Source organism: Osmerus mordax, chromosome 10 (assembly GCF_038355195.1).
Source record: "Osmerus mordax isolate fOsmMor3 chromosome 10, fOsmMor3.pri, whole genome shotgun sequence".
NCBI classification, from domain to species: domain Eukaryota; kingdom Metazoa; phylum Chordata; class Actinopteri; order Osmeriformes; family Osmeridae; genus Osmerus; species Osmerus mordax.
Window position 1 is genome coordinate 15573365 of NC_090059.1, and position 141960 is coordinate 15715324.

Below are 141960 nucleotides of genomic sequence, written 5' to 3' on the forward strand. Positions count from 1 at the left end.
GAAAGAACCGATTCTAAGTGATAAATAAAAATAAAAAAATAGGTTGACGTACTTTTGGCTAGACAGATAATTCTGCCTGGACCATAAGTCTGTACCATTAAACTCTGAAACACACTTTACATACACTTTTGATTTATATGACACAGAATACATCCAGTCTCTCCTCCAACCTTACACCCCCACCCGCCACCTCTGGTCTTCTTCTGACAACCGTCTGGTGGTCCCACCTCTCAAGAGCGCCCGCTCCCAACCCAAGCTCTTCTCCTGTCTGGCCCCCCAATGGTGGAATCACCTCCCCACCTCGATCAGAGACACTGACTGTCTCCCCACCTTCAAGAAAAGGCTTAAGACACACTTGTTTCCTGCAGGTACACTCTTGCACTTTTGAGGTTCATGTTGTTTAATTTGTAACTACTTGCTCTTATGTTTCTTCCCATTGGCACTTGGTTGCTTATCACAATGTATGCTCATGTTTTGGCTTCCTGCAATGTTTTTTGGGGCTATCTCGTTGTTTATGATCATTGACCTATGCACTTTTTGTAAAGCTTTCTCTTGGAAGTCGCTTTGGATAAAAGCATCTGCTAAATGAATAAATGTAAATAGCTTTTCAGTAAACGTTTAGCTATCATTTCGCACATCCACTGAATGAAACCTTATCTTAATATCTTAACGGCCTACTGTTCAAATGTGGACTATCTTTAACATTGTTTACCTTAGATTATATCGGTCTCTCCCACACCCTACCCTCAGAAACATTGGTCTCTCCCACCCTCCACCCTCAAAAACATTGGTCTATCCCACCCTCAGAAACAATGCGCACCAGTGTTGTTTTTATGGAAAACAGATAAAAGGGTACTTTACCTTGCACGTATGTGTGTGTGTATGTTTGTTGAACATCTCCACTTTCATAACTCATGTTTTAGTTAATAAGAGGTTTCTGGCCAAAGAGCTGTGAGGTCAATGGAACGTTCATGCTGCTACATCGCTTAGCAACATCCATCTATATGATGTCCAGTTGAAACAGCAGGAAACAGTATTAGATGGCTGCATATATGAAAAAACAAACACCTAACCCTAAAAAAAAATTTACAAAAGGTTTCTCAGCTGTTTTTTGTAGTATTAGGTGTCCTTAATAACATACTAAAAGTTTACCAAAGTTTGACCACTAGAAAGGTGTAATTTTCAAGATGGCGTCCAAGATGGGCTGGAAGCTCTTAACATATCTTAACCCCTTTATTATTTGACCTAGCCAAGTAATCTAAACGTCTAGTGAAAACACTCACCCCATTGTTAACTTCAATGCAGAGCCTGAGTTTGTGGGAAGAAAGGATGATTTCCTTTCCAGATCTTGCAACAAACAAGGACTTCTCAATCTTATGACCGAGGAGCTGGAGAAGAAGGGCTGTACTGTTATCAATGCATCAGGTGATGCTGACGTGGACATTGTCAAAGCTGCAGTCAAGGCCTCAGAACATCACCCCACAACATTGATAGGGGAGGATACAGACTTATTCTTCTCCTCTCTTCTACTACCTCTACAAAGCTACGAAAGTGTACAACATCACTGAGGTGAAACACGTCCTGGGTAGTGACTTGTGTTCCCAGTTGTTGTTTATTCACGCCTGGTACAACTTCACACATTTTTTGTGTTGGCAAACAGACAGCATTCCAGAAAATTGTGAATGGAGAATCTACCATCCAGTTCTGTGTGTGCAAATGTGTTTCTGCTCACACATCAAGCAAGGAATGTCATAAAGGACCATGGGACCAAGGTGGCACCCCTGCTTTGACTAATTTTACAGTACCACACAGTTATAATGAATTTATTCTTTATTGAAATCAAAAGAATGGTTATGAACCACAGAAACCACCAACACTAGGCAAAACGATATGAGAAAGGAGAAATATGCAATTACTTAAGGGAAATTGTACTTACTTTCGCATAAATAAATATGCTTGTAACCAATTGCTTTAATATATAATTGTACTTGTAATCACTTATCTATCATGCAAATATGCTCATTAGAATAATACATGGCCAACACATGTATCAGGCACCAGTATTCCTGGTTTAGGAGGAATACAAAGGAGTAATGGTCATTTTAAGGACCTGACGGACGCCATTTTGAAAATGGGGCCTTTCTTGGAGTCAAATTTTGGTCAACTTTTAGGATGTTTTTAAGTACATCTGATACTAGTGTAAACCACGAGAAACCTTTTGTTAGAATTTTTTTGGGGTGAATCCATATTTGCAGCTGACTATATATAACAATCTAAAACCTGTCTTCTTCTGCCAGTAGACAGAAAACCTCTACTGGATGTCTTCCCTTTCTGTAACTAAATATAATAAGTTACATATAAACAATATTCTTTTTAAAAACATATTCAAGGAGTTTGAGAAATGAGAAACAACTGTCTAGATGATACCCCTGTGAATGGTGATTGGCAAGCAATGGGTTGCCAATTGGAGCAGACTGCACACACTCTCTTTACAACATGGCTAGACAGCCATGTTGATTCCTTTGATCAGCCACTCTCAGTTGACTCTACTGGCAATAAAAGTCAATGACAAGAAACAACAACATGCTATGAGCAAACTCATTAAGGTACTCCCTGTCTTTATGAGAGCAAACACTGGGAAAGTAGCTACAGAACACTAAAAGGACAGTTTACACTTACATGGGCCAATAGTCTCCAGCTAATGGACTCTGAGAGAGCACTTAAAGGGCAGGAGATGCTTTCAATTCTAACATGAGTTGTTAGTGTGCTGATCAAAGTTCCACTGATTGCAACTGTTTGGGAATATGGTGTAATTAATATACTGTATTATCACTGAAATAATAACTGAACCAACTGAAATACAGACCAACTGTTTAAAAACGGGTTCGATTTGTATCAAAATCTCCATCTTCATACTTTAACAGGCTCCATGTTGTTCTCATTACACTTCCCATGGCGTGTGCTTGTACACAGTGAGAAAATATAAGTCCGGACACAGGAGCCACACTACCTGCATGGATGTCTCTCCCAGGAGAATGTCTGACTCCTTCCGGTGGCATTGAGAGGTTTATTAAGGGAATATTATCTTACATTTTTATTAAGCCCTTATCTTGTGAGTGAGGGAGCCACTAATATGAGCAAAGTGCTTTCCTGGACCAGCCATGTCTGTTTGGAGTCCGGAGTTAAGCTAGAAAAAGAAATGGTGGTTGATAGCTGGTGAATGTCAAACCAATAATTTATGAACATCTAAATGACTGGGGAATGGATACTAAGGGTCACTCACAGGCAATATCAAATGACAGTAACCAAACATGCCATATTTCCCCAGAGTTTCCATGCTGTGTGGTGTGTCAATCTTTCCTTGAGTCACGGTAGTAAATGGCTTGGCTAAAAGAAAGAAATGTACCCGACAATTAGACAAATAGACGACAGTTAACAGGAAACCACAAGACTACAGTGCAAACACCTGTTTACATGAAAACATGAAAACAATTACACACACACGTAGTACCGATATCAGTTATCAGACTGGTAAGTCATCAAAGATGGTACACATCTCATCTGATTGCCAGTTTACCACACAGATAATGCCATGTGTCATCCATCACCTAGCTGGGGAAACAAGTCCAGTCTATCAATGGTAGCAATTTCTTGTAATAAGAGCATGCCAATTACAGCAATATCCAGTCACCTGATACATCTGTTTGTGAGAGAACTAACAGAACAGTCATGCAGTATGTAACTATAACAGATGGAGTAACAGAATAAGGTGAGGTGAGAGGCAGTTCCATGTGTTCCTTCATGCAGGCGTGTGCACCTTACTACAATGCTGAAAAGTCTTGTACTACACAATAACAGCTTACATTGTTATCGGGGTAAAGTCAGTTCAGGATTGACACATTGAGGCAGAAGAAAAACTGCTATTTTTAGTTTAGTAATCCATAGAGAACCGTACTCTAGGGAGGGTGACTCAGTGCACGTACGATTGACAGAAATTAACGCTGGGCAAAAATGGGATTTGTTATTTTGATCAGTCCCTAAGGAGCTTGTAAAAAAACAAATGGAGAAGGCTACTACGTCAGAGGGTTACGAGAAAATCAGTACTTAAGGAAAATACAATGAAACAGACGTTAGTGGGATCTCTGGGGTTACTAATTACTTGTTACCAGCAGGTGAAAAATCTTTTCATTACAGTCTCTCAGACCTGAGACATTGTGGAGCCTCACTCTTGCTTCTTCATGATAACTGAACACGACTATCATTATGTCTTTTAAGACGGACAGCCAAGTCTGACAATTTTGTGGCTGTTTTCTCCTTCCCCCGACAGAGAGAAACATCTTATTTTGGACAAAAACATGTCCGCCTCATTTATTTCTCTAAGGTTGGGTTTGAAAGGGAAATGTCAGAAGAATTCACAAACAACTGAAGCCTAAGTCTTTGATGTGTATGTGTTGACAGCAACCAGAGAGCCTAGATAGACGAATTTACGCTATTGTTGCTGTCTCCTGGACATTACAATAAGTAAAGCAGAGAAACTTTAAGCCTCAAGCTTATCAAAGTCCTGCATAAGGTACAGTTCCACATGTTCACATTCTGTGTTAGCTCTGCTCTCACGTCAGCAGTGATGCAAGCGAGCATTGTGTTGACAGTGTTCATGCATCTATCATAGAGAAAACTGCCCCAAAGCAACTATGGGACGAGATAAATCAACATATTTTATTCGTCTCATGAAGAAATATGCGGTCAGAGATGACAAGACACATATGCAAGTCTCTGATCCAACCGAACATCCTTATCCACCCGTCCCTGAAGAATCTCCCACTGAGATTAACGGTGCTGTGCACAGGACTGTGCGTCCCAGAGCTCTGGCCCACCCAACTGTAATAAAGCTGTGTGTCTCCCTGACTAATTACAACCATTCGTCTCAGTCGTATGAGCACTGGCCCATCTGGACCTGTCTCAACACTCCACTACACACACGCCAGAGCGAGCATGGAAGCTGTATTTCATTTGTTATCTGTGAGGTCTTACAACAGACCTGGATGGAGAGGAGAGGTCAATAAAACATGTTTGGTTTTGTAGTGATCAAATAATGTTTTTAGTCTTTTTATTTGTAAATAATACGTAAAATTCATTTTCATATCAGTTCTTCTACACTGTATTCAAAGACACAAAGAGAACACATGTTGCTTGAGATTTATTTGTCTGTAAAGAACAGTTTAGAATAGCGGTTGTTTATGCACAGCAGAAACTGAAGAAGCAATTCATAGCATTTTCATTGGAGGGTTTACATTTCTGAATTTTAACTGAAAAAGAATAGTGCATATCAAGACTATTATCTGAAGCACAAAGCAATATTTACAAACCAAACCAAACTACAAACAAATAACAGAATATTGTGATGACAACACAATCAATATTCACAACAATGTGTCTCCTTGGCTGGACTAAAGAGAACAAAATATACTCTGAACCTCAAACATCCCTTCCTCTGAGGATCTATTTTAAAGTTTTAAGATCTAGTAGGTACTACTACATTTTGTAAAGCAAAGAAAAATTTAAAAAAGCAAAGTAAAATAAGTCCTGTTTCAACCACCGTACTTCCACTTTTCCAAAACGAAAAATGTTACTATCCCAGCACAACCTTGCTTTTATCTACGAAACAGGTCTCTCCAGAAGAGTATCTACCATCTTTGGCAGAAACACCTCCAGGAAGTGAAAAAAGTCCTGAAACAGTCCTGCTCTGTCATTGGTCGTTCTGAACTTCACCACTGTCTTAGTGCTCTCCGTCCCACCCAACACCTGGGCCTGAACTCTGAACTCCAGCGGCTCCTTCTCTTCCGGCTCCGTCTTCACGATGTGCTCCGTCACCTGGGTCTCCAGCTGAGGGCTGCTCCCCTCCGGACCCACGTCCACCACACCTTTCAAGAGCTCCCGCCTCACCTTCCTTCGGCCAGCCCACACCTTGTGTCTCTGGACCCAGGTCCAGGACTGGGAGCTGGACCTGGGGCTGCTGTCCAGCCTCTGCCTCTTCTCCTGTGGAGACATGGAAGCATCGCTGCTCTCAGAGCACAGGGGCCTCTTGGCTCCTACGGCAGCTGGGACCTGAGGACTCGTCTCACTGCTGGAGGATGCGCGGTCAAGACCTGCCTCGTTGTTGTCGGCGGCTGACTTGGTGGGGGTTTTGAAGACGGCATCAGCGGTATCCATTGCGGTCTCGGATTTGGCTCCTTGGTCCTGCTTCACGGGGGACTCTGTGGCGCTCCCCGGGCTGCATTTGAGAATGTTCCGGAACAACTCCTCCACGGCGGAGCACACGCTCTGGAACCAGAGCAGACGGAAGCCGTCTCCAGCGGAGTGGAGCTGGCAGCGGACCGTCTCGGGGAGCTGAGCGGCCTTGAAGGGGATGCCGATGACCAGCTCCTTCTTGTCGGCCGCGGACGTCTTCCTCGGGCCGTCTCCGGGGGGCGTCAGGAGACGCAGCACCCCCCAGACCTTCCCCTTGGTGGACTTGCGCTGGTACTGGAGGCTGCGGCAGTACTTCTCCGCCTCCTGGCACTCCTTCTGGAAGCTCTTCTGGGCGCGCTCCGTCACGTTGCCCGCCACGTTGTGGCTGAGCTCGAAGGGGTCCGGCAAGTTGAGGGGTCCCAGCTTAGGCCCGTGGCTGTGGGGAGGAGGTCTCTCCTGGAAGGGCTTGGTCCCCTCCATGGGCACTGGAGAGGGGGTTCCAGACCGGCTGAGGAAGGCCGTGATGGGGAGGGGGCAGCCCTGGCGGAGGGAGATGACAGAGCTGGCAAAGTCAAAGTTGGCGTAGAAGGAGAAGAAGGCGGCCAGTAGAGTATCTGGAGAAACAAAAACAACAAAACAAGAGATTTCCAGGTAGAACCTATGCGTGGGCTGTAGGTTAGCGTTAATAAATAATGAGCTGTGCCTCGGAACATGTCACGGGGTCATGCTGATGACGTGGTTGACTCTCAAGACTGGGAGTCTGGGTTGAGCAAGCCTGGATTTATTCTGTTTGACTATGAATAATATATGTGGACCGTAAGTGGATGTCTTTAGAAGGGGATGAGGGTTCAAATGATGGTTGCAGTGACTCACAGGTGTCCTGGGTGTTGCTGCAAGGGGGCACGGCGATGGGCTGGCTGGGGAAGGTGCAGTTCCAGCCTTCGATCACACACTCTTCCTCCTCGCCTGGAAGTACGGGTGTGAAGAAACTTAAGAGACTGAACGTACACATACTTTTGATGAACGCACACAACCTTAACCCTTGTGTTCTCTTCGGGTCATTCTGACCCATCAGTCATTGTGACCCATCGTCGTATTGCGACAACTTTAACGCATACAAAAACAAAGTGAAGCATTTTATTTTAACCGTTGGGGCTGTCTCAGACCCCCCACATTGCAAAGTTTTTAATTTGTATTTAATTGTATTGGGTAAAATAGGGTAAACAACGATGGATGAACCTTTGGGTCATGTGACCCGAAGGCAGCACAAGGGTTAAAGCAGGGGGTAACTACCCCTAGGGGTCTGCGGTGAGAACGATGGGTTTCATACGTACATGCCATGTCCTTCAGCTGGTCTACGGTGGGCAGGACTGGGGGGTCACAGTTCTGCAGGAAGTAGATCACCAGCAGAGTCAGAGCGTAGTTGTTGAGCAGGGGACCAGCTCCGCTGGGGTTGCCTGTGGGCAAGCAAGACGTGGAGAGAGAGAGAGAGAGAGAGAGAGAGAGAGAGAGAGAGAGAGAGAGAGAGGAGCGCTGGTGAAACCCGCAGCAAAGTGGAACTCAAGACGATTGAAACGCATGGTTCTGCTGCCACCCGCTGGAAGGTGCCATTTTCGCAGTTCTCCTCCTAGCATAGCAACAGATCAGGGAAAGGGGTTACGATGAGGGTCCCACCTGCCAGCTGCTTCTGCCTGGCCCAGAAACGGATGGTGTAGACCAGGGGGCGGAGCCTGGCCTCCATCTGAGAGCAGAGCTGCAGGTAGCGGGTGTTCCTCACAGCAAGTCTGGGGTCAAGGGTCAGAAGACACCGACAACTGAGTCCTATATTACCCACGACATCTGACAAAATGACATTTTGTTTGTAGCAGAAAGCAGAAGCCTTATTATCCACAACGAGGAGGTTTATCTTCACATAACTCATGCGAGCCCCCCCCCCCAAACAGAACAATAGGTGAAGGGCAAGATGGCAGACCTGTTGTTGATGGTGATGTCCCCCTGAAGGTTGAGTTCACGGTGGACGAACTTGACCACAGGCAGACGAGCGCTGCCCACCACCTGGACCTTGTGCACTCCAGGGACGCACTTCCTCAAAATGACAGCGACCAGGTCCAGCACCTCAGCGGGCGTGGCTGTGGTCAGGTCGATGTCGGAGAGGATGGAGTCTTCGGAGCGGGCGTCGTCCGACATGCCTTCCCCCGCCTAAACGTCAACACAGGGGCCACGCATAATTAAATGCATCCAGCAACCACACCGTCTGCGACTCGGTTACATTAAGATAAGATTTATTTAGTTTATTTTGTGTTTTATTCTTTGTGCTATGCTTTGAGGTGTGTTATTCTCTCTGTACCTGTTCTGAAGAGCTTCTTGCTCGGGCCTGGAAGATCTTGGTGTTCTCCAGGTCCAGGAAGAGGTCCAAGTCACAGGAGTGTATGTCAAACGTGTTCACAGAGGAGCCAAAGAGATGGATCTGGCTATCTATCTCAGAGAAGACATCACACTTAGCGCATTGGGGTGGATTGTATGAAAGTTTCCACCTAAAATGGGCGTTTTTTTTTCCTTCCCTGGATAAACTGTATGGGATACGGACTGGCAAAGCAGTAATCAGATGTATGACAGGGGTGTCTTGGACAGGGGTAGCGAGCCCACTGAGCGGCTGGATGCTTTCAGACTCTACCTGGGAAGAACTCTTTGAAGACCTCCTGCAGCAGTTGGAGCAGCAGTGATCTGGCTTTCTTCTCATTGTCTCTCAGCTGCAGTCTCTCCACCAACTTCTGCATCTGCTCATTCACCTGCATACAAGCAAACAGTTCGAGGTTTCGATGCCACTTCAGACTTAGCAGCTGCCCCTTCTATAGCCCTCTACGCAGTCCTGAGAGGGTATCTTAATCACAATCTTAAATTGTGTTAGTTAACTTATTTTTTACCCTCATCTGTGTCATCTGAGCCATAGCCATGACAGATTAGTAGAACTCGAGAAGATTAAACGAAAGATGAACACTTACTGATGCTGTCTGGCACAACTCAGAGGACAAGCGCTCTGAAATCTCCTGCATGTTTTTGTAGTCCGGCTTCTTCTTGGGAATCAGCTTGAACTCCTTTTTCTCTCTGGGTTTAACCCGTAGCTTTAGGCCATTCATACGATGCTCTATCTGGGACATAACTGTCTGCAGACTGTCCTTCTCATTGAACTCCACAATGGCATAAACACCCTGAGGAGCATAATCATCACACTGTTAGACAGACTCATCTTGAGGATGACGTGAAATTGGCAGTCTATGGCACCACAGTACAGGGATCAAATTAGTCATCAGTCATATACTTAGTGCTGCAAACACAATGACGCCTGGTAAGTACTTTACAGTACTTGTACTGTATGAGTGAACAGTTAACCTTGTCTTTGTCCATGATGACTTCTGACACCGGGCCGAACTTTTGGAAGTAGTCCGCCAAGTCTGCCTGAGACGTACTCTCCTTGAAGCCACTGACGAACACGCTATGCTCCTCTTGAGCCTTCCGTGTGGCTCGCACGGTGCTCAGTTTCTGGTGCTTTCGACCTTTCACATGGTCATCCATGCTGGGCTCTACAAGTAAAAGGACATAGCTTTCTGGTGTTTTCGTTGACGGTTTAACTGAACAGAACACTATTTTACACGCTAGCGAACGGCATTTAAATATTTGGCAGCAGCGGGAGTAGATGTCAACATACCATGTCATGTGTATGCATAGGCTACACCCCGAGATTATATCAAATAGTTTTATGTGTTAACGTTATGTGTTTATGGGTTGTATGCAGAATCTGCGTGTCTGGATGCTTTGTCAGAAATGCTAGCTAGCTTACATGTGCCTGTGCTGTGACAGTACAGGCTAGCTCTACAGCACTGCTAAGATATGCGAAATGACTTACTGTTGGGCATATTCACATTGCACAAGTTGCAATGAAACCCTCTCGCAGTTTCTCGTATGTCCGTGTCTAATTCCATGTTGAAAGATGACAAATCCGGAATTAGAGAGGAAGAAATTCTCAAAATAGATAGCTAGCTACGTGCTGTGGCCACCAAACTTTGTCAAATCTCCCTCCGTCGTTCACCGTGCGTTTTCCTCGGTCCATCTGTTAATTGGTCCGTGTATCGTACCAGTGTCTATTCAGTTCCGTATTGCAAAACCATCCTTCTCAGACCGGCCAGCGCAAAAGAGTGGATTATTTATTCTGCATTGATAAAATGCTTACGATGTATGAGATTGCAATGCGTTTGAACCTTTTTTAATTAGTGCAAATACTTTTGGTTCTTATGTATTTATATGGGAATTATATTACAACATTCCTTAATGGACAAAAGTTTTAAATTTGACACTTTCTCAAGTCACATTTTTGCACAACAATTTTTCAGCTAGCTCTACTATTTTCTCTTTTTTTCAGAAGTGTTTTGTATGTATATGGGACCATTCACGTCACAATGTTTCTGGCAAAATTATTGTATCTATCTATGCTATGCTAAATGAGAAGGAACTGTGAACATGTTTGACACTTCTGTTGGACTTGGACAATGCGTTTAAACGCTACATGTTAAACAACTAAATGATTTGTCTTCAGGAAACATCAGACATCACACATCAGATGTAGGACGTATAACCTGTTTACAATGTCCTGTTGTATTAATATTTATGAGCATGAAATGTATTCAGTTGGTCCAGCAGGTCATCTGAAAGAATCATGACACTCACTGTCATGAATTGCACTGTATCAATCTATTAAAGTGGCAATGTTTTAATATAAATAAGTCAATCACAATGTTCATGAATGTTGAATAATAATTTATTATTATTGCGGACATGTTTAACATAAACTTCAACATAACAGAATGCTTTGTGTACAATCACCCACCGAATTGTTAGGCACACGTCACAAGATGAAAGACACTGTAAATCTAAACCAGGGATGGTGGTGCACCATGATAGGTGATGGGGAGTGTGTGTTGCACTTGACTTGAGTGCTATGTCCATCCCAGTTGGAACGGCTCTGTGAGTGATTCATCAGGGTTGTCGTAAAAGGAAGCGCAGGAATAATGAATCAGTGGCCCCCAGCTTGGATGAGCTGGAGCCGAGACACGTCTGGATGGATGGGGCTTAGGAGGCACGTATACGCTAATATGTATTTCATGGAGCCCAGGGGAATATCTGTTCATCAAAAAATTCCTGGTATGGCCATTCAGGCCTTAACAGATAATTCTATCAATCTGTATCAGCCTTCTGTCAGTATAACTAACCTGAGCCTTCTGTCCAAAGCTGCAGTACTCCTCATTGTCCAAAAGAGGTCTCTACGAGTCCAATGCGATATACATTATTTTGTGTGTACCACAGTTCATAGTACCACAGTACCACAGTTCTCAATGGATATCAATGGTTGTTTCTTTTCATTGTTTAGGTGAAGTCAGAGTCTTGCTTGGTGGAGTGAATGGAATGTAGGATACTTACACTTACAAGTTAACACGTTAATGAAACGTTAATAAATCTGAGACAGTTGAAGCCTGCAAAGATAGAAGTGTGATTATCGTCAATCTTACGGCATGAGGTCACTGAAAAATCCACATAATTATCAATATCAGATTGTGGAAGCTTGCTTGATCATAAAATCTGAATACAAGTCAAGAATGGTCAGACACTGTTGGATGGACACTTGCTACAGCAAGCGACCATCTCAGAAAGCATTCACTCGTTGAACTGATTGAATATGAAACCTTATTGATTAGCCTTGTAAGATATGTCTCCTCTATTGAGAGGATCCTAGACGACGACCTTACCTCGATGGTCTGTGATGCGATTTGTGCTCAGTTACCTGCTTCCCGCGTATCACATGACGCTTGATGTCAGCCAAGATTGAGTCAACGACGGGGACCTGTAGTCAAAATGGTGTTTGTGCTTACGTGCGTGAGAGAGAGCATGTGTGGATTGTTCCTCGTGTGTGTAAAGAAAAGAAGAAAAAAAACGATTTCACCTTTCTACACTTAGATACACCGACACCATAGTACGGAGATATATCATTGTTTTAGGTTGTTTATTTATATCTGAGTAGGGTTCAGAACCAACATATCATAAATTAGCCTTTCTATTCACTCGGGTCCTCCCACCCTCTCGGTTATTCTCTAATCCGCCCACATGTATCGTCTGAGGGGAAAAAAACACAGAGCAGAAGGTGACGTTCCTCCAAGACAACATAGGGAGAGACGGAGGGAAACGTGCGCGTAAAGAAACAGGGAACGAGAGGTGTCTGAAGGCTGTATCTCCATTGAAACATAGGGAGGGGGAGACTGAGGATGAATTGAATGGTAGCTACACCCTGCGCGTGGAAACAGACACTGAATAGGAAAGGCTGGCAATTATTTTTGGCAATAACAAAAAGGTGGGAGAGGGTTACTGAAATCGAGGAAAATAGCAAAAGCCGGGTTTCAGAGGAATGTCTGCTTCCTATTATGACTTATATTATTATATTGCCATCAGCATGATCATAAACAATAAGTAATAAACGGCAATAACGATATCAAAACGAGATTTTCAACAACAGGCGCGTCCAAACCCATTTTGAAACCTTATTATCGGGGGAAAATCTGAAAGCAAAGGCTACGAGAAACTGGATATTCTTTCAGAAATCTTTGAAAAAACAGTCTAACAAAGACATCGTTTTGATTGATCTTTTGGGTTAATGTGCGTGTTTTTGCACGCACACGAAACGAACCTGAGCCTAAAGCAAGTGAGTATTAATCGTGTGTATATGTTTGTACTTTGGTGGTATATATTAGCCAAACGTATTATAGGTGGGAATAAAAGTGTCTACATTCAACAAGTATTGTTTTAGCCCCAAGTATTGTGTCAGACCTATTACACTGCAACATAGGAACAATGAAATGTATTTTCATTCAGTATAAAGGTGAGCAAATAGCAAGCCAGGACTATCTGTTCAAATTAGCATCATTAAACACTCAAGTGGGTTAATCACATAATTAGCTTCATTGGTAATAATGTCATGCCCTTGTATACAGTTAAATATCAATATAGAATTTCCCCAATATAGGATGTCTCATATAAAACCTTTTTTCCTGTAGTACCCAGGGTGGGTGTTTCCCCATGCTCAACCTTAGATCTGAACAGTTCCATGTCTCTTAAAGGGATATGTGTTTCTCTGTGTCTGTGTGTGGGTATCAGTCTGTACTGTGTGTGTGTTTGTGTGTGTGTGTGTGTGTATGAGTGTGGCACTGTTAGAACTGGGGTAGTGTCAGGGTCTGAAATGGAGGTTTGATTCCACACCTACAGTGGGAGGTTGGATGTTTCAGAGACAGGATAGGTGAGGAGTCAGGGACATCACAAGACAGAAATGAAAACAGGTAAATACCATGTTCAAAGCAAAACATATTCAAGTTGAAGATTCACACTTGCCAAACATAAAGCATATGGCGTCATAGATCACGTACAGGAAGTGACTAGCAGCAGTTTGTCTAGAAACTCTCGTTGTTACAACTTTCCCTTCTTTTCACTTCATGTACATTTTTAACATTTGTTTGGTTTATTCCTCCGCAAACTCTGCAACCCCCGCTCCTTGCTTTATCCTCTATCAACGCTGTATCCTTCGTTGGCTCCCACCTGAGATTCTGTCTGTTAGTTGGAAACTTCTTCAAGCAGAGTATATGCTTTTTTTTGAGCCTGCATACCCTCTAACGTCAGCATATGAAGACTGTACGCTAAGAGGTCAGAACACTTCCTCTCATGCTTGCTGTGGGTTATACACACACGGCTCTATTTATAGTCCCTGGGTAACCCACAAACTACCCCTTCACACTTTGAGAAAAAAATAAAATAAAAAAGAAGCACTGACAGCATGCATCATTAGCTTTAATTAGAGTTGCACTGGTTACATTGCAGTACAGGATATGGCCATTATTAAGGAGCCTGTAGGGGTCCTCTCTATCCAGGTCTGACCCTTTGACTTTCAGCTGTCTATCTCTGGTGCTTTTATACCCTTCAGTTTGATTTAATATTCAGAATTATACTCTTCATCACTTATCTGCTCTTGTTGCTATAATTTCACCTCCAGTCACGGAATACTCTTTCCTTCATATTCTCTTCCCTGAATCCTCTCTCTCTCTAATCCCAGATTTTTCACACCCTCCAATTTAAATTATTGTGCCCTCTCTACCTCCTATTCTAATCCCTGACTCCTCCTAGTCTTATATATTACTTTCAAACCCCTCTTCCTCTTCAGTCTAATTGACAGACAGTCCACAGGTCAGGGACCTGCACAGTTATACTACTCATCTCATTTTCTGTTAGGCTCACAGTGTCCCACATCACCGTGAGCAGAATGGTTGTAATCACCGAGGAAGGGGAGTATCATTAATTAGGACTGGATGGATTTTAATGACCTGAGAGACAGAGAGATGAGTTGTGGGGTTTCAAACTCTATGGTCAGGAAGCTACAGTAATACCCTTAGCATATCGGTAAATTATTTTTTTTTTGACTGGATATTACTTACATTTATCGTCTTGAGCATTCTATCTTTTTTATATGGTAGTCTTCATGATCCTTTGCAGCGTTCCTTTTTTACTGTAGTCACATATAAGGAATTTTATTACATGCTTCCGATTATTTATGGTATATTTGTGCTCTCCCCCACCAAGGGGAGCTGTAGCATCTGTTTTCCCATACCCCGCACCAGCCTCGCTAAGCAAGACATGCTGAATTCTACCCTTCATACTGAAGGCTGCCACAGCAGTCTCACAAACTAGCCGGAGCAGACAGAAATGTCATATTCCACCTCCCCTTTAAGGGTCGTGGGGCTTGAGCTCAAGGACATGTCTCAGCTCTCAGACCTCCAATGTATTTTCTCTTTCTCTTTCTCTCTCTCTCTCTCTCTCTCTCTCTCTCTCTCTCTCTCTCTCTCTCTCTCTCTCTCTCTCTCTCTCTCTGTCTCTCTCTCTCTCTCTCTTTCACACACACACACCTTCTGAGTCTATTCTTGAATCTGTCTCATGTATTAATCATTTGTAGCCTGCTAAAAGAAGACAACCTGAAAGTACACTTCAATGCTGCTTGAATCTTGCATGAAATCTGTATGAAGGGTTGAGAGTAGGGTAGATATATGAGTGTTTGCTGATTCACCAGTACACACCACTGTCTTAACCAATTGGACATTAAAGGCGTACTCCTTCCATACCAGTGTAGCCGGGTAGAGAAGCTGTCGTTGCCTCCAGGATATTATTTTCCCTCCTGTTTGCTTAATTGACTGGTGCATATTAATTCACGCTCAGGGAATTGTCTGTTGGTGAGCTTGAGATGACCCTCTGAGAATTATTTGTTTCTTCAGTAGCCTGGCAGGGGTTGCATAGTCTCATGGTGTGTGCTGTCATTGCATTATCTTTTTATTTTGCTGTTTCTCTCTCCTTCTCTCATCTTTATCATAACTCTCTTTGGCTTTCTAGACCCCCATTCCCTTTTTCTGTCTCTCCTCAGTAGGGAGAGATTCAGAGTTACACCATTAGACACAGTGGCAGTCGGAGGGAGAGGAAGGCGTATGGTGACACCGCACTAAAAGGGGAGGTGACTGCAGTACTTTTCTGGTGCTGCAGTGACGCTCTTTCACCTGTTGGTGTCTCCTCAGCACTGGAGAGTGTGCGAGGGGAGACGAGGCGGAGGGGGGGGCGGGGAGAGAGGGGTGATGGTGAGATGGGGGAGGGTAGAGATATGTAGAGAACAGCACGGAACCTTGTGGTTACATCCTTTGATGAGGGGACCGGTGGAAGAAAGATGGCCGCTTGCACACACACACACACGCGCGCACACACACACCTTTTCCCTTGTGGTGCATTTGCTATTCAGCTCAGCTGTACACGACACTCCCCCCCTTCATTTAGTCTTCTCTCCTTCCACTCCTTCCTCCTCTCAATTCCTCTATCTGTCTCCCACCCTGCTTCGTATCGCTGTGCTCCATCCCTCTTTCTCCACTCCCTTTCATCCTCACCTCCATTCAGGTGCTTCACTGGCACCAACCGAAAGCACCGCAAGATTCCCATCGTTTCCCCGTTCTCTCTCTCTCTCTCTCTCTCTCTCTCTCTCTCTCTCTCTCTCTCTCTCTCTCTCTTCTCCCTGCATCACCTTCCTTCTCCCTCCTCCCCGAGCTTCCCTCCTCCCCGGCCCTTTATCTTCTCTCTCTCTCTCTCTCCCTCTCTCTTTTTATCGCCTCTCTTTCATGTTTCCCATCATTGTTCATATAATTCTCTACTCTCCTTCAGCCTGCTCTCACACATCTTTCACATCACCTCTCTTTCTCTCTCTCTCTCTCTCTCTCTCTCTCTCTCTCTCTCTCTCTCTCTCTCTCTCTCTCTCTCTCTCTCTCTCTCTCTCTCTCTCTCTCTCCCTCCCCCTCCTCCCCTCCCTCCCCTCCCCTCCCCTCTCCTTTCCATCCCCTCCTTCTTTTCCCCGTTCTCCTATAAAAAAAGGATCTTCTGCTAACCCCCTCCCTTTTCGATCCTCTCTCTTCTTCCTCCCTCTTTCCCTCCCCTTCCCAGTGATTGGTAAAGGTTTGAGCTTTTCTGCCAACTACTGCGAGCTCGTTCAGCATAGTCAGCACTCCTCCAAATTCCTCTCTCCTTCTCCTTCTTCTCTATCTCTTTCTCTCTCTCTCTTGCGCACTCTCCTCCCCTCCCCCTTTCTGCTGGTACCTCACATTCGCTGCAACCCATAATCCTGCCCTCCCTCCCCCTCTTGCTGCAGTGTTTCTGCTAATATATATTAGCGTCAGTGCAGCCAGCGTGCACGAGCAGTGCATTCTCTTTCCGTACCTCCTTTCCGTCTTCATTTCTCAGTCCACCTCTCTCCTCCTCCCTCCTTCCAAGTTCATTAAGCGCCGCTTTGCCCTCGAAACGTGTTTTCTTTGCGAGCGTTTTGGTATGCAACACTCACACACTGCCAGGTGTGTGTGTGTGTGTAGAGAGGTGCACTAGCAGCAGAGTGGCGCAGGACATGGTGGCCGTGGCAGGAAATGCTGCAATAGGAGGAGAGGATCTCTCTGCCCCCCTTTATTCCCTTCTCATCACTTTTTTTTCTGTCGTCCTCCAACTATTCCAGAATGCTCTTCCTGCCCTGGGCCGGCTCTTCCTCTCCTCCACCAGATCACCATCTTCTCCCTTCCTCTCCTCTCCTCCACCAGATCACGGTGTTCTCCCTCCATTTGACACCCCTCTCTCACCTTCGTCAGGCTTCCCCTCTCTTCTCCCCTCCTCCCTTTCCCCCTTCGCTTTTTTCCGTAAGCAGTCGCACCTCCACTTGAGATCAGAGTGCTGCGGTCAGCTTAGAGGGATGTGCGTACATTCATACTGGGATAAACGCCTAGGCCTATTTCTCTTTCAGATAAATATCAAAACATTGTTCTCCCTTGGTGACCCAGCTGAACACCTTAACCCTTAACCTGGCCCAGCAGAACCATATCGTTTTTATCACTTCTGATAAATTAGTTCATAAAACTTAGAGCTTTTTGTTGAATTCATTCACAGTTTTTAGAATTTACTAATTAGATAGGATGATCATTGGAACAACAGTGGTACCTTAGTGCACCTTATTCCATCTAAGATCTTTTAATGGGGAGATCATTTAACTACAATTATAAAATCAATAAGACCCTCTGACGGGACTGCATTGTGGGATAGACATCCTTGCCAAACTGTATTTACTTGCAATAAGAGACTTGTGGTTGCCTGTACATAAAATATTACGCAGTTCTTATATGAACTAGAATGACCAAAGAGGGAACAATGCTTCAAAAACATTGTTTGCTTGCTAAAGTTGTCCAACTGACTCCCAAAAAGGATCTGTTTTTCTTTAGTCGAACATTAGTTTAGTCGAACATTAGTTCTGCCCTTGTCCTGTGGCTGGGAGCGGGGGTGTGCTGTCCAAGGTGCTGAAATCAGATCCCAGTACTTCACAACAGTGCAGAGCTGCAGCAATGTTCCAGGACAGTATGCTGACTACTGAGGAAAACTGACTGTATTGTATTTCCCTGGTTGGTTACTTTTGAAATCATCTTTTTTAGAAGTTACATATTTCTCTAACTTGCACTTTTGCAATAACTGCAAAACACTTTTACCATGCAAAGAAATGTACGTAGCTACATTAAATTACTTAAGTTGTATTGGACTATGCCTAATTTTGTGAGTGCAGTCTTTTTTTTGTTGAGAAGGCAAGTTTTGGAGTACTGCAGCAAAGTCTATCAAGATTAGTAGAGCTGTGGTGAAGACTAGGAAAACGACTGCTCTTCGTTTTCATAGTCCCACAATTATTTTCAACATATACTTTGACTGTTCTCTGAACAGTTACTGTCAACCTTCCCTTAATGTAGGCATGGTAAGACTGATCTGAGGTCAGTTTCTAAACTGGTAATTGGTACGCATGCAGTAACCACTTTTCCTGTGTAAGGCTTACCTGTGAGTAGTAGGTCTCCGAACTGCAGCAATCAATTAGATACGTTTTCTCACAAAAATTAAGAATACAAAAAAATCTTAAGACATCTGAAGAAAGTAATCCAAACAAAAGGACTATGAAGGACGAACCACAAGACAGGAACAAAATACAGAGTGTCTGAAAGTTGCGCTGGAGACAGAAAGTGTACTTACTGCGGCGGAATCTAAAGAACATCCTGTGCTGAGAAAACCAAACTGAACATAGTTCTCAGTCTGAAAACGAGAGGGAACGAAAAAGTCTGAAAAGGGAAATAAGAAGAAAGCGAGAAAGAAGAAAGAGAGACTTGGAGGAGAGAGAGAGAGAAGAGGGAGAGAGATGGGATGCAAGGCTGGAAGACAGAGGGGGAGAGGAGAAATCTGGGGGAGAAAGAAGAAAAATCCTTAAAAAATGCAGCAAAAGAAGAGAGAGATAAATGGGAAAGAAGTCTAGAGATGAGAGCGGGCCACCAGATAGGAGAGAGAGCGTAGTGAGGAGGAGGAGGAAAGTGAAGCCTCGATTCCCCCTTCAATGAAATGTGATTCCCTTATGCGGAATATGAGAGCGAGAGAGAGAGCGTGAGTGAGAGAGGTGGGAGGGAGGGAGGGACGGAGGGAGACGAGATGGAAAGGGGGAGGGTTGGAGAGGGAGAGTGAGCGCGGGAGAGTGGGGGGAGGACGAGGAAAGGAGGACGCAGAGAGAGGGATGGTGGAAAGTGTTGTATTCATCTGAATAGAGAAAAGGAGGTTAAGAGGAAAGGTTCAGCGTTGGGGAGGCTTTGTGCTGTTTATAAGGAACAGTGGGTTGAGCACTGGTAACTGTACTGCAAGGAACTAGCAGGGGAGGGCAAGCAAGAAAATAACTCTGCTTTTTACTGCAGTGGAATTCATTCACTTTTATAGCACACTCTCTCCCTTGATGCCCCAGTCTTCCCCTCGTTCCTGCTCTCTCTCTCTCTCTCTCTCTCTCTCTCTCTCTCTCTCTCTCTCTCTCTTACTCTCCCTCAGTCTCTCTCCCATCCCCTGCCATTAGAAGTGTAGCGTAATGCCTATGGTGACTAAGTGAGGTCGTAACCATTCTGCATTTACTCTCTCTCTTTCTCTGAGGAAGGTCTCTCTTTCTCTCTCTCTCCATCTCTCGCTATTCCACCTCTCCTTCTCGTCTGCAGGTCTTTGTTGTGTTCACTTGTTCTCCCGGTCTTGTTTTGTTCTGTCCTTTCCGATCACTCCATTAAAACACAGATTTATGGTCTGTCTCCCTCTGCCTCTCTAGTGTTCTCTCCCTTCCCCCTCCCGTTCTCTACCCCCCCCTCCCCCGCGGCCCCCCTTCTCTTCCTTCCACCCCCCCCCCACACACACACACACTCCGTGCAGAAGAGGCGGTGAGGCATCCCGACAGACTGGTGCATCCAAGCCATGTAGAGGCAGCCGAGGGGGCAGAGCCAGCAGAGGGAGTGGAGGCAGCTCAGGGATGCAGGGGAATGCATGGTGTCTGTTGTGGGCTGATCGAGGAGATCTAACATTAGTACGGACACTGCACTCCCGGGAAGCAATTAACACACACACACACCAAATGCTACGCCACCTTTCGTCAGAAAAGCTGTAGGGACAAAGGGGAAATGAAGGATCAAGATCCCTCATTTCTAAATCTACCCCTCTGTCTCCTTTTCTCTCCTTCTCGTTCTACCCCTCTTCCTCCATCTTTCTTTTCTCTCACTCTGTTTCACACATTCACATGCAGTCTCTCTCTCTCTCTCGCTCACACACACACACACACACACACTTCTCTCTCTCCTATTGGTTGACCAGACTGTGGGCATGGAGGGAACAGGAGTAACTTGGCAGTGTGCCTATACAATAGTCTCATAGTGCCCTAATTACACACAGAATTTGAATGAACTGGGGTTAATTATGTTGTTGATGACCATATACATTATCCTCTTGTAAAATGCCGAATTCAGTGAACTGACAAAAAAGGAACTAGCTGATTGAAATCGTCGTAAATGAAGTGCTTTGATGTGACATTGGGGATCTCAAATCTCATCTGCATCTGCTGTTCCTAACACAAGGATTGTCCTGTGATAGGTGGGATGGGTCACATAGTTTTAGTTTGTGTTCACTTGATGACTAGATTGTCATTCCACCTTATTCACCAAGTCAGCATAATGGATGTCAACAATCGTCAGCATGTTGAATGGATCATGTGTCTGTCCGATCCTCCAAGCACCTGCTGGAGACCCCTTAACCCATGTCTGTGAGTCTGACCGGTTTTAGAAACATCAACACCCAGCATCCCTGTCAATCTCTTGGATGTTTAGACTTCTGCTACACAGTACACCTGCACAAGGTCATCCAGATTTGTTCTGTGTAATTTACCTGTTGGATAAATCCCATCTGTGTTCTCAGCCACCTTTAACGTATCTTTAGGATTAATGTTAATATTTATCCTTCCATACCTTTCCCTTTTTCTAAAATTCTACCCTTTTTTCTCCCCGCAGACTCCTCCTCCCTCCTCCTCCCTCCGTTTTCTCTCCTCCTCTCCCTCCCCCCCGGTCCTCTATGCTCAGTTCGGTCTGTGTATCCTCTTTCAAAGGGCGCAAGGGTGGGAATAAGTCGTCCAACAAAGCATGTTACAGCGCAGACATGACTTGTCCGTCGGAAAGCGAGAAGATCGTGATAAACTGCGGGGGGGTGCGGCATGAAACATACCGAAGCACCCTAAAAACGTTACCCGGTACCCGTTTATCTTGGCTTACCGAGCCGGACGCATTCAGTAACTTCGATTACGACCCTAAATCCGACGAGTTCTTCTTCGATCGCCACCCGTCTGTCTTTTCATTCATCTTGAACTATTACCGCACGGGGAAGTTGCACTGTCCGAATGACGTGTGCGGTCCGCTGTTCGAAGAGGAGCTGGCATTCTGGGGCATCGATGAGACGGACGTGGAGGCTTGTTGCTGGATGAATTACCGGCAGCACCGGGATGCGGAGGAGGCGTTGGACAGCTTTGAAAATCCTGAACCGGACGCGCCAGAGGACGACCCCGCGCTAACAGGCGGCGCGGATGGGGACCTGAAAAGACTGTGCATGCAGGAGGACGCGAGGAAAGCGGGTTGGTGGAAAACCTGGCAGCCCAGGATATGGGCCCTTTTTGAGGACCCCTATTCCTCCAAATATGCTCGGGTGAGTTGGACTCTTATTACCTCCGTGGTAAAGTTGTTTGAAGGCTCATAGTACTATTTACCATCAAGTTCTTTAAAGTTTGGATATATTGGCCCCTCCATTAGGCTTCAGTCATCTTTGTAATGTATACTTCCTTATCACATTGTTTTATTATCATAATCGACTGCAGATTATGCACTTATAGGTATGACTTCACTTGGCAGTTCGCTTATGTTAAATGTCAGGATATAGACTCACGGATGATGAATAATTAATGTTGATAGCATAAAAAAATTGAAATGTTATTGCTGTTATACATATGGATACGAGGCCACTAGTTGATATTTGTCATCTCATCTCCTATCTAAATTTAAACGTTCCATTTGCACTGTATCGTGGTAACATGTTGTAAATTTGGATGCGCAAATGAGTGCATGTATTCATGCATTTTTGGGGGTCTTTGTCAGTCGGCTACAGTATATGTTTCAGCCTACAGGTCTCTGGTACCTGCATCGAAACGCAGTCTCTGCCCCCTCTCCTCTCCCGCATCCAACCGTCTTCATTAACTTGAATTTGTCTGATCATAATGCTCCTACAAGCATGCTATTGCATTTTACGGTTTTATTCATTGAGCACTTACAGAGAGTAATCTGAGAGAGGTGCGTTTCTGTCTCTCACACGTTTGCCCTTGGTGATTCTAATTTGAGGGTATATATCTGTCCCCTCAACCCAGATAAAAAAGCCTTTACGCGTTTTTACGCACGCTTTTCAGACACACCATATTACCTTGAAGCTGCATAGAACCGCGTCGTTCATATCGCTTTCAATAGCCTAGTGTAACGCTAGCAGAGTAGGGAAATTACGCTTTTAGTATCTGATGATTTCCCTTGATGGCGCAGAGAGTAGCAAGTATCTTGCCCTGTGATTAAATGCTTGAATAAACATTGAGCTGAGATGAATAACTGGTCTGAGGAATATATATATATATATATATATATATATATAGCTATATATATATAAATATATCTATATGTCGAAATATCTCACACCATATTGTTTCAGGTTGTAGGCTACTGTACGATACTCATAACACATTTCATTATGACAGGGTGTTCATTTGATTTCGATAAAGCGATGGTCTGTGAAAATGCATAGCAACCTTCAAGGGACATACTGTACATGGAAAGAATGAAGCCAGATGAACCACATGTAGCTCACTGTGAAACCAGCACCTTCTTATAGTCATGGCTACATCTGTTTTGAAACGCAATGCAAACATGCATGCACACACAGACATACAGACACAGACATACTAAATGCATGTGCACTTACAGGCACACTGCACAATATACTGTAGTACAGGTGCTTGCACTCTCGGCAGCCTTCACAGATACTAAGTCGTACGTTCCGTTTCCCTACAAAGTGAAACACACCCATACGCACACACACATCCCTAATGTCTCTTCCTACACCAGTCTCAGACTCTGTGTATGCAGCAAGGCAGCAGCTCCTCTGCATGTACACACACACACACACAGCCAGGTGTCAAGGCTCAGATAGACAGTCTAGAGAGGGTCACCTGATTCCCTCCCCCCTCCTGGTCTCATTGGATTTAGGATAAGGTATCAGGAAGAGCTGCTGTTGTCACTGGAACAGACCACACTGCTGGGATCGATCACCCACAGAACCCCCCCCCCCACACACACACACCCCACTTCTGGTTTGTATCACTAGTAGGTCACATGGTGTTTGAATTTCTTAGTTCACCACCAGATGCAGTTGATAAATGTTCAACTTGACTCTTGACCTGTGTCACTTTAGCCCAATTGGTTGTGACACTGGACTGTGTTCCACCTGCATCCGAATGTGGCAGGTTAGAGGGGTGTTTGGTTCCAGGTGTCCAGATGTGTTCCTGCAACTCCAACCCAGTCATACTATGTCAAGGAGGACAGTCAGTGTGTTGTGTACTGTGCAGTGCAACACCACGCACCTGTTTTAGGACACAACGTGCCAACATTGAATGGCCTATTGCTATATGTAGAAGCATGTAAAAGGTTAACACTTGATGTCTTCACTGGGCCAAATCCACTTGATACTGCCTATCCAAAAAAAGAACTGCCACCTCGCCCCAATTCAGTGACATGACGTTTGTCGACCTGTAAGAACCCTGCCAGGGGAGCTTGTCCCTCCTTCGGTCCCCTGGCTCTCCAGACGATCCTCCGAGCGTGTTGGCGCCGCGTAGAGCGGCGGGTCAGATGGGTGAGCGGTTAGGGAGTCGGGCTATTAATCCAAAGGTTGCCGGTTCGATTCCTGGCCGTGCAATATGACGTTGTGTCCTTGGGCAAGGCACTTCACCCTACTTGCCTCGGGGATAATGTCCCTGTACTTACTGTAAGTCGCTCTGGATAAGAGCGTCTGCTAAATGACTAAATGTAAATGTAAAGCGCGGGGCGACTTCTCGACAGGATCCATCATCCCCTGGGGCTGCTATTTGTGGGGTGAGCATTAGCCCCATTCCCCTCTGGAGGTCTGGTACGACAGCACTATACGTCAAGACAGGGCAATGACCCAGATCACACAGACTTTTTGCCCCCCTCCCTCCCTCCCTCCCTCCCTCCCTCCCTCCCTCCCTCCCTCCCTCCCTCCCTCCCTCCCTCCCTCCCTCCCTCCCTCCCTCCCTCCCTCTCCCCTTCTCCCCTTCACACAAGCATCAGGGCTGAGTCCAGCAAGACGGAGAGCAAACTGTAGTTGGTAATGCAGGTGGCAGAGAGATGAGGAGAAGAGAGAGATAGAGTGAGGGGGGGGGGGGTGAGGGAGGGGTTAGAGAAATAGAAATGTAGAAAGAGAGGGGGGCAGCGAGCAAAAGATTAAAAACGAGAGAGAGAAGAGAGATTGAGAGTGAGGGAGAGAGGAGCGTAGAGACCGCCACGGTGATTTAAGGGATTTTGTTTTCATCGCCGTGATGTAATGCGCCAGCGATCAATGTTGTGATCAGAGACGTCATTCATATTATCGCTCCACATGCAGCGTTTTTGTCATGCGTGATCGCATGGGGTCTCGCTGGCAGATCCATCCCAGCGGCGCACACGCACACACACACGCGCTGGTGTTTGTGCTGGCTTTTCTGCTGCAGTAGACGCGGAGAGAAAAAGGAGGGGGAGCACTGGAGGAGAAGCAAAAGGGGGATGAGAGAGGGAGGGAGGGAGGGAGGGAGGGAGGGAGGGAGGGAGGGAGGGAGGGAGGGAGGGAGGGAGGGAGGGAGGGAGGGAGGGAGGGAGGGAGAGATAGACGAAGGGAAAGGGATAGATATGGAGAGAAAAAGATACAGCCAGAGAGACTGCAAAAGAGTCGGCAACAGAGCAACGGAAGAGAAGGAGAGAGAGAGGGGAGAGAGTGATAGGAGGTTGGTGGAGAAACTGGACGAGCTACGGGGATGGCAGAGAGAGAAGGAGAGAGAGAGGGGAGAGAGTGATAGGAGGTTGGTGGAGAAACAGGACGAGCTACGGGGATGGCAGAGAGAGAAGGAGAGAGAGAGGGGAGAGAGTGATAGGAGGTTGGTGGAGAAACAGGACGAGCTACAGGGATGGCAGAAAGAGAAGGAGAGAGAGAGGGGAGAGAGTGATAGGAGGTTGGTGGAGAAATAGGACGAGCTACGGGGATGGCAGAGAGAGAAGGAGAGAGAGAGGGGAGAGAGTGATAGGAGGTTGGTGGAGAAACAGGACGAGCTACGGGGATGGCAGAGAGAGAAGGAGAGAGAGAGGGGAGAGAGTGATAGGAGGTTGGTGGAGAAACAGGACGAGCTACAGGGATGGCAGAAAGAGAAGGAGAGAGAGAGATGTGTTGGGGGTCGGGGGTTCTCCTCTTAACATCTTCGATCGATAATAAAGGCTGGAGCAATCCAATCCACCTCCTTTGTGGCTCCCAGTTCCCATTGATTGTTATATGTTATATTTCATTGATTATCATCTCTTTCTTGTCTGTTTTTGATATCACTGTCTGCCTTCCCCTCTTCAAACGGCTGATGTTCTGATTCTTAGAAATGAACAAATTGTTCAATGTTTACTCGCTAACAGGACCATTATGCCACTGGGTGGAGATAAAAAGCCCATTTCCCTATTTGTAGTAGATGTGTGATATTACATCCATCTTATTGCTCTATTGATTGTCTGGTTGCATGACATTGAGTTTCCATGAGACTGTAGGCAGGGGTGGAGTAGATGAACCTCACAAGGAGTTGTCACATGCTGGAAACCTTCCAAACCCATTTCCTCCTAACTCGACGTTCTAGTCTCACTTGGTCTCGTTAACTCAATAAGCATGCTTTGCTGGGGAATGGGATGAAAACAGGATGATTTGTGGCTTCATGTTCCGTTCTGAGTTTGCTTTGTAGTTCAGTGTGGTTTGACTCGAACCAATGGCAGTAAATGGAAGTCTGATTTAATTTGATTGAGTGTCAATAACCCCATATATTGAGATGAACTTCTGCGATCACACACACAGACGCACACAATTACCAGTCCCCAATGAACCCCTTTGGAAAACCACACTCAGATATGTACCCTCAGTAACAGGAATAATAATTCCAGAGAAACAGATTCCATTTCACCTCTACTTACTTTTCTGCTTTCCTGCCCATTGTGTCAAGCACATCACATTCTAGAACCTCCCCGAAACCTCCTTCTAGAACCCTCCGAGGCCAGAGCAAACCTTACGTGGTTCTGTGACGGCTTCATCAGTGTTGGGGGAGCGTTGAATCCCTCGTCTGAACGCCGGCCCGCCATGAAGGTCATGTTTTGCGGTTCATTGTTTGCTGTTCTTTTCCACTGTGCCCAGAGTTGTAGTCATGAACACTGCTGTCATAAACACAAATATGACCTGCCACTGCGCTCAGCGTCAACAGAAGACCCAAGACTGTGTTGGACAGCAAATAAAAAAGCTATATCGATAGGGCTATCTATAAATAGGTGCTGGTATTGGAGCAAAACGCTTGAGCCAGGGTTTTTGTGACATTGTCGGCTTCGCCTGGGACGTCACGTGTTATTTTAGTGACGTGTCGTCTCTGAGGAGGGAGGCCACAGTGAGAGACGTGCGTTAGGGTTCTAGAACAGTTAAGATGGCACGGAGTGTGTGAGGGTTCTAGAACAGTTAAGATGGCACGGAGTGTGTGAGGGTTCTAGAACAGTTAAGATGGCACGGAGTGTGTGAGGGTTCTAGAACAGTTAAGATGGCACGGAGTGTGTGAGGGTTCTAGAACAGTTAAGATGGCACGGAGTGTGTGAGGGTTCTAGAACAGTTAAGATGGCACAGAGTGTGTGAGGGTTCTAGAACAGTTAAGATGGCACGGAGTGTGTGAGGGTTCTAGAACAGTTAAGATGGCACGGAGCCTGAGATCCCCGGTGCTGTAATGATGACAACATTCTGCCCTCCTTATCAGGCTCCTGTTGTTACTGGGTCATTGCTAATTTTGCATACAGTAGTCTGTTGAGATTTTTTTGCACCGTTTTTTTTGGGGGGGGGGGGGTGCACCCCAAGCCCCTTCATCTAACATTTGCCAACTTATAGGTGACATGAACTAAGTGTCAACGGTTAATAATAATATCCTGTTACTATTGTATCTAGTCAGGTAGGTAAGAAATTGCATCCTATTTATCAGAGCTGAACTGATGAGCTGTGCAAAGTCATTTGTTTGCCTCCAAAACAGTGCTGTGACAACACTGAAGTACGTTATCACTTTATTAGCGTATTACGCAGATGAAGACTGTCAGTTAACACTAGTTCCAGCCAATCATTAACGGCCTTCACTGCATTCGCTGTTCTCGCTGCTCTCTGATTGGACTACGGCCCGATGACTACATGCCGTTGGGCTCTGTGACATCACAAACAACATCATCAGGGGGCCCTCGGCTGGCGTGCGCCTCATTAAAAGCCTCTGGCTCCCTTCAACTCATACTGGGATACCTCCTTCTGGTTGTGAGAATATTTGGTAAACCTCATCGCTGAGGTGCTAGACTCCGGGCATTTCTACCACTTCAGGTGATGATGTCATGTGGTGATGAAGCCAGATTTGGCCACTTTAAGCTTGTGTTGCCATTTTGCTGATTGGACCCCAAAAAAATGCCTACAAGTAGGTGTTTTTTGATGTTCGAAACCCCGCTTCTAATGACCAACACTTTCTCACTTCCGTTTTCTCACTGCCTGACTGGAAAAAGTCTAAAAATACAGCGAGCGAGTGTCTTCGACGCCTTCGTCCTTGTGCTCTGTACCATCACCACGCGCCCCGTGTGACCATTGAGGACACACACAATGCTTACAAAACAGTTTGGGCCCCAAAATAGTGTTGACACCGCAGCAGCTTGTTTGTGTGTGTCCTCAAGCAGAAAGCCACTGCTGGCACTGAGCTGCTTGGTTGTGAAACACAGGATGTTCAGAGAGCCCGTGTGGGAAAGGCCTTACAAACCATTGAGCCAACTCCACCGTTTATGCCTGTATTTGGGAAACCCATAGTGTTTTGTTTCAGTTTTTCCTGACGAGGTATTGAGCCGTGGTCCTCCTGTATAGTGTTCCTATCACCAGGAATGTGATACGGCTCCGCTTGCTCTGGCATCCGGTAATACTACCTCAGTGAGTTGTTGATGGGATTCCAGAGGGACGCGGGGCTTCCGAACGATGGAACTGACCAAACTGTTTTGACAACCGATTTGTTGACGACCAAACAAACAAAAAGTGGTTTTCACACTTCTTTACCTGTTTGTAATAAGTGTGACATTCCATACAGCGCACACAATAAACAGACCCTGTTGCCACGGCGTCTCTCACCACCGCCGACCCTCCAATCACCTCTGCCCTCCTCTCCCTCGTTCTCTCTCTCTCTCTCTCTCTCTCTCTCTCTCTCTCTCTCTCTCTCTCTCTCTCTCTCTCTCTCTCTCTCTCTCTCTCTCTCTCTCTCTCTCTCTCTCTCTCACATTGAAATGTGTTTGGACAACGGCGTGGCTGGAGAGCTCACATGGTGCCAGAGCTGGTTACCACGGCACCAAGCTGAATCCTCTAAATGGGGCACAAGCTAGTCAAAACACCAGGAGCAGGAGGACAGGGAAGGGGAGGACACTGAAGCCTGGTACATAGCTACAGCACACACACCTGTGCTGTTTAGGCATGTTATTGTCGACGGCACAGGCTCAGCACACGCAAACACACAAAACTTTACACAGTGAGTGTAAACCTTCGCCTGAAAGCCATAAATCGACATGCTTTACACGCCTATAAAAAAACCTTTACATGGTGCACACCTTACATGCATTACCCTTTACACTGTACACATATATGCCCATAAAGCATCTCTCTGAGTGCCCACTCACGGGACAGACATAAATCTGTACATCTGACACACCTCCGCACGTGACCCCCACAGACTGCACTCACCCCGTGCATCACACACACACCTCCACACTGAGCCACTTTGCACTCATAACAAGCCTGTAATGGACTCACATTATAACAGGAGAATTAGCTGACTGGATGCTGTGGTTCCAAAAAATCGATCACTCACCATTTTTAAAAGGTTATACTTTATTTTTTGTTTCAAAAAGTGTTCTCTGTCAGGTTTTGCTGATTTAGCCGATATTCACCAGGATCCAGCAGTCTGAAAGTGCAAAATGATGCACCCTTATTCTGGCAAACATGTTGAATATGACAACTGACTCATTGGGTTTTAGAAAACAAGTTTTATAGTGGTAGATTTACGTACCAAATGGGATAAACCCAAAACGACAGGTGAACATTTCAGTCACTATGCCATCTGGAAGTAGAACAACTTCTTCCCTCACCGTTGACTTCAGAAACATTCCTTTTCAAAATAAATCTTTCAGAAACTCTAGAAGTGAGGAGCACGCAGTTAGTTCCTTGCTGTATTTCCAGAATATGTTGGTTGGTTCGTGTGCTAGCTGGAGCCTGGTTAGTATGCATGGTTGGCCTCGTGACATTCCCTGCTGCAGCTAGCTCCTGTTGCCCTGTGGCTCTGGGAACAGTCAAGCAGGGTCCCTGCTCATTCCCACGGAAAATGACATTGGAGAGCAACACTGGGATAATTCCTGAGTGACCATCTGCTGCCTGCCGATGGTTCCTCCCTTGTAAGTGGCAGGGTGGTGGCGGTGGGGGTGGTGGTGGGGGAGGGCGGGCGGGCGGCGAGGAGGGCGGGGCAGTGGAGCTGGCGCAGTTTAAGGAGTTGTATGTCGTAGGACTCTGTTGTGTAAAATGTCCGAGTGAGGATTTGGAACGAATTGTCTGGAATTGTCCACAGCTCAAAGTCCTTCAGACATCCTTTGTTTATCACTGCAGAGGAAGAGTGTTATTGGAACATTTCCCCCTAAAGATTAGCCTTCTTTTAACATTTTGATGGCCTTTTAATCGGTGAAGGTTGGTAAGAGGTGGATGGTTAGATAGCTGCCTGCAATGTCCTTGTTCTCTCATAAACACACAGCTACCTGTGGTGTGCGCTTGAGTGAGTGTGTGTGTGTGTGTGTGGCTTTCCTGTTTCTCTTACAAAGCATTTTTGGCACAAACCTCTCAGTTAGATTAAGGACAGAAAGAGAGAGAGAGAGACAGAGAGAAGCGGAAAGATAGAGTCAGAGAGATATAGAGATAGACACAGGAATGGAGAGAAGAGAGAGCGGGAGGGGGTCCTGAAGGAGGAGACTGGCAGGTACTCGGTCATCACAGCTAATAGAACAGGGACAGCTTCGCCAAACTAGCTCTCACTCAGCACACAATACAAGCTATAGGAGGAGTAGGTGGGGGGGGGGGCAGAAGAAGGGATGGGGGCGCTCAAGAGAAAGAGAGAGGGGGGGACGTCGCAAGGACAAATGCAACATAGTACTCTTCAGTGAACTGGATCGAATACAAAGCAGACTTTGAGGGGGGGGGGTCTCTCTCACGCTCTCACACGGCTCCATGCCACGTCTGTTCTTCAGAGATGTTTGACACGACTGCAGAGGGAAGAAATGGAGGGAACCTCAATGCTGCGGCGCAGATACGACACTGTGACGTGTCGACCAGAGAGAGAGAGAGAGAGATAGTTGGGGAGCACTGCTGTGTGTGTCGGCGGTTGAGTCATTCGGGGAATCTCTGAAATCCGGCTCTGTCTTGTTAAGGGTCCTCCAGCGACGGTACTGTATGTTGAAGCTTCACTGATGTGGATTTAGAACACAGAGGTTTTACTTGTGTGTTGTCTGTCAAGTTTTTGACTTAACCTTTAATTAATGGGGCAGGCTTTTAAGAACATACAATTAAGAACCTTGCAACAAATCAGTCAGATGTCTCTAAGCATCATAAAGCAACTCCCCATTCAAGATATTGATTTATGTGCATCAGCAAATTCTTGTTTCATGTATACAACACAAACGAACACTAGTCACGTCTCAAGTGCAAACAGACACACACGCTAGTTCCTTGTCACGAATGCATGCATGTACACACACACACCAGGCAAAGTATCGCCATCACTCTTCATCACACTCGTTCTACGCCCCTAACCCCGCACACACACACACACGCACACACACAGCCCGCCCCATCCCTCCATGCAATCACCTCCCATTGCCCTTCAGTCTCCAGTGGGGCCCTACACCGGATGCCCCCTGCCAAAGTGGGGTATTCTTGGCTTCAGGGATCCAGAAGTCTGCCCCCACCTCCACCCCACCTCCCCCAGTTCAGATCCCTTGTATCTCCCCAGGGTGCTTACGTGGACAGACCCCCCCCCCCCCCCACACACACACACACACACACACACTCTCTCTCTCTCTCTTATAGGATATCTGGTGCTGCTTCGACCTGCGATTCTCACTCACATCCTCTTCAGGTATCAGTCACAAGATTTCCCCTCCCCTCTCATCCTGTCCTCTCGTTCCCTCTACATCTTTAGCACACCGCTGGGAGAGAGTGTGTGTGTGTGTTTGTGTGTAAGTGTAAGAGAATAGGTATGTGTGTTGTTGTCGCCATGTGGTTCCTGTGTAGTCTGTCTGTGGTCATGAGATCTTCCCCCTGCAGGAGGGCTTGTTTTACACACACATGCAGAGTAGTGGAACTGACAACCATAGAGTCTCTTTTTATTTTTTTGTCTTTGTCTCTCTTTTTCTTTCTCTCCCATTCTCTGTACCTCTTTCTTTCTCTTTCCCTCTCTCATTTCCCTCCCTGTCTTTCTCTCACTCAACAACACACACACACAAAGACTCCTTTACAAAATTAGTTTACATTCTGTTCATGATATCGGCTTAATAATATTAGCTTGACCGCATGTGCACTAATAAACACGTAAAAATGTTTATTTATGTTTGCTAGGTAAACTTTAGGAGTAAACAGGGTTCAATTATTTCTACTTGTTGTTTATTGATACATTTCATGGTCATGTTCGAGGAGCCACTAGTCACACGTGCTGGTAAGAGCACGTTGTTTCCACCTCTGTCTTCAAAGGTCTCAAGAACTAAAAGCTAAACCTGAAGCTACTGTGTTAATTCATTATTCAACATTCTTTCTTTTTCTCTCCCCCTCTCTCTTTCCTTTCCCTCTCTCTCTTCCTCTCTCTCACTTTCTCCCTCTCTCTCCGTCCGTTTTCTCTCTCTCTCTCTTACTGCCCCACTTTTAGAGTCTGGCCGTTTCACACACCACCTCCCTCCAAGCTCTCTCGCCCTCTCTCCTTCTCTCTCTTTCTCTCCCTCTCCTTCTCTCCCTCTCTCCTTCTCTCCCTCTCTCCTTCTCTCCCTCTGCATGAACACAGTGGAATGTTCCGGTCTTCCTTAAGGTTGCTATAATTTCACAATAATCACATGGCCAGAACAAACTCAAGCAGTTGTGGATACGAGTTACGAAGAGGAAGATGATGATGATGAGGGTGAGGTTGAGGTTGACAGGAAGGGTTGTTCCGGAACTCGGGTCACAGCCACTGTCATGACTACTGTGGGTCTCTCCCTCATAATGGTCTGAAGGAAGTCTTCCTCTCGCTCTCCTTCTCTCCTCCATGAGATTATACATTAATCAGGCTCTTCCAGTTCAAGCCGTGGCCCTTCAGGAGAGGAGGACTTCCTTGGAGAAGTCTTGTCTTTAATCATTGATGTGTCATGCTTCATTCATGTGCAGGTTTCGCATCGTCCTCCAGCCTCCTCTAACGGCTGCCTGCGGTCGTAGCTCTCGCGTGCTTTGTTTGACGAGGACAATCGCGCTCTCAATCGAATCCTGATCGGACACAATTCCCTCAGAGTTACCTTGGCAACGTGGACGAAAGACAACCCATCCAAAACACACACATACACACACATTTACGCACGCACACACACCAAAAACACCTTCCCTCAAGGTCACTCACATTGTACCTGCACAATAAGCGCTATCGCCATGTTCATTAAGTAATTAGCATTGAGCCTTGCTTGACAGATTGCTGTTTGGCAGAGGCTGGACCCCTATTGAGGAGCCATGTCAGTCATTAGAGGAGCAGTATTTGACAGAGGCAGGCCCTTTATCAGGGAGACCTAGTAGGTAGCATAGGAGCAGGATCTGGCAGGATCCCCGTCCTTGGTGCTGTGAGAAGAGAGGCTAACGCAGTGGTTGTCATGGTGACACGGGCCCTGGTAATACTGTAATGATAAAGCTCCTCTGGATTGTGCCGCAGTAAACACACGCACAGGGAGACACACATTCACACAGACGGGCAGACGCAAGCACACACACACACACACACGCACTGACCCACTGTTGGGGTCTCATTGAGGCCGTGTCACCATGCCTGCTGGACCTATAACTTCTCTCTCTCTCTCTCTCTCTCTCTCTCTCTCTCTCTCGCTTTCTTTCTCTCTCTCGCTTTCTTTCTCTCTCTTTCTTTCACACCAGACTCTGGTGTCTCTTTCTTTGGCGCAGACTGTCTTGCATTCACACTCAACAGGGCTGTATCCCTCCTCTCTCTCTCTCTCTCTCTCTCTCTCTCTCTCTCTCTCTCCGTTCATCCTTTACCGTAATCTCCGCTGTTGGTGGCCCTTCTGTTTCCACTCACCCTCTCATTCTACCACTTGTTCTACCCTTTCTTGGCTCTCTCATTCACAGTCACCAGGTCCCTGCCTCCTCCTCCCTCCTCCTCCCTCCTTCCTTCACTTTCATGAGTTCATCCTCCCTCCATCCAGCAACAGCAGCAGCCGGGTCTCATAAAGTCGCACCGACTGTGTCAACGCCTCATTGTCCTTTTCTCAATCGCCTTTCTCAATCGTCTCTCTCTCTCTCTCTCTCTCTCTCTCTCTCTCTCTCTCTCTCTCTCTCTCTCAGTCTCAGTCTATCTCTCTCTCTCAATCTCTCTTTCTTTCTCTCTCTCTCAATCTCTCTTTCTCTCTCTCTATCTCTCCCTTTTCCCCTACCGCTCTCCCTCCACTCATCTCTCCCATCTCCACCTTGCTTCCTTCTCTCTTAAATTTATGTTGATCATCTATCCAAATCAAATTTTGGATAGATGGGGCTTGAAGGTCATTGGCCTGCTTACATGTATGTAGACGACGTAGTGAGAGGGGTCTCCATGGGGGATCGTATATCAGGCTATGCTAATGAGCTTGGGCTCTCAGTCTGTATGAACATAGATTACTTAGGGAGCAGACCATCTACTTTCTTGTCCTCGAACCCATACACATACACACACGCACAATCAAACACGCTCGCACATATAGACAGACACACACCTAACCCCAATACTCTATCAAGTGGATAAGTGGCTCCATACCAATAGGAAGCAGCAGAGAGAGGGATGGAGGGATGGAGGGATGTAAGGATGGAGGGATGGAGGGATAAATAAAGGAAAAGTGACAGAGTACTTCTCCTACTAGTATCCACCCCCCTTCTTCATATTATTTTCTCTCTCCCTCTCTCCCTCTCTCTCCCTCTGTCCCTCTCTCTCCCTCTCTCTCTCTTTCAACCTTTCTCTCTTTCTCACCCCTCTCTCTGTCCATCTTTCATGCGTGCCTCATTGCAGTGATCATGTAGGTAGCACTCTCTTTCTGCCAAGTAGACATACCCATGTACCACACAAACACACATGCACACACCTGTGTTAATGCAGGCTTGATGAATAGCCTGAATTGCATTAGTGGTCAAGCCCAGGAAGTACAGTATAATTTCATGGCACAGTAGATCCTTCACTTAACATAATATATACAGCTGAAAAAGCATGGGCCCACGTGATGGATTGATCTATTGATTTTCTTTACTGCTCTTGCACTTGAGGAATATTACATTTGTAGTGCATGTAATTGAAGTAGCAACATTACTGTAAATATTGATGGAGGAGGAAATGGTGAAGTATGTTGTTACTGAGCGCACCATCCTTTTTCTTGAGTCACTCTGCTCCCGTTCAAAGTTTGCATTTGTCGTTGTTTGCAGTCTACCTGTACTGTACCTACACTGCCACCTCTTCCTGCTTTGTCATGTGACCTCTGATCATTGGCTTCTCATCTAATCATCCTCTTTTTTCATCTGGATCCAGCTAACCTGTCTGCAACATTCTCTATCTCCCCGTCCGCCTGTCTCAACCAGCCTGCCTCCCCCTGTCTCTCTCACTCTCCCTCCGTCTCACCCAACCTCCCTCTGCCTCTCTCTCTCCCTTCCCCCTTCCTCCCTACGTCTCTCCCTCTCTGTCTCCCTCCCTCCCTCTCTGTGTCTTTCTCCCTCCCATCCCTCCCTCTGTCTCACCACCTGTGCAGCCTACATATCAGATTTGATGTGAGTTTTTCCAAAGTAACTTTTTCTGGGTGATGGTTAGCGGACTGTGAATAAGTGTATGTGTATGTGTTTGTGTGTGCGTGTGTGCATGAGTGAATGATGAGTGAGTGAGTGAGTGAATGAGTGAGTGAATGCATGCATTGTGGGTATGTGTTTGTGAGTGTGCATATGAGAGGGCTAATGTTCAAGACAATACATCAGAGAACTAACTTGAAAGGTATTCCTTCTAGCACTACCGCTGTACCTACTGCTAAAGCTAAGACCACCACAATGCTCTTTGTCAACATAACCCTCAATTCTCCTAATCAACATGTATAGTTCTACTTTTAACCACTCAGCTGTGGGAACAGGTCCTGGCCAATGAGAGAGCTCCATGAACAGGTCCCCCTGGTTCCTCTCTGGTCTCTGGGATGGGGGCGGCGGGTGGACGGGAGACAGGACTGAATCTGATCTGTGTGTGTGTGTCTGTGTGTGTGTGCATTTTGTGTGCGTGTGTGTTCACAATACAGAGGGGTAGAGCACTGCAGCAATCTGAAAAAGTAGGTCAGACACAGACTACAGAGACATGGCAGAGGAGGGAAGAGGGAGGAGAGCAGGGGATGGAGAGATGGAGAGGGAGAGATGGATTGGAAAGAGGTGAAGAACATAAGGTAGCCATGACGAGGAGAGACGCAGAAAGACAGAGAGAGAGAGAGAGATAGAACGTCTGAAAGAGGAAAGTGAACCAGAATGAGAATGATCCAGCTGTTGGAGAATGAAGAGTTACTTCTCAATCAATACAATGGATGGCGGCTGGTTTGGTGTGTTCTGGTTTACAGTATGTTGCCTCATCTAGTCAGAGCTTACGTAAGCTTTTTGGAGGTTTGTCACAGATAAACCTGAATACCACCAACATCCCCTGAAATTACATGCAAATGCATCTTCACATATCTGCACATACTGTATGCTAATCCCTTAATACAGCTGGCCCAATCAAATTCCTTGACACTGGCTGTATTTTGAAAAGTGCCTTTATGACTGACATTCGTTTGCCACAGGCTAATGCCACTCAGCTAATCTCTGCTGTATTTACTGTATCTCTCTTGGGCTTATGTACGTAGTGTATCTATTTCCTGTCAAGAAAAGAGAGATGAATGTTCACTCTCGTTTTGATGCCTGACGGTGAAAGGGGGGTCAGGGTTCAACGTGTTCATGTTGATCTTAAGAAACAGGAGCCCATGATGAACATCACGATCCCTCCCTTTCACCAGTGCTACCTCACTGTCGTCTCTCAAGCATCCTCCTTTCATTTCGTCTCCACATTTACATCCTGGATGCGAATAACATATGGGAAACGCACACATAACAGCCAAGGCACTCAAGGATTTCACTTACATGGGCTCCACTCAAGTGGGGTTTTATTTATTTTTCTTCCTCTCCGGCCATGTCTGTTATGTATTATTTATTTGATTATAACACAAAGTATACTGAAGTCTATAAATACACCTCTGACCAAGTACCGGTCTGTTGTGGGGGAAGGGGAGGTTGGAACCATGCACACACTATATTATCACGCGGATGTAATTGAGTCAAGAACAACTGAACGGACCAGCATAATGAGGTCCTCCACCATGCACACAGTCCACTTCCAGGCTGCCTCGACAGCAAACCCTGGGAAAACAAATCGTTGAAATGAGCGGTTGAAAAGCGATCGCTGCTGACGAAAACACTGATGTCCTTGTCTAGTCGTGTTACGGGTGGGATAAACGCTATCTGTATTTTGAGTAAATTGTTTCTAAAAAGAAAAAAAACTATATATTCCTTCTGAAACTGAGTCTGCGGATTGCAGATCTCAGCGCAGGGCCACTCTTACGACTGCTTTTGTTTTGCTTTCCATCCAACAAATGTGCCCTGAGGAGAGTTTTGGAAGGGGATGAGCGGAGAGATGCCAGACATTGTAGAATGGAAATGATGGCAGACAGGCCAGATTCCCAGGAGAGGCAGGAAATTGGAGGCAGTGTCCAACCAGTTATGGCAATGTACTAATGACACTAACGCTTTTCATGAACATCATTACCTACTTTGGCAGTTGATTTTAGAATATGACTTAATGAAAGAATTTCCTGAAATACATTTAAAAGTGAATTTTAGCTCACTAACTTCCACACTGTCTCTAGTCAACATCAACGTACATTAGATATGGACATATTTCTGCAGTGGAATATAAAATATACAAATGTGATTGACAGTAGTAACACAATGTATGTTTTGTAGTAATGCACTTACATACCATTATGGGTCAATAATGTGTTAGTAATATTCCCCAAATCAACATTTTGTACGTTCTTAGTTTCCCCAAGTACATGTAAGGCAACCGATAATACATTTGTGAAATTAGTTCAGACTATTAATAGAGATTTAAAATAAGATTGAGGGTCCGGTCTAAAATGTGACTATAACTACAGCCAGACCGCCATTTTTCAAGGCCTTTCCCCTCCTCCCCCTCCATTGGGGCCCTGGGTCGTCAGTCCTTCCCCCTCCATTGTGGCCCTGGGTCGTCAGTCCTTCCCCCTCCATTGGGGCCCTGGGTCGTCAGTCCTTCCCCCTCCATTGGGGCCCTGGGTCGTCAGTCCTTCCCCCTCCATTGGGGCCCTGGGTCGTCAGTCCTTCCCCCTCCATTGGGGCCCTGGGTCGTCAGTCCTTCCCCCTCCATTGGGGCCCTGGGTCGTCAGTCCTTCCCCCTCCATTGGGGCCCTGGGTCGTCAGTCCTTCCCCCTCCATTGGGGCCCTGGGTCGTCAATCCCACTTCTCCCCCCACTTCGACGCCCCTGCTTGGGTTATCAGACACTGTCCCGCGAACTGGCCTGGAGACACTTAGTGGAGACTGTAAGAAGCCAGGAGCACGTCCAGAGGGGGCCTTCTGATTCTGAACCCCTCTCACGGTCCTCTGGGATACGCAGCATCTACAAGTCACAAGCCCCGGCTTGGTTTCTGCCCCCTCCGCCTCCCCTCTATTTGTCTCCCATCAATATTCCCTCTCCTTTCCCCTCCATCCTCTCCTCCTCACCTCCTCCTTGTTTCGGCGCTAATGCCGGTGAGGGAGTCCTAGCCTGTGTTCTTCTCATCCCACCCAGGTCCCCTCCCCCCTTCGCTGTCTCTTCTGCAGGTTTATGACGAGTGCCTCCACAGTTTTTTTCCCTTTTTTTACGACAACTTTTCTCCTTGGGCTGTCATGCCGATGACCGTTGCAGCCGTTTTCTGAGTGTCAGATGGAATAACACTGTATAAACATCATGCCCAGTAACAGTGTGACCCTGCAGTTCACCCTGAAGGTCAACAATTATCTCTCTTTAGTGTCTAGTCAGGCTTTACATAATCCTGGCTTATTATCTCACAACACTGAGTAGTACCCTGCAGTGCCCTGCAGTCTCTCAGATAACCCGAGTCCTGCTGTTTTCCCCTGTAGCTTGCATGGTAATGAGAGTGGTGGAAACCCATCGTTCATCTATCTCTCTCTGGTGTCTCGGTTTGCTGGCCTGTCGGTATGTGGATGGTAGCATTTCTGAATTACTGATTATACTTCCCCCCCATCTTTCTCTCCCTGCACCCGTCCCTTCTCTCTCTCTCTCTCTCTCTCTCTCTCTCTCTCTCTCTCTCTCTCTCTCTCTCTCTCTCTCTCTCCTTCTCTCTCTCCCTCTCTCTCTCTCTCTCTCTCTCTCTCTCTCTCTCGTTGTTCTGCAGTATGTGGCGTTTGGTTCCCTCCTCTTCATCCTGATCTCCATCTCCACTTTCTGCATGGAGACGCACGAGGCCTTCAACACCATCTACAACAAGACGGAGAACGTGACGGTGGGGAACGTGACGCGCGAGGAGATCGTCTACGAGGTGGTGACCGACAGCTGGCTGACGTACGTGGAGGGCATGTGCGTCATCTGGTTCACCATCGAGGTGATGATGCGCGTCATCTTCTGCCCGGACAAGGCCGAGTTCTTCAAGAGCACCCTCAACATCATTGACTTCATCGCCATCCTGCCTTTCTACCTGGAGGTGGGGCTGAGCGGCCTGTCTTCCAAGGCCGCCAAGGACGTCCTGGGGTTCCTGCGCGTGGTCCGTTTCGTGCGCATCCTCCGAATCTTCAAGCTGACCCGCCACTTCGTGGGTCTCCGTGTCCTGGGCCACACCCTGCGCGCCAGCACCAACGAGTTCCTCCTCCTCATCATCTTCCTCGCCCTGGGCGTGCTCATCTTCGCCACGATGATCTACTACGCCGAGCGCATCGGCGCTTCTCCCGATGACCCGACTGCCAGCGCCCACACCAACTTCAAGAACATTCCTATTGGCTTCTGGTGGGCTGTGGTCACCATGACCACCCTGGGGTACGGAGACATGTACCCAGAGACGTGGTCCGGCATGCTGGTGGGCGCGCTATGCGCCCTGGCGGGCGTGCTGACCATCGCCATGCCCGTGCCCGTCATCGTCAACAACTTCGGCATGTACTATTCCCTGGCCATGGCCAAGCAGAAGCTGCCCAAGAAGAAGAACAAGCACATCCCTCGGGCCCCTCAGCCCGGCTCGCCCAACTACTGCAAGCCGGACGCCCTGGCTATGGCCACTGCCTCTCCTCAAAGGATCCTGGGAAACGTACTTGGTGGGGTGATGGGGCCTGGAGGCCTTGCGGGGGACTGCCCTCTGGCTCAGGAGGAGATCATAGAGATAAACAGAGGTGAGACGTTTCCATTTTGGCTGTACCTTCAGGAGACACGTTAGCATGTTAGCGTGTGAGTTAGCGTCCCTTGCGTAAGCTGTTGTTTAGTTTCACCTGTCTTCAGGACAAACAGTGACTTAGCATAGGTAAACAACCTTGAGTCAAGGGACCTTGATGATTCACATCAGCACATTAGCACTACATGGAGCTTAGCCAAGCATCTGTGCCTCTTCTCCTCCATGTCGAGGAGCACACAAATTGCTATTTCTGGGGGAGAGCTTGTCAAACTTCTACAATTTAGCAGACCTACATCCCATCAAACTAAGACAGGGATTTGCACATTAAGTGAGGGGAGATCTGCTACACCAGATACTTTGGAATCACAATGTTCAGTGTCAGCTAGTGATACTCAGTAATGAAGCAGTCTTTCAAATCCTCAGAAGGGTGGGGGTGGAGGGCGCTGAGGGTCTTTTTCTCCGAAAGGTAATGTTAGCCGTTTCTGGACGGCTTGTGGAGCAGATTCTTGATCCAGCCAGAGGAGATAGAGGCCCATCAGAGCTCATCTGTCATTTATGATCAACTTGTGTGTCCACATTAGCCATGAGGCGTCCATCTGCCAGTGAAGAACAAACTGTTTAAAGAGAAATGGAACTTAATTGGAGCGTCAGTTAAAAAAAATGTGTAATGTAATTTGAATGAGAACATTTTCTATTGGTTAAATACGTACATTTGTATAAAAAAAAAAAATTACATTTACATTTTTGTGTGGATGGACGTCTTATACAAGTCAAAATCCACACACATGAACTGTGAACACCTAAAATCTTGTTATTGCACAAGCACTTTCCCTTGCTCAAACACACACAGACATACAGGCTGTCTTCAGAACAGCTCTGGATTGTGGTGGTGCACTGCTGAGTTGGAACTCGTGCTTGAGATTGGGTTTGACAGCTGCGTCCAAAGATATAACCTCCAGTCACCCTGTACACATAGTACATACACAGACACAGCACACACACACACACATCATTCAGTGTTTAGTTCACCATACCAGAGTGAACTGATATGGTGTCCATACGCTGATGTTACTAGGCAACATCATATCACCCACCACCTCCCAATGTAAAATATGGAGATGCATACATCTGTGGTGCTAAAGATACACCAGTTTCATATGACTACAAGGCCCTCAGGTCTGTCTGGGCTGCAGGGACTGCTGAAACCAATGCTCTGAATTGCTTTTTGCCAGTTCAAGGACAATTTAAGGAAATAAACCATTAAACACAAATGTATTTTACACTAACAATGTAATAACCCTTAATTAACCTTGTTGTGTAACAGCCCCGAAGGCTAGAAGTATCACTTCTGTGTCCTGTTTCGTTTTTTTAACTAATGAGGAACTAGGGACTCGTGCTTCCTGTATAACGTGAGGACAAGATGGCATTTGTACAATCTTTGATCCTACAGCACAACAACGTATCTCACAAAAACACGCTTGATTCTGTCATACTCCGAGTATGCAGCCTGTCACCGCCCAGACACTAAGCCTCAGTCTGAAATCCCTGTCTTCCCTCATTTTCCTCTCCCACTCCCCCCCCCCCCCTTTCCCCCCCCCCCCCTCCTTCCCCTCCATCTCTCCTCCCCGCGCTCCAGATTCCAAGCAGAATGGCGACGCGGCATCCGCCGCTCTGGCTAACGAGGACTGCCCCACCATCGACCAGGTATTGAGCCCAGACGAGAGGAGCCCGGCCGGGCGTGGAGGCATCACCCGGGAACGCTACCAGCAGGATCGTGCCTGCTTCCTGCTCAACACCAGGGAATTCCGCGCCACAGATGGGAATGTGCGGAAAGGTACGTTTCTCCTCAGGGGTGACGGACACACAAACACACACCACTGACGTAACCACAGCCACACCAGCGACAGGAGAGGCATAAGGGACGATGCGGCTAGCTCCTCCCTCTCGACACGCACAGGGCAGGCGCACCGGCACCAATGCACTCACGCCGACTTTGTAGATACAGGTGAATACACGGTATATATGTGAAGTAACACGACATGATGTTCATCGGAGCTAAGGCTGTTTTATTGACTTGAAGCTCCAGTCACAGACACAAGCACACACATGCAAACAGAAAACTTTGGCTTGGCTCTTCTGCTCTGCTCTGCCTGTTTCCGCCTCATCACATCCACGTTGTCCAGGTGTCCATCGCCCTCACACTTTCGTTCCGCTGTATTTTCTCTCTCTCTTTCTTGTTTTTTTTTCTTCACTCTCCTCACTGTAATCACATTGTTGTCTTCCATTTTGATCATACTGTCCTTGTGTTTATCTATGTGTCTCATACCATCTCTCTCTCGCTCTCTCTCTCTCTCTCTTGCTCTGTCTAATGACTCAGACAGTATACCATGGCATTAATTTACTTCTCGTCACGTCTGTTTGTTTCTCTCCCTCTTTTCTTCCCTCTTGCCCTACTCCCCACCTATTTTCTGTGTTGGCTCTTACCTCTCCTTTGTTCATGCCTGCCCCCCCCCGTCCCCTTTTCTGTCTTTCTCTCTCCCTCCCCACCAACCTTGACCCCATATTGAATCCATATTCCCATTCTGTTCCTGCCTCTCTTCGTTTTTTGGTACACACATTCCTCCCTTTGACCCTGTGTGTTCTCTCCTGCTGACACTGAAACCCAAAACCTCAATTAATTTATTTACTGTTGCAACAAACCCTCTAACCCTCAACCACCACCACCACTATCACCCAACCAACCTGCACCAAACACTCCCTCGCACTCCTCCTAAATGCTCCACACCCTTGTTGCCAACTAACTAGAGGCCGCAGCTCTGGCAGCCAGCCCTGACTCCCCCTTGACTGAGGATTGGTATAAGCTGGAAGGGTCTCTGTTACAGCAGGACCTCAATGCAAACTCCACCTCCTCCTGGATCAAACCATAAGCCAACAGAGGTAACACCATAAAGTCACATGGAGCTAAACTGAAGCCCTTAGCTGGTATCAGCTCTTTCTTGAGAATCTTCAGAAACCAGATATTAGGTTGATTCTAGGAAATAGCATTGCATGTTTGCAGTCACACATACACAAACTAAAACTACATATGCATACACAGACACACACACACACTTTGCATGGTTGCAGATCACAATTGTACCATTGTTTCCACTGTATTGTGTTGTTCCTGTGTGTCTGATAGAGTTTAAGTGTCACCCATGTCTTCAGTGGGATTGAGAGCGTGTTGTGGACATGTCTTCAGTGGGATTGAGAGCGTGTTGTGGACATGTCTTCAGTGGGATTGAGAGCGTGTTGTGGATATGTCTTCAGTGGGATTGAGAGTGTGTTGTGGACATGTCTTCAGTGGGATTGAGAGCGTGTTGTGGACATGTCTTCAGTGGGATTGAGAGCGTGTTGTGGACATGTCTTCAGTGGGATTGAGAGCGTGTTGTGGACATGTCTTCAGTGGGATTGAGAGCGTGTTGTGGACATGTCTTCAGTGGGATTGAGAGCGTGTTGTGGACATGTCTTCAGTGGGATTGAGAGCGTGTTGTGGACATGTCTTCAGTGGGATTGAGAGCGTGTTTTGGACATGTCTTCAGTGGGATTGAGAGCGTGTTGTGGACATGTCTTCAGTGGGATTGAGAGCGTGTTGTGGACATGTCTTCAGTGGGATTGAGAGCGTGTTGTGGATATGAATGAAAAGAAGTTACAAAGGAAGAGATCCTTCCATTCCTTTGGGCTAAGGTTTGTTAAAACTAAGATCTTTATTTGATTAGAGCGTCTGCTAAATGACTAAATGTAAATGATTATCGAGGCCCAATTGCATTGCTTTGTCCAGAGAATCCGTGACTTAGAAAATACCCTTTAAATGAAACCCAGCCTTTAATGTTTTGCATCTTTGTGTTCTTAACCTCAGCCCAGATTCATACATTTGTGTATGTGAAGGGAAAAGAACATTCATCTAGTACATGTAGAGTATGTCATGTAAAGTCAGTGACATTCCTCAATAACTAGCTATTCATAAATATCAAACATCTGACCACAAACTGTGCAGTGAGTTGATAATTAGTGTTTTGGTCAAAACCAAAACTTCAACATAGGTACACTGAGTGTGCGTGTGTGTTCTGTTTAGTTTGAATGCAGTACAGGTGTGTGTGTGTTTGTGTGTTTGTTTGTTTGTGTGTGTGTGTGTGTGTGTGTATGTGTGTGTGTGTGTGTGTGTGTATGTGTGTGTGCGTGTGTGTGTGTGTATGTGTGTGTGTGTGTGTGTGTGTGAGGTGGCAGCTCCTCTGGGAGCATAGCACAGTTGTGTTGTCAGGGAAACGAAGGGTCAGGTGGTGTCTGATGTGTTCTGTGTCGTTGTTGTCTCTCTCTTCAGGTTGTGTCATATCACGCGTTTGTATGTGGGCTTATTCATTCTTACATGTTACACTCCTGTCCCTGTCCTCTCTATGCCATCTGAGTGTCGTGCTGTATTTGTCGTTGTTGTACTGTGGCTGTTGTTTTTCTTTTGTGTTAATTTTCTGTGGGGTTTTATGTGTCACTGTAAGGTCCCCGGTCCACCCCTCTGACCTTGACCCTCTCTGATAGCCGGTAACACACTGTCATGTCTACACAAAGACCAACCCACCCCTCTTGTATGAATGTTTTTTTTATGGCATGTCCGTGTACAGTAGGTAGGTTTGAAGGCACGCGTTCTAATGTGTCTTGACTCTTATCATTCCTACATGTACATGTGTTGTGCAAAGTACGAAACACCCAGTACAAATTCCCACTTTTAAAAGCATTTATTCTTTAGACTCTTGTCATGCGTATTGAGATAAACGGATATTTGTTCACGTAAAGGAGCCCCTGTTTTCACCTGGGTGGAGTGTCACATCCCTGTTGAATGTGGTGGTGTGTGTCAGTCATCTCTCAGGGGGTCAAAGGTCCCAGGGGTCAGGGGATCCTTTGTGGTCAGAAGGGAACAGTACCTGACAAGGACATGCCACGATGAGAACATAAACATTCTAACAGGTTCCATGGTTTAGGTCCCATGGCTTTCTATACTGCACATAGGCCCCTGTCTTCCATCACAATAATGCTGTATGAAAAAACAACAAAGGTTTTTCATTATGCGTGTTATGTCTTATAAAAATACTATTCCCTTGACCTCTACCTGTGTGCTTTCAGTGCCTAGTGTGGTTTCCAAAGCAATGTTGTGTTATATTTGTATTGTGCAGACTTGGGTACTTATCAAAAGCCAAACAGTATTTACAAAGCTGCACTTGGTGACTGAAACACAAACACACAAACTGACTGACTGCCAGAAAAACAGTCAGACAGACAGACAGTGACAGAATGATTGACAACCAGCAATGCTGTCTAAGGTAAGCGAGTCATGAGCTGTTGAGAGACCTCCCCCTCCCTGACTGCTTCCGTTTGTGTTTAGAAGGCTCTTTTGTATGAAAACCGCAACGTAAAAGCCTTAAAAAAGAATCCCTCTTTAAAATAGAAAAATTGAGTCAGTTATCATTGCAACCAGCAAATCTTAAACTCTTGTCTTTATCGTAGCGCAATGGGGTGCTTGGAAGGAAGGATGTGCCCTTGAAATCTCACAATTAGTTTTTTTAGGAGTTGGAGTGACTCTTTTCTTTTGGAAAGAGCACAATGTTCTTAGCAGACCCCTCACATTTCAGCAGCCTGCAGGATATACTAGATATACTACACTGTACCCGGAATCTGTAACAAATGACTGGTAATCTAATATCATGTCTTTGTTCCACTGTCCAAATATAGAATAACTGAGACAGGCATTGCCATTCAATATCACAATCGAATGGAAGGTAAAGTGCATTGGAATGAAGGACAGAATTCCGAAAGGGATCTCTGGAATAAAAAGTCCCTGGAGATCAGTATGATTGCCCCAGATAAAGAAGAATAGAGCCTCAAAAACAGGCTCTTTTTTTGTTTTAAAGTGGGATTCCTTTGCTGTCTATAACTGGTCTGTGTGTGCTTTGTTCAGCAGAGATATTTGCATACGTTTTTGCAACTTATTTGTTAGCATTTAAGTCTCTGCGATACTTGTCCATTTGACCTGCTCCAGGCCAATGCAATAAGCCTGGCTCCACAGGATCAAACGGCCAATCAGCTCTCTGATTTCTCCCTCTAAATCATCCTCTCAAACTTGTAAGCTCTTTACCTAAATATGTTGTTTAGTTTCCCCCTTTTCCTCTCCTCCCTTCTCACTGTCTTTTGAACTGCCTCTGTATTTCTCTCTGTCTCACTCTTCCACTCTCTTCTCTCTCTCTCTCTCTCTCTCTCTCTCTCTCTCTCTCTCTCTCTCTCTCTCTCTCTCTCTCTCTCTCTCTCTCTCTCTCTCTCTCTCTCTCTCTCTCTCTCACACACACACACACACATACACACACACAATGTTCCACTTTCATCATTGTGTGTGTGTGTGTGTGTAACTCTTTGTGTACGAGTGTTTATCGTCAATATGTTCTTCTTCAAATCGTGTGCATGGATGTGTCTGTGTTTATGTTGTTCTGCCTGTGTGCGTGAACGTATGTTCTGTATGTTCTTGTGGACCTGTTTGTGTCTGTGTGTGTGTGTGTGTGTTTGTCTATCAGTTCTTTTCGGTATGTTTTTGTTGTTGGCGGGACCGGTGTTTACCTGGCGTTTGTATAAAACGCCCCTTTGAGTTCTGTGTGGATGTCGTTTTTCCTTTCCTGTCTGAACTCTTTTTTAATGAAGAACTTCTAAGGATTCCGATTGATTTGTTTAAATTTGATGATCAGCAAAAGACCGACATACACTGTAGTAGAAGTGTAAGTAATTATCGGTTTGGAGGTATGTGAGTATATATGTATATACTGCATATATATTCAAATGTAATAAAACTCACAGGGTCATAGGGATCTATATCACGGAATTAAGAAACTGAATGTGGACATAAACAGGAAATCATGAGGACCAAAATAAAGAAGCCAAAAGTAGCAAAGTAAGCAACAATGTTGCTCAAGATTAGTTTAGGATATCAGGGCTATGAGCACTATACGCTGATAAGAACTTTTACTTTTTACTTGATCGCTTGTTGTTTTCATGGTAGCATAACTTGTGAAAACTCAATCTAAAACCAAACACAGATCTCCTAGTTTGTTAACACTTGTCTGTTCATTATCCACTGTTATCTCAATGCATTTTTCAGATGTGTCACTAATATGTGTTGGGGTTTTCATCTCATGCATGTGTTTTATTTGTGAAAAATATTTCTGTGTGTATGTTCGTCACAAATATTACCTGGGTCTGCTTTTACCTGATTTAAGGTTAGTTTAAATAGTTGAATACGAAGTATAATGAAATCCCAAGACCTTATTAAACAATAGTAGTAATAAAGCAACCGCAAACATGGATACAGTTTGACCTAAATGTGGTTGACACTACTTCTAATTCATTGCAGTTTTCCCTCACACTTTCCAGGAAAATACTGAACACATTGCAGCTGATGTTTTGGAACAATAGATCTAATTATGAGACACTTGACCCCACATCAAAGAAGCCCACTGATCTCATATAAGAATGTGATACTCTCTGAGGTCATGTCACATGGCCTGCAGAATAGATATCTATTTATCATATAGTTCCTTTACAAGTAAAATATCTTAGAGTCATCCTATGTTGGTCCATCACCCACAAGACAGAAAGGATCTGCCTCATCAGGTAAAAAGTCTGGTCTGCATCTCTTCTTTTGTCTTCTTCAATGTGTCACTCCATCTTCCTCTCCCTTCTGTTCTGTGATGCGGCCCTCTCTCCCTTCTCCTCCATGGTTTGTCCATCTAAGCCACATCCATGTCCTGTAATTAACACTCATTCTCCATCCCACCCACCAGGCCGCCAGTGCAGTGCAAGTGTAACTAAAGTCTGACTGTAGGTAGGTAACTTACCCTCTCTGAATAAATTAAGTGTGACCTGTGGTAGGTGTCATTTTTATCATGAAACTAATTAACCTATAGGTGGTTCTCTTCACCTGTTAGATATATTTAGGAACATACAATGTCTTTTAACTTACTATTTTGATCTTACAAGATGGATATTTGACCATCGTAATTATAGGCAGATGTTGGTCCCCGTTTTTTGATGAAAAGTCTGTCACACTCCCATCTTTATCTTAGAATAAGAGTCCATCTGACTAAACTGAGATACAATCATCTGTAACTTAACTATCTCCATTCAATGTACATACATTCAGACTTTTGTCTTCATCAGTTTGAGTCTAGATATCTGTGAAGTGAACGTATCAGTTTTTTATTGTCTTTTATCCATAAGCTCTCATACATGACAAGTGTTGCCAAATCCTTGATCTTAGATTTCCTTAGATGTACAGCCTTACTTCTAAAAAACCAGATAACTACAAATGCCTCTGATAGATTAATCTAATTATCTTATTATTTTGAATCAAGATTTTCATTATATTTAACATAATTCATAAATCATGCATACCAGTTGCAATAAATTTCAACATAAGTAGCATTTATACCATGGTGTTTGCTTTCACAGAAATCCAGTCCAAGGGTGTATTGATTTGACTCCTTCAGACAAGAAGATGTAAAAGAATATCCTAATGTGCTGTAGGCCTTAGTTATGTTTAGTTTGGGTATGTTTGTTTTGTTTGTTTAAAAGAGCTAAAGGTGACAGCTTTAGAAGCATCAACACACACTCCACAAGGGGACTGTTAGCAAAAGCAAACAACATTAAACGCAGACTCAGTCAACTTAAATTCACTTTCTTTAAAGATATAGTTTATCGAAGCTATAACATGACATATCGTAGTGACGGTACTAAATAGAGTTAATTTAGAATTTGTAGGGTTTTTTAATGTTTCACAACCGGAGCGACTATCTTGCTTGTATACAGTTTGTCGATAAGTAATACGAGAAGCCTAAAGTGATCAACATCAGGTTGTGAGCTTGTGGCGGGAAGTTAGACAGTCTTTTGTTTCATTTTTATCCCCTAAAGAACCATATCTGAAGGCTGAGACACGAGTCTATGGTCGCTGTGTTCTACCCTAAATGAATATGACCCGGAATCGCTAGCATGTAGCTAATCTTTTGTGAGAGCTGTGGAACATACCCCCCAAGAGGGACCTCTAGTTTTTGTGAACCTCTGATAAATGTTCTTAAAGAGGAACACAACGTTGTAAAGCAGCCACGTGAAGAAAGCAGAATGATAGGACCTACTATCTTTACCTCACGTTGAACCACTCAGGTCTTCATTTTTAGTTCTTCAAACTGTACAGGCTGTATGACGACAGGCACTATAGGACATGCTCGCTGGAAAGGCATCATCAATATTTCACTGAGTTGGCCTCCTACTAATGTGCCTTAGTGAGTCCGAAAAAAAAGAGATGATTTTTATTTCTGGAGGACGAGTGAAGTTTAATGTCGAGTGGCCGAGCTGGTCACAGTGAGCTTCGATGTTGCCATAGAGAATTCATTGTTGTCCTTGTTGTTTATTCTGAAGCAACAAGGCACATAGGGCATCATGCCAAATATTGTTCTTTGTTGTCTATGTCTGTGTGAAGCCTAATGATGGTTGGAGTTTGATATCAATCCAGTGACTTGATCTTTTCAAACCAGAAATCGCATTCACGGAAAATCAGATCAGGTTCCATCGCAACTGGAACAACAGAAATGTACACCTTTTCCATGCTTTTCACAAAGATATCTTTACAGTTTGTATAATTATGCGGAAAAAGCTGCTTTAAAATATGTTAGTGTTTCACATAACAGACTGACACTGACTGGATTGTCCAGACTCCACTCATCCTGGGTCAGTGCTCCATGGGATGGTGCACCATTTCCTACCAATGGTGTCATACACTTCCTAACCTAACAACACCTCAGCGCACCACTATCAACTGTGTGTCCTCTCTATACAGGGGGAGTTTCAATGTGTGCATGCCTCGCCCTGTGTTATCCACTCAGTGTACAGTACAGAGGGGAAAGACAGTCAGCAGTGCTTTACCACAACCTTGATATAAAGGGTTTTAGGGTGAATTATCTTGGGACAAAATGTTTAACTGGTATAGTCACAGATTGATTCCCAACTGCAGCATTTTATGATGACATTGTGAATTACAGTACAGCACTGTTCATACATGTCTTTCTCCTCTGTCAAAACAATTGTCACCTGATCTCAGTTACAGGATGGGGTTAGCGGGGGGGGAAGAGGAAGTTGTGGAAATGTGGAAGGAAAGCTATTGCTATGTTGGACATTGGAAGTTGTCAGAAACTTAAAATGAGGAAATGTTCAAACAGCCATAGAATTCTAAACTTCGTTTAGTCTCTGAGACATGACCCTATCTAAGTCATCAAAATAATCATGTTGATTGTGCAGCAGCGTTTTGTGTTTCTTGACAACTCCATTCTGCCGACAGTGATATCTACATGAGCTTTGTGTATTTGCTGTTGTTGTTGCTGCTGTGTTGGTCTAAAACTAAACTGCTTTGCTTTGGGCCAAAATGGTTGTCTAAAACACCTGGACATGAAATGGAGTGTGCGGTGTTGTTGACCGCATGTTGGGTGCTTTATTCAACTGGCCAGGGTGTTGCATATAAACATAAATCTTGAACTTATTTTCAGTTTGAAAAAATGAATGACATAAATCATAACTCGCATTTTCTTGTTTTGTCCTGTCCTGTCTCTGTGTCTGTCCATGTCTGTCCTATCTATGTTCCTTCACATTTATGATTTCAAAACATTTTGATTTGACTTTCCTTTTTATTGTTTCCGATCATGTGTTTTTACACATTTTATTGTACGACTCTCTAACCTAAATCCAAATGTTCCAATGATACATCGTCTTCACCTGTCACCCTATGATCCACATACATGTCCACATTCAATCGGCATTCAATCATTTAAACTTGATCATTTTCATGTGTTTTAAATCCCCATAATACCAAACCAAAATAATTTAAAAACTAAACTAACAAACGTTTCAAAACGCCCAAAACATTGTTTGGTAAAAAAAATAAAAAATTCTCCCTAAAGCAACTGGCTATGAGAAATCTCGCAGTCTGAGTAACATATCAGGAATGGCCGGGTCTGCGTTGCGCCTCGCCCCTATCCCTAACCCCCCCTTTGAGACGTACGAGGCTCCAGGACCGCTGCGCCGCTGTCGTTCCCCCATCCCCTCCATTTTGTAGCAGCAAGGAGTTCACTGTTGAATGGAATACATAGCTCAGCGCAAAACAAAATGCATCTACACCACCACTAGGATTCATCACAGTGCAAAACAAATAGCAATAATGTTAATGATCTTGAATGTAGAGAGAATGACCCCTTGTCTTGTCAGTTGGTGTCAGATGCATGCGTCAGGTAGGAGATGGGGTCTATTAAAGATTTTAGCTTTAGAAGTATATCGTTTTGAAAAAGTGAGAAACACAAAAAAACTGGGTGTTTGTAGACAGACAATATGCTGAAACAAAAGCTGAACAGTCATACTGAGAACATGTGCGGTCAACCTTTCAAGCTTAAAATAGGTGTGTAGATGAACATACATTTGTGTGCTGTCTGGACCAAATCACAAGTGAATTATGTCCAGAAAAAAAAGATCATGAAACAAATCATAGGATTCATGTAACCAAAGAAGAAAACATTGTAGATGAGCTCAATCTTTAGTAGGTTTATACTTCATTTATCACATGTGAATGTTAGTGTATGTACAGACACCTTTTTGGTGGTTATCCCAAGTTTATGTGAAAAACAGGCATATAGATTGAGCCTTTAGAAACAGTACATTATCGAATAACTATACATTTAACACTCACTTTAAGTGTGATATCACAAGGCACTTTCAGTTATTCGTTAATTATAAGACATTCAGCAATCTAAGAACAACAATACATAACGTTTAATTATCCTAGCTCTGTCTCAATAGATTGTGATAGGCTATGACAACATCAAACATCATTCAAAAAGGAATTAGCATACAGAATGACAGAGGTACTGTACCACCTTGCAGTCAAATGTTATACTTTATGACAACTTGTTGTCATACACTGGCTAAAAGCGATATAGGCAGTTGGCATAACAACAGTTTTCGGACAAGTGTAACATGATAATAAATAAGAGGATGTCAAAAGCATTGCTAATTGATAAGATGTAAATTCTGGAGAAGGCAGGCCGGAAGCAGTCACGACAATTATAAAAAGGGTTGACTCGGTTTTATTAGCTCGACGTCTGATCATGCCACCAATCCACAACAGAGTGGCTAGCATGAGTGAAGACTCTCTTACAAGAGTGCTTAAATACAGCATCTGGATATGTACTGATAAATAGATAAATAGGGTATATAAACAAGGTAAAAAGACTGTGAAGGAAATGTATGTTTAGTTAAGATCTGACTGAACATAGTATTCTGTATGTATTAGCTGTCAATAATTCAAGCACTTTACTAACACTATTGTTACTTTACTAACATTTTAAAGTTGAACTTGCATGTGTGGATTCAACATAATACACACTCCATGTTATAGTGCAATTATACATATCTGGAAGTGGAAAAAATATGACATATATTTGACATTATTCTAAATCATGGGGGGCTGAACTGTCATGATACATTTTTATAACAATTAGATGTTTAGTTTTTTCAAAATATCTGTTTCACCTTTTTAACATTTACATATCATTTTGTACTTTTTCATTCTTGTTTGTGTCTTTGACAAAATCCATGATTGCTTTTCTAAACTGACTTAAATAAAAAAATAACAAAAAGTTAAGAACAAACAAAAATCTTTTTTGAAAACCTCCTTAAAATGTTATGGTTATTAAATGTGACAGATTGTCGCTATTGTGGTTCCTACGAACAAAGTCAAGTCAGTCTTCCTATATTTGATTTAGATCATTATATGAAAATAATTAATATGATCATTTCATATTACAAAGCAAAAAAGCGATAATCACACATACTCATATATGCAATATACATGCAATATTACATTAATGCTGGAAACATACTGTGCACATACATATGTAAATATGCAAATCTATTTTTAATCCAGAAAGTGTGCACAGACTAATAGGAAGCCTACCTATTAGCATTGAGTTAGATGTTCACATTACTAATGTATACTGTATTACAATGACATAAGCCATCTGTCTGGTTCTTCAAGTTGGTCTTGTTGTCTTGCTGGTCTTTTAGATTTTGATGTTGTAGATGTTTTTTTAATTGTTTTTATTGCCAAGATAATTTTATACTTCCTGCACCTGTATTAGTCCTGTGTATTTGATTGTAAAATGGATTTGTTGTGCTATTGCATATTCATCTACTTTAAATGAATAAATCATTGTTCACTTCACTATTTTTATCTAATTTTAAACTAAATGTTAGCAAAATAAGATGTCTAAGCTGCACCAATCACTCCTTTACATAAATAAGGATATAAATGATCTAAAATCTAATTATCTTATTCCAGGGCCCTTTGTTAAAAGCCATGTATCTACTATCCAAAAAGTATTATTTTGTCAAAATCCATGTGCTTCCAGACTTTAGGGTCTTCAGAATAGAGATTTGTGGGCCAAACTTTTATAGAGAGATTTATGACTTGAAGTTTTGATTTGATTACAAATCATGATTTACTCAGTTGGAATTCATCACGCACTTTTAAAGACTCTATCTGAGGAGAGGGTTCACATTGTACCAAGTAATGCTTGTCTTTAATTTCATCATTGTCATTAAATTCAATAATGGTGTCTATGGTATACAGCCCCACTCCCTACCATTGTCATTTTCCCATTTGTGAACATTGGAAGTCTTTGTTATTTGCAATGTATTGTAACAAAGGTATAAGAATGTATAAACTTTTTTTCTGTAGAGACTGAATGCTCACACCACATGGTCGTACACCATACTTAGGACACTTTGACATAAACCTTGTTTAAGTAAACAAACCTACATGTTGAAAGTACCTCTATGAGGCTACTGTAGGCTGTAATGTCAATTTAAGAACCCATGAAAACTAGCTAGATTTAACTAGCTATATCTGCAAAGCAATGCTTTATAGGTAAGTGATGATAATTGAAATTGTACATATCTGTATCTACACATGTGAATATATATTAAAATCATCTGAACTATAATTTTTCTATGTATACTTTGTCTGAGAGGTGGGGATGGTTTTGAACGTTATTTTCCATTTTAAGATTCTCTATTAGCATTTGTCAGCCATCCACAATTAATGTGATGTGGGTTTCCCTTTTCTTTGGGATGAGTAGTTGAACTTGTGTGGCCAGATTCACCATCATGTGATTGTTGAACATTGCAAGTTTTGCAGTCCAAACTACGGTGTCTGTACATACAACATACTCACATTACATTTTAATTAATTATACTAATAAGGTTCATATCGACACTTTCAATATATATTGAATATTGAATTACAATACCTGACATTTTTGGTGACATACCAAATAATCAGCATATCTTTAATGTATTAATTGATATTTTATAATTATGCATTTGATTCATCAGTATAGAACGTTGCGGAACAAAAATGGGCTGTTTCAAGGGTAAATGTATTAATCTTAAATTATTATAAAATAAAGTCTCAAATATTTCTCTAGTTTTGATTGTTGGGTTCATTGCACTCTTTGAATACATATCATATATGTAAATATTTTTTAATTTTTAATTTTTAACTATTCAACTAGTTGTCACAATACTTTTCATATCACCTTTGACTTTACCATAATGAGTTGACACTTTTCTTTATTTATCTTTTTGTTAAAAAGTATATTTTCAACAGATGTGCTATTATTAGTCAAAGTGTGTTTGAGTTTCATGTTTTAAGATTTTACAGTATAGACATGTGGTCTGTGTTATGTCTTTCCACCACGAAAGTTACCTTTTCTCAAGCAGACTTTGAAAGATGAAGAGGGAGAGAATCGAAGGAAAGTTTAAGAAGAAATGCAGCCATAGATGATGATGTACAGTAGCCTACATAGCGTTTGTGAGAAGCTCATTGGGATATTTATATTGTTGAAAATATTTAATGTAGTAAAACTGTATGTCATGCATACATGTATTTCATTATACAGTTTAACCAATTCCCTCTGATTGTTGAAAAGCTTTGACTAAATAGAACTGCATACACAGACTTTAGATGGGGTTTTAAAAAGTTGGTATGATGTCTGCATATAGTTTTAGCATTTTATCAGCTCTATCATGTGCAGGACATTAACTAACTGTTGTGCTAATTGGGACTGTGTGTACTGGTCATGTTTCCATTCCTAGAATATGTATATGTGTGTCTGTCTGTCAAATTGATGTTCCATTCATGTCTCACATATATACGCAAACACACACACAAGCAAACACACATACACTAAGTACATACACGATACTTACCATAATAAGTTGCCTATGTCAAATGTTTTCGGCATATTGTTGTAATAGATAAAGTAATGCACTCTACATTCTGTAGGTCAGATCATGTACAGTGAATGGTTGGAAACTGGAGTGTTTGATGCAGATTGTTTGGTGATTTGGTGCTTGTTGTGTTGATCTTAACCACCCACAACATTTTTGTTATACACCCTTGTGTTAAGGTACTGTTAAGGTGCTTGATATATGATGGTTAAGAAAGAACCCAAATTGTGTTTAGTCAAAAAGTTGGAATAATGGTATTTAGTACACGTTATTTATATTTCATTCTCACATGCACAGTAAACCAGCAGTATCCAGGTAAAACGAACCCATGATTACTTATATATGTATATTAAATCATGTTTAAATAATCTTTGCATTAATGGAAAAATATTATTACATTTGACAGAGATCCTTGTAAATGAGTAGACTAACTGACTAACAGACTAACTAATTTTCTATACCTACAATACAGAATTTAACAAATAACAGTGGAGGCAGTGATAGCATTGACCTGAGTTTAGAAACCCTAAACTTTGCTTAATCTTATCAAACTTATATTTCTTTTGCCTGGAAACGAAATATTAACTACTGTCTGTTCTTGTCTTTGCAGTGTTAAGTTTCTAGCATTCGCCTTTTCTCTAAAGAAGACACTTTGAGTCAGTTACCGGTAATCACAAATTAGCGGCAGGAGCTACATAAGAGCGACGTGTGACGCTGATGAACAGTTTAAGGAGACCTTTGGCGTGATGAGAGAGACCGGAGTGTAATCAGAAAAAAACATAAAATCTGATCTTCACGTTGTTACCAAAGCAGCCTCTTGGAACGCCACCATTTTTGACGACAGTCCTACAGATTTTGACAAACTGACTGAGCATTGCACTGACACACTTTGGAGAGAAAAGGACTCCTGCTCTTACATTCCAGATGACACGATCTCTGATGCTCACTATTGTGTACAATGACCAATAACTGGCTGCAGAGCTGAGCAACTTAGTGCATAAACAAATAATCATTCACCTTCATTAAGGACAAACTAACAATGTAGCATCTCTGCTAACTCAACTGTAGCATTTGTTGGCTGGGAAATAACTTTAAGACTTTCTTCATCGATAGTTTGAAGAGAGTGAAACGGAATCATGCACTGAATGAAACCTTTTTAGATGTCATTTTCCTCTTGTGTTCCTTAACGTTAAAATAACTTAAATTAAATTGGTTACATGAGAGACAAAGACATAGGAATCTGCCAAAGTAGTGGAATCGTAGCTGTACATCCCAAAATGATCTTCAAAATATAGTAAACGGCAAATATATTAGTAACAGGCCAGGTTAACCGAATCATAGATTATGAGTGTGTGTCCTCCTGCCTCATTCTTCAGAGCACAGGAGTTGTAGAATAGTGATCAGTTTTTACCTTCAAATCCTGAAGTCTTCCATTAAGTTCCCTCAGATTCCTTCATCCAACCCTCAGTGAAATTAGAACATGTGTACTAATGTACACGACCATGCCTATGTAGCACTTGGAGGGGTCAGATGGCTGAGCGGTTAGGGAGTCGGGCTATTAATCAGAAGGTTGCCGGTTCAATTCTTGCCATGTCAAATGACGTTGTGTCCTTGGGCAAGGCACTTCACCCTACTTGCCTCGGGGGGAATGTCCCTGTACTTACTGTTACTCGCTCTGGATAAGAGTAAATTTACCGAAACTGTATTTATAAGAAATATGTGGGCCTGTAGATTATCCTTTACAGTAAGACTGCTGTGGGAAGACTTTTTCTCTCTGTCTCTCATGTAGTCACTAGAACACGTGGCATAACAAAGGTCCTACGCATGCACTTGCTGATTGACCTTCCTGTAAAGTGATATAGAGTAGGACTACTATTCCACGTATCCAGGACAAAGTATGAACTGTTCCTGGTACTTGCTACTGCCTCATTCGGGAACAAAGGAACAAGTAGAAAATGTCATGAGCGCATCAGAGCTGTAAAAGAGGCAAATGCTGAGTAATGTGAACTCTGCCTCGAGAACCCCCCTTATGCACATGTGACGAACACAACTATTAGTCACTTATTGACTGACTGACTCACTGCTCAAATCAATCATGAGTAGACCGATGACTGACTTACGGAGACAGACCTCACTTCCTAGAGACTATCTGCACAACTTTCTCCATTAAGGAGTAACAAAGGCCTACCTAAATTACAAAGCAGAGGATACATCAACCACTTAGACGCTGTTAAGACACACGTGTCCAATAGCTGACGGTCCTCTGATGGGACCAATCGGGCTAAATACTACCCCTGCCGCATATATACTGCCAATAAGGCAAATACTACCACAGACACATACTGCCCCATCTCTGTCTTGTTTCCCTTGCCAATGACTGCTTTAGAGTTTAGTCTAGCCTGGATCAAGATTGGGATGGCCCTATAGGGGAGACTGCGAATGAAAGAAAAACTGACGGGAAAACGGACCCAGGAAACCGGAAGTGGAAGGAAGTGTACAAAGAGAACAAATCTATATTTTGATAAACAGATAAATTATCCATGGCTTCAGAGGAAGTGCAATGGCAGAGAAGAGGCCAACACGCAAGAGAAAATCAGTTGCAAATGCCCAAGTATCATAGTTTGTCAAAACAGAGTCAAAGTCATGGGGGGAAAAAGATAAGTGAAAAAGTCTTTGGATTTGACTGTGGGATGTCATACCTGTGTTCCCACAAGGAATGAAAAAAATGTTTTGGAAAAGACTATGAGCGACCATACAACCTTGTGTCTGTGGAATAAAGACACAGGGTCGACCTTAGAGGACGGACGCTGAAATAAGCAAATGAAGAAAAAAAAATGAAAATGCATTTTTGTAACTTTGTTTACCAGCATGACTACTCTGCATGACTGTCTTTGCAAGCCCTTAGAGACGAGGGTGCTAGAGATACAAAAAAATATATAAAATGAGTTTAAAAAAATGTTATATGCAATTAATGTTTAAAAAAAAGATTATAATGAAAGAGAAGAGCTATATTTTGTTTTGAAAAAGTTAAAAAATGTGAATACTGAAACATGTATGTTTGCAAAATACATCCTGAACAATGTTTTGTTTGATGAAATCTCTGCTACGACTGCCCCCGCGTTCTGCACTCGTTCCATCATGTTTCCGATGCCAACAGTACATTGTACTTGTTCAGTTCGATCACTTCTTAAGTTCAATCCATCTTCTTCTGTATTGTTTTTAAATTTGTCCTCATTCTTTACAAATGGAGCATTGAAGAGTTAACATGACTCTTTACATTTGTGAGGAGCCCTGATTCTTCCTTATAAACTTCTGTACGTTTCACTCTCTTGAGTCATTTGCACTACTGTAGCAGCGGCCCTGATACAATAGCTCTCCATGCTGTGTGTTTGACTGGTGTATACATTACAAAAATATACAAAGTTTGCTTTTTTACTTTGGCAATAATATACAAGTGTTGTTATATGATTGTAGCAGGGCACAATGGATAACTTTAATGGCTATCTTCAATCCCTCTTTGTTTTGAGATGTGTAAGGGTTGCTATTCGAGGTGACTGGGTGATGCTGGGATAGGCAGTGCTGCCCCAGTAGCGCTCAGAGGAGAGATGATGGAAGGAAGAGTAGGAAGTCGTCCAATAAAGACTGATGTCTGATCTCCCCAGATTCTGCATCGGTGGTAGATTAAAGAGAGATTTCAGGTTTGCATGGAACCAACTGCCATTCCAAAGTCGTGTGTGTTCTAAAAGGACTCAGGTGTGTTGGTAGTGTGCGTGGATGTAGGTGGTTTGCTATTTTTCTTACATAAATAAATTCTAGTATAGATAGGATAATGTGAACACCTCCCAGTGATGTGTAAAACGCATGCATTATGACTTGATTGTCGACCTCCCGAGGGGACCCACAGTCTCAACATATACCCAAGCTCCTTCGTTGTTCGTCATGAATCCAGTCCTGATATTATGAGCACTGCGTCGTGTTGTAGAGCATCATCGTCTTCCTTCGAGAGACAACTGAACACTACTCACACTCGCAGTGTCAGCATGAGTGTGTAGAGGTAGCCCGTCATTGTTGTTAGGTGGTCAGGTCTTGCATCCGTCTTATCCATTGAACGTGCCTCCAGCTGGTTCGCTCACATCTGCACACGTCTCGCAAACACACTTCACAAAGACCCAGAGCTTCCAAACTGATGTCATTGAAGTACTTTACATACGGAGAGGGAAAGTGAGAGATACCAGTGGCCACTGTGCAAGTTGGTTGATATAGGAATATGTTGTTTTCACCAAGGGGCCCCCCTCCCCTGTTGAACAGGTTTGGCTGAATGTAGACTCTCCAAATCCATGTCTTTTATGGTGGTTAACACAGGTTTCAGGACCTGGCTGGACCAGTGTCTGCTTAGGCAGCTGTAGAACGGGCCGTAGTCCATCCCTAGTAATGCTCTACAATTGGACTTTTTAAGACTCAATGGTGTGAAATATGAAAAAAGGCTGTCCATCTATCGAGTTGGGTCTATGCTGGTTTTACAGGGTCTGTAACTTTGTCCACTTTGGAAAAAAATGGTACACGATTTCAGTTACCATTTTTAGAAGGCATTAAGCCACTTAGATTTTGGGGGTTGCAAAGTAAGTCGTTTATGAATATTTCAGAAGTTAACTTCCAACAACAATGAGCACACTAGCAAAAACTCGATTTTACTGAAGATTTATTGCATTATTAGCACTAGACTTATTCATTGACTATTGAGTTTGCCATTCCCTCTTTAAACTGTACTTTTGACTGCCCATGCCAGGCTAAAAAAGATGTCCTAACTTTTATATTGCGTAAAACTGCCATTTGATTTAGTCATGTTGAAAAGGATGAGTTACAATGTAAGAGTACTAAATCTGTTTTATCTAGAATTATACTTTGTTTTGTAATCATTTTAGTTTGATTAACATGTCCACAACTGGGTATTGTGAAACATATGGACTACTTATCATATTAGCAGTACTGGCATAGTCCCCAAAAATTATATATGTAAGTCAACAAAGCTGCATTTATAAACAGTGGACTAAAATGACACACCTTTGTTATTATGACATATTTACTACAGATGCGTAGCCCAAATATACCTGGTTGTTTCTCACTAAGTGTAACTACTTTACATTGTGTGCCTGATGTTTATAGCCAAAACACTCACATATTTTCAGTTGGATATAATTTTGAATTGAGGATATGCAACTTAAACCACTATACCACTGCTAGAATGGTCTCCCACCCAAGTCATTCTGTAAACAGTTTAGGTAGTTGCAACCATAGCCGTAGTGTACTATGGTCAGTTACTCTTGACACAGTAACTGCACTAGAATTGTGAATGGATATGGATAATATATTGTATATTCCGAGGTTTTTATGGCTGAAGACATACAAATTCCTTAATACGGCATTACTGTTACATGCATTAAAACATAAATTATTATCAGTCCTTATATTGTGAAATCTCTCAAGATAATTTACATCTTACAAATAAGACACTCTTTAAATTCATACCAATTGAGTTCAAAATATTGATGATACAGTATGTAATATCAACAATATATTTTCAGCATTCCAAAGACAATTTAGCAACAAACATGTTCATTTCATGTGTCATTTCACCCTATAAAACAGACTTGGGTACTATCGTTCCATTGTAATGTTCTCATACTAGGAGGAGCAAAGATGAAAAGATGAGGTCACTGGAATATATGTTTGAGACTTATGCTGGATTTTATTTTTGAAATGTTGGAACACAAAGAATAATTCATCGAAAACTGTATAAAGTATATTTCAATGGAATGTTCATGATCTATCTTTTTATATTTTGAAAAAAATAGAAACATATCAATAAAGTGTCATAATTGAACATATTTCGACTATCGAGACTTAAAATGTATGAATGTCAATGCGGTTTTATGTGAATCAATCTCCATAGCAGCTTGAATGAACAAATGATTAAAAGTCATGAGATGCTTTTTCAAAGACATTAAATTGCTTCAAATCATTGAAAGGAAATTCAAATAAATTAAAGTAAATGAAATACAAGAGCTGTTGTCCGATTTCTAACCAATGCAAGAACAATACTAAAGCAAGCTTTAGTGCATTTCAAAGTAATGCTTTGAAATGCACATTACTGGTTACTATTTTATTGTATTTTAAATTTTATTTAACATAGTTTTTTGCTACAATGCTGGCACTTGGGTGAAAAGTATATTGCCTTCAAGTCAAACTGCAGAGGATATATTTATATCAAATGCCTGTACAGTGGCCTACATTTTAGTTTTGTATTCACAAACTCTTTTCTACAATGTTCTTCCATTGAACCGTAAGATATATAATGCATCACTACATTGGCATTCTTTATGTGGTTTGACAATGTGGAATTGACAGTAACACATACAGGACTGCCCATATCAAGGACCAATAAAGGGTACAACGAATGAAAACAAACACTGCAGCTTGGAGAACAATGTAATATGTTATTTTTATGGGTCGGAATGGGAAATGCCACAAAGCTTAAGCAGGCTAGAATTATGCCATTGATCAATGTCAACATGTATTAGAGATAAATAAGCACTATGTGTTCTTCTCTGTGTGTGTGTGTGTGTGTGTGTGTGTGTGTGTGTATGTCCAGTGTGTATGTGTGTGCATGTGTGTGTGCGAGATGGAGAGATAGAGAGAGAGGAAAGGCAGCCATGAGCAAATGTCGGCCAAGGCCTTTGCGTTTTCTTTTTCTCCTGTGCTCCTACACACCACTGCCCCCAGGTGGTGACTCCTGGGCCTGGCAGGACTCACCACTGCCCCCAGGTGGTGACTCCTGGGCCTGGCAGGACTCACCACTGCCCCCAGGTGGTGACTCCTGGGCCTGGCAGGACTCACCACTGCCCCCAGCTGGTCAGTCCTGGGCCTGGCAGGACTAACAATGGAATTTCAGTTCCATGAAAAACAGAAAGGAATGTTTTCTTTATCTCTACAACCAACTGGCTCCTTTACTGAGCAGATATAACACGGCTCCTGAAAAAAAGAAATCTGTATGATTTTATATCCTCTTTGTAATACTTGAGTTTATGGGGCAATGTCAAGGTCAATTTCAAGTTGGTTTAAGGAAGATTAGTACAATTAATAAGGAATCACCTGTCTTACTACATGAAATGCCAAACATCAAAATATAAAATGATCGTAATAGTATTACAAACAGTTAAATATATCTGAGACATGTCATTTTGTTTCTACCCGGAAGTGTACAAACAGTTGTATATTTGTACCCCTGGTAACTAATGGCAAATCAGTGAGTGAAACTCTAATGAGGACTGCACAGTAGTTTGATTTGAAAGACTAATGTAGACCCTGTCTCATTGTTTCCCAACACAGCATGTGCTATTGTTACACAATCAGACAGACAGATATGGAGACTAATCACGACTTCAGTGAGTATTGAGCCATTCTTATTGGCAGACACGGGAATCCCATTCAGTAGAATCGCTTTTTAGATAGACTCTGCCTGTAGTTTGTTTGGCTAACTACACTTCATAATACCATTCTGAGGGCACGTAACGTACAAATTTGTGCCCTCAGACAGACCTATAGGGCCCTGTGCCAGTTAGGAAGGCATGACCAAGTTGCTCTGGCGGGCAGAGGGGGCTGACACTTGATACAGGGGGTGAAGGTTGCCTTGGCTCAGAGCAAAAAGGGAGGGAAAAGGACAGGGAGGGGTTGGTGTTGGGGTGAGGATTGAATTTCAACAGGACAGCATTCCCGAAAAATTTCAAGACGGACAACGTGAGAAGGGATAGGGCAAGGGGGACAGGGGTTGAGGAGATCCAGCCGCAAACAAGCGGGTACAGCACAGAACCTGGCCCTCGTTGTGTGAGCTCAGAGTGGAGGGGGAACTGGAGGAGGGGTGTCTAACAGGAACGAAGCCTGTCGTACTCACACCAGGTGTGGCACGGTCGGACATTGGGACAGACTGTCGGACGGATGGACATGGTGACGGCGAGGAAGAGCGACGACCAGAAGAGTCATGGGAGATAAACAATGTGACTTTCCGTTCAGACATTAGTCTCTGTCACTGGCTGTTTTACACTCAGTGAGTGATTGTCTTCATCTGGATAACTGTGCTAACATGTCTTTACACCCTAAGAAGCGTATCATTACTAGTCACTTGGGACCACCAAAAAGTCACAAAAAAATCGTATAAAGTAGCGATGACTAACAAATAGTCTTGATACTTAAAACTATTCTTTAATAATGTGTAGCATTATATTCACAGTGTATAGTAGCCTATCTACTGGCCAATATATAGTTTTTAACTTTACTGTTTTATAGAGATCTGTAGTTGTTATTTAAATCAAAAGTAATTCATACTATGTTCCCATGGCAGATATTATTGTACAGCAGATTCCACCCAAAAAGTTAGCAATAGTTCCTCTACTGTAACTGTTGGTTATTGATTATTGATTAAACTCCCTCTTGGTTTTCAGCAAGACTTACTCAAAGTCCAAGTTTGCTACTCGTCCTAAGCAAAGCAAGGCCAGCGTGTCGGACCAGGACATAAGTGGGAATGGAGAACAATGACAAAGGGGGAGATGAAGGAGGAGGAAAAGATGTAGAGGAAGAGAAAGAGAAGCAGCTTAAAAACCAGCTCAACAGTGAGGAGAAGGGGGAGAAAGAGATCCAAGTGAGCGAGAAGGAGAGGAAGAAGGAGAGGCGGCGGTCCGGGTCGCTGTGGAGGAGTGGGTGGGCGTTGAGTGAACGTTTGGCCATCAACGTTTCTGGGATGCGCTACGAGACCCAGGCCCGAACCCTGGCCCGGTTCCCCGACTCCTTGTTAGGCGACCCGCGCCGACGGCTGCGCTACTTCGACCATCTACGCAACGAACTGTTCCTGGACCGCAACCGGGCCTGCTTCGACGCCATTTTGTACTTCTACCAGTCGGGGGGGAGGCTGCGTAGACCAGCCAACGTGCCCCTGGACGTGTTTCTGGACGAGCTGCGCTTCTACGAACTTGGAGAGGAGATCATAACCCGCTTCAAGGAGGATGAGGGTTTTCCTAAAGTGGAGGAGACGCCCCTACCAACCAACAAGGTCCAGAGGGAACTATGGATGCTGTTCGAGCACCCAGAATCCTCCTCAGGTGCACGGATCATAGCGATCATCAGCGTCATGGTCATCGTGGTGTCCATCCTCATCTTTTGCCTGGAGACACTTCCTGACTTCAGGCAGGAGAAGGAGTTGCGTGAGGTAAGGATGTCCCTTTGGAGAATTACGATATGGAAGCAGGAGAACTTTACATACTATGTGCAGGAGGTATCCAATAGGGTGTCTGGAATTAGAATCTCTCTCTCTCTCTTGTGGCATTCTGGAAGTTACAGAGTGTGGAAGTCGGACATTAGAGGTTAGGGAGAACAAGAGACATGTGGTTAGAGGTTTTTAGAGGCCAGCCCAGGAATGATTGACATTGAGGGTTGAGGGATAGTACGCAGCCAGGAAAGTGAGGGTGACAAGTACTTTGAAAAGAAGAAGACTGGAAGAGCAAGTATATCCACTTCAAACAACTTAATTATTTACTACCAAGCCCATTCAGAGGGCATTGCCTTCACGGAGGCACAGAGAAGCAGTAATGTGATTACAGCTACTGAGTGAAAAACTACATTTAGGTCTACGTCTCACTTGTTCTGCTTTGAATATTTAATCACATTTTGATCGAAGTCAAGAGGAGAAGGTGGATCGCTGGAATGATGGATGGAGGAATGTGTAATTTGATAATGGCATTACTTTCCTTGGAGACATATCCTTCCAACTGACATTGACCAAATGAACACATCTGTATATATTAGTTTTTTACATAGAGGGTCAAAATTGATGGTTTGAAGCAATGAGCCAAACCCCCACCCACCAAAACACACATAACCTAGATGCACTCTGCCACATTTTATTTACATAAATTCATTATCTCTTATGATGTCACCTAAATATCAATAAATAGCCTAGTATTCGGAATAGTACAATTGCTGTGTATTTTTACCCAGCAAGCATCTCTCTCAGGAAACCCTGAGTTGTTGAATGGGATGTGTGTAACTACATGTGTCAAAATGGTAACATGATATATGGCTAACAGCAGGTTCTTAGGTAAACATAGTCTCTCTCAACAACTGTGTGTTGAGAAGGAACAATATTGGCAGCGACACAACTAACTGCCATAACGAATCAGAGGCAAATGGAGAGAGACAGAGGAAGGGTGACGGAGTGATTATTTTAGTCAGAGTGTTAAATTTGATACACTTGAATTGGGGGAGCGTCAAAGGGTAGAGGGATCATTGAAAAGGGCAACGAAACACAAATAAAGATGGAGAAGAAAGAGGAGGAGAGTAAACTCGGAAATATCGGGAACACGAAGAGAGAACGGTTCGGTCTTAACGGTTCGGTTCAACGAGGGAGACAAGACTGGGATGAGACAAGCAGCAAGCGTGTGTCATGTTAACACATTCCTCAGGAAGCGCTAGGCTGGCCTGCCTTTGCACGAGGGGCCGTGCCAGGGACCTGCAGTAACCCGGTCCCGCAGCTCGGGGTTGGCCACATGGCAGCAGGGCGGCTACATGACTGGGGTTCAGCTTAGAGGTGGATTGGTGAGCGACGGCAAAGATTGATTGGGAGTGGCATGACACTCTCATGTTTCTCCTCGGAGATCTCTAGGGGCTATATATAGTGTTAGGACAGCCCTAAGAGCACATCAACACATAGATGTCTGCCTTTATTAATAAACACTGTCACCAACCTGCTACTGACAGACTAAGGGTATAGATCAAATGTAAATGAGCTCAGTACAGTGGCCTACACCTTTACCTGTGTCATGTCCCCATCACTGACGGTGTTTTCTATTGTTTGTTACGCTACTTTCAAATCTTTTTTATTGCCAGCCATTAAATATGAGAGACCCGAAACATTTACATTTAGTCATTTAGCAGACGCTCTTATCAAGAGCGACTTACAGTAAGTACAGGGACATTCTCCCCGAGGCAAGTAGGGTGAAGTGCCTTGCCCAAGGACACAACGTCATTTGTCACAGCCGGGAATCGAACCAACAACCTTCAGATTACTAGCCCGATTCCCTAACCACTCAGCCACCTGACTGAAACAAAATGGCTACTGTGTGTAGTGCCTGACTTTATGACAGGGGGTAAATATTCTGACAGGTGGACCGGCTGATGGACTGGCTCCAAACATCCTGAAACTTAAAGCCATTAGAGATGTCAAACGCGTCAATTTTACGATGGGGCCCTCAGAAACCCCAAGAGACTGCAAGGTTTTGAGTTTGGCCTGTTCGTAATCGGAAAACCATCCTCTTGTAAACATTAGCTTGTGAATGAGACGTGTGCAATAGTAATTGATAAATTACCAAGGGAACATTATAGTATAGAGGAGAATACTTAGTCAAATACAAACCCGTTTTTGTCCATGTCTTTTTAATTTCTAATCATTTTGATAAATACAATACATACAATATCTACAGATATCGACTAAATGTAAGATCACAGGTCCACCAAATCGGCCAACCTCTCACCAAATCTGTGACACGCGTACAAACGTTGTACTATCTCACTTCTCTCTCTCTCTCACCAGGAGTACTTCTACCGGTATCACTCGTTCAGCAAAAATGAGTCTGAACACATGCCCCTTCCGTCCAGCGTCTTCCACGATCCTTTCTTCCTGGTGGAGACCATATGCATCTGCTGGTTCTCCTTCGAGCTCCTCATGAGGTTTGCCTGCTCCCCCAGCAAGACCTACTTCTTCAAGGACGTCATGAACCTCATCGACTTCGCCGCCATCCTGCCCTTCTTCGTCACGCTGGGCACGGAGCTGGCCAAGGACAAGGACGCCCAGCCGGGCATGTCGCTGGCCATCATCAGGGTCATCCGTCTGGTCAGGGTGTTCAGGATCTTCAAGCTGTCGCGTCACTCCAAGGGGCTCCAGATCCTCGGTCAGACCCTCAAGGCCAGCATGAGAGAGCTGGGCCTGCTCATCTTCTTCCTCTTCATCGGAGTCATCCTCTTCTCCAGCGCCATCTACTTTGCCGAGGCCGACCACAAGGACACGTCCTTCGTCAGCATACCGCACGCCTTCTGGTGGGCCGTGGTCACCATGACAACCGTGGGCTACGGCGACATGTACCCGGAGACGGTGTGGGGCAAGTTGGTGGGCTCCATGTGTGCCATCGCCGGCGTGCTCACCATCTCCCTGCCTGTGCCCGTCATCGTGTCCAACTTCAGCTACTTCTACCACCGCGAGACCGAGTGTGAGGACCGCTCCGAGTACAACCATGTCAAGACTTCCCTGTGGGACAACGAGGAAGGGGAGGGGGAGGAGGAGGAGGGGGAGGAGGAGGGGGAGTTAGAGGGGGATTACTATGCCATCGAGGGCATCTGTAACCCTCTGAACGGGACTTTTCTGTGTGCGGGACAGAGTAGAGAGTCCAAGGGGGGAGTCATGTGCCTCAGAGAGCCCCTGGTGACTCAGGTGTGACAGAGAGGAGACCCTGTGACCTGGGATCATACTTAAGAGATGCAGTGTTGATCCGGGATCAGGCCCCTTGTCTGTCCATACGATCTCATTGAAAAGGCAGCACTGATTCTAGATTTGTTCTAAATGAGATTCTTGATATCTTCAGGTCCTGATAGATTTTTTTCAGAAAGCAAATGCAAGTAAAGAGACAGTGTGAAAGACAGGTGCTTCTTGTGAAAGCAAACAGACATATTGAGAGTGCAGGACAAGTAGGAGGCTTTACTTCCAGAAAAGACGACAGTCTGGTCATTCTGTCAGAGTGCACTTAGTAATTATATCACCAGGGGGAGACATCGACAATATTTAAACAGAGAACAACTTGAATCCTGTAGTGACAATGTCATCCTAAAAGAGGGTAGAATGATGTGCATTTTTGAAGAAATTATACTTACTAAGCTATTTAAGATTTGTAAATTATAAATTTTTATTTTAGCTTGCGTGATATGAAGCTACAATGTCTTAGTAATTTGTGACTGAATTTCATTTCTGTGCCTGAATATTTGAAACAAACGTATTTTGTTCAGTGTAACAACTTTTTTATTGTGAAAGAGGACTTGGTTGAAAACGATGTACAAATCCTTACAAACACAATTTTCCACATAGATGACATGTTTTTACAGGATTATGGGAAACACACAATCAGTTTATTGTACAGTCAGAACCTTCTTTATCATGCATGACATAATGCGTATGACACATGCGTAATCGTGTGTTTTAGACATTTCTGATGACCTGTCAGTGTGTTGGAAACTAGTCATGTACAAATGTGTAGAAATGTGTATTTGTAGTATGAAGTCTGTGATGCTACTGTTACTTATCAAAAGTAACTGACAATCAGTTGGGAAAACGGCTTTAAACTGTTGAATTTGTGTTGTTTTTAATAAAGATTCTATTTTATTAATTTTCTTGATAGTGTGGCTTGTTTTAATTTGGTTTGTTTTACTCAATCATTTCTGCAGAATATCAAAAAGAAACTTATGTCAATAATAAAAAACATATTAAAATACAGTGCCATTCAGTAATATTATATAAATAAAATAAAATAAATAAATAACAATAAAATATCGTTGTAAAACATTATACAGCTAAAGTTAGATGTCAGGTGGGCTGTTTCCATTTTACTTACATAATGCAAAAGTTATTCCGATTTTGAAGCAACAAGACACACTTGAAGTCTTTATCTTCTGTCTTTTGAGAAATTCGGACTCAAAATGTGTTCGCGACTCATCGTAAAAGGGTCATGTGAATCCAAGTTAAACTGCTCCTGATTCAGCGCAGAAACACTCAGCTGCTCACTTCCTGGTACTAAGGTATTCTCCAGCGGAAGAAACCGCGAGAATGGAGGATATTGCTCGAGGGGGCGTTTTGACGACAGTGACACAAAATGTCCATGATGAGAGGACCGGAAGCGATTGTATCCGTCCCCCAGCCACTGCTCTGTGAAGGTACAGTCTTCATCTGTGTGTTCCTTCTGTGAAAGGATATGATAGAACCGTCTGATTAATCTCAAGTATCGTATTTATTGACCAGGTTACTTTTATGTGCGTGTGTGTGTGTGTGTGTGTGTGTTAGGCGTTGGGGAGATTTAGGCCCTATACTGAAAAGCTATGCTGGAAAGTAATGTACAGTTGGATTATTTATGACCATTTGAATTCACTATGACTAGGAGAAAAAGCGAATCATTTGCTCCAACACTAGCTGACAACTTGTTTGTCTCTCACCTGTCCTCTCAAACGTCCTTCACCATCTATACACAGGTATAGTGATGATGAAACACCCCTAATCACAACCTGTCCTTGGCGGACCGCTCTCAGCTCCAGCACACCTGGGAATAAGGACACATTTCGTGAACAAAACAAGGAAGTATGGATGCTGTGTATTACAAATAGGAAAACGTCTGTCTGTCTGTCCTGTGCTACTCACTGTGAGCGGTCTGTGCAGGGTTCCCCATGACTCTTCCATCCAGAGTCATCTCCAGAAACAAGCCCCTCCTATGATTTTCTGCAGCGGGAAAAAATGACAAAGAACAAAATGTTTTGATAATTCTTACATTAAATGTGTTGAAGCATTCTGAGAGAAAGCAGTTGAATGAGCAGATACCTGTGTAGAGATGCCTCTCCCTGACCTGATCACCCAAGGACAGGAGTGGGTTGGAGTCTGGGATGTATAAGGATGAGGAGAGAGGGAGCAGGAGAGCGAGGGAGAACAACGAGAACTGGACCCTCAAGGACATTTAGAAGAGCTGGCTGTAGAGAGAGTACTCTTACAAAAAAATACTAAATAAAATACAATAAAACCTGAATGGTTTTAACATACACTGAAATGGAAAAAGAGACGCAATCAAACTCAATAAATATGAGGTGAATAAATAATAAATAAATATTAAGTTAGTTGATAATACACTGTGTTTCTCTGGTCTGCATCTATTCAACACTGGGTTTTGATGTTTTATATAGTGGCCAGGAGGAACCAAAGGCAGTCTCAGAGGGAGGTCTCTGTAACAGTACATGAGTCACATAGATTTGGGGAGTTTACAGTCCGGAAAAGTTGGGGATGTAAAACATAAAAATGGCCTTTTATGGACTTCCTCCTTCAGTTTTTGGTGTCATTCTTGGCAGCAAAAATTCGCTTAATTTCCTATAATTACAACTTTTTGTGTATGTAAATCATTTGATCAACACCTTCGCACAACCACAGCATTATATTGAAATAAAACATGCTTTTTTTGTTAGTGGTTTATCACCCCCTTCAAACATTACTTCACAGAAATTATATATAATGTCCAAAGACATACTGTCCAAGGACAGTTATTATTTTGGGTTTCAGTTCGTTCTTTGTCACAACCTTCATTCTTTGAAGGTTGGTGGGGAAACCCAAAACAGGTAGGCCGGAGTGGTCACTTCCACTGAAGAGTGATGCTTGTGATGTTTGTGTAATTTTGTTTTAGTGTGTGTGTGTGTGTGTGTGTGTGTCACTGCCCGTGTGTCAATCCACAGAATGTCCTGTATTAACAAAGCAGTGCTGTGTTTACTTGGCCCAGCTGTGTTGAGTTCTACAAGGAAACCGGATAACCCTTAAATGGAATTCGTTGGCACGTCAGGATGACACAAACATTGCATGAATCTTTGTTCATCGACGGACAAACGTGCAGTCACTCACTCTCATCTCAAAAACAGTGCGTCAAGTGTGTGAGCGTGTTTTCGAGAATGCGTTTGAGTGCATGTGAGAGTGTGTGTGTCGTTGTCCATCTCCACAGGAGCACAGATACAGTCATTTCTGAAAGTCAGGTGATCTCTCTACAGGTGGTCTGGAGAATATCAACTTGATACCCTTACCCTGACCCGAGTTGTTGCATGGCAACTGTCTTTGCAGTTTATAATACATCAACGGTGGTATTTGTGAGTGCACGACATCCCATAAAGATGTTCCTGCCCTGAGAAATCTTTCAGTGTCCAAATTCCCACTTTATACAATTAGCACTGACTCAATATAATCTCATAAGTGTGTGTGTATGTACGTACATTTGTATGCAAACTGTAGGCCAATCCCAGTTCATCCAAGACACTGATTTATTTTATACTCAGCCATTTATATACTTCATTGTGCAATTCAGTTCATTTAGTTTCAATCCCGAAACTATATTGGAGTATGAGGGTTGACGCACCAGTCCCCAAACAGCACATGACATTCTGCTCGTCACTGGTCCATGTCACACATAAAACGTGAGCGTGTTTCTGCAAAACTTTTGCTTTTTTTTTTTACTAGAACTGTATATAGTCTAAGTAGGTGATGACTCTATTGGGAAATTACAGAAATCCAAAATGTTGGATAATGTTGGATAATGAACAAGCATGGTTTAACGATTGGTATCTGACAAATCAGAAGCAATGTATTCGTGAACTTCAGTTCTGGCAAATAAACTTCAGTTCCAGCAAAGGACTTTCATTTGTTCCAGCAAACGACCTTTTATATTTGATGGGACGTGGAAGATACTTTATGGATGTTGTTCTAGATTTTCTGCCAAAACCCTTGAAGGCCTTAAGGAACCATCTGAAAAATGTGTGAAACATCTGTATTAAAAGTATGAGAAGTAGTTAGGCTTACAATTTGGTTAAACATATTTCTTCTTGGTAAAATAAATGAAATATTATTGTTGACATTCCTGTTACTATGGGAAAGGAAACACACAAGAAAAAATAATGATCACTGGTATTCCTGAGTCGCATTTTACAGATATTTTTTTAATTACAGCTTTTACAATCATTATTATTAGTATCATATTATATTCAATTATCATCACTACTCTTCATTATTCATATTAATTTAAATCATAACACAATTTGTTTTCAAAATGTACACATACAAGTAGCATATTGTAAATGTCCATCATTTGAAACGTATTTACTTTTCAACCTAAAACAAAATTACAGTCAGTCTTAACTAAGTATGAAATGAACAAACAGTTCAATACATACATACACACACACATACACACACACACACAACATACATACATAAGCAGTTATCATAAAAAATGATAAAAATAAAATACACACATTTTACAAACTCCTTACCCAAGCTTTCACATCATTAGATGATTGATATTACTCTCACTCTAAAATGGTTTGTTTTGGCATGCATATTAACACAAACGTTAATTCTCCGTTTTTTTTGTTTTTTTTTACAACATGGTTTTGTCATAATTCACTTCACTAATTGTCCATCTGTGTTACTGGAATTGTGCATCTCATTGTCTGTTATGGCTTACATAGTGCCTCCCTGTACTCCACTCCCATCCTCACCCTCCCCTGCTATCTACCACACCTCAGTTCTCAGCTTCCCAACACCTGCTTTGCTACTTCCATTTGATGAAAGACATCTCTCTCTCCACTGCTCAAGTCAAATAATCATTTACTATCCCAGGGAGATAGCATTATCTTGCTCTTAATGGACATTTCTCTTACTTTCAATGAGAAAAAAAAAAAAATGAAATATCAAGTGATTGTGTCAATATTGCCATCTCACACTCACAACTGAAGATTAACTCACAATGGGAAATGGAGTCACTTTCTACATCATCAAACAGCTTCATGCCACAACTGTGGACCAACACAGAGACAGAGAGAGAGAAAGAGAGAGTGACAGCCATTTACTCACTCTTATTATTATCATAATATTTTCAGAAAGTAATCTCTCACGGTCCTTGTGTCTTCAAGGGTTCCAATCTGAGGCCTGTTCTAGCATCCATATTTTATTCATCTTCTTTTTTTCTTAAATAAAAAACAGGATCGATCCTTTTTTAGGGGTGGAGGGGGACTGTAAAAGAGAATGTGACACAACTGAGTATAGCAACAGTATAATTCACCTCTGTATAAGTATTTTTGCCCTTTCCGTCTGTAAACATTGTGTTGAATGTGTCCCTGTAAACAGTGTGGGACTTCACTGTAAACATACACGCTTAGAAGGGCCTCTTACTCACCTGGTGTGCTTATCTTTTAGCAGGAATATGTTCTGACAGATGCGGCTTCACCCCGAGGACCAGTGTTGACTAAAACAGAGAGGAGATACACCAACCATTCAAACGGCAGGAATGACACCAAGCTACCAATGGAGGAACTGTGAAACCATGTGGATGAAAACAACCCCTAACAGACGCTGAACAACAAAGGAATTCGAATACGTTGGAATAAACTGTCTGTGGTCCAACGGGTAACCAGGAGAAACTGGGTGTGGATGAAAGGAAGAGGGTCCTCACCCTCGCTCTGGACCTTCCGCAGGGTGACGGAGGGGGTGGAGATGGCCGAGGCACGGAAGTTGGCGGGTAGTGTTTCCGAAGAATCCGAGGTGACTCCGCGGAGGTCCTTCTCTCTGAACATCTTTCTCCAGGAGGGGGATCTCGTGAAGGTCTTGGTGCCGTCCTGTTGGAGGAATGTGAACACATGGAAGATTAAACACAGACAGAGCATTCAAATCCTAAAGAGATCCACTGCAGGTTCCAGAAGCAAGGGAAGAGTCATTTCATTTCATTTAGCAGACGCTCTTATCCAGAGCGACTTACAGTAAGTACAGGGACATTCTCCCAGTGGCAAGTAGGGTGAAGTGCCTTTCCCATGAACACAATGTCATTTTTCACGGTCGGGGAATCGAACCGGCAACCTTCTGATTAATAGCCCGATTCCCTAACCGAAAATCTTAAAATTGGCAGGTTCTCATACAGTTGTGTTGCATTCTGTAGCAACTAGACAACTACAGTTTAACAGTATAAGAAGTTTTTGAAGTGTTAATAGTCTACCTTATAATCAATCTAAGTTCTCTGCTGATATGAGATATCAGACATTTTAATAACCTAAATAATCTCAACCAATACTAAACCTACTTCATCTGGCCTCCTTTCTGTTCCCATGGAGATGAGCGCATTGTATTCCTTCTCAAGGAGCTGCCGTGCCTGAGAGAGAGAGAGAGAGAGAGAGAGAAAGAGAGAGAGAGAGAGAGAGAGAGAGAGAGAGAGAGAGAGAGAGAGAGAGAGAGAGAGAGAGAGAGAGAGAGAGAGAGAGAGAGAGAGAAAGATAACAAATGCTTCACAGTAAAATCATGTTATATGTCCGTTTCTTCAGACTCGACAGGTAATTGAGTTAACGTCTCATCGGATTGGATGGTGAAAGCAGGAAGAGGAGTACCTGTGTGTTCGGATTGGGTATCTGGAGCAGCAGAGCTAGGTCGGTGTAGTCAAAGGTGTCGTCCAGGGCCAGAAGAGCTCCATGAACCCCACTCTCTGTCAGGTTGTCTGCAAACTCCTTCAGACCAATGGTCTGCACCCAACACATCACCCGCTCATTGGACCACACCATTACATCTGGGGGGGGAGGACACAGGCACTGAGGTCAACAGACATATTTAAAATCAGTGTGTGTGTTTGTGTGTGTTTGTGTGACTGTGCACACTACTATACACAAACCGAAGCCCTTAAAGAAAATACAAATAATAATAACAATTGATTGAATCCTAAAGATCTGTCAGGACCCCACCCTGGTTCTGATGCTGGCTCTCCTCCCTCCTCCTCTCCAGCTCCTTCCTGTCGTAGTTCAAGCGCTTCAAGCACATGATGCCATAATGCAGACTGACCCTGAGAGACAGGCAGAGCAACTTGTCAGAGATACGACCGGCAAAGCCCCCCCCCCACACACACACACACACACTGACATAGATACACTCACACACAGATACACACTCACAAGTACATCCAAACAAAATACTTTACTAATATGAAATAAAAATCCAGTAAATTGCATCAAAATACACTAGAAACACACAAAATACCCCCTAGCTGTTTAAGCTAGCATATTTCCGTTTCAACACATTCCATATGACTATGATTCTGAAGACTGTATCGTCCCAGATACCTGTGGAAGCTGTCCACCATTTTGAGCTGTCCTCTTAGCTCCTTCTTGGTGAGGTGGTCCAGCATGCGGGCGTCCACCAGGGACTCCATGAAGTAGGATCGGTACTGTGGCAGGCCCAGGCTGGGCAGCCACTCGTTACCCACCCACTCATGGTTCATGTCCCCGTAGGCCAGGATCTGGACGGAAAGATCAAAGAGAGGGATGCAGGTAGAGAGTAGTGTGTGTGTGTGTTGGGGAGGGGGGGATTGATGGGAAAACAAATGTGAAGAGGCATAAATTTTTTTTAACAAAAAACATTCTACAGCTATGAGCGAATCCTGTCATCTGGCAGATATTCGGCCTCCACTTGAAACTAAGAATAAACTAAAAGACAGACATAAATCATCTTTGCAACTGCTTGGATAGTAGAATGGTTTTCCTTTTATGGCAAAAGTTTATTCAATAGTTTTTCTTTAGTTGCTTTCCAAAGAAATGTACTTACTGTAAGTCGCTCTGGATAAGAGCGTCTGCAAAATGACTAAATGTAAATGTACTAGGAACTAAAAAACATCTTACCTGGTCCCAGCTAAATTCTTTCTGTTCCTTTTGGGTGAAGGGGAAAAGAGGAATAAGAGAGAAAGGAAGAGAGATGGAGGAATGGAAGGAGAGGGGACACGTTTTTTAGGATAAAAAGGAGTCAGAAGAGGTTCAGAGGGAACGCAAAAAAGAATAGAGGGAAGGAGAGAAGGAAGGAGAGAAGCAGGAATAGTTTGTTAGTGAATGAGAATTAGTTGGAGAAATGCTACGTTTAAATAGATTTGTAGGGAACAGTTGGGGAGAGATGCAGCCATATATGCCTAATCAGGAACAAAGAAAAAAGAGGAGAGTGAATCAACGTCATTTCATTTGAGTCCAGACCGACTGGTTCATTTCAAGCAAGTTGCTCGACCTGCAATCTATAATGGAACACAGTCTCCTCAGGGAATTCTGCTCTTTATGATAATCTAAAATCCAGTTGGATTGATTTTACTGTAAACTAGTATCTCTGTGGAATCTCAGTATGATTGCCTCTGATGAATTCACATTTACTGAGGGATACAAGTTTGGTGAAAGCTGGTCATCTAAACATGAGTTGTTCAAACGTATTTTTTAGAAACTTTGAGAAACAACAACAAGCCATGTTTGTGACTTACTGGTTTAGTTGCGGCAGTCAAGGACTCCATCTCTGCGTGAGTCATCCAGATGTTACTGGTGGACTGTCATTGGTATGGGAGAAAATTAAATATATACAGAACCTTACTATTTGCATTTTTACATTTCATAGTACACATGCAAGTATAAAAGCGGTTAAGTGTGTTTGAATTTGTTCCCTCGGTTTGAAGTGTTGGGTGGAAATGGGAGGGATATTCTGGGCACTCTCTCTCTTCTCTGTTGTGGATATGAGCCCTTGGTTGTTCACAATCTGTGCTTCATGTTTTGGCTACTCGCGATGTTTTTTGGCTATCTTGTTGTTATGATGAGTGACCTATGCACTTTTTAAAGCTCTCCCTTGGAAGTCGCTTTGGATAAAAGCGTCTGCTAAATGAATAAATGTAAATGAGCCCAGAAAGGACTGACTTCACTAATGTGTACTATATGTGTGCAGTAGGAGAAAGATCAGTCTGTGTGTCTGTCTGTGTCTGTCTGTCTGTGTCTGTCTGGGTCTGACTGGGTCTGTCTGGGTCTGTCTGGGTCTGTCTGGGTCTGTCTGTCTGGGTCTGTCTGGGTCTGTCTGGGTCTGTCTGGGTCTGTCTGGGTCTGTCTGTGTCTGTCTGTGTCTGTCTGTCTGGCAGAGTGACTTCTCCCACGAACACACCCTCTGACTTAAAAAGAGTGCTAGGTGTGCTCCTAGTTAAGCCTGAAACCGGTCCATGTTTATTAGCATGTCTGCGTGTGCGCGCGCGTGCTTGAGCGAGCGTGTCCACCAGAGCTCCACTCACAGAGCGGGTGCTGGCGGGGGCGGAGGGGCTGGTGAGGGACACCATCTCCTGGATGGCCAGGCGCAGCTTGAGGCGGTGCAGGGGGTTGCTGATGCCGATCTCTCTCTGGATCTCCGTGTCTGACAGGTTGGCCATGATGGCACCGCTCTTCACGTTGGCGCGGCAGGCCGCCACGTACCACGCGGGCATCCCCACCCACAGCTGGGAGGAGAGAGGGGACACGTGTTGGGGGACACGCACACGCTTGCATTTCAGAACACAAATCCATTTGTACGTTTCCAGTTCAGCGGAGGAGAGGAAAGGACTGGAGGAGATGGGAGAGTAGAGCTACCTCCAGCCAGGTGACCACGGTGGGCCCATCCCAGGAAGCGAAGGGGAGACCCTGGCGACAAGCTTCTTCAAGTAGGTCATGCCTGGGACAGACACAGAAACAACACTTAATATCAGAACAGAACTCAACTGCTGTATTCCACCTCACACTGCCCAATGTACAATGACCTTTACATGACATTACGCTCCGTATGACATAAGGCTCAGTTTAGATGACATTACGCTTCATATGACATAAGGCTCAGTTTAGATGACATTACGCTTCATATGACATAAGGCTCAGTTTAGATGACATTACGCTTCATATGACATAAGGCTCAGTTTAGATGACATTACGCTTCATATGACATAAGGCTCAGTTTAAATGACATTACGCTTCATATGACATAAGGCTCAGTTTAAATGACATTACGCTTCATATGACATAAGGCTCAGTTTAAATGACATTACGCTTCATATGACATAAGGCTCAGTTTAAATGACATTACGCTTCATATGACATAAGGCTCAGTCTCGTTTGCTTTTAATATGTCAAGAGTTCTCTGGTTGCCAGGAGACAGAGCAAAGCCGAAGGGTTTTGAAAAAGAGTTCTGACTTTTTCTTGCTGCGTCGATCCTTCTCCACGGTTCCTGTCCCCATCTTGGTCAGGCCCAGGGGGTCGGCAGAACCCAGGTCATCAGATGGCGTAGAGGCTGAGGGCGGAGGTCAAAGGTCAAGAATGATACCTGGTCTCTGACATCCTACATTACCGCTCCACATGACGTGTGTGAGTATGACGTCTTTTGGACATCCTTCCCAATCGCTCAAAGATCGTTCAAAGACAACCATACACTTCAAAATACATACAGGAATATTATACCACAATGAGTGGTTAAGTACAACTGACAAACGGTTGCCGGCTGAGCTACTGGAAGCTTGGTTTCCATTTTCCTCTCCTCTACTGAGTTTTTTGGGGAGTTTTTCCTTGTCTTCCTTGAGGGTTTAGGTTGGTTGAGGGGCAGTTCTATGGGTGTATGTGAAGCCCTCAGTGACATTGCTTGTAAAAAGGGCTATATGAATACATTTTGATTTGATTTACCCAGAGAGGCAGACTCCCGGCCAGGCCCTCCCATCCTGCCCTTCTCCTTCTTCCCAAACAGCCGACCAATGGAGGACTTGATACTCTTTTTCTTGCTGGCTTTGTGGAGAGAATCCTGACTACTGGTGGTGACACCATCAGCAGAAAGACTAGTATGAACAATCAACAACCAAACAGAGATAGCCAAACATCACTACAGCGCATCAAGGGACACGGTTTGGTCTACTGATTACTCACGGCCTGAAATCATTATCTCGACTTTAAAATAACTTCTAACAAAATAATGACATAAATGTTTTTCATACCTGAACTATTTTTGTGTATTTTAATGAAGCCAGACCCATTTCGAAAGACGTTTGGTCATTGTTTTAATAATTAAAGTGTACCTGCGGAATTCGCGGTGATCATCCAGCCCTGCTCCTGGGTGTGTGTGAGTCATTCTGTCCAATCGCAGAGCTCGAGGGACTGGGGGAGGGGTGGAATCAATCAGAGCCAAAGCCCTGCAGTCATCTCCCTCTTTGCTATTCTGTAACACCAATAAATATCCAGTTTAGCGCAGCAGAAACCTCTTTTTCTTGCTTTGTTGCTTTGTCTCTAATCACAAAAACAATCAATTGTGAAGGACTTCTTAGGATTTGACGCACTTCGGTGGGAGTGGCACATAGCTCCTCCAGACACCAACACAAACCAAACACTCACATTTTTTGTTGTCATTTTAGCATTTATCCAGAGCGACTTACAGTAAGTACAGGGACATTCCACCGAGGCAAGTAGGGTGAAGTGCCTTGCCCAAGGACACAACGTCATTTTTGCACGGCCGGAATCGAACCGGAAACCTTCAGATTACTAGCCAGATTCCCTAACCGCTCCCTAACCGCTAAGCCACCTGACTCCCTATCCCATCCCATCCTTAACCCACATACAGTATACTATCCACACACAGACAAGCACTACAGGAGAAGCATTCAGCTGTGTGGAGGTACCTGTCTGTCTGTTTCTCGAGCAGGGGAATGCGGCAGTCTGGGGGTGGAGTGTCCAGAGCTGGGGGGTGAGGGGGAGGCCAGGGTGGAGGAGGTGATGGAGGGGGTCATGTAGCCCCTCCCCAAGCTGTCTCGCCCCCCGCCCAGCGACGACGGTGGAAGAGGTGGGGCGTCCAGGGCCACGCTGCTGACCCGGCTCTCAATCTCCTCCGCCCTCAGCTCTGTGCTCTCCTTCTCCTCCTGTATCAGCCTGGGAGAGGAGAGGAGAGGGAGGAGAGCAGAGGGGAGGAGAGGGAGGAGAGGAGAGGAGGAGAGGACAGAGGAGAGGAGAGGAGAGGAGAGGGAGGAGAGAAGAGAAGATAAGGAGAGGAGAGAGGAGAGAAGAGGAGAGGGAGGAGAGAAGATAAGGAGAGGAGAGAAGAGGAGAGAAGAGGAGATGAGAGGGAGGAGGGAAGAGGCAGGAGAGGAGAGGAGAGAAGAAAAGGAGAAGAGGAGAGAAGAGGGGAGGAGAGGGAGGAGAGGAGAGAAGAGTAGAGGGGAGGAGACGGAGGAGAGGAGAGGGAAGAGGGGAAGAGACAGGAAAGGAAAAGAGAGGAAGTCAGGTTAGATAATTAAAATACAGACAGAAAGGAACTGAATCATCCATTGCAAACATGATGAACGATAATGACTCTATATACATGATATCTGAGTAATACACCTCCCCTCAAATGATTCTGAACTGTGAATTCAGTGTAATATCTAGACAAGTTGGTCCTGTTCCATCTCATATCCGCTTCGTCACCCTGAGGAGAAGACCTGGCCACATACTTGATCTCCTTGTTGATGGCTTCCAGCTGCTCCTGCAGCATGATGGCCAGGGTCTGGACGTCCGTCTGACCGCTGGGCGACAGCAGCTCCGAGCCAAACAAGGTCTCCCGGTCTTCCTCCTCGTCTGAGCAGCCCCCCTCCACGCCTCCCTCAAACCCTGGACCCATCATGGTGCCACTGTCCCACTCCCCGTACTGCGGCAAAAGGAGGGGGGAAGAGGGGAGGGGGGTACCATGTAACGAAGAGAGAGAAAAAGAAAAGGGAGAGAGTTGAAGACAGAAAGACAGCTACTTCTCTGAGAAACAACAACAACAAAGAAAGCTCTTTGGAAGGTCTTTCTGTCCTCTTTTCAAAACCGCCGGCAACAGCTGCAGGAGGCTGATAGGTGCCGGCTGATGAGGTCACACGCTCACCTTGTTGCTGTCATCCCTGGGGGGAGCCCATCGTCCGCGGTGGGCCCGGCGGACCACCACCCCGCCGGAGGAGTTGCCATAGCCGGCCGGGAGCGAGCCTCCTCCCTGGGGGTAGCGCAGCTCCGAGGCACTCCCTGGAAGAGATCTTCGAAAAAGGGTGGATGGCAGTGAGCTGACGCTGCCCGCCCTACAGAGTTTGTGAGATTCAAAACGGAAGCGCTTTGTCAAATCACATTTGTCCTGCTTACAGACAATGTAATGCCCCCCTCCCCCCTATTTCCTGAATCATCGGTGTGAGATTAAGAAAAATATGGAACGATTCAGTTATGACGCGTCACTCGTAATCTTTTCTCTTTCGGAAAACAAAGCACAAAAATACATGCATAACAATAAAAACATTTACATAATCTAAGAACATTTATCACTGTGGCCATAAGTGCAACAACTGTTGCTTTGATGTCAATAGTTACTTTACTCTCAAACGACTACATAAACAAATAAACAGAGAGATAAAGTACTGTGTTGGTGTGAAAACAGAGAGGGCATCCTCGGGCAGGGGCACACAGCATTACTTTCCCCTTGGGAATAACACAAATGTGTATTTATTTGGATAGTTGTATAGAATATATGTATATAAATACCCTTGCAGCTCCATGTTGGCTAACCTGGAGTAGCAGGAGCCTGGCCGGCCCCTCAGCTGGTCCAGCTCCAGCTGAATCCTCTCCAGCTCTGCTATGAGTTGGTCCTGGGGGGCACAGGGGGGGACACAGGGGCGGACACAGGGGGGGACACAGGGGCGGACACAGGGGGGGGCACAGGGGCGGACACAGGGGGGGGCACAGGGGCGGACACAGGGGCGGGCACAGGGGGGGGCACAGGGGCGGACACAGGGGGGGGCACAGGGGCGGACACAGGGGCGGGCACAGGGGGGGGCACAGGGGCGGACACAGGGGTGGGCACAGGGGGGGGCACAGGGGAAAACACAGGGGCGGGCACAGGGGCGGGCACAGGGGCGGACACAGGGGCGGGCACAGGGGCGGGCACAGGGGTGGGCACAGGGGGGGGCACAGGGGCGGACACAGGGGTGGGCACAGGGGGGGGCACAGGGGGGGGCACAGGGGCGAACACAGGGGCGGGCACAGGGGGGGGCACAGGGGCGGGCACAGGGGCGGGCACAGGGGCGGGCACAGGGGCGGGCACAGGGGCGGACACAGGGGGGGGCACAGGGGGGGGCACAGGGGCGGGCACAGGGATGGACATGTCTGGATGTTATATTCAAGCAAAGCAGCCTCCACATGTTTACATCAGACATGCTGAGTTATTTCCACCACACTTTATTTCTAAATCAAGCATGAGATCATGATAATAAGTGAATAACTGAACTCCACTATTGCGTTTGTGTGTTTTGTTTTGTCTGCTGATGTATTGTATTTAGCCTTCCCAACTTTCAGACATGGATCAGTGCTTTTACATCAGTGACACTTCAGTGCATAGGAGCATGTTTTGGTCTTGCTTGTGACACACAATAAGTTTCAGTGGGACGTGCTCTAATATTACTATGAACAAGGAGCCAATCTCAAATCCTTGTGTTTATCTACAAATATGAAAAACAAAGATGTATTTGCTTATAAGTAGTAGAGTAGACATTTTATTAATTTAGTGTTTATCCAAAGCGAAACCGTAGAGTGTGTACACCACGATGCTGGCATAAGAAGGCCATACGATCACGATGCTGCTAATACTGAATATTGCTATTGTTACTGTTACGTGTATTGATTGTGCTAAGGTTTACACAGGGGTTATTTATGGGGAGTTTATTGGAGGCATATTGCACAGTTTGTATTGCACTTTTTATGTCAAACTATGCAGTGTTTCGAATGCTCTAAACAGAATTTCGTTGTTTTCTATGACAATAACAAATAAATACATTGAACATTGAACATACGACAGGTGCTTCTTTACCTTGTTCGCAAGAAGATCATCTTGAATTTTCTTCATGTTAGATAACTCCTCTGACAGGGAGTTCTAGAGGGCGATGAAACAACGAGCTGTTCACACAATGCAATCACTTCATAAGTACTAACTAATTACTGTTTGCATCACTACCTGTCTTATATGGCAGTCAGCTTCATCTTTCCTACCTTCTCCTCCAGAGCAGCCATTCTCTCTTTCAGGTGGAGCTGCAGCCTCTCATTTGACTCAGACAGTAGCTTATCCACCGTGTCTGAAAGGCGTTTGTTGTGTTCGTCATTCATTTTCTCTCTCTGTCTTGCCTATAAAGAAGAAAGGAAGAATCAGGGTAAAGGCTTACGAGTAAATTGACAAAACATAGAGAAGATTGGTTTTATATTGTCTAAAATGGCAGGCGCTGAATTATGCAGAGGGGAAGATGGCTCCATTACTCTCTGTAGCTCCTGGTTTTTCTCCTCCAGTTGTGCCTCCATTTGCCTCAAACGCTCCTCAAAGTTTCCATGGCGTTCCTCAGCCTACATAAGCAGGGGGGAGAGAGATGAAGAAAAGGGGAGTAGGGTAGGGAGACGGAGAAGAGAGAAAGGGGAGAGAAAGAGACAGGAGGGAAAAGAGAGATGAATAAGTTCAAAGGAAACAGAGAAGAAAGAGTGAGAGTAGGTGAGAGAGTCAAAGAGAGAGAGAGAGAGAGACAGAAAAGATGATTACACAGAGATGGACGGAGGGGGGGGGGGGGGAGTCTGATAGGTACTGAGCTGGACCACTCAGTTGAGATGTGTGATCTCCATAGTGGTGTCCCAGGTCGCCACGGTGACCTCAGTGGCAGTTTACCTTGTTGAGTGCAGCCACTCTCTGTGCCAGCTGGGCCTCCACCTCTGGCAGGGTCTCTGCCCTCTGCAGGGTCTGCTGCAGCTTCTGTTTAGCATCGTCCAGGCGCTCCTGGAGCTGACGGTTCTTCTCTTCGCTCTGCACACACATACACACACACGCACACATATGTATTTTAAAAGAAGAACCCTTGTCTGAGAGCTCTTGTGTCTCCTGGTAACAATGCCGATGGCACTAACACAGCTGTCAGTTGCTGCCATCATTGGTAACCCTGCTAATAGTGCTAATACTTCAAATGCTGATAAAATTACTAATGCTACAAACCCTAGTAATGCTCTTAGTGCTAATACCACAAACAAAGCTAATATAAGGCTACTGCTGTGTCTCACAGATGTTTGGATTTGCAGGTTAATCTGGTTTTGGATGAACATCTTTTTTGTTTTTGTAATCAATCAAAATCATGTAACATGGAAGCTAATCATTATGTTCGTGGGCCAACGACTCACCTGTCTGTGTAGTGACTCCTTGCTAGCGAGCTCATTCTCCAGCTTGTCTTTTATATCGTGCAAAGACGTGGCTTCTCTCTGAGCACTGAGGTACCTGTTTCCAACATGGACAAAATGTTTTGGTCATTTCGGGGACACATATTAAACCCAATACAATATATTGCCTCTGCTGGCTTTTAGAGATAGCACTAAACTAACAACACATTTCTAAATCCTAATGTACACACTAATCGAAATGATTGCTTAATCTAGGCCTAGGTAAGGACAGTCTTCCAGACATAGATTAGTCTTAATCCCAGACTAAGAGCATCAGAAGATACTCTCTATTAGTCATTAATTTACATCCAACCCCTAGTACAAACACTGTCAGGCCCTCAGACTAGGGCAATACAAAACTGTTCGCACAGAAAGGAAACCTGGGAAACAGGAAGTGTTTTCACACCTGTGTGGCACATTTGCATATTTACATTTACATTACATTTACATTTAGTCATTTAGCAGACGCTCTTATCCAGAGCGACTTACAGTAAGTACATATAACAAGCGTAGCCACATACAGGGGTTTAGCATGAGAGTTGGCGGGGTAGTGGCATGTGAGAAATCCTCCTAGCATGTGTTAAGACCACAGTCGAGCCTGATGAGCACCCAAATATTTACCTGCGTTCTAGTGTGGTGATCCTCTCCTCCATGTCCTCTCGTTGACACAAGGCCTTCAATCACAGAAGACATTTTGTGGTGAATGATGGTGAGGCCTTGATCCTTTGCTCATTATAGTAAAACAATTATATATATTGTACATATACAGTATGTCATCATTTTTTTAATGTTTTTTTATTTTTATTTTTTTTTACTCAAAATTACACAGGACACATGTTTATTTGGGGTCGAAGGCTAGGCAAAACCCTAACCCTAACCCTAAAAACAGGGTTATCTGTGATCCTAATCCTAACCGTGCTACCAAACCTCACCCTCTTTCCGTTTTAGGATGACAGTTGGGGCTAGCCGTAACTCTAACCACAAAGATCCTAACCCTGTGTGTGTGTATAGTAGAGTTTGTGTAGCAGGGGGGGTCAAGATGAGCCCATTGGAAGGCCTTGCCCAGGAACAGACTGGCACAACAGACCTCCTTCACGTCCCTCTGGAGCTTCTGATTGGCTTCCTCCGACTTCGTCACCTCCCTCCTAGCGGCTGCAAGCTGTTCCTCTATTTCCCCCACCTGACGTGAAACACAGACGACATCGCAACACAACGGTTTAGAATGATGACCGTTTAGGTTCGGACTACATTTTGGCAACTGGTGTGATAGTTTGTTGTGTTCAAATTAAAATGGGGTAATTGACTTTACATTAAACATCCTTGTGCTACTGTTTATGGAGGCCTGCGTTTGACTCAGCAGCTGCAATACTCTAACTGTCCACAAGAGGGACAAGGGGAAATGAGTTCCACCAGTCTCTCAGCCCCTGCCCATAGAAGTACTGTTCTCGTCCATAGGGTGCGGGCTTGTCACACGGAACGCTGGTTGCTTCTTGTATGGTAGATTATGTGTGAAACTGGGGCAGCTGACCTGTGTTACTTTTGGAACTTCTCCATTTCTGCCTTTTTCTGTCTGACTCTGAGTGTCTCATGACATGTTCTGTCTCTCCTCTTCTCCGTTTCCCCCCAGCTCTCGATTCAGTTATTCATCTAAATCTACTCTCTCTCTCTCTCTCTCTCTCTCTTTCTCTCTCTCTCTCTCTGTCTCCCTCTCTCTCGCTCTGTCTCCCTCTCTCTATCTCTCACTCACCTGTCGACACATGAGGGCCAGTCTCTCTTTCAGCTGAGAGAGCTCTGCTCTCTGTCGCTCGATCTCTCCTTCTCTCTGCCTGTCGATCTCTCCCTCATCCAGGCCGGAGGAGGGGCCATTGGGTAGACGCTAATGTGATGAGGGGGATGAAGGGTAGAAGAAATGGGAGCAATGGAGAAAGAAACATAAGTCAAAACCAGAATGAGAAGACAGGCGGGTGTAAACATAAAACACAATGAAATGTCCTTTATAGAGCACGTTTAGACACCATGATACCCATATAAGTACGCTAGTGACTTTGGGACTCTAACACACACAACACTGGAACCGGCATGCATAAAACCCTCCCTTACATCTTTCCCGCTGTCCAACCCTTGCTGTCGTCTTTTAATTTGGTCTCTTAAAGAGATTACCTGTGAGAAACACACATGGAAACAACTGAATGAAGCCTGGTCCTCGGCTAGATACATGAAGCAGAGGCATGTCTACTGTGGACAGCCATGGTGGTGGGGGACTGTTTGGCTTGTACCTCTTGTGAAGACGATGCCAGCTGATCCTCTAACATGGACACCCTCTCCAAGGCCACGCGAAGCCTTTCCCGGACCTGAAGACACGGAGCAAGCGTTACCCTCTCTGGACGTTAGCTCGTTCGCTACACCGGTTAGAGCACAGTTGTGAAAGAGCCAAAATGGCTGCCGCCAGCCAGTTGCCCACCTTCTCGTCCAGAGCCTTGTGGTGCTCAAACAGAGACTTGAGGGCCTTGAGGACCTCCACCTCGCTGGACACCCCTGCAGGAGACTGGGTCTGTCGCTTCACCACCGTCATCCTCAGGCTACGCTCGTGTCGAGACACTAGGCACTCCAGGTGCTCCAGCAACAACTGTGGAAGAGAGAAAGAAAGGTTGAAAGAGAGACAGAAAGGTTGAAAGAGAGACAGAAAGGTTGAAAGAGAGACAGAAGGAGAGAGGGAGCGAGACGGAGAGAGAGTGTAAGGTTGAAAGAGAGACGGAAATAGAGAGGTTAAGTGAGGATGAGAAATGAAGAAAAAGGAGATTGGAAGAATGGAAGTAGGGGAAATAGAGGATGAAACAGAAAGTGATGGATTGCAGGTGGAAGAGAGAAAAGAGGAAAGGGAGGGAGGGCAGATGCAGGGCGATTCATAGGCAGAAGAAAGAGGGGGAAGGAGCAGAGAAAGAATTAGATGAATAGAGAGGCATGCAGATAAGATGCAAAGGGGTAGGAGATATAGTGGAGGAGTAAAGTAGGGTCAGGAAGAGAAGAATGTTTTAGACAAAGTGAGGAAAGGAGAAATATGGAGGGAACAGGAAGTATTCCCACGTCATCGTGAGAAAGAAAAAAAACAAAAACATGGCCGATCGACGTCTTACACGCGTGTTGTTCCTCTCCGCCTTAAGCTCAGCGATCTCCTCCTCCCTCTCTAGGAGCTGCTCCCGGCAAACATTCAGCTCCTTAGTCAGCACGGCAAACTCCTGTAGAACACAGCAGACGTGTTCAGCAGCATTATGAACAACCTGTTCTGATGTGCCCCAACGTGTCTTCAAAGGGACTTGGCCGTGTGCTCGGAGAACCGAGGCAGGCTCTGTCTGGGCCGGGGACCTCGTCTCATCCCAGCACACAGTCCCGCTCAGAAGCGTGACCAAACACACACTCGCTCAGATACAGAGAACACACCTCACTTGTACAAAAAACACTGCTCTGTCTCAGATACAGAGAACACACCTCACTTGTACAAAAAAAACACACAGAAAAGGCAACTCGCACACAAAACACAGACTGACACACACAGCAAATGTCCCCTCGCGATGCTGTAAATGTGTATGGGAGACTAGGGGAACGTAAACATGCGTCGTCAACCAGGCCGTGGACCCACACAGTCTACTCAGTCATTCTCAAGCTCAGCCTCCTCTGTAAACTGGCAGGCATGGATTACATCACTCTGTTACACAATGATACTGCACTGGAATGCACAAGAGAGGCAAGAAACGCAGCACCAATATGTCATTTACAACCCTTTAGGGAGTACACCCCCCAACCTCCAAACTGCTCTTCAGGGCTTTTTGAAAATCCCCTCCAGGTTTAATACGGTAAACACCCCACTGCTACAGAACCCAGACAGTGCTCGTTCAGTCGTTTCCCATGCCTCCTACAGAGAAAACATCATAGGGTTTTTGTAGGGCCATGTGTGGCACCTTCTCGGGCTTAAAAAGACTACAACTACCACATCTGACACCGTTCAGGCCAGACACCATAAGCAGGTATCCTAAACAAATGATGCTCGACAGAGAGAGGTAGGAGCAGAGATGGGAGAGGGAGAGAGGAGGCAGGAGGACGGTGGAGGGATATCCAGATGGTGACACAGTGGGTACACTGGCTCCGAGCCTTCTGGGATTGTTTCTTGTTTGGATAGGGGTCAGCTCAGTTGGCGTCTCATGTTTTCTTATCATTAAGTTTTTTTTATTTCATCTCCCACACGATCGCCATGGCCATCGGGCGGCGTTCAGTCGACTGCAATCGTGAAAGGCTTCCTCCGCACTCTACTGTAGCATGCAACCATATGGGCTTTAACATGGATATGTGTGACAGGTTGGTATATGTACCAATTCCATAATTAGACTGTAATATTCCACTGCGGTTCAGTAAACAAATACATGCATGACATGACTCTATGTAAGGGTGAATTACGTTCATTAACAGTTACGTTGCACAATTTAAAAGAGACACAGTATACTATGTCACTCTCAAGCATTTAGGTCGTTATAGAAACATTTTTATTCATTTAGCAGACGCTTTTATCCAAACACTACAGCTAACTGAAACAACTAATTTATTCCCTTCCTACTAGGAGTTGGACAAAAAGCACAAAGAAAATGCTGAGCTGTGAAGCAGAAAAACTAAAGGATACACAAGCACAAATCCTCCCATCTCATCTGTAAGCACAATATGAATGCAGATACAGGATTCTGTAGACGCAGTGTTGACGTCCCATCTATACTAGTCACTGTGCTGTAAAGGTTGCTATAAATGTGTCAGTACTGTACTTTTCCTGACCCTTAGCTTAGTCACTCTCGCTGTCTCTCTCTTTATTTCTCTCAGTCTCTCTCTATATGCATGCATACATACTGCATAAGCACACATAAACACACTCACACTCTCACACACACACACTCTCACACACACACACTCTCACACACACACTAGGGGCCGTTTGGGGGTCATACCTGTGGCAGGGCGATGGAGAGCTGTCTCGAGAGGGAGTCCTTCTCGTGGCCTAGCTCGCGGAGCCGAAGCTGAGCCGTGCCCAGGCAGTCCTGGGTCTCCCTCAGGCTCTCCAGCAGCCGCTCCCTCTCCGTCAGCATGTTCACCATCAGGGACTCCAGGTTCCCCGTGCTGCCCCCTTCGTCCCCTCCGCTCCTGGACTCCCTGCCGCCGTAGCCCCCTCCTCCCATGGCACCCCCGGGCCCTCCGACCCCGGCCGGAGAGGATGGGCCCCCACCCGTGCCACCACGCCCGTCCTCCGAAATGGTGGGCATCACCTCGCACATCATCATGAGATCGGAGTGTGTGTAACGAGGGTCCAAGAGAAAGCTGATAATCCCAGGATGTGTGTGTGTGTGTAATAGGTTTGTCTGTGTGTCCTGAGTTTTTCTTCAGTTCAGGTGTGTTGGTGTTTGTGTGTGTGTATAACTACCTTTTGATAATATGTCTCTCACCTCACTTGTGAGTGGTGCTTTGTGTACGCCTGTCTCATTTCTGACAGAAATGACGATGTATCAAATATAAATCTTTGTATTTTTTTGCTTTTAAATACAGCATTCCTTATTGTTCCTTATTTCATATGATCTAACTTGTCTTCTTAAAACCAACAAACAGCCCACAAAAAGCTAATAGTGCACTATGTCTTCCTGCACTTCCTTACTGTGCATCAACCTGGATGACTAACAGGAAGTAAATATGCGCTTTTCTGTCCAAAGAGGAAGATGCAACTATTTATCTGGGGCCAACTGGCCTGTGGTTGTCTGGGATTGGTTGAGGGTGAGGAAGGGGAGGGGCCCGAGGGAAGGGAGAGGAGGCAGGCCTCCTATCTGGGTCCACTGGTCGGGTCGTCACAGCACCGGGAGCGCTGACTGAAAGAGAGACGAAGCGATGTTAGATCCACTCCAGTAGACACTACTGTACATACAGTTGGAGAGAGGGAGGAGCAAGCCAGCGCTAGCAAACGCTAGGAAACAAAAGCCCAGGACAGGGGAATACCGTCAGTGTTGAGGAGAAGGAGCAGGACCCACGTGACTGACATAGCACTATCTCACACAGAAGAAAGGAATAGCATGTAAATCGTTGGGCAAAACGGTAGCACTGTCACACAGTAATGATACCAAACAACACTGTGACACATTTACAACCATAGTCGTGTGTGAATGTCTTATGTACAAATCTCTTATAACTGTAATAAGGTTTCAAATATATCAAACTGGTCAGATGTCTTGATGTCCATTATACCTTTACTATAGATTTTATATTACTTATTATTGTCTGGTATTATCAAGGTATTGAAATGGAGTAGAGCATTTTCTCTTTAGCTGAAAGGTCCAAAAGGTCACCCAATTGTCCTGCATCTATTAACCAAGAACACAACCTTTCCACTGTCTCCATCCAGGACAAATGTGTTCCCAATCTACCCCATCCTCTTCTGTAGCACCTGTCCAGTACAAACCCTAAACACGGGCATCTGTGTTCAATCCCCACACTTGTTAGTTATATGCCGTTTTGTGGAAAGGCGAGGATTAGGAAGTGGTAACAGGAGCAGATAGTGAAATGAGAAACACAAAGCACATACATTGCACATGCAGGGATGAGGTAGGCACCGCGACATCAGTCAGTTTTAACTAGAATCATCCCATTTATCCGCACCTTTGAGGTAGTAAAACGCCAGACTGGTCCTCTGTCACACATCAGTGCCGGCAGCAAACACACTGATGAAAACCCAGCCTGTCAATCAATGTGAATGCAAAACTACACCATGGATACACAGAAGCTGCTCAGCATAGCAAAAATATGACATCCTTTTACTGTGGAACCCAGGCCCAACCCTAACTATACGGACTACGGTCCGGACCAAATCCCATCCTTCAGATAGGACCCAGTCCCTCTCTTTAAACACAAAATAGTGGCAAATCCTAACCCTATACCCAACGTTGCAACTGCCTCTCTCCAAAGCTGATATTGTACATGCAAACCTACAGTGCAGTGAGTTATTACAACACATGGCCCTTGCAGGAATTAAACCAGAATCCTTAGCAATGGACTTGATGTGCTTGTGCCTGGCTGTACAGTGAAATACTGACCGTTTTCATCTGACTAGTCCTGTCAGGTGGAGATGACTACATTTAGACATTTAGTCATTTTAGCAGACGCTCTTATCCAGAGCGACTTACAGTAAGTACAGGGACATTCCCCCGAGGCAAGCAGGGTGAAGTGCCTTGCCCAAGGACACAACGTCAGTTGGCATGACCGGGAATCGAACTGGCAACCTTCGGATTACTAGCCCGACTCCCTAACCGCTCAGCCACCTGACTATGTCTAGTCCGACAGACAAACCTGGAGCGACATGAGGGGTTAAACCAATAAAGACCCGCTATTTGTAGGCCTACGTCAGTGGAGGGCTGAATGAAAAACCTATACATTAACCCTATACATTATTCCGTTACATAAAAAGAGCATACAAAACGAGGCTCTTTTCATGCTTATCTTTCAGGCTGCATTTAAGCGGTATAGACTATTTTATAAGGCATTGCATTGATTAGCCTAGCCTACAACAGCATTTTGACAACAGTGATATACTAGACACTGGAAAATATATTTGGGACTATTAAGATGATTACTGTCTGTAACTACCACAACTATCATCCTCGTGATCTGAACCCACATCCGTTAGCCCTCTTATTGCTGTCATAGTTATTACCTGCCCATACAGCAAGCTAGCCTAGCTCCTGGTTGACAACAACAATTAGGACAGGGTCCTCAATGTGCAAAAAACGAAAATAGCGTCGACAATGTATTAATTCAGAAACAAACCCGCCGAGAGAAAGGAAGAAACAGAGAGAGAGAGGCGAAGCTGCAAACATAGCCGTTCACCAGACATTGGGGCGGGGAGTGTGGCTGCGGGCTCTCTACTGTCGAGTATGAAATAAATTGGGGTTCGAGCGGGTTCAGCGTTAATTTCTCTAATACGTTACCAACAAAACAGCAATATGCCATTAGGTAGGCTATAATATGTGTAATGACCGTCAGGGCGGAGGTTTGAAGCTAACATTAAATATTGTCTTTGCACACCACAAAACCATGTCTCAAAGCACCGAAAGCGTCATTAGAATCAATATCTGATAGCTGGGTAGACAGAATGCAGGAAACGAAACACGCATCATTAGTATGTCCATAAGATCTAGGCTACTATTCAAATTAAAATATAAGCTACCTCCAGGCCTGAATCCATGGAGGAAAAAGAACACTCGATAAAACACACACACACACACACACATACCCACACTTCAGCCATTCAGCCCTCCGCTACATTCTTATTAACAGTGCAAATATACCGCGCGCTGATGTGTTGCGGTGGTCTCTCCATCTTTTCAAAAAAATCACTGAAACGTTCAAGAAAGCATCTGAGAGGGAAGCTAATTCGAACGTTAACTCATATCATGGCTTAGCCAATAATCTGTTAGGCTATGGAGAAACGCACATTAGAAAGCTATGATCCAATAATGCACACGTTTTCTATATGTGGGCCTGCATCAGCCTACCATTATGTGAAATAGAACTGCAAATGAGGAATGTGTTAAACTCAATGGCCCAGAAGACGCGATATGCAGAACGAGACACATGACAGTTGATTAGGGTGAGAAAAAAAAGAAAGAAAAAAAGAAAATCTTAACAGGCGATAGCCGTGCGGTCTCAATAATCTAGGCTGTGCGTATGTACATGTTAATGTTTCAGAACCTCCCCCCCCCCCCCCATCTCTCTCTATCTCTCTCTGTCTCTCTCTCTCTCTCTAGGTATCACCTCACCTAACTGTATGCAAACGGGAACGAGCGCGCGCGCCCTAAATAAATCGTGGTATGTGTTGCTAACGCACCTGTCAATACATTGACATACCGAGCGTTGCATCCTTTATGTTATTTCATTACATCCCTGCAAACCACTGTATCACCTCTATCCTTGATAACACTACATACGTGACAAATACACGGTTATGCACTAACTAACAACATTTACGCACGCATTTGCACGGTACCATTAAGACATGAATGTTTCCTCGTTTCATGCCGTAAAAATTGGGTTGCAAGGGGCGGTGGAAGTCCCATCCTTACCATAGTCATCGCGCGGAGCCCATATTGTCCTAATCTACCGTTAGATATTTCTTGGGTCCATCTCCGCGTATTTCGCTTCGGTGCCCCAGTGCTTTATAAAAACCCGGATATATGTTTCCCCCCTGTCTCTTTCCTTTCCACATGTAAACGGCATAAGGGAGCGGGGAGCGACGCTACACCACCTCACCATAACCCCCCCCTCAGCCGGATTGGAAGGTAATGGGTCTTAAAGAAACATTCTCTCAGCATTCTCCGCATCTCTCTGTGATTTACGCACACACACACAACCATACACACACAAACGCACACTTAAACAACCACACACACGCACACACACACACACACACACAAGCCAATCAAAGACCTGATTAATTATACAGTAAATGAGATAAATACAGGTGCACACTTATGGACATAGGTTTTACTATAACCACCAACATATGTAACCCCATCAAGTAATATTTTTATTTACAACCATAAACATGATTTTGTCTGTTTAATTAGTGTCTCCAATATGCTCATGTCATATCATGTATTTGCATGTGGTATGTAACAATTCATATTTCATCCTTGGGTTTCTTGGGTGGTAACACATTGGATAAAACTGTAAATTCTGGCACAAACCTATTGATGTTAACCCAGTTAACTTACGATATAAGAGCCTGTGCTCCAACCTTTTTAAGTCTAGTTATCAGTCTGTTTTGGTAGATTTGGAAGAACAATTATTTTTGTGTTGTTCTTTTTTGTGAAATATTATCTGCATTGTATGTCTGACCAAAACATAATCTAGTCATGAGAAATAACATTTTTTACCAGGTATGCCTAGCAATCAAGTGAATTCTGTGATCATAAACGTCTTGACTTTTTGACGTTTTATTTTGTATCTCACTGATTATTCCTTCAGAGAAGCGTTAGGACAGACATGCAATATAATTTAGCTAATTAACACAGGTAATAATGGGTAAATAAAAGTAAACCTAAATCGGCTTGAGTTGGCCCCTATAAACATAAGCTAGCGCTGTTTCTAGGAGAGAGTGCCTGGGAAAAGGTGATGTAATGTGTTCTCAGACAATGATGTCATCGACTGAGACACGGCAAGGATTTAAAGTGACAAAGGCGTTTTTCAAAGCTCCGTGTAGTTTTGCATCAGCCTTGGTCAGAGAAGAGTTAAGTCGAGAGTGTGATATTGGAGTCGTGGAAGCATCTTCAGGGAGTAGAGAACGCTATTGATAAAAATGGGAGCAAATATAAATGAGATGCAGACACATCATATTCATAAACTTTGAATATCAGTAATACAAAGAGAACACAGGCACACATGTTTATTAATTAGTACATATGGGATACAAAGCACATTCACAATAAAGACAAGTTTCAGTCAGAGAATGGGTTATTTGCGACCAACGAATTACCCGACAACTGTTCGATGTTAAAACAAGTAATGGAGTGGAATGGATGTTTGACCTTACACATTTGACATACATAGGCTACTGTACGTTTGAGACTAGTACTGTAGTCTACTGCATTCAATACATTACAGTACTGTGGTTACAACATAGGCACATACAGATACCATGGTCAATTTCATTATGCAACAGAACATTCAGTGTTGGTTCTCTGGAGTTAACTTGAGATACTTACTGCATCATTCTTAATACAACTGACATTTCTTTTTATTAACCATACAGCCCCAAGCCACCCGTCTCTTCATCTACATCCTGTTTTTTTCCTCTTAAAACAAGCTCCTCTGCCGCTTGTTTACGTCTCACATACCTCACCCTTACAGCTCGACAATTCCTTCTTCTAAACTGTCCACACACCTCTGTGCCCTCTACAGACTGGTATGTAACACTGTTACTCTTCCCGTTCCAAAGGAGGCGCTTCGATGCGCCATTCCGCCCTCGTATTTTGAATTTGTTTTGCATTTTGGAACAGTGTTACTTCTGAGGCCTTCATGTAGTTTGGCATCCTCTTTCTTACCGTCTAGATCCCTACCAATCCCCTTCACTTCGACAGAAACGCCCTGGTCTGCGATCGCCTTCACTGGTTCATCTCCTTCCATATCCACGTTCCTGGTTTCACCTGTCAGATGGTCATTGTTCTGCTCAGACACGACAGGGTCTAATCCTACAGGAGAAGGAGAAGAGTCTTCTTCCTCCACTTTCAACTGGTTCTCTTGACTTGCGTCCTCTCCCTTTGGTTTGAACAATCCATGGTTGTCCTGAATCTCCTCATATATGCACAGTTCATGCACTGGTTTGACTGAAGCACATCCTTTTTCCTCGGGAGACACTGTTGGTGGTGTATCCTTGTCCGTTGATGGGGATTCTGGCTGCTTATTGGCTGTTATGATGTTCCCATTACAATTTGTTGCACTGGTGCCATGACAACCGGGACTCTCTCCATGCTGTTCTGTTGCTCTCACCACACTATAGGTCACCTCTTCTGCCCTCAAAACCTCATTGGTCAACTCCATTGCCACCTCTTCTTGATTGGTGGATGCTTGGACATTCGAGTCTCCGTCTGTCATTGTAATATCGTTATCTGAGAGATTGATGTCGCACGCAATCTTATAGAAGAGTGAATGGTTATCCATTATCTTCTCCAAGCTTTGACTGACAGATGAACAATCTTCATTGGAATCCATTCCGGTGTCACAACATGGCAGAGGTGGGTCAACAATCGACGTCCCCTCATCAAACAGAGGCTCAGTGCCATGGTTCTGCAGTGGCATGAATCCTTGCCACTGACCGGTCGAGAGGAACCACTCAGTTCTAAGATTAGCGGATGAAGAACTAGCTTGTCCTTCATTGGCTGAGACATCCTCTTGATCTCCCTCTTGTTCTACCTCATCCGTCATGTTGAATCTGTGGTCTGCGTCTCTCTGGTACACAGGCTTTGATGAGTGGTGATTGGTCGACGGACTAGCCTTCTTTTTACGTTTCATGATACCCTTCCTGCTGCTCTGTTCTTTGTGCTGTGTTTTGTTCCCCAAATGGCTGTTACAGCCTGCCTCGTGCCTGTCTCCATGATCCATCTCATCTGGAGATGTCCTCCTCTGGGCTCCAGGTTCTTCTGTTTCTGACACGTGTAGAACACCTCTGTCACAATCACAACAGCCGCCACAGTTGTCATGACGTCCAGAGTCTGAAACAAAAACCCGTGACGGTGATTTTTGTGTGGACAGTATAAGTAAACAGCCTTCAACCCAATATGACTGTATCTCTTTCCCCTCAGTCTAAAATGGTTACAAGGCAAGGTTTACCCCCAATATGAAACAACCAAGTGTATTCATATACACTTGAATGACAGTTTAAGTACGTCCACTGTGATGAGGGAAGGATGAGTACCTGACGTCTCCTTCCTCTTCCTTGCCGCGTCAGAGGTCTGGCTCGTGGGGGCACTGTGGAGGTCCCGTCTCTCCCTCCTCTCCCACCTCATCGGCCCATTGCAAGGCGCTACGGCGCTCTCTCTGACTGCACTGAGAGACAGATAGACAGAGGGAGAGAGGGAGGGAGATAGGAGGGCAAGGCAGGGTAAAAGAGGAAGAGAGAGAGAGAAAAGAGAAAGAGCACTGAGATTAAAGCTAATCGCTGTTCGAGTCGACTGGCATTGACTGGCTGCTTTCGCATGCAGAAAATGCATGTATACTCATCGACCTTAAACAGGTGTATGTGTGAACATAGAATTTTTTTTTTTAATAAACAGTTGCTATTATTGGAAAAAGAAATATTCTGTTATTTACAGTAATACATTAGGGAGTCAAGTGGCTGAGAGGTGAGGGAGTCGGGCTAGTAATCCGAAGGTTGCCAGTTCGATTCCCGGTCATGCAAACTGACGTTGTGTCCTTGGGCAAGGCACTTCACCCTACTTGCTTCGGGGGGAATGTCCCTGTACTTACTGTAAGTCGCTCTGGATAAGAGCGTCTGCTAAATGACTAAATGTAAATGTAAATGTAATACACAACTGTGCTGCAGCAGAGACTCATCATAAGCGCAAGTGGTACACACACATACACACACAAAGTCCCACCTCCTGATGACTCTCTCTCGGATGCGCTCCACTCGTCTGAGCTTGGCCTCCCTTTGCTCAGGGGTCAGACAAAGGTCAGGGTCCAGGTCAGAGGTCAAAAGGAGAGAGGTTCGCCCTTCAGCCTGTGTAAACATAACCATGCTAAGATACAGTATGCATGTATGTACCAGGTTGTCACACTTTGAGGGCAGAACATTGATAGTGGGAAATAAAATAATAGCTACCCGCTATGGACAAAAATGGTTTGATGTAATACTTGATCAGTCACACTGACTGAGATACGAGTTGGGACGGGATGGAAGCTCACACAGAACAATAAATCCCAAAAAATCCCCACAAAAACCGTCATGATCTCACCTTCTCCTCACTATCGCCCGGCTCTATCCCTCTGGACGAGACATGCTCCTCGTCTTCCCCTCTTACCCTGGAGTCTGACATCCCCGCTCCGTCTCCTGAAGCTGCCCTCGCGCGGCCCCGCGGGGCCCTCAGAGGGGTCGGCTCAGGCTCCGTGTCGGGGTCTTCTCTGGAAGACCTTGCTGTGTTCTGGACGTGCTGCTGTGCCCTGCCAGGCCCGTGTGGGTTCTGCTCATGCCTCTCCGAAGCCAGGTCCTGGAGGACCTTGGCCAGCCTCTGGGCCGACGCTTCCTGGACCATCTCCGCTTGCGGCCAGCTGGAATTAGCATCGTGCGTTTCTAGCGGCAGCCTTCTGGGCATCTTATGGAGTAAGTTCCTGCTCTGGTCGCTTAGTCTCTGCTGCATCTCCTGGGGAATCTGCTCAGGCAGTGTGTTGACCAGCTCGGGAGGGGGGTCCTCAACAGAAACACGTCGGGCAATCAGAGTGGACGGCAGGACGGCTGTGACCACTCTCGTTACCCGGAGGGGAAATGGAACCTGACAAATATCCAAAACATGAGTGAATTCGTCACACAAAGGCACGTTTCTTACTGTAACGTGAGTCAGCTATATTGTCAGCAATGTAAAGATCCTAATGTGTACACAGGGCAAAAGCTGCGGAAGGGAGTCAGGTGGCTGAGCGGTGAGGGAGTCGGGCTAGTAATCCGAAGGTTGCCAGTTCGATTCCCGGTCATGCCAACTGACGTTGTGTCCTTGGGCAAGGCACTTCACCCTACTTGCCTCGGGGGAATGTCCCTGTACTTACTGTAAGTCGCTCTGGATAAGAGCGTCTGCTAAATGACTAAATGACTAAATGTAAATGTAAATGTAATGTAAAAGCTACCTCTTCTGTAGGCTCAGAGCTGAGACACTGTGTGTGTCCAGGGGGACTGGGCAGGGGGGCTGTCCTCCTATTGGCCAGCCGTTCCTGATTCCTCTTCATCCTCTCAAGCTGTTCTTCCTCACTCATCCGCACCTTCTGAGGAAAACGCAGGCGAGCGCTTGAGAACGCCGCTGTCACGTTGTGTATGATTTATATATGTATATCTCAGCCAATGTGTATCTCTATATGGCCAACTTGTACAGTTGTATTCAACCAAACAATGGACTGACATGGTCATGTTGTGTGTTTAAACATTTTGGTCACAGGAAGAAAGCAGGCGATGTCACACATACAGGCAATATGAAGGCTGTGGTGCTGCTTGTGTGCGCTTGTGTGAGTGTGTATGTGTGTGTGTGTATGTGAGTGTGTGAGAGAGGGAGAAAGAGGGGGATGGAACTGCAGACAATCCACAGAGCCTCTGCCTCCCTCTGTTGGTTGGTGTGAATATTGCAACATGCCCTAATTGCAGGGAAGATGGGAGAATCAAAGAATCGAAATTTAGCTGTAATTGCAGATGCCAAAAATTAAATCACACTGTGTGTCGCTGTGGATATCAATTCACATGCATCGTGGTGAAGAGCAGATACATCATACATTGGATGTGAGTAATATTACCTTAAATGCACTGTCTGGTGTGGTCCATCTTGAGCTAGAATGAGATTCTGTATATTCTGCACATATTCAAAGGGAGAAGGAGAGAGTGAGAGAGAGAGAAGAAAGGCATGTTGTGGTCACATGCTACTGCACTGGTTATCTACCCATCTAGGGATTCAGGTGGCTGAGTGGTGAGGGAGTCGGGCTAGTAATCTGAAGGTCGCCAGTTCGATTCCCGGCCGTGCCAAATGACGTTGTGTCCTTGGGCAAGGCACTTCACCCTACTTGCTTCAGGGGAATGTCCCTGTACTTACTGTAAGTCACTCTGGATAAGAGTGTCTGCTAAATGACTAAATGTAATTTACCCACAGTTCATTTGATTGTAGAGAGCACTAGACAAATTTAGTCGTTAAGTTATACACCCTATTGTGTTTAGAAAGAGCAGTACCAGACATGTCTTTGTGAGTCCTCTCATCATGCAGGTCAGGCTGGCTTTGTCCTCTTCTATGCAAAGGATCAACAGGGCCGCTGTAGATGTGCTGGAACACACACAAACACATATTCAGACACACACGCAGACACAAACACACAAATTGTGTATGAACATGCTCAAGTATATGTAAGATGTGGCTGAGAGGTGAGGGAGTCGGGCTAGTAATCCGAAGGTTGCCAGTTCGATTCCCGGTCATGCAAACTGACGTTGTGTCCTTGGGCAAGGCACTTCACCCTACTTGCTTCGGGGGGAATGTCCCTGTACTTACTGTAAGTCGCTCTGGATAAGAGTGTCTGCTAAATGACTAAATGTAAATGTAAATGTAATGTAATGTCAATGAAAAGAGAAAACTCACCTCATATTTGGGCTCTGCCCACATGTGTTCCTGTTCTCTCCTCTCATTGGTGCCCTGCAGTCCCTGAGGCAAGGGGGGGCGGGCCGGAGGCTCGGGCTCCACCTCCTGCAACAATCAAGGAGAACTAGTCAACCTGAATCCATCAGTAGTTACTGTAGCAGAAGGGTATGTCATGTGATGCTGTGTTTGTGTGTGTTGGTACATGACCTACCAGACGGTGTCCGCTCTGCAGCCTCTCTGTAGGAGACCCAGGTGACCCTGGTTGAGGGGGCGTCTTCAGGAACACAGAGTTGGGAACTGCAGACAACACAAGAGGATGTCAGGATAACAGACGGCAGCTCTTCCTCTCCTGAAGCAGATAAGAAGCTGGGGTTTCTGGACATATGTTGAACCTAGTGTAGAACTAAGAAGCATGAGTCTGAACCGTCACGTCCTCAGGATAACGCGTTAAACAGCATCAGGCTTGGAATTCAGTAACCTTCAGAATCGATTGTAAATATTGTTGTCTTGAACCACACGTTTACCCTGGTGCCTCTGCAGACCCAGCAGGACCCGGAAGTGGTCTCTGTTGACCTTGAGGCCAGCGAGAATGTCCTCCATCATCCACAACTCTCTCTGGGCTTGGGACTGTTCCTGAGGAAAGACCACAGTGTCGACCATCACTGCGAACATGCTATGTGGCTAATAAACGGACTATGGGAGTCAGATGACTGAGCGGTGAGGGAGTCGGGCTGGTAATCTGAAGGTTGCCAGTTCGATTCCCGGCCGTGCCAAATTACGTTGTGTCCTTGGGCAAGGCACTTCACCCTACTTGCCTCGGGGGGAATGTCCCTGTACTTGCTGTAAGTCGCTCTGGATACAACACGTTTCTTAGGACAGGAAGTGGTCATCTAGAAAGCTGGGGTTTATACCTGTGGCATTCCGAAGTTGCAGAGGTGCTGGAGGTGTGAGCGGAAGACAGCAAGCTCGCTCTCCATCCTCTCATACTGACACCACACTCTCTCCATCTCCTGCGCAAAAACAAAACACAATTATAATCATCCTTCCTGGTCCTCCTCATGCTCATCTGTGACAAAGAAAAAAAAAAAAAAAAAAAAGAAAATGAGACCCCAAACAATTTACATAATATGAAAAAAATGATTAATGATTTCCTGTCTGTCTGTCTGCTACCGCCAGCTATGGTACAGGCCTTCATGTGCTACGAGAGATGGCTAAGGATGTCTGTGTATGGGTTGGAATCGGCCTGTATGGTCAATCAGCCCAAATTCTGTTAACTGGATTGTCTGTGACCTCTATGGAACTGTCTTTGTTAAAATGCTACTAACTGCAGACTTTCCACCCATCCCTTTGTCATACACCCTCGAGTCAAATCTCAAACCCTCCCGTCAGAGAATCCGTTCGGTTCGCTTCCTCCGCATTACACACCAATGAGACATCACACATTCTGGCTCGGATGGTGACCAGTTCTTCCTGCAGCAAAGCCTTCTGGGTCATTGCTCCTTCCTGCCCTCTGAGCCCCTGGCTCCTCCAGTCCTCCAGCTGTAGCCGGGTCATCTCCAGAGCACACTGGACGCTGTCCTGGAGGAGATGGAGGGTGAGGGTCAAGTTCACACAACGCTGGCAGCCATTTTCGTTAATTTTATATTTTGAAAAATTATTTCAGATTTCAGATGAAAACTGGAAGAAGAAATCATATATATATTGTATTTTGAAGGTACGGTGACTTCTGGGTTCACCTTTGAGGAAACACACTCGTCTGCAAACACACAAACACTGCACGCCACAAGGCTGATTTTTTAGAACTGCAGCCAAAAGAAAATAACGACTTGAGCCGTGTCCAACCTTGTCCACTTGCAGCTGAGCCAGTTCTATGGAGAGAGACTGCAGGAGCTTGTCACACCCACAGAGTCTAGTCAGCACCGCCTGACAGAGGAAAAGAAACCTCAGTTCAACAAATCAGATATACAATATTCACCAATATCATCAGAGGGCAAGAGTAGGAAGCTGTGAGCTCTTACATCTGCGTCACTTTCTAGAGATAACACTGGTGGAGGTTCCCGCTCCTGAAACACGTCAGGTTTGGGAGGCTGCAAAATAGATAATGTGTTATAATCTAGGGGGGTTGAGTGATTGAACTTTGTGTGTGCAGTATGTATGGTAGTATGCTCAGAATGTCAGTATGTATGTATGTATGTAGAAATATGGACAGACACGCTATAAAAAGGCAAACTACTACTCTACCAAGAAGCAGCAAATGTTTAAACACCTGTCAGACTAGTAACAAAAATGGCTGACAGGCAAAGGCATTGTCTGTGAACAACTGTGGTACGACACTACTCAAATAATACTACATACATTATCTATCATGGTATGTGATATATTTAAATGACTAAATGACTAAATGTAAATATATTTATGACAAATCAAGAATATTTGTATTGTATTCCCTTATAGCCCTGAGCTAAAACATGTATGTACTTCTTTTGCAGTTAGTAGCATTTTAACAAAGACAGTTTCATAGACATCACAGACAATCCAGTCAACAGAATTAGGGCTAATTGACCATACAGGCCCATTCCAACGCATCGACAGACATCTTTAGCCATCTCTAGTAGCACATGAAGGCCTGTACCATAGCCTGGGGTAGCAGACAGACAGACATATGGCTGCGGTGGTGATGGTGGTGGTGGTGGTGTGGGTGGTGAGAAGCATGGGGGCCCTTCGAGGGGGGCAAGGGGGGCAACAAGTCTGTGTGTGCCCCTGTGGAGTAGCTCTGAAGAGAGACACAGGGTCAAATGCAAACATGCACATTGTCATTTATCCAACTGGGAAAATGATAGTATATCATTATATATGAAGTATATAGCTGCTTATGTATACAGCATGGGTATCTTGTAATACAAAATCACAACTTACACAACCCCAGGGCTGACAATTATGCTGAGTAAATGTGACATAAAATGTTACTGTTGATATTATTTGAGGCGGTTTTGCTCGTCCTTTGTTTTTCAAACCGTACCTTGGACAAAGTTCTTCTTCCAGTGGGGATATGATGGAGGGAGGAATATGTGGGTATGGGCTGTGGAGAAGAATTAAAAGAGAGAAGATTCAACTCAAAGATTCAACTCAAAGACCGAGTCAAAATGAATGTATTTCTCAACTCACATGTTCATTGCGATATTCACACGACGCTGAAAAAACTAAACCCGTCCTTACCTGACTGATGTTTTGCCACCTCTCCGTCACAGGTGTTTGTGGAGTGGATTTATACTCCAGCTTGGGAGACACAGGCGCATAGCACTGTGGCATCATCGAAAGGTCACCCTGGGGTCGTATGTCAACCCTCCCCACTGGTGTGTGGGGTCTCGACCCCAAATGACCTCTCGGTGTCAAGGAACCTGTCCCCATAAATTCCCCAGGCTTGGGTGGCGTGTGAGGACCTGAGAGGAAGGGGAGAGAGTCCTCATCCTGGTTTGGAACATAGGCCCTCTTTCTGCTGAACTCTGGAGAGCTGGGCGTCTTGGGTGAAGGGCTGAGTGGACAAAAAGGAAAACAGAACAGAATGTCTTAGTCACGAAAGACCCCACTTGGACACCTCTAAGTGAGCATTTTCGTTATTTGATATTTGTGTGTTTTTTCCAGACGCCTTCTGGGATCTGTCTACCTTTGTCTCCCGCTACGCCTGCCTCTGTGGTCCGTGTGCGGAGTCCCCATCCTCCCCCCCGTCAGCTGACTTGGATCCTTCTGGGATCTGTGGTGGTGACCAGCATTATGGGAGAGACCATCTCTGAGAGAGGGGGAGTGAAGGAGCTCCACAGACTCACTGCTGCCACCTATCTGTGTAAAGTCCTGATAACTCGAGCAACGCCTGAGGTGAGGAAAAGGGCACGAGGCGTTAAAACAGCAATACATACGCAGTGTATTTAATCAACGATCATTGGAATGGTTTCAGGGAAAAGAGGGTAAAGTTAAAGAGCTCTACCTATTGATGGAACCGTCGGATTCCATACAAGCTGATTGGCTGAGGGCTCGTACCCAGCCCAGCATGTCTTCCTGAGTATCTGCACTAAAGAAGTAGGAGCGCATTCCCTGGTGCACCACCTGGTGAAACATTTACCTACATTCAATCTCAAACACTGAGACACTTACTGTTTACAAAGTGTGATCGTAAGCAGTTGTTCATTCACATTGCTGATGGAGAGTCAAGTTAAAGTGTTTTACCTTAAAGGTGTTCTTTCTGTTCTTGCATTCTCGTGGTGTGCAGAAAAGAATGTTGTAGCTGGGTAAAGGAATGCTGCCTAGCACAGACTCCTCTCTGCTGTCTGAATGAGAGATGCGAAAAGGAAGATAATTAAACACCAACATCTTTATTGAAAGAAAGCCGCTTCATTCAGTGTTCTTAAACGTCCAAATTTGTAATGAAATGATGCTGGCCAAAAATTCTAAAGAGACAGAATTTCAAATGAATGAACCTCTTTCCTGCTAACTGCTCATTTACCTTTATAATAAAACAGACAGTAGTTGGACAAGACAAACCACCTCCTTTTCCAGAGTTTCAGCCCAGAACTGTCCTAAAGAGTGGCGAAAAGGAACTGTTCAGAGGGTGATATCCACCAAGGGTCTGTATGTCTCAGTATAACATAAAAGCGCCAATTCAAAGCTACCGAGGTAGAGCAATCACAATGTAATTACCAATACTTACCTTCATTAACTAATTAAAACATGAATTAAACAGACACCCACCTTCTTATTGAGCCACCCCCTGATGACGACGGGACAGTTTGGGTCTCTCCTGGCTGCTCTGCATCCCTTCCCAAACGTTTGCACCTTGTCATCGCTGTCCTGGGGGGCGGAGCAAAAACGTGACATCAAGACTTGTTTTCAAGTTTAAAGGTTCCGGGTTCTGTCAGAGTGACAACAAAAGCAGACTGTGTGCCTAGGAGGGAGGTGCAAGGCTGACCTTTCTGACGGGGAAAGAAGAGATGGTGACCACACTGGATGCTTGGCTCACCCTGTCATGGTCCTCCATCCTGCTAGCGACGAGACAGGAGGAGGAGGCAGGAGGGAGAGAGAAAAAACGTGAAAAATTGTCCTTCAGTTTTTCAGAATGAATCCACGTTAATTTTCTTTTCTGGTTTGTGCACAGGGAGATCCAGGTATATAGAGCAACTGGTGACAGTGTCACTTTACTGTCGTGTTTGTAGCACAGACTAACAACATGGTTTGATAAACAGCCCTGCAGCCTGGTCACTAGGCCTCAGGACCTATTTTAACTGTTAGTCTCATACCCATAGACTGAGAACAACCTTAAAATATACGTCAAGTAACAGTACACCTACTTTAGCATTAGTGTAGGTCTAATGAGTATGCAGTACAAACCGTATGAAAAGTCATCACAGAGAGTACTGTTTCTACTCACTAGGCCTCAGAGCAACACAACAAACTCATTCGCTCATCCTTACTAACCTGAATCTCTGAGTCTTAGACCAAATCCCAGCCCCAAAACAAAGACAACAGTCTTCCTAACAACAACACAACGGTTGGTGTCACAACACACTTTCACGTTGGAGGATATTCCAAAATTCTGTTGATTGGGAGAGTTGGTGTAGTGTAGTCGCACACCCGCTCCCAGCCAGTCCCAACACACTCCCAAGTTCTATTCTGAGCCATGACGGTCCCCGTGGTGAAACTGACAGGTGACAGCTGCATCGCCGTGGTAACAGGGAGCGGCCTGGGAGTGTGTGAAAATCAATCTGGCAGCAGGCTGGGATGGTATGCGAGACATCCTCTGGAATGCGTCCCAAACTACAGACTACCCCAGCTGGGATTTGGAGAGAGTGACAAAATCTAAATAAAAAACGTGAAGGGATGGAAGATGAGTCTAAAGGTTTTTTTTTCTCTGTCATATTGCAGTGCAGGCTGTGAGAATGTTGCTGTCTTTTACCATAAGTATTTTCATAGTTCAGCTTAGCCAACAAATGCTGTCTAGATTTTTTCCATGGCAACCAGCAACCATGTCCTCTGCCAAATTATTGGAATATGAATGGACAGCGGGCTACTGTATCTGACTTGATACAGAACAGAAGCCAGCATTCACACACATTTACTGTTAATCAGATGCTCTGTACTCGACAACAACAACACACATGAAGAGGGCAACTCCCGAGTAGCCTTTGATACCGAGCCACCACAAGCACTCGTGGGAGAGGGAGCCGTTCAGCCTGGCGACATTATAAATCTGTACTATCAGCCATCCTCAAACAGAGTGAGAGAGTGAGAGAAGACAACAAGTAGGTCATTGTCAGGGTTTAGGCCGAAGACTCATGGCTTGAGGTAACGAGGGCTTTGTGGGTGTTGAGAAATATTTGGAAAATCTCCTCCTTATTCAGTGGGAGCCATTGGCTTGAGGAAGAGAAACTTGAAATGCTGAAGAGCGACGGAGAGGACAAATGGTGCGTTTGTGTCCCGCACAGAGTGTGCTTTGTGGTGCTCGAGGACCCGGTAGCATCATGCAAAGGTTGACACAGAGCATGTTGAATAAATAACCCCTACGAAATCACCTCGGTCCATCTACGCTTGGAACTCATAAAAAATACGCTTGCATGCAGAAACAGTTCCCTAAAAGTCACCACAACCGTCAATAACCTTTGATCCCCCCCCCCCTAAAAAAAGTCCATATCACATCCTCATGAAAAGAGGGTCATTCACCATGAGACGCATTAAAAATATTCGGAGCTGATTTTCAGTTGTGGCCAAACACTGCCTCAGTGTTAGAGTTCAGCCAACCTGAGGATAATAATCTTGCTCTCGTAGTGCACCCATAGACAATGGGTCACATCAGGCCAACAAAGAACTGTAGATCTTCCAAAACCAGGGAACCCCAGCAGAGATGTCCCACAGCACCGAGTCTACCATTCAGCTTCCTACCACACTGCTCTTCCCACCATCACTCACACACCAAGCCCTGTCTCTGGAGACATAGATGAAATCCAAAGTAATAGAAACGATCAGATACAAATAGAGATGGACTGTAGGAAATATTCTTGTGATGATGAAGCGGTAGATGACTGTGGGATATTGTCTGACTTATTGACTTGCATAATTAATCATGCAAAGACTAAACAGGTTTTTTAAGGTCATTCTTTTTCTGGTAATTTTTTTAATATTGTTTACTGTTTGTGTGAGTAAAGATGTTACAATGAAGATGAGAAAATGATTTTGCTTGCTGTATATATACGTTTGCCATATGAATCACTGGACAAGACATCATATAAAAGGACAGTCATTTTACAGTGGTACTACCTTAACAAATTCAAAGTTACACACCAGGCACACCAGTTAACAGAATTCTCCGTGAGATGTATTACCACAACTTTCGTACAGTAAAGATGCTATAAAGCTGTACTGTACCTGACCAATCGCGGCCGCCTGTTGGTTCCTTCGTGCTCCATCACTTGGCGCGGGTCCTCACAGCCTCCTGCTGGCTCGGATGCACTTTTCCTGGCTAAACCACGGTATCATGCTGCCCAGTCCAATCACAACACCATCACACTCCTCTACCGCTCTACGGTGATGTGTCAATCTATCGTTCTCTTTCACGCTCTATCCGCTCTCTCTCTTTCCCTCCCCTGTTTGTGAAGTTTGTCTGCACAGTGTGTCCGGCGATCTACCCACGCTGTCCATTAACACTAAATCTTTCTGTCTGTCCGCTAACAGTGAGCTCTCTGTCTACTGCTCCCTCTTCCTCCCCCAGTCCTCCCTCCCTCTCTTCCCTTTCTTGCCCTTGGCTCTTTCTCTCTCCATCTCTCTCTCCCCATCTCTCTCTCCCCATCTCTCTCTTTTCATCTCTCTCTCCCCATCTCTCTCTCTCCCCATCTCTCTCTCTCTCTCCCCATCTCTCTCTTTTCATCTCTCCCCATCTCTCTCTCTCTCTCTCCCCATCTCTCTCCCTCCATCTCTCTGTATACCACTCTTTCGCTGATTGTGGGTTTGGGATTTGGGCATTTGGGGGAAAACAGCTGTCCTGTTATTTTGTTCCCCCTTCTTGACATTTGATTGTAACTTTCCAGCCAATGTGACTCTGTATTTGAGCTGACAGCTTCTGTAGTTTGGATTATTATGCCTGTTTAGTTGTTGGGCTACGTTATACTTGAATATGGTTCATTAGATGGTATAAAGAGGCTCACCTTATAAACAAAATGCTACTATTAAAATATAAGGATTTCAGTTCGCTGATCCTAAATTATCTTAAAAATGTATTAGGATAATGTATTTAGCGTATTTGAGCTAACGTGGTCTAGGTTTACAAAGCCATAGCAACGACTGAAAAAGAGGCTCAGAAGATGAGCTGAAGGAACCGAACTGATAGACTCAGATTCCCCTTCACAGGGAGTGTTGTAACATAGCAACCTGCTGATATGCAAGGTATTTCCTGAGGATGATAAGAGGATAAACATAGACCTCATTCAGTCTCTCACCCAGTGTAAATGTACCCCTGTAACATAGTGTACAGTAGAAGTCTGTTTGCCTGGCATTGTGTTTATACAGTAGAAGGTGCCATTGTAGGACTATAATGTATTGTACTACGGTAAAATGTAGGTTCTGATCATTTCCTCGACAGTGCAACCTCACTTTTCATATTTGGGCATCACTTCTATGGAATTGATATTGCCTCTTCAATTTAGTTTATAGAGTGTGATTTTCTTCCCTAAGTGTGAGCATATAAATAGCTTCAACCATTACCAATAAGAGAGTCTACAACTATGTAATTGGCATCTCACACAGTTCACGTATTTCCTTTTTGACCTTTGATGTTTAGAATCACCAAAGAGCACAGAGGACCAGTCAGAGTACATCTAGACATTTACGACTCCTCCCCTTACAGCAAGGGGCTGTGACAGAATACATCTCCTTGAATGACAGCTGTGTGGCTACTTACAGACTCCTGTTACATGCTGTGACCACTGAGGCAGGGTCTTAACGACAGATGGGTGTGACTGGAAGTCAACGGCCACAGGCCGTTGACTTCCAGGTGACGTTATGTCCTTGGGCAAGGCACTTCACCCTACTTGCCTCGGGGGAATGTCCCTGTACTTACTGTAAGTCGCTCTGGATAAGAGCGTCTGCTAAATGACTAAATGTAATAACTACTATAATGCAGTTAAAAGATGAGCAGCTTTTTTTCTGTTAAATACAGTTAAACATTTCAAATAATTATATTTACCAAACCTGACCTAAATCCACAACCAAACACAAAATAGTATTGTAGTTCATATCATTAAGAGAAGCACAACATAGAACCAGTATAGCACAATCAATTAGGTCAAGACTGGGCCAAGAAAAGTTCTTAATGCAATGTTTTGTTTTCAAAAATAGAAATACCGTTTTTTTTCTCCCAGTTTTTGAATTCTTCTTTCTTAACACTAAGACTCCAGCAGAGGGCGCCATTGATTCTCTGAGATTCAAATTTCATTTATCGGCAGTTCCAGAGTCCTCAGTGGGAAAATACGTGGTAAAATTAAAGCTCTCAACATTCACAACTTTGATATCAAAACATGCCTAATAAATAAAGGTAGAGTCCCTGGTGGTGTTAAAGATGAGCGGCATAGATCATTTTTCAGATGTGATTCATTGTTTCAACAGCAGATGAGGCTGTGGTCATTTTTTCGAACTTTAACAGGGCTTTACCTTTTCTGGTTGCATACAAAATAACCAAGGTGGGGCCAGTGTTAAATCAAAGGGGCACATTAAAAAACGGAAACAAATTATATTTAAATATTAAAATACTATAATTTAGCTTTACATTAAAATCATCCAAACGTTTATTTTCTACATAAAGAGTTTCAATTGAAACAATGAGGTAGGGCCATCAAAATGTGAAATTAAATACAGTAGGACAATGCTGCAAAAGGTGGGCATGGACCCCGGAAATATATACAGTGCCAGTAAAAAGTTTGGAAACATTTTCCCATGGGAAAAACTCCTGTAGGCCCCCGTGTAGATCCGCCACTGCTCAGGGGTTTTGAATTCACCTCTTTAAAATTGAAATATGAATTTATTTAAAGGGTAAAAAAAATCTGATCGAAAAATTCAAAGTTTAGAAATTCTGGTTGCTCAAATTGCCCACAGGTTGGGAATCGCTGCGTTAGAGGATTGTAGTACCTTAAAATTCCTCTGAGCATCAAAACTGTTGCCTTATAGATGTCATGTGGATTATAGAAGAGGATTCAAGGCATTCAGTTCTTCACTGTCTCAAGAAACTTTGGGCAATAAAACTTCAGAGGATAATGGAATGAGGGCGCATGTGCTGTTAGGAACGGAATGAAAGGGAAAGTGGTCGTACGGTAACTCGTAACATGTCATAAGGATTAGGTCGTATCACCACTCTACTGCCCCACGTGATTGCTCTTTAGTATTGCAGCTACGTACAGAAATATTTGCAATAGAATTGTGCATTTCTATTGCAAATATAAATACATACAAATCGAAATGGAAAGCCCAAAAACTAACATACAGTATATGTTTGCACCGTACTACTGCACGATGATATATGCTCATCGTATTCATTCTTGAGATTAACAGAAATGTTGCTGTTGTATGATGGTCTTAAACAACCGAAACGATAGCATAGCTGTGGTGCAACCCCTAATAACCATGGCCGCGGGAACTAGGTGACAGCACGAACATTTTAAATGATATGACTTGAAAATCCACCACCGCGGCACCGCCCCGCACCATTCAGCCCCCCCCCCCCCCCCCCCTCACCCCTCCCCAGCACCACCCCCCTGATAACATGTTCCCGCGGCTATAATACTGTCCTCCTCTGCCATACATACCTATGAGATGTGTTAAGCTATTGATTTAGCAGGTTGCCTTTGGCATGGTTAGGGTGTTCAGTTACCACTTACAGTCAAAACAGGCACACATAGACACACGTTAGCCTCAGGAACCATTTGACGACTATTCTTAGATGCTGGTTTCCAATGTAGTCTACTCAGCCATACATTAGATTAATGTTGAGACCTGTCACTCATAAGAGTTTTACCGGCAGCATAAGTTACGACGCACAGTAAATCCTGTCTCATGCATATCTGTTGAATATCTTATCATAATATGTCTAGGATATCAACAAAGCATATAAAATACTTCGGAAGTGATAGGATAAGGTGATAATAACACATGTATACAGAATGATGAATGTTACACATGCACTGTAACCAGATATACATTTAGAAGAAAGAATAAAAAAGAAAAGTGCTTGATTTTAAACGTGTAAAAAACACGTAAAAATACAGTGTTTTTATCGATTCAGATTTTATGTTGTGAAAGTACAAATAAGTTGTCTCTGGACCAGAATAAATGAGTAATGGCCAGTTAACTCTCATCATTGAGCGTCACTTCTTTATAATCCTGAGATTACCTCTAAGTGGACCCACACGAGACCCCCATTAGCAGCTCAAGAGTGCAAACTGCCGATCACATCGAAGTTCAAACGTCAAAATGAAGGGATTTTTGACTTTTGTGACCTTTGTGATCTTTTGGGCATATACATTTGCAGATGAATTTGCATTATTTCCCCGTAAGGTAAAGCACTTGTGTGTTTACGTGTGTGTTAACGACACAAGACTCAGACTGTGTTTAAAAGTTTCAAAAGCACTGTAGTTGCTGAGCTAGTTGTTTATGAGTTTTGCTGGCGTTGAGTCTGGCCTGTGTAAGTGTGAATATCTGTGCTTTGATGCTGTAGGTGGCCTACTTCTGTAGCCCGTAAAGCCCTGCAGAGATAAAGCAGTTCAAGGCTGGGGCCCAGCTGTCAAAAAGGAGGAACCTGGCTGACACCCCAGAAACATGCCAGGGGTCTCTCAGATAACAAAGGGAACCACAAGAGCGAGAGGGCACTGGGGCTGGATATTCAGTCCTGCTAAAATTGCACTATTTGAAGGAGCAAGTCAGGCGTAAAGTCCTCGCACCCTGCGGCAAGGATCTGCTGGCCTGGGTATAGTTTACCAAGGATTTACATTACATTTACATTTAGTCATTTAGCCGACGCTCTTATCCAGAGCGACTTACAGTAAGTACAGGGACATTCCCCCTTGGCAAGTAGGGTGAAGTGCCTTGCCCAAGGACACAACGTCATTTGGCAGAGCCAGGAATCGAACTAGCAACCTTCTGATTAGTAGCCCATTCCCTAACTGCTCAGCCATCTGATTTCCTTCTGAGGGAATGTTGATGCTGATTCAATAGGGGTGGGGGGAAAAATCGATTCACATTTGAATCGTCTTTTAGCGATTCACATAGACTAAAAATCGCATTTTCAATCGATTCGTGACCCCAAGAATCAAATCGTTGATGATTCAACGTTCGTTAACGAAGATGAGTGGAGCTTGGGAGCCAAAGCTTGTGGGGTGGACTTTAACATTTACATTTACATTTACATTTAGTCATTTAGCAGACGCTCTTATTCAGAGCGACTTACAGTAAGTACAGGGACATTCCCCCCGAGGCAAGTAGGGTGAAGTGCCTTGCCCAAGGACACAACGTCAGTTGGCATGACCGGGAATCGAACTGGCAACCTTCGGATTACTAGCCCGATTCCCTCACCGCTCAGCCACCTGACTCCCTCCTTAACGGTTGTGTCTGAGGTGTTACATTGTTTTACATTGTTTGTTTGTGACCGGAGCAATCCACAAATAGACAGATACTGTAGCTCAACATTAGTCATGTTAAAACAAGGTCACAGAGCCAACACTAACTCATGTTGAATACTTTTTTTGACAGGGAAGCAGGATCCTTTTGGGTGTGTCAAACCTAGATTCAAGGTTGTGCATTCATAAGCTCCAGTACACCTATAGGTGTAATTAATCACAGACCATGATTTAATATAATAGAAATTCATATTTTATTTCACATGTCCACAGAAAGAATCAAACAAACATTACATACATACAATGGATACAGCAAACAAACAGATAGGAAATGTATATACGTATGTCCATCAAGAGCTTAGAGGCATTTTCCCCACAACATGCAACAAATCATAAATCCCAACTTTTAATTATTTAGGTAGATGCTTTTCTCCAGAGCAACATACATTTTAGTGGGATTTGAACCTGCATTCTCTTGATCTGCAGTATGCATGTAAATACATTTAAATACTCCATCTGGTTGTACTGATGAACCCTCCCTCGGTATGTGCCTTGTTTGAGGAGCCTGTTCCTTTCACTTTCTTTATGTATTCATTTGTCTCAAGTGAGATACATGCCTACAATAACCTTGCTCAGCTTTTCCTGGTCAGTTATTTAAAAAAAAAATATATATATATATATTTACATATCACAATTATAACTCTCTTAAATGTAGGTACCTCAGACGTCATCATTCTGGTTTCTTCACTATGGTGCATGAAGACTGCATCCCTACCCAGAAGCTTGGCAGAATCTTCTCTTTCAGGGGAGTCTGGATACTGTGCAACAGCCTGACCTCTTTCTCTTCTCCCTCAGTCTCAGCACTAACCAGGTAGAAGTTCACGATGGCAGTGGGCTGGTCTATGTAGACCCCCAAAGTGGAACAGCGGGGAACATTGCGAATGTCCTCGCCTTTGCCGTTTAACCACACTTGGTAGCAGGATCCAGACCAACCCAGGCCCCAAGACTCTTCATTCTCCCCCAACCCGCAAGACCCACAGTTGGCCCTCCTCCCTGCTCCTTTGTAGGTGGCTCCGATGACCACCCAGCCTATGTACTCCACCTCCCAGTAGCTCCTCCTGTTCCAGATACCCTCCTTGCTCACCACCTGGAGAAGAAGAGAGAAGAAGATCATATGTGGTTGCTTCCATGTGAATGCGGCAAATATCTAGATCATGTCGGTAGTTTCTTTCCCATGTTGCAGGATCTCAATAGGGTATTTTTAAGGGTTTAATCTAGAGTTGGAACACAAAGGATCAGTTACCTGTGGAGCATGTTCATATCTCTCTGGTCTGTCCAAGACAGGACACACCTCCTCAGTCCTGCGAGTCACCTTGACCCCGCCCTCTGATATCCACAGCATCTTATTGGCTGTTCTGTCATCCAGGGAGAAAGTAATGATTAGTTTGTGAATAGCTCTTTATAAGACATTCATACATTTTGTTTTATTTCCTTGTTTTCAGATAATATTTGTATGTCCTTACACTTCATGAGATCAGCTCTACATGTTGCCACTGGGACATTGGGCTCATAGACAGGGACTGGTTCTGTAAGAGAGAGATAAAGATAGTATTTTTTTATTTTGTAGATACATGAAAGAGCTCTATCACAACAATAAAGTAACAAAAAATGTTTTCTAACTGTTCATTAGAATTTTTTTTTCCTGCTAGCGTTTTTGCATTCTTGTCAGCTTTAGTAGTTTTCCTCACTGTAAAAACAAAAATGAAGTTAAACATAAATACTTTTGGCAGGGCAGTGAGTTACAGTACTGTAGGGTTACCATGTCACAGTTTCAAGTTTTGAAGCCGGGCACAATGGAGACTAGACTTTGACTTTCACTGGGTTCAAAGTTTACGGTTCACAGAGCCATTCTTAGAAGTGCCATGTTCAATAATAGTTTGGTAGAACTTAACAGTGACCACAAAATGCCTGGGCAGAAACCATCCATCACTGTTGCAGGCTGACATAGTTATACAAGCCTAGTGATGATTGGGCTATGGATAGTATGGGTGGACAAATATCTAATTCTACTTAAGCCTCACACACGCTACTGACACAACTACACAAACATACGCTGATTTAATATCTTTACTTTCGTATACCGCAGATGAAGTCATTTATGTCCCAGAGAAGATCAGGCAGGGCACGAAAAGAGATCGGAAGTGTGGCGATGACAAGATGCTTCACAAATCATGGCTCCCTTAGGTTCTGTGAAATCACATTGTTTTATTTATTGTTGTTTTCCTTATTTGATAACTTTGTACAGCACTTTGGTCGGCGTTGGCTGTTTTTAAATGTGCTTTATAAATAAACTGACTTGACTTGACATCCTGTACATCTCCTGGCACGGCTGTGTGAGGTCCAAAAAGGTCCAACAGGACAACTCACCAAGAACCAGACAACTTTAATTACAACGTTGTTTGCATATATTCATCACTGGTGACAAGTGACACCAGTTGCAGTATCTGACATTGAGACTTCTACTCTTCAAAACCACAGAGCTTTCTGCTTGTGTTTATAAGAGATGCAGGTAAACATAATCATTTGTAGGAATCACTTAAACTTTGAAAATCTCTCATTGCATGGTGGCAAATGTAGGTTTGGTGTTGAAGAGGTCGATGTTGGCCCTTGTATTCTTTCAAGACTTTCGAGGTTTTATTTAGATAGAACTTTTTTATTGTCATCCAACAGTACAGCTAAGTGCACATAAGAACGAAATGTTTGAAATGATGTATAAAACAAAAATGTAGTAAAGCATGTAGTTATCTACTTGTTAGTCATGTTTTATAGTTTCGAAACGTGCTCTGAAACTGCGGTCCGTACCTGGCTTCTCGTCCCTTGCATCTCAGATTCAGATGGCTGAGCGGTGAGGGAGTCGGGCTAGTAATCTGAAGGTTGCCAGTTCGATTCCCAGCCGTGCAAAATGACGTTGTGTCCTTGGGCAAGGCACTTCACCCTACTTGCTTTGGGGGGAATGTCCCTGTACTTACTGTAAGTCGCTCTGGATAAGAGCGTCTGCTAAATGACTAAAATGTAAATCTTGAGGCTTCCCTTCCCTTTCTGCATCTCTTGCCTGCAATACAGGACACTCTATATGGTCTCAGAAGGGCGGAGAAGAGAGGGTGCCTGTATGGAAGGAAAAGGAGGTGTTTGAGGTATTTGGGGGTCACTCATGCGGGGGCGGGGGGCGGGGGTGCATAGTGTTGGACATTTACTTTTGAGGCTGAAACCTTTGACATAAACATTCATGGCATGTAAGATTCCGGGAAGTGGTGGTGTCACTAGCTCCAACCTGCACTTCCATGGGAAAACTGAGATTCCCTATATAGATTTCTGCATGTGACATTCAGCAAGCCAGGTCTGAAGGAAACTATAGTACCCCACTTGCTGACAGACTAACACAGTTCAGTTTACCCTGTCAAATACCAGAGAAGCCACCACATGAATATTCTTGTCCAAGACTTCAAGACTACAATATTTCAACCAAAAAACAAGTACTGTAAGAATTTAGCAAGTGGAAAACAATATGCTGATGTGCCAATACGGCACGCTTCTTCCATTTAAAAAAACTCCATGAACGTTTGTAAGCTGTGTAGAAAGCTGATCTCAACGGAAACCTGGGTGAGAGAGATGAAATGAGAGAAAGGTTGGTGAGAAGATGATGGATGAGAGAACAGAGATTCAGCACAGTGTGGAGACACAGAGAGAGGAAGAGTCTCTGCCCCAGACAGCAGCTTTGTCAGCATCCTCACATAAACATTTACATTTAGTCATTTAGCAGACGCTCTTATCCAGAGCGACTTACAGTAAGTACAGGGATATTCCCCCGAGGCAAGTAGGGTGAAGTGCCTTGCCCAAGAATACAACGTCATTTGGCACGGGCGGGAATCGAACTGGCAACCTTCGGATTACTAGCCCGATTCCCTCACCGCTCAGCCACCTGACTCCCTCGTTCAATTTTGTGTTGAATGTGTATACCTTCTTCTTAATAATTTATCATAACATTTTATTTTAAAATTAAGGAAAAAAACATGTCGGTGTAAAGTTCAATCATTTCCTGGTTTTCTGTTTCAGCACAAGCCAAGAAATTCTAGGAAAATATTCATACATGATAATTCATTTATTATATTCATACATATTCAACATGCATCCAAGTCAACTTTCAATTCATTCTTGTTCATCCTTTGCTAGCTTACCCCCTTTACAATACAATAGTCATATAAATACATCATCATAACAATGATAAATAGTAACATTAAGAGTAGTTTGTAATCCATTCTGCACATTTGTAATATCTCTCTAAGAAAAGACAGATGCTATATTACTACATTACATTAAAATTACTAATACAGAAGTTGTCAACTAACATCCGTTTCACTCTAAAATAGCTGCTGTTTCTTAAAACAGAAGGACAGTGAAAGCTTCTGAGTGGGACAGATTCTGAATCCTTTTGTCTGGGTATTAGATGTAATTGGAGTACCTGCATGTAAATCACATTTCTCACATCAAATGTACAGTATTGGAAAACCTTCTGTTAAGATTATGCATCTTTTTTCAGTATCGAGCAGGAGGACTGCGTCCCCACCCACAACCCCGGAAGCATCTTATCTTTGAAGGAACCCTTGACTCTGTGAAGCAGCGTGGCCTCTTTTCGCTCTGCGCTCTCCTCTCCCTCCTTCACTTCCCGCACTGCATAGAAACTAATAATGCCAGCAGGCTGATCTAGGTACACCCCTATGACAGAAGAATGTGGGTTATTTATCTCCACATTAAGGCCTTTGTGCCAGGCATGGTAGCATTTCCCTGCCCAGCCCAAGGCCCAGGACTCCTCATTCTCTCCAAGGCCACTGGGCCCATCTTTGTTCCTCCTCCCTGCTCCTTCATAGGTGGCTCCGACGACCACCCATCCTGCGTACTCCACTTCCCAGTAAGCCCTGAAGCCCATGATGCCCTCCTTGCACAGCACCTGAGAGTGATGGTGAGGGAGGGAGGGAGGGAAGGAGGGAAGGAGGGAAGGAGGGAAGGAGGGAAGGCGGGAAGGAAGAGCATTTGTCCGTGAGTGATTAGCCAATGTTAGTATAGTCATTTTTGGAAGTGGGTCTTTGAAAGACTTACTTGTGGGGCGTGTTCATATCTCTCGGATCTGTCCAGCACCGGACACAAGACGCTATCAGTCATGCGAGACACAGTGGCCCCGCCTTCTGAGATCCAAAGTGTCTTATTGGCAGTGTTGTCATCGAGGGAGAGGTTGATCCAGTCTTTATTTAGAATAAAAACAGATTTTTTTTAAATTATAACATGAAATGTGTTTTTGATAAAAGTGAACAATAGTATGTAGGGTACTGTACATTGAATTACAAAATGTGTTCATACATTTCAGGAGATCTGCTCTGCAGGATGGCTCAGGTGCATTGGAATCATAGACAGGAGTATTTCCTGGAAGATAGAAGATGCAGAAAAATAAACTTTGAGGGTTATTTCTAGATTCTGAACACCCAATTAATGCCACAAAAGGTTTGTGTTTCCCCACAGCAACATGAATATAATTTATCCCATAGATGGAAAGTAAAGAAGTACAAATACTTTGTTACTGTACTATTTACTTTCACTCCTTATATTTCTTACACAAATATATGTACTTTCTACTCCTTACATTTTCAAGCCAGGCTTGTTACTTTAGTTTTAATCTGTATTTGGTGACATTATCTCTTTCTCTCTGACTGCTTGTGTGAAAAAAGGTTTCCCCCAAAAAGTTAGGTCAATTCCTAGATTTGTTTTTCCTTTTTTCCAAAGAGATATTTTCGAAAAAAAAGTTTCTAAAGCTTGAAAAAACTAATTTTAACAAAAGTTTCTAAAGCTTGAAAAAACTAATTTTAACAAAAGTTTCTAAAGCTTGAAAAAACTAATTTTAACAAAAGTTTCTAAAGGTTGAAAAAACACATTTTGACAAAAGTTTCCCAAGGTTGAAAGAAAAAGTTTCCCAAATCTATTTTTTTAAGTGTAAATACATATTTATTTAAAAATATTTTCGAAAAAGAAGTTTACAAAGATTGAGAAAAAATACATTGACAAAAGTTTCGAAAGGTTGAAAAAATATTTTCGAAAAAAATGTTATGGCCATCTCTGATCTAACCTACGTGCAAAGTAATGTCAGATTGGGACAATTCAATTCAAGTTTATTGTCATATGTAGGCTACAGGATACATTAAATTTTTACATTTAGTCATTTAGCAGACGCTCTTATCCAGAGCGATTTACACTAAGTACAGGGACATTCCCCCGAGGCAAGTAGGGTGACGTGCCTTGCCCAAGGACACAACGTCCTTGTTTCCTATCTTTTCCAAAAGAAAAGATAGGAAACAATGAAGAAAGTTACAAGAGCTTCAAACACGCTAATGTGACATTTGCTAGTCAAGTAAAAGGCAGGTATTTCTCATTCTCAGATGAAGTCATCATTCTATGTCAAGCATCATTTATTCATAGACACCAATCTATCACCGACAGATATGCTTTATGAAGCATGTGGTTGGTTCAGGGCAGGTGGTTAGAATTTCCAGGGTACTTCACATACTACAACCCTGTCCACATGCAGTCCGGCACACACTCAAAAAGATAGATCCCAGTCCATCTAACACTATTAAACATGAGAACAAGCTCATCTTACAGGTGTTTAAAACATGGACATGTTTATGAGTTTTTGTTTGGCAAGCAGTGGCACAGATTTCAGTGATGTGGGGTGTCCAATTGGCTTCAAGGACTTCTTGCTATCAGTCCTTTACTTAAGGGAAAGAACCTTGGTCTAGATAATGTGTGTGATAACCAAGTTCTGCTGAGACGGTTGTATCCTCACAGGTTCGTGGAAGGACGTATATAAGCAGTTAATCCCTGTACCCTTGGAAGCCGCAAAAATAAACTAATTATGAGACCATGCCAAGATCATATCGCCTCTTCAAAGAAACAGTTTCCATTTCATGCGCATACAAGTTGTCTCAGTGTTGCAGTGGTGCGTGTGCTACAGATCATCCAAGCACCTTCTACCCCAGATGTTTTTTTAATTTGTCTACTTTATGGTTTGCACATTAACTCTGTATGTGACAGGGATTTCCATAACCATTTAATGTTATAAATGTAATCATTTTGGAGTGTAACTATGTTTGACTGTGTGAGCCTTTTTTAAATGTATTCTGTAGCACTGTGAACACACAGTATCTTAATCAAATGTAAATTATTCTACTTTAAAACAATCAACGGATTGAGACAAAGTAGATACCTAGCTGTGTTCATTCATTTTTGTACCATAATATATCATTCAGTCATCCTTGTCACTGTGCCTGTGGAGAGGCAGCCAGACTAACAAGGCATGAAATTATGGCCAACAGTTTGCACATAGCACAAGGCAATGAAAATAATAGCACCGGCTGGCTGGCACCATACAAAACATCAGAATTGGCCAGCTTTAGACTATTGTTGGCTTGTTAGTAAAGTAGCATTGTGTGGCATTGTAGAATTGTATACTGGGCAGTTAGTTCCATGTTGTTACAATCATGGCTCTTCTGGAGTGTGTGTTCTTCTGTAAACAAAATTGAGGACTCAGAGAGAAGATTTAAGAAGGCAGAGGATTTTGATAATAAAATGGACTATGCTGTCCTTCATAACCACCCTTTATAATACAGTGCATTAATGCCAATCTGTCTACCACTAAATACAGGACATACATGACTCGGTATATCATGAGTAAGGAAGTATGTCAATGGTGTCTGGCTTGGTTCTCACTACCATCATAGTCTATAAATATGGTCCCATCAGTTCCACTACAGAGTTACGGAGGGTACTCAGAAGGCTTTGGGGTGTGCTGAACTGCCTTGTAAAACTCATTGACCCACTGACCAGATATCTGCTTCTATTTGTGCCCAATCATGGGATCGCAGTAAAGAGCAGCACTCTATAGGTCCAATTAAAGGATTGTGTGGTTAAGAAGTTGAATGTTGTTAATAATGTGTATCAATTCTGTGCAACAGTTTCAAGAATGAGACAATTCTTAAAAAATATATAGTCTAACAATGAGTGCCTTCCTCAGTGTGAAAAGAAGAGAATAAAAATGGTGAGGAAAAAAAAGTCTATAAACAAGAAAGTCTGTATCTTTATAGTTCACCCAGATTTATATGGTTTAGTGTATGATGTTAATGGCTCCATACCTGGCTTCACGGTGTCAGGCATGATTTTGGTAGTGGCGGGCATCTTGATGTTTGGCTTGAGTTTGGAGCTCTTCTGGCGGGGTTGTCGCTCGGCTTTGTCGCTTCTCTTTCAGTATTGTTCTCTCAGTGTAGGAGCGCTTATATACCCTTTAAGTGGGGCAGGGATGGGGGTTAAGGAACTCTGATTATGTGCAGGTGCACATGAAATAAAAGTTGACAATGTGTGTGTGTGTGAGGGGGGGGGGCTGCTGAAGGGGCATGGTGTTATTGGAGAGCTGAACCTGAACAGGCTGTCAGACGCTTTTCCTTCAATTCTTGTCGGAGGTCTGACTGTCTGAATGTCTTTGTGTTTACCAAGTACGACAATACGGCTGTTGACACACATTCGCGCACACACTTGTGAACGAGCACATTTGATTCCTTTCGTCTAAGTTTGCTGCATGGGAGAGTGCCCCCAAAGTGCCCCACTTCTTAGTGTGTGTGTTCTAGATGATGTGTGTGGCAGAGTGAACATATGGAGAACAGCACTGTCCCTATTTCTCAGGCATGCGCACCTCAGAAGGAATGATTCCTTGAAGAGTTCAGTGAATTCATGTTTTGGGTGATTCTTGACCTATTTTGCACGTGACAAACAGGTTGTGTTTTGATATTAGATCCATTATAACGAATTAGAACAAGGCTAAGGTGATTGTCAATAAAACATTATTTCATGTTTCCTAATAATGTTTTTAATTTTAATTTAATTTAAATCTCACAAGCTTTGACATGGACATGGGCCAAAAAAAACGCCTATTGCCAAAGGCAGGTCAACAACTTCCGGTAGCGATCGGTTACATTGGTTCTCAAACACTAAATGCTTTTTGTGCCAGTTCGGGTTATCTTCCCAAAATGACAATCAATGATGTACATAGGTGTCTATGTTGCTGCCCTTCAAGCAAAAGGGAAAAGGGGTTCAAATTGTCCGTTTCGAGCTACATCGACGATTATCTAACACACAGTAAAAGTAGTTAGCTTGGCTAGCTCTAGCTATCTAGAATTTGAGCAGTTAGCTACGCTAGTTAGCAAAAAAAAAAAATTATAACTAGTGGAATGTGGAATTACCGGTTATCGGTCGATGAAAAAAAGCCACGCAATCTGAGTGTAGGGTTAATAAGAGAGCAATAGCTAAGGGTTAACTTAACCTGTTCTGGTTACTAAAACTCACGTTTTAACTTCACCGTAAGTGGTCTGGTAGTTACGCAGGTTACCTCTTTTTGCAATATGTGCTTACTGTGGCGCTGAGGGACACTTTGTCTGAACTCTGATCGCTCAAATACATTTTGCTGCGAAAGCGAACTGTTTGGCTTTCGTGGTGTTGTTAATGTGTGATAAGCACAATTTGGAAGCGTTTGCTTCTTGTTAATATTCTTGTATGTGAGTTACTATTTTAAACTACTTGTAAACTGTGCACATTTTAAGCACATAGCCTATTAATCCTCGCATTCACTGATGGCCTAAATACTTGACCTCCATCAGTACGGCAGTTATTTCCTGTCATTAATGCATGTGTCCCAGTTCAGAAGTCGGGCTGACCTTGTGGTTCTAAAGTGTGTTTTGATGTACTTACTCCCGGCTGCTCGCGTAGCGTGTCTCAGTCCTGCGTGAGGCTCCCACCTGTCCAAGGCTGCCCCGTCCTACTTCATATCTCCCTTTCACGCCCTACTTCCACAGAATGTAATCCAGTACAGCACTTGTCAACAAATCTATTTTAAAAGACAGAAGGGAATGAATTGCGGATGACGAATGTTAATATGCCTGCATGACTTTCTGTCCAAGTTCCTTTGAGTCTGCACTTGTTGGACAACAAGGGGCACCTGGCTTTTAAATTATGTGCTGACAGGATTTGTTTGTCAGGTTGAAAGCATTGAATCAGACATGGTGTACAAACTACTCTGTTAGACCAAGGTCACGTTTGCCCATATTCACTGGGGAAAGATGAATGTTTTTTCTACATATGTTTGAAAGGGAATTTGGTTAAAGAATCCCTTTGCGTTTCACTTTCGTAATGAATCTACAGACACTCCATTGTAAAGTGATTTGAAATCATTTGCAGAAGGACTGTGAATACAGTATGCCAGTTGTCCATTTCCCATACATGTTTATATATGAAATGGAAACGAGGAAAGAGGGGAAAATGCAGTTTTCTATTATGTTGCAAAGCAAGAACTTTGATGGCATCGGCTCATATTTTAACATTTCAGATTCTGTACAGTAGTGTCTAGCACAATTCCTATGGAATTGTATAGCACAGTTTCTGTGTATTTATTTTCAAAATGTGTTTTTGCCCACAAGTGAGACATGGCTATTGCTCACACAAGACAACCCATTGGAAGGAAGGAGAGGGAAGGTTACAGTGTTAAATTATTTTATGTTTTGTGTTTCCATGCATGTGAACAACCTCTGGACACATAATGACTCATATAGTTGACAATGTGTTCAGTGCACCACACATTATCTGTAAGTGAATGTGGGTTAGTGGGTCAGTCTCTAAGTCTGTGTTAACGCATCATCACAGGATGGTGTCATCCCCATGGTACTGTCATTGCCACTTCTACCATTCCACATTCTACCCTTGCTCCCTTCCTCATCACCCTTGCTCATTGCCCTATCCCGAGAGTATATAAAGTGATGACCGGGACAGGACAGTCCTTCAGAGCTGACACCAAGCTAGCTACAACTAGACACCCTGGACTCAAGAACCAGCATCAAGATGCCTACTAGATCAAACATCACCAGCAGCATACCTGCATCACACAAACCAAGTAAGGGTTTCTAACTCTTGGACACTTTCTAACTCTTGGAAGATATGTTCTTAATACTAAGCAATTCTGTAGCTACAACTACATCGTTTTATCAATTCAAAACAATGGAACAAGTAATTCTGCTGATGTTAAAGTTATGATAAAAAAATATGTGCATAAATTATTTGAATGTACTGTAAAGTAAATAGCAAAGGATCCCTTAGTGAAATATATCTATATATATATAAACAATTCATGAGTGATTGCAATATGATGTGATCAAATATGGAATATCGATACATCTCATCACTCAAGTTCTTGTTTTCTAGTGACTAAGTCAAAGTCGGTGCCTGTTCCCAAAGGTGAGATATTCCTGATCATATACTGTATGTCCCTGCAATCTGTACATATAACAAGAGTCTTTAAGATTTGCATATTTTCATATAGCAGCTGAATTACATCATTATCTTCTTGTTGGCACATTTTAAAGAGCTTTCCCATTTTCTTACTTTTCAGAGATTGTCCCTGTCTATGACCCTAACGCCCCAGAGCCCACAAACAGAACCGACCTTCTGAAATGTATTTATAAAGATACTGCATTCATCATTCACCTTCTTTTTGTATCCTCCATCCTTCGAAATTCCACCTTGGGTTTCTTTGCCTGTCTCACCATCGTATTTATCAATGTCCTTCAGATTGGATCAACCTCTCCCTTGATGAAAAGACAGCCAATAAGGCGCTTTGGATCTCAGAGAGCGGGGCCAAGGTGTCTCGCATGACTGATGAGGTCTTGTGCCCGGTGCTGGACAGACCCGAGAGATATGAAGACTCTCCACAGGTGGGCTGCTTAAAATAGTGCTAACAAAGTCTCAATAAACACGGTTTAAAAATAGAGGATCAGTTTTAAAGTCTCTAACAAAAATAGTGTCACTTTTTCTTTAAGGTGCTCTGCAAGGAGGGAATCTTGGAATTCCGGGGCTACTGGGAAGTGGAGTACACTGGGTGGGTGGTCGTCGGAGTCACGTCCGAAAGAGCAGCAAGGCGCAGCAGGGATGGGCTCTGTGGCCTTGGGGAGAATGAGGAGTCCTGGGGCCTCACCTGGGTTGGCTCCCACTATCAGCTGTGGTTCAAAGGGATAAACAAAGAAATCCGCAATGTTCCCCAGTCCTTAACCATTGGGGTCTATCTGGACCAGCCGGCCGGACTCGTCTGCTTCTACTGCGTAAACGAAGTGATGGAAGGAGAGGAAGGCACAGGAAGGAAGGAAGTCAAGCTGCTGGGGAGGGAGAAGTTCTCCCTCAAGGAGAACATGCTGCCTGGTTTCTGGGTCGGACCAAACTCATCTTGCACAATAGTGAAGAGAAAGGAGTAAAAAAAAAACTGAAAAAATGTGCTTGTTGTTTTGTTTAATGGTAAGATCGGAAATAAATATTTAGATATTGTATATTTCAGTAGCGTGGTTGAACGTGATAAAAGCAGACAGCTTTTGAAGGAAACTCTAGCTAAGGTTGAGTGACACTGTTACTCAGTAAACATTTGTAATGGTACAGAAAAGTTTTTATTTAGTTGATGTAGACTTATTGAATTAGACATGTATGTTACAATTAATGTTTATGTTATATGTTATATAATATAATTTTTTATTCAGTTAGCGATTACTTTTTGTGACCAGGGGCACTGGGAAGTTTTGGGTCCCTTGGGAAGATCAGTCATTGGTTCAATGGTAGCACTTACCATCCGGGCAGTGTGGGTCCTCTTCCCAAAAGGGGCCCCTTATATGAAATTTATATTTTTTGTATGGTTTGAATAATGTCTAATGTAAAACACATAGAAATGTTTAATGTGATGGATTTACTAAATAAAATATATTATTTACTCAATGTTTTCCAATACTTGTGTAAATGTTGTGAGCCGTCTCTTGGACTATTGATTATTTGAGTTATAGATGGAAAAATTGTCCTTTTTATCTATACTCTCTGAATATAGGTTAACAGTGAGCAATGGTACTGGCCATAGCTGGCCTTCATGGCAGACATTACCTTGATGTATTCATTACATTTGATGTAAATCTTTGCTAACTAGAACATACTCTAACTTGTGATAGATTACATGAAAGATACTTTTACTGATACTTTAAAGTCTTGATTATAGTACTGCGTAATAAAATGATTAGTGAATCACCCTAATCTCTCAAGTTCCCATTCTGTTCCATAATAAGTCTGGACTTCATATTGCCTTGCAAGTTCCAGAAGTTTGTGGTCTTTCCTAGACGGTTCAACTCTGAGTTTGCCTGCCCTCTCTTGCAATATGAAGACGTACATCATTGGGCTAGCGGTAAATACTTGGTAACTACTTTGGTAGTTATTGTCTCCCTCTACTGGAAGTCGCTTTGGATAAAAGCGTCTGCTAAAATGAATAAATGTACTGGTCTTTCTCATCAGTTACAGAAGTGTTGGGAGTTGCCGTACAGTGAACTCCTACAACAGACCGATAGAAGACTGAATATTCTCAGAGTTTGTCTGCCTTTTGGTTGAACTTTGATCTCAGCAAACTATTGGAGTAAGACAGACTTTGGGTGGTACTTGTCTGTTCAGGTAGATTTACGAGGAGAACTGTGCAAGAGGATTTTGAGCTTTTTTCAGCCTTAGACTAACACATAATTGCAACGTGTACTAAAAAGTGTCTTGAAAAACTCTTGAATTGCCTAACTTCATAAACTGAGAGTTCAGTTTATTTTTGCAATCCGATACAGTAGATAGAAGTTATAATAAGGGAAACTGTCTCTTTAAAAACCACATACTGCTACTTTGCTGTATGTGGTCATCACCCACCAGATGGTGCCATGTGATCAGAAAAAACTGAGTTCACACACAACATTTTCCTTGCCCTGTGACTCTAGCAATAAACAAATAATCACTCAACTTTTTACTTTGTAGGAATATGATCTGATATTTGTCAAGACTGTCATTACCAATTAACAAGTAGAATCAGGGTAATTTTTTTTTAAACAAGTAATTTTTTAATTTAAATGTCATACTTGATAACCATGTAGATCAATGTATGGAGAAAAAAAATAACTTTCATATACAGTGTACATACTGTGTGTTACAAAATACCATACTTATAATTTACAGTCTAAATACAAAAGGAAGTAGGCTGTTAAAGACCAAAAGGACAGTACACAAAACACAGTCACAGCACTCTATTGTAAATCATAGCAAGATATCTTACGGCAGTGCTTGGTAATCAGAACACTGTCAATGGGGAAACGGTGTCAGGTGATACTTTCTCTAACTAGGGTTCATTCTTATTCTGTCTCCCCTTTGCTAAATGCATAGGTAAGTCTAGAGTTGCATTTAAAATAGGAGGTCTTACATTCCTAGAGATAATTACGGGTTTCAGGATGTAAGTATCTAACTGGAAGTGATAGTGTTTTAAGGTTGAGATTATTAATCTGTGAAATATTATTGAAGTGAATTGATAATGGATTTAGTCAGGCCCGTAAAGATTACCCCCGCAGCCCCCGCACCGCGGGGGGGCCTCGCAGGGATGGGGGGCCTCGCGTGGCAGCCCCCCGTTGTTTTAAATTTTTTATCCAATTTGAATTACATGGGATGTCTTATTGTCTTGTCTGTGTTTCCAGAGGTGATATAAAAAAAAGGAAAGCATATTTAATTGTGCTTTCTTTGTTAGCTAGGTAAGTGACATGACGAAGTAGGTCAGATGGTCACACAGACCGGCGAGCCCGCTGCAAATAGGTAGCTAACTGTAGCGTAGCGTAGGAAAAATGAAACGCACATTTAAAAGCGGTGCCCAAAAGCGGCATTCAAAACAGAAAATTTCTGAATTAAATGCCAAACTTACCAAAATTACAAATTTCTTTTTCGACCAGCTGGTGAAGGATGCACTCATCTGCCAGACGAGACAGGTATTGTACTGTTTGCTATAGCTAACATTACTGTACCACGTAGCTAACGTTAGCCTATACTTTGACAGCTGTACTGCTCTGTGTCTGTGTTGTGCTTCTTAGCGTTAACAGAGCCTCCTTTCCAAGAGCCAGGAAAATTAGCCTTGCTCCTTTATTGACTTCCTATCAAGCTGACAAAATTGAAATGGAGTGAAACTACAAAAAAAAGTAGAAAAAGTGCTTAATTATAAAATATATTACATAACTAAGATTTTTAGCAAACATGATTACGTATGCGACAGTACTGCGATTGCGTTTGACTATTTAAACATACAAAAAACATAATCAAAGTTACAATAAGTCATTGTATTTCAGTTATATGCATATTATGATCGTGTAAAACGTACAGTCATTGCTTTCTACAAGATTCACACGACAAAAAAGGCTCAGGCTTATTCTGCTGGGGGGCCTCATGTGTTTCCGTTACGGGCCTGGGTTTAGTAATCGACACTACACTATAGCAGGTCATGGTGTCATGTTATTAATACTCTGCTTATGGATTGTTGACCCTTAGGTCTTCAAGCAAGGAATCCTGATTCAAGTTTGTGTTTGGTACTGTCTTGTAAAATATATAATATTTTCTTTTGTGCTGGTCCAGTTAGGTTACTACTGGTAGATATGTAAAATCATACAGTACATTTCCTATTCCTGATCGCATAGCTGCAATCATCTTTTTTGTTTTGTTAAATCCATTATGTAACTTCCAATCGCCTTCCTCCTCAGACCAGGTGTTCCGAATTGTTTCACAAAATAAGTCAACACGGACCGAGTGCTGAGAAAATTATTGGGGGCGATGCTTCTCATAATGTACTGTATTTTATAATACAAATTGCTGCTTTAACATCAGCTGAATATCGAGAGTGAGCCCTTTCCATCAAACAGTTGTTGAAGGCTATACACACCCCTTTCCTTGTTTCTTATTCCTCGCACTCTGTCTCCAGCTACCATACCTCTTCCAAACATGTCTAAGACTCCCCATGCAAGCATATCCCTCGGTGGGCTGTGAATAAGAGGCTCCTCGCTTTCACAGATTTACACTCGCAGACATCAGCAGGGGACGTGTCCCCATGGCGACGCTCGCTGTCAAACCGCTAAGATTCTGTGAGCTGAGAAGGTGCTGACGAGCAGTAATGAAGACCTTCCCCAGACCTGCATTTATACCACGAGATGTCAGAACTATTATGTAACTGTGCTGCTGTCCGGCCAGTTGACCGTTATAGTGTTTCGTTGATGTGCCTTATTGGTAGTTTGAAGCGGACGTGCAGAGGGAGAGAAATGCACAAGGGAGAAGCTACTGTTTAGATAAGGAGGAGCTTGAAATGCAAGTCGTGCTCTCGGAAACAGCAACATAATAATCTTTTCATTTTTATTTTCTTATAATTTATTTTCCTTCATATTATGTTTTGTTCAATTTCTAATATCAGCCGATTGGTTGGGTATACTTTCTGCTATCAAAGGATTCCTTTGTGAAATACATTTTCACAACAGAATAAGTCTCAGAACAATTCAATAACCGGCATAAATTAATCACAGAGTGCAAACGTGATAAGACAAGAGGGTGTTGTCATGTAATAAATCAAATGGACCGTGGGGATGTAACACGCTACCGGTTGCTGGGGTGTTCACCCTTTGATTATTGGTCATGGCTAATGGTAGGACGTGGTTAAGGTGATGATAGGAGCAACTTCAGTTCATGAGGTGTAAGATCTGGGGTTAGAAAACAGGTCAGATGTTGTTAAGCTCACAGCTTACCGTAGTTATCCAACCCAACATGACACTATTCAACAAGTTTGTTCACTCAATTAATCTCTCCTTAAAAGTGCATTAAACCACATCTCATCACTCCCTCTCCTGTGTCTCTTCCATTTTGACACTCTCTCTGTGTAATTTCCTTGGAATCTTTTAACAGTTTCAAGTGTCAGGCTCCCCCTTCTCCTCCTTCTCTCTCTGACTCCCTCCCTGTTGGGTCAGGGCCTTAAGTGCCAAGAAAGCTTTGGATATCAGAGAGAGAGAGAGAGAGAGAGAGAGGGAGAGAGAGAGAGAGAAAAAGGGAGGGAGGGAGAGAGAGAGAGAGTAAGAGAGAAATAAAAGGAAAAATCCCTGCCAGACCTCAGTCTTGAAGACGACAGCAGAAGGTAGTGGGATAATCATGTCCGAAGCAACGGATGCAGGTATGCTGACGCAACATGTCAGGATCATTCATTTTTACCAGACTGGGGGAAATACCATCAGAGACAAGATAAATGATTGATTTAAGGTGGAATAGTGTATGCTAAAGAAGTTATCAAAATACCGTACCGCATTATAGAGTACCATGCTATAGGAGCCTCATTACATTATATACATTTATAATGTGAATTTAGGTCGATTTACAAGCATATTCCTTGTGCACCAGCAGGCTCGGCTCCAGAATGAATCAGATGGGGGGGCATTTGGTCTCCACAAGGGGGTATTTTGTATATAGCTGTTATGGAAACGTATTTCTAAAATAATGGGGGGGGGGGCGGGGGGGGGCACAGCATTCCATTTGGGGGCGGCATAGCCCGCCGTTGAGCTGACCCTGGTACCAGACAGATATATTTATTGATATTTTTGTCTGGCATTTCCCCCAAATAGATATTCTCCGAGAGTCGAAACATATAATATAGGGAATCACAACCTGCAAATAATAATTATACATATCAAAAAAGTTATCATGCGAAAAGTAAAGGATATATGGAATTGAACATAGTCAAAAATAAATAATAAGTACTCGCTAAACTAGTTACAATACAGAAGAAACAAAATGATAAACTGTTTAACATAATTTGGTAACATTTTTAAATCTCAGAATAATACTAATGGATGGTTATCAATCAAAATTGTTATTTGTTAAAACTTCTAGCAAATAATATGAGTAGCAGACCAGAGAATATATGTACAGTTGGAGGGGAGAAAATAGCAGGGGGAGAGTGGAACACGTACTACATGTCTCTGAGGAAGATAGAGAGAGGGCCAGATGGTGCTGTAAACCTAGAAACAAGGGACGTGGTTTGGTTTGGGGTTTGGTGCTCATGTGATGGGACAGTTGGCTGAGATGACAGTAGATACCGTCAGGGGCTCCAATCTGACTGCCCGATCTGATCTCTAAGACATCTGACATCGAACATACAGTAATGATACGCTGTTGTGTGAATTAAGTGCAACCCAGGAGGATATATCAATATTTGATGAGATAATCAGACCATAGAAATATACCAAACTCTGATGAAAGTTTGTTGACAGTTCAGATGACAAATAAATACAAATACTTGTGTCGATAGGTCGTTTTCTATGTAAGTATTCTTATCCTGTATTTTGAGCCCATTATTGCAAACTCCAAAAATATTTTGTTCACCTCATAGAAATATAAACATCATATGGTATGCGATAGGTCAAAGGTTACTATACCTCACCTGTGTGTACTGCACAGGTAAATAGATTGATTCGGTTTGTTTTGCAGTCCTTGTGTCTGGGACAGCCTGTTAAATATCTATGAAATATAACCTAACCGTGTAGTGTTTTCACACCAATGTTCATTTTATTTAGTCCATCTTGCTGTGATCTGAGATGTTATTGGGGATGATAGTGAGCATCTAGACCATTCAATCCATTAATTCCACCTGACCAGTCATCCAAATCCACGTGAGAAACATGTATTGTCAGTGTGAAACTGGAAGTCATCACAATTCCAGTTGCGTTTGAATATTTTGAATTGGATTGGCATAAATAGGTTTGTTGTGTATTAATTGCACACAATCAAGGGTTTTAAAGCATTCATTAAAAGAACATAGCCAATATTACATTCAAAGATATAAAGATAAACATCTTAAAATTAGTCTGGCATTTAGTGAACTGATATTGGTATGCTATGTCAACATTAGTGATATGAAGGTTCATAAGCAGCCGCCATCTTGTCGTTAAACTTCATACTCTGAATGTGGTCGTTCTAGTCACAGTTGGAGAATCACTTCAGAAAACACTGTAAAATAACTATCCTTTAGGCCTCATGAAGCATTTGTAGTTAGTAAATCAACTATTGTGAGTTAATGCTTAGGAAGGAAATCTACACATAGAACAAGCAGTTTCTGTCATCTGTGGACATTACAAACCTGTAAGAGCCAGATAACCAAAACCTCAGCTTTTGGAAAGATGTTGTCCTAATTCATTACATTTCATAAGGTTTTTAAACATACGTTTTTAGCTCTGAACAAATATTCTATAAACTGATTTTGATGGGTAGTTATTATTTAGTAATGCTGTGTCTGGTTTCCTGTCCTCAAAGGAGCCATATGGGTTCACTCTTTCACATCTACTTTGACCTTGTGTCACTGTAAATCACCACGGTGTCAGTCAGCTGAGATATACAGACACTGGAGAACGTGAGAGGGAAGTTTCGTTTTAAAGAAACAGAACAAGGACTATGTCATGCCCTAACCGTCAGCTCTCTCCCTCCCTAGTCTTTTCTCCACATAAAGCTTCCATATTCCCTTGCTACATAAACTCTCATTGAGAGTATCTCTCTACAAGATTGTCTTTAACCTTTTCTCAACCTATTACCTTTTCCACACATCTCCGAACAAATCATCCCTTTTCATCCCTAAACAGTAAACAGTTCCCCCGTTGCCCAGTGCCAAGATGATTTCATGGATATTACATTTCTATCCAGCCTATGTATGTACTCCGCTTTCCAACCAGCTAAGCCCTGCCCTTACTCAAACACTGACCTTTGGGTGAACAGCTCAGATTACAACCTTCAGTCTTCCTGATTTATGGGGTTTCTCAGATTGGTTTTTACAGAGAATACCCTAAATATAACTTATTTGACTGTAAGTGCAATGACATTGACAGTTTGTATCATGATTTTACAATCCACTGGATGAAATGCAATCTACTGTTGCCTCGTTTTATTGATATGTGTTTGCCAAGTGTTCTCGCAGTATGTGTCTACAAAATATGTTCTTCAGATAACATGTAGTTTTTTGTATTTTTATATGTTTTAATTTTCCACAGTTTGGTAGACTATACCATGACAAATGTTCTATAATTTCTGAGTTATTAATGTTGATATCTTTCATAGCTCTCCTCTTTCAAGTTATTTTATAAATAGCCCAACTTAACTTCTAACCTTTCACTCTAGATTTCTTATTCTGCCTTAATAAGATCCTACCACATGAAGATTTATCACATCCATTTCGCAAGATTATATTTTTATCATTATTTACTAATGATAAAATTATTTATCATTAGGAAATGTTCAAAAACGCAAAAAGAACACTGTCTTTCCAATTTAGGCTTGCTTTCTAACTCACTCTTTCGTCATCCTCCTGTTGTCAGTCCAAAAGGCATGACAGGCGTTGAATACCGGTGTTTAAAAGGAAATACAGGAAGGGGGTAAGGGATGGTAGGGGAGGGCAAGGGAGGAGAGGAAAGAGGAGTGGCACTGGCCATAATTCCTTTCATCATTGCACTTGGACTAAACTTTGAAGTGGCATATTAAGTGCTCTGATATGTCTTTCATGTTTCCGAGGGTGTCCATCAGACACCCTCTTTTCATCCCTGTTAATTTCCCCAAAATGACAGTAGTTTTTTGATCCTCAGCGAAACAAATCCACTGAAACTCAAAAGAGTTCCTCAGATTTGATTCTAAGGCTGGAAATGCTTCATTCATGTGTCATACAGATCTGCCTCTTTCTTGAATTTTTTGTTTTTCTTTCTAGAGTTCTCTAAACAATGCTGTCTAGTTCCCCACCCGTGACCTCCTTTAACATTGGACTTTGACATTCAGTAATACTGTATCTTCAGCTCTCTAGAAAAAAACAGCTTTAAGTAAACAATATGACTGATATCAGTAAATTATATCGTCAAAGCTGTCAAATAAAACATTTGCCATAGGCCTAACTGTTCCTCCAGATGTAGTCATGTGTGAAACGGACCATGTGTCCTGTATTAGTTTCTGTAAATGACCATAGTGAATGACATCGAGCTCACATGCCTTAAGCTAAAGATAGCTGTCATGCAACTAGATACACCTGTTTCTTCCGTATGCACACGTTTAAATGCATTTCATTCAGTGTGAATAATCACTCCTTCCACATCCTGTACATTTACTGACAAGTGACGTGATTCATATTGTATTCATTAAATCTTAATAGCCTAAGGATCTTAATTGGTGAGGATCAAATATTAAAAGAGGGTGATTTGGAACAGTTTGGAAGTAATATTAGTAATATTTTATTCTATTCATTTTTTTTGTTCTATTCAAATTCTTTTCTATTCTATGCAAGTTGAAGTCTAAGACAGATAAACACATCTTCAGTGACTTCCTTGTGTTCCTATGTCAGCTTCAGGGGCGCATGGCTGTCACTAGAGCTAGCCGGTCGTATATGTTTAACGAGGGGACCTGTCTCGACGATAAATTGACAGTAAATTATTCCTTCAACTTGTTGACTGTTTCCATCTGTTTACTTTGGCTATGCATACTTGAGCTCCTAAGTGATGAGTATTAAGGCCAAACCGGTAACGTAATGTGTATTTCTAACACTTAATAGTTTATGAAAGCTATTGTATTACACCACAAAAAGCAGAAGAAAAAAAATTCAATATTTAAATATTGTCAAATATTTCGATGTTGGCAGTTAAAGTACTCACCTTTCCAGATATCAAGAAAGTATCAATCAATGAAAGAGCTTCGATCAGATTGAGAGAATAGAACTCAGTTCAGAACCACATTCTATCAAGACCATTCTATAACCTCCACAACCTTAACTGTAGCCTACTGCGCACTTAACTGGACTTAGTTTTCCAAATGCACTGGATACTACTGGCAGACTGAAAAGTGTTTTGCAGATTTACACTCTAGTGGCAATCTCTTCTCAAAGTGGCATGTCTTAAGTCAAGTCTTCTCACATTTTATCCAGTGCTTCGGCACCATAGTCGTTGCTTTGACAGTCAATTACAATATTTTCACAGGTTCTTTGTCCTAAAAGGTTCTTACAAGATTTTGTGGAAGAAATAAGTAAAAGGAGACTTAAGAAAACAACATTTTAACGTAGCCTATTTTATTATGTTTGTGCTAAACCGTTTATAAATGTAGCTACAGTTGAATGTAAGCAAATTCATAAATAAGTGAGCATGTTCCTTAAAATTTGACTTGAGGTTGAAAGATCAGTATCAGAGGCCACGCTGGCCTAATCAGAGCAACCCTGGACAGTCCAAGGTGACTGGCAGGACTGGCAGGGCTTCAGTGAGATCACACAACACCATCTTTGGCCTTTGGCAAGAGGTTGTGGAAATGCAGCCCAGCCCAGAGAAGCTCTCAGAGACTTTGCTATATGATACTTCTGATACATCTATTTCAGAGAAGCGTGTTCTTCAACCAGCTTTCTGACTCCCCCAGGTCACTGTCAGTTCCTCCTAACCTCAGACCAAAGACCAACATTCTCTGACCTCCTTGGCCAACAAATATCCATCCAAATAAGCTGAGTCATACGTAGCTACTGAAGGCCGTTTGTGACATTAACAGGTCACTATAGGGCATTAGATTGTTTTCAAGTTCCGTTCCTTGTTTTACGGTCTCTTATATTTTACAGGTGACGATTTTAAATGGTGCTTTAAAGTCCTCTTGCTTGGCTGTTTGAGTTCTAGAATTACATCATAAAGCAGTGATCCACACAGTGAAATAAGATATGAAATCCAATAAACATATAAGAAATAACAGATACCTTACCTATTGCAACAGACAGCTAAGCAAGCACAAATATATGTATGAGTACTCCAGTTAAAACAGACACTTGACATGTATACAAAGTTTGATGACATGCTTCTACTGAGGTATTATAGAACTCATCACAGATGTGAGCTAAAACTGAGGTGTCTCATAAACGTGTCTTTGCATATGTCTGAAACTATATATGTGTTTCTGCATTGCAGTGCCACCGGAGGTGGAGGGTAAGTTCCCCAAAGTACATGACCGTAAATGTAGACTACTTTTTGTGTTTCCTACTCCTAAACGTCCTAATGCTGCTAAAACATTCTCCCTGTATGTTTTTGTTACCTTATGTCTGTCTCCATCTCTGCATCATCTGCCCATGCCATGCAGCAGAACAGGCAGCCCCCGCAGAGGGTGAGTCCTCACACAGCTTTGCCATTTTGAATGTATTATAACGCTGTATTGTGAGTTTTCTGTTTACGTATATGTATATGGTGCACAAAAAACATCCCAATAGAAACAATCTATAGAAACACGTGTAGTCCTACAGTCCGACTCATATGTAAGTCAGTATTTTCACGTATATTTTTGGCATAATTGGCATACTGAACAAAAACTCAACACATTTATTTGTGCTCTTATTTTGCTCTTAAATGAATCTATGGTCATAATGCACTATTGTCTACTAATATCTCAATGTGGTATTTCAGGGGGTGCACCTGCTTGCTCTCTTCCATTCACTTGTCTGTCCTTAAATGTAAATGTTTTACAACTGATCCCACTTTTTTCTGCTTTTTTTGTGTGTTACAGCTCCTGCCACAGGTAACAAATAAATGCATGTGTGTGCTCATAAAATGAGGCAGGACCGTTTAAGTTTTTGTCCGTGTGGACATTGGCTAAAATTGCTTGCAATCGTTGAAAATGAAACGCTTCTGCCCTAGTAGAAGAACCACCACCTGCAGAGGGTAAGACCGTGCACCATGTAAACTGCTGTGACACTGTTGCATCTGAAGTATACGTGTTTACATGTCATCGTACACAGTCCATGTGTCACTGACTGTACCCAATGAACTGTATGTGTGATTATACCCAATGTGTGTGTCAATGCATAATGATGACAATATAACTGGTCAAAGGACTATAACTATAACTGGTCAGCCCCTGTAGCTGAGGAAGGCCCTGCAGAAGGCCCTGCAGAAGGCCCTGCAGAAGGCCCTGCAGAAGGCCCTGCAGAAGGTGGTAAGGGAAACCAACATGCATATGATGTGATAAAGTGCTGTGATTCCATGCAACCAAACAGTGTGTGTAGAATGTAAAACAACGTTTGTCTTTAAAACTGTTGCTCTAAAGTGTGTGAGGTTTGAGCATAAAACAGATAAAGTGTAACCAAACACAGTACTAGTTTTCTCTTCCTGAGACCCAACCATGAATTGATGTCCACCACAGAGGACACTGATGTCCAGTTAAGACGCCATCCTTGGTTTTTCTACTTATGTCACAAATGTGAAGGACCTCGGAAATGGCCATGTAACCCGAATTATTTACTTAAGTTATAGATGCTTTACTTAAACCAAAAAAAGGTGTGACATACATTTTCCTTTGATATATGTTAATTTGCTCAAATGTTAATGTTAAGGCCAAATGTAAACTTTGTGAAAACCTTATATTTTGGGTGACCGGAGTCTAGTTTGTAAATGCATTGTTTTATTCCTTACCAATTGAGGATGAACATAGTAATAGATTTTTTACCACAAGTCAGAAGGCTCTTTGGTCTAAGATGAACTGTTCTCTGTAGGCTGCAGTTTGTGTGTGTGCAGAGATTAATAACTTCAGTTGCACTGTTTGTTTGTAAAAAAAAAAAGAAGTAATAAGCAGTAAAAAGTACTGCTGACGTCCTGCGTTTGCATGGTACCAAAGGTGTGAAAGTTTGTTTAATGGATAGTGTGCCTATTGTCAAGGCCAGATTAGTACCCCAAAGGGTCCCTGGGCACTGAAGCTCATGACCCCCCATCATGATACTTCATTTTTTGTAAAACAAAAAAAATATTTTATTCTAATTGGTTAATCATTAAGATCGAGGGCCAAGGAAGCCTTTTTTTATGTAGCCCCCCCCCCCCCCCCCCCCCCACAATTCTCCGATCACGGAGGGCCCCTCTATGCCCAAAGGCCCCTGGGCACGTGCCCAGATAGATCTGGCCTTGCCTATTGTCTGTTGAATCTACTTGTTTATTATGTTATCTGTATGTGTGTTTCCATGCACAAATGCACAATAATGAAGAGTAGCCTGGTCAGTGTTCAAATTAAGGCTTGTTTTTTTTTGTGTCGGAAACAATAAGAGTTAACATGTGTGTGTGTGCTATATCCCTGATGTTTGAATGCATGGATATATTTTGTGAAAATTGCTTCCTGTAAGGCAGTTTCAACATTTGACTTTTTTTATTTTTTATGAACAAATACCAGAAAGTTAAGTAATATATTTTAAGAAATGTGCACTCACTTAAATAAAAAACCATGACACATTTGTTAATGCAATTATCTAGTCACATCTGAAATTGGCCCACGTCTCATATACGATATTTAAACCTGTCAGAGTAATGTTTTTTTTTCCATAGGAGACGAATCATCTGCAGAAGATGGTAAGGGACAGTTTTATCTACAATCCTGTATACTGTATATGTTCTTGTACAGTATGCATTACTCTGCATGTGATGTAACATTCACTCACCTACTTTCATAACTACTATGATCAAACCAATCACTGTATCAAGTTCAACTTACATAAACATATTGTTCTTTACTCAGTAGAGCCTAAATATGTTTCTGAGTGTATATGCTGTATTATAGTATATTTGTATGTTACATTTGTGAGTATATGCATACAAATGTTTATCATATTGTCCTGAACAATATGGCCTATGTACAGTACAATGTTGAGTCTAAACTCAAATAACGTTTGTGAAACGGAAAGGGATATTTGTGTGTTGTAAAAAAAAAAAGAAACACTAGTACGATATATATATATATATATACATATATATATATTTAATGTACACTGTGTGTAACATATATGTGTTTTAGCGGCGCCTAAACCAGTAGCAGAGGAGGGTAAGCGTAACAGAATTAATTTTATGGGAATGTACATTGTGTTATGTTTGAACTGTGTGTTACTACGTGACAACAGTATGTCGTCCTTGAATACATGCAGCACACAGCACAGTGCATGTATTCATATCAACTGTTTCCTTTTCTGTGTTGGTTTATTTTGTTCAAAAATTACTGTAAGTGTTTGTTTGTGTATAGCATGAGAAATACAGTAAATCTTACTGCTTCGGTTTGGATAAGATTGATTATGTTTTCAGAAACTGTGCTGTAGTAACCATTCAGTTTCATTTGCCTGTTGTTAATGTGTGCACTATGTTGATTGTAACTATGTCATGCAGTGCTGTTTTGGTGTGCCAACACCCAAGGAAATGACTTACAGTCAGAATGATGTGTGAAATTATCTTGGAGCTTGTTGCATGATCCTTTCTTAGTCTCTGAACATCCCTCATGAGCTTAATATACAGTAAACGCCCACGATTCTATTTGCATACACCAGGATCCCATTACAGTAAACAACACTTATGTTGGTTAAACTGCTTCCTCAAAGAAGCCCCTCATAGAAGCCCAAAGAAGCAATATGTCTATTGTAATTTTTTATGTTTATACCACAATTTTGATGGAGCTAAACTGAATGAATATACAGGGAGTACTGAAAGAGGATGTATCTAATTATAGTGAAAGAGATCATAGGAACATTATGAGAAGAATCATTTCCTGCTTACTTTTACTTGAAATTGGAAATTGAAATTGCTTGAGTTTGTTTTGTTCATCTGATTGACGTGACTTCGTTTTGTGTTATGTGCCCTGATTGGTGGCTTTGTTTTGTTGGAGAATTTTGCTTTGGTTTGTTTGATGGAACCTACTGAGGCAATGAACGGGGTTTCCATGCTGTGTAGATTCTTATAATTTGGAGCAGTACTTTGCGCAGTTTTATTTTAAAGGGGAGATATGTTTTGATCTTGGACATGATGGCTGTTTTGGATTGTTTTGGCATGATTCCACTACAACGTACAGATGTCAGAATTACAGTATGATATTGCTGTGCCAGGTTGTCACACATAGGTTGTCTCTCTAGGCTTGCCTTGAATCTAGGTTATTGATTGAAATATATTTAGTTTACTTCTGCTTCCTGCCAATGTTCATAGCAGGGATAGCATACTGTGCATGTTGTGCTGTGTCTAAAGACCAGTCACATGTGTCATGTGTTGGTTTGAACAGAGAGCTCAGAAACTCCTGCAACCACAGGTGAGAACATCATTTGCAAAACATTTCTATACCTGATATTTTTTTTTAAATATGAATATTAAGTCTTCGATATCATTGATCATCCTAATCAGAGACGGCAGAGACTCCGGCACCTGAAGTGGAAGGTGAGAACAAAAACTTTTTGTCTGAGTGTGACGGAGAAAGAGAGGTCTGTCTCCGATAACAGTGGGACTTCAGTCTAAGTTCTAGATTTACATTTAGCAGACGCTCTTATCCAGAGCGACTTACAGTAAGTGCAGGGACAGCTCCCCCGAGGCAAGTAGGGAGAAGTGCCTTGCCCAAGGACACAACATTTTTGCACGGCCAGGAATTGATCTGGCAACCTTCTGATTACTAGCCCGATTCCCTAACCGCTCAGCCATCTGACTCCCTAAGTTCTTGATGTATTTGTTCATTAGCCAATCAGCTGAGTAGAGACAAGTAACATCAGATCAGAAGAAATGACCACATCAAAGGCATAAGGGTTTCCTGTTGAGTCTCTCTGGAGCTTTAAGTTCAAAGGCCCCCAATTGTATATGGAAGTCAGTAAAACTGTACAGTAAAGGGCAAAACAGTTGCATCACAGACACACACACACACACACAGTATATAATTCTTCTGTCAGCTTTCTCCCTGGCATAGGGAACAGACCTAGGCCCTCAATTGCCTAAAGACGTAGACCCCTACAGTGCATGTAGCTTAAACTAGGAGCACCCTTTCTGGACATAGGTCATGGGCATCTCTTGACCTAAAGATGTAGGTCGCTTGACCCTCTCCAACTATAGGCCCTTCAGTGCATTTTTAAAGGTAGGATCCCTGTCTCCTGCCATAGGCCCTATTTACCTCCTGACCCCATGCACATCTCTGGCCTGGCCATATAGGGCTTCAACAGCTGCACAGATAAATGGTGAACCCACGTGCAGGGAAAGTGGTATGCATACAAGACTGACAACAGTCAAAATCAAAGAAGGTGAAAGAAGTTATTCTCATCATTGATTGTTCTTGGTTATTTTAATTAGGAAGTGCAGAGAATTTAGCCCCTGAAGCTGCAGATGAAAACATCTGAATGTTTAAGTTACTTCCTTCCATTTTAAAGTTCACGTAGAATAACTCTGATGTCAAATGCATGGTGATAATAAGAAATGATTATGAGGTCAATGGCATTACTGCCTGGTTTGTGAAAGGAAACCATGTCAGAGTAACCATTTGACTGGTTTTCAGAAACCCCAGCACCAGAACCGCAACCTGGTGAGGCACAGAGTCTATCCCTGGTTGTCATGGTTTATTCGCACCTGTTGATCCCAACTCTTGCTGTTGGTTTCAGTTGTTCCACAGAATGCTTTTCTGAATGTTCCCACATACTGTAGTTGTTCGTGGGTGTGTATGTTTGTGAGCACTTTGAACCTGTTCTATTCAGTGTTGTGGTGCCAACCACTGCAGTGTTTATCATGCGTGTTTATTTTATGTGTTTTATAAGTATCTACAGTACACATTTCCGGCTCTTGCTTTAGATGTTTTGTAAACTGTAAGTTGCAGTGTGGACCACCCGCTGACGTTGTTCTTGAAACTGTTTGCATACACAGCTCATTGTATATTGTGTATTTATAATTGTTGTCCCGTTCATTTACTGTCTGTGTGCACGGAGCCTTCTGTTGTTATGGCGACAGGATACAGAGACACTCGGAATTCTCTGATTAAGTATTTTCAAGTGCATCACACTCGCTGTACGTTTGTGGCATGTGTACGTTTGCATGTGTTGACGTTTGAGAGCGTGTCCTCAGTTGTGTCTGCCG

General features: G+C 43.4%; 10 protein-coding genes and 1 long non-coding RNA gene across 23 annotated transcripts in view; 5 read left to right on the top strand and 6 right to left on the bottom strand.

Annotated features, from left to right (window-relative positions):
* Positions 1-5186: 5186 nt before the first annotated feature.
* tut1 (terminal uridylyl transferase 1, U6 snRNA-specific) lies at positions 5187-10259 on the bottom strand. The gene is made up of 10 exons (XM_067244974.1): positions 10133-10259; positions 9619-9809; positions 9231-9437; positions 8903-9017; positions 8576-8703; positions 8201-8427; positions 7903-8012; positions 7563-7685; positions 7102-7194; positions 5187-6842 (listed from the first exon to the last, which is right to left on the bottom strand). Exons 1-10 carry the CDS (start codon positions 10206-10208, stop codon positions 5656-5658), a joined length of 2457 nt encoding a protein of 818 aa, XP_067101075.1. The 5' UTR covers positions 10209-10259; the 3' UTR covers positions 5187-5655.
* Positions 10260-21264: 11005 nt separating this feature from the next.
* Positions 21265-53079, top strand: LOC136950332 (voltage-gated potassium channel KCNC1-like). 3 transcript variants are annotated; one of them, XM_067244620.1, is made up of 6 exons: positions 21265-21888; positions 39328-40309; positions 41945-42142; positions 43114-43245; positions 48162-48202; positions 48829-48846. In XM_067244620.1, exons 1-4 carry the CDS (start codon positions 21265-21267, stop codon positions 43233-43235), a joined length of 1926 nt encoding a protein of 641 aa, XP_067100721.1. In that variant the 3' UTR covers positions 43236-43245; positions 48162-48202; positions 48829-48846. The 3 variants fall into 3 exon arrangements, with proteins under 3 accessions (XP_067100721.1, XP_067100722.1, XP_067100725.1); XM_067244621.1 differs by lacking the exon at positions 43114-43245; XM_067244624.1 differs by lacking the exons at positions 43114-43245; positions 48162-48202; positions 48829-48846 and adding an exon at positions 51324-53079.
* A 10486-nt stretch (positions 53080-63565) lies between these two features.
* On the top strand, positions 63566-69183 carry LOC136950788 (potassium voltage-gated channel subfamily A member 7). Of its 2 annotated transcripts, none has more exons than XM_067245258.1 (3): positions 63566-63805; positions 64200-64960; positions 67340-69183. In XM_067245258.1, exons 2-3 carry the CDS (start codon positions 64280-64282, stop codon positions 68237-68239), a joined length of 1581 nt encoding a protein of 526 aa, XP_067101359.1. In that variant the 5' UTR covers positions 63566-63805; positions 64200-64279; the 3' UTR covers positions 68240-69183. The 2 variants fall into 2 exon arrangements, with proteins under 2 accessions (XP_067101359.1, XP_067101360.1); XM_067245259.1 differs by having other exon boundaries at positions 64204-64960.
* Positions 69184-69455: 272 nt separating this feature from the next.
* Positions 69456-70511, bottom strand: fgf21 (fibroblast growth factor 21). The gene is made up of 4 exons (XM_067244123.1): positions 70379-70511; positions 70202-70279; positions 70000-70103; positions 69456-69749 (listed from the first exon to the last, which is right to left on the bottom strand). Exons 1-4 carry the CDS (start codon positions 70509-70511, stop codon positions 69456-69458), a joined length of 609 nt encoding a protein of 202 aa, XP_067100224.1.
* Positions 70512-72713: 2202 nt separating this feature from the next.
* LOC136950787 (liprin-alpha-3-like) lies at positions 72714-89897 on the bottom strand. Its single transcript, XM_067245257.1, is given in 31 exon segments — positions 72714-73594; positions 73758-73826; positions 74034-74196; positions 74655-74723; positions 74956-75131; positions 75304-75401; positions 75679-75854; positions 76234-76260; positions 76851-76913; positions 77637-77837; positions 77968-78049; positions 78562-78658; positions 79045-79193; positions 79431-79570; positions 80028-80274; positions 80835-81028; positions 81248-81392; positions 81913-81992; positions 83210-83272; positions 83389-83520; positions 83650-83733; positions 84047-84181; positions 84550-84643; positions 85207-85259; positions 85673-85765; positions 86333-86461; positions 86769-86936; positions 87047-87211; positions 87720-87821; positions 89571-89754; positions 89836-89897. Coding segments are annotated over 30 exon segments (3624 nt in total). The 3' UTR covers positions 72714-73594; positions 73758-73773.
* Positions 89898-95026: 5129 nt separating this feature from the next.
* On the bottom strand, positions 95027-108037 carry si:ch211-234p6.5 (pleckstrin homology domain-containing family A member 4). 9 transcript variants are annotated; one of them, XM_067245248.1, is made up of 24 exons: positions 107880-108033; positions 105430-105499; positions 105213-105311; positions 104968-105040; positions 104691-104791; positions 104452-104570; positions 104134-104337; positions 103686-104001; positions 103489-103548; positions 103102-103242; positions 102488-102556; positions 102312-102392; positions 101895-102047; positions 101381-101479; positions 100994-101102; positions 100681-100766; positions 100470-100574; positions 100070-100160; positions 99643-99698; positions 98989-99123; positions 98109-98642; positions 97752-97873; positions 97070-97200; positions 95027-96866 (listed from the first exon to the last, which is right to left on the bottom strand). In XM_067245248.1, exons 1-24 carry the CDS (start codon positions 107918-107920, stop codon positions 95551-95553), a joined length of 4311 nt encoding a protein of 1436 aa, XP_067101349.1. In that variant the 5' UTR covers positions 107921-108033; the 3' UTR covers positions 95027-95550. The 9 variants fall into 9 exon arrangements, with proteins under 9 accessions (XP_067101349.1, XP_067101350.1, XP_067101348.1 ...); XM_067245249.1 differs by having other exon boundaries at positions 98989-99120; positions 105430-105502; XM_067245247.1 differs by having other exon boundaries at positions 105430-105502.
* A 5344-nt stretch (positions 108038-113381) lies between these two features.
* Positions 113382-115019, bottom strand: LOC136950037 (stonustoxin subunit beta-like). The gene is made up of 3 exons (XM_067244124.1): positions 115012-115019; positions 114414-114567; positions 113382-114257 (listed from the first exon to the last, which is right to left on the bottom strand). The coding sequence occupies exons 1-3, from the start codon at positions 115017-115019 to the stop codon at positions 113841-113843; spliced, it is 579 nt and encodes a 192-aa protein (XP_067100225.1). The 3' UTR covers positions 113382-113840.
* A 2245-nt stretch (positions 115020-117264) lies between these two features.
* Positions 117265-123001, bottom strand: LOC136950817 (stonustoxin subunit beta-like). The gene is made up of 5 exons (XM_067245292.1): positions 122951-123001; positions 121345-121491; positions 118523-118585; positions 118265-118407; positions 117265-118115 (listed from the first exon to the last, which is right to left on the bottom strand). The coding sequence occupies exons 2-5, from the start codon at positions 121385-121387 to the stop codon at positions 117690-117692; spliced, it is 675 nt and encodes a 224-aa protein (XP_067101393.1). The 5' UTR covers positions 121388-121491; positions 122951-123001; the 3' UTR covers positions 117265-117689.
* Positions 123002-124051: 1050 nt separating this feature from the next.
* On the top strand, positions 124052-126004 carry LOC136950849 (stonustoxin subunit beta-like). The gene is made up of 5 exons (XM_067245332.1): positions 124052-124145; positions 124454-124486; positions 124641-124703; positions 124820-124962; positions 125068-126004. The coding sequence occupies exons 1-5, from the start codon at positions 124094-124096 to the stop codon at positions 125494-125496; spliced, it is 720 nt and encodes a 239-aa protein (XP_067101433.1). The 5' UTR covers positions 124052-124093; the 3' UTR covers positions 125497-126004.
* A 4144-nt stretch (positions 126005-130148) lies between these two features.
* LOC136950821 (uncharacterized) lies at positions 130149-136784 on the top strand. Its single transcript, XR_010877510.1, has 4 exons — positions 130149-130262; positions 136042-136059; positions 136211-136234; positions 136631-136784. It is a non-coding gene; the product is annotated as an uncharacterized lncRNA (long non-coding RNA).
* Positions 136785-139146: 2362 nt separating this feature from the next.
* The window catches only part of mybpc2b (myosin binding protein Cb), a 13278-nt gene continuing 10464 nt past the window's right edge, over positions 139147-141960 (top strand). Inside the window, exon 1 of one of the 2 annotated variants that reach the window (XM_067245294.1) lies at positions 139147-140292. The gene's annotated coding sequence lies outside the window, so the exon portion shown is untranslated. Of the gene's footprint in view, positions 140293-140330 lie in introns of those variants that run through there. The other variant, XM_067245293.1, reaches the window with a different exon arrangement.

Bases quoted from the DNA above. Each gene is read 5' to 3' on its own strand.
- tut1 (XM_067244974.1), bottom strand. From the start codon at position 10,208: ATGGAATTAGACACGGACATACGAGAAACTGCGAGAGGGTTTCATTGC. The intron at 8,704-8,902 runs GTAGAGTCTGAA...TCTCTGAGATAG, and splicing joins CTTCAAAGAGTTCTTCCCAG to ATAGCCAGATCCATCTCTTT. The intron at 8,428-8,575 runs GTACAGAGAGAA...GTTGACGTTTAG, and splicing joins CAAGAAGCTCTTCAGAACAG to GCGGGGGAAGGCATGTCGGA.
- LOC136950332 (XM_067244624.1), top strand. From the start codon at position 21,265: ATGCTCAGTTCGGTCTGTGTATCCTCTTTCAAAGGGCGCAAGGGTGGG. The intron at 21,889-39,327 runs GTGAGTTGGACT...GTTGTTCTGCAG, and splicing joins ATTCCTCCAAATATGCTCGG to TATGTGGCGTTTGGTTCCCT. The intron at 42,143-51,323 runs GTACGTTTCTCC...TTCTCCCTAAAG, and splicing joins AGATGGGAATGTGCGGAAAG to CAACTGGCTATGAGAAATCT.
- LOC136950788 (XM_067245258.1), top strand. From the start codon at position 64,280: ATGGAGAACAATGACAAAGGGGGAGATGAAGGAGGAGGAAAAGATGTA. The intron at 64,961-67,339 runs GTAAGGATGTCC...CTCTCTCACCAG, and splicing joins AGGAGAAGGAGTTGCGTGAG to GAGTACTTCTACCGGTATCA.
- fgf21 (XM_067244123.1), bottom strand. From the start codon at position 70,511: ATGTCCTTGAGGGTCCAGTTCTCGTTGTTCTCCCTCGCTCTCCTGCTC. The intron at 70,280-70,378 runs GTATCTGCTCAT...TTCCCGCTGCAG, and splicing joins GGAGAGGCATCTCTACACAG to AAAATCATAGGAGGGGCTTG. The intron at 70,104-70,201 runs GTGAGTAGCACA...CCTTATTCCCAG, and splicing joins CCCTGCACAGACCGCTCACA to GTGTGCTGGAGCTGAGAGCG.
- si:ch211-234p6.5 (XM_067245247.1), bottom strand. From the start codon at position 107,920: ATGGAGCACGAAGGAACCAACAGGCGGCCGCGATTGGTCAG. The intron at 102,557-103,101 runs GTACAGGCCTTC...TCTATTTTGCAG, and splicing joins GTCTGCTACCCCAGGCTATG to CCTCCCAAACCTGACGTGTT. The intron at 100,161-100,469 runs GTGAGTTTTCTC...TGTGTGTTCCAG, and splicing joins GGGCAGAGCCCAAATATGAG to CACATCTACAGCGGCCCTGT.
- LOC136950037 (XM_067244124.1), bottom strand. The intron at 114,258-114,413 runs GTAACTGATCCT...CTTCTTCTCCAG, and splicing joins GATATGAACATGCTCCACAG to GTGGTGAGCAAGGAGGGTAT.
- LOC136950817 (XM_067245292.1), bottom strand. From the start codon at position 121,387: ATGCCCGCCACTACCAAAATCATGCCTGACACCGTGAAGCCAG. The intron at 118,586-121,344 runs GTATGGAGCCAT...TCTATCTTCCAG, and splicing joins GCCTGACACCGTGAAGCCAG to GAAATACTCCTGTCTATGAT. The intron at 118,408-118,522 runs GTATGAACACAT...TTCTAAATAAAG, and splicing joins CAGAGCAGATCTCCTGAAAT to ACTGGATCAACCTCTCCCTC.
- LOC136950849 (XM_067245332.1), top strand. From the start codon at position 124,094: ATGCCTACTAGATCAAACATCACCAGCAGCATACCTGCATCACACAAA. The intron at 124,487-124,640 runs GTGAGATATTCC...CTTACTTTTCAG, and splicing joins GTCGGTGCCTGTTCCCAAAG to AGATTGTCCCTGTCTATGAC. The intron at 124,704-124,819 runs GTATTTATAAAG...AATGTCCTTCAG, and splicing joins CAGAACCGACCTTCTGAAAT to ATTGGATCAACCTCTCCCTT.